This window comes from Calonectris borealis, chromosome 11 (genome assembly GCF_964195595.1).
Source record: "Calonectris borealis chromosome 11, bCalBor7.hap1.2, whole genome shotgun sequence".
Classification (NCBI taxonomy): Eukaryota; Metazoa; Chordata; class Aves; order Procellariiformes; family Procellariidae; genus Calonectris; species Calonectris borealis.
The window spans coordinates 15,567,084-15,704,888 of record NC_134322.1 but is presented as its reverse complement, the minus strand read 5'-3'; the positions used below and the strand labels follow the sequence as shown (position 1 = coordinate 15,704,888).

Here is a 137,805-nt window from a genome sequence, read left to right as displayed (position 1 = left end):
AAAAAGCCATGTAGCTGCATGACCTAATGTTTATTTTAACAGGCCACCCTAGATTTCTGGCATTTAACACACAATAAGCTTATCTTCTTTCGAACAGCAAACAAAAACACACAGGGTCATAACATATTTTGGATGACAAAACCAGAAATATAATTCCTGAAACATAGGCCTTCCACTTTTTTTATTATTTAAAAGAGTTTGTCATGACCTAACACATTGTAGGGACAAGACTATGTGACTACATGAGACCTCTCATCAACTCCTAAATTCAGGGATTAAGAGCAGGCACTAGGAATTTCCTATACCTCAACGGGAGACTGCACCAGAAACACACATAGAATGATATCAGATAATTGATTCTTCTTAGAATCATGGTTCTGATAAAAAGAAGAAAAAATAATGTATTTTGAAAGGTTAGGAGCACTAATTTGCATACATAAAGTCTCATCTTTCTGCAGTTTTCTCCAAGGCTGTGATTTGGCTGTCAGAGTTAAGAGTGCCTCTCTCTTCAACACTTGCTGTAGATTAATGAATACAGCATTTAAAACATTGCCCATCCAGGTAACTCTCACAAGTTTTTTTGTTGGGGGTTTTTTTGTTCGTTTGTTTGTTTTACAAGGAGCTGCTGATGCAAAACTAAAAAGGAAATAAGAGTTTACAGGACTGACAAACAGTAATCAAGTCAGGTTTTGCTAATTTTGGAAACACTGTTTGGTAACTTAATAGACCTGCTAAAGAATTTCCATTGTGTCCAGTCTCAAGACACATGGCCCTAATTTAGGGACACTCAGGTTAATGGCAGGCTATCAACTTAAACGGTCTCTGCATCAAGCTACTAATTAGTGGCCTATCCCAATCCATTCCTTACAAACTCAGTACATTCGCAGACAGAAGTGGAAAGGGCAGCCTCTTGAATCTGCATAAAAGGGGACCAAACTGATACAAACTGATATCTGAACAGATCCATTCAGAAGTTTTTTGCATGTAGGTCTAGTATGAGGAATGTCTGGGTACACACAAGATTTGTGGCCAATGCCTTCCACACACAAATGTGTACTCATTTTTCATGAACTTCAGAAGAATCTCACAGGCAAGAGAAGTGTCATATTTGGATGACTTAGCTCTTAAACTGTACCTCTTACTTTAAACTCTTAACATTTTGTTTTCTGTTAGACATCCACATTATCTTACTTCAGCTTTTTGACCGATACCTCGCATATGCACACGCACAGCCACATGCAGAAATAATGCTATTGGTACAACGAAGAGGCTACAAAAATTGACAATGGTAGGCCACATAGGAAAATACTGTCTCAGATATATTCTTCTTTAACATCCAAGAAGTTCTTTGCAAAAGAAAAAAAAAAAGGTTTTTATTTTAGGGTACCACACCTGAGATAAAAAAATTTCAATCACAGGAAAAAATGATATTGAGATCAAACTTACTGGGAACCATAGGAAAACTGCACTATTATTGCCTATGGTAGACACGTGAATATTGTGACTGGATTTTAATGAGTTACTGTAATAAATAAAGGGCATTGGGCAAAACGGGTAACCATCCAGGTTTGTATTGGCATACATTTTGTGGTTTTGACAAAAGCAAAACAAAGCAAAATTTCACTGTAAATCACAAACACTATTAACCATAGTATCAACAAAGAAAATTTTAAATAAAATCTGCAAGAAAGTCTGATTCAAAAGCCCGATAGAGCATATCTCTGACCTTTGCCTTCTGCGATTTCTAAGACAGAAATTGCTTTATCTTCACAAGTTGATTTTGGAGGAGAAAAGAATGGGAAGTTCTGTTTTAAACAAGAGGTGACTACACCAGGTATGACAAGGAATATTTCGTGACTTAACTCATTGACTTGCATATCAGGTTACTTTTTCAATATGTTTATTTCCACCAGTAGTCTGACCAAGTTATTTGACTTTATCAGCAGCTTACATGACTTACTGTCATAAGATACTACGATATATCAGATTAGTTCACTTATTTCATCTGCAGGTTTCATTCATTACTGATTGACCTGTAGAAAGCAAGCCTGCCCCAACACCAGACTTTAGCTATCTTTTAATCAAAACACAATGTTCTTATGTTAATCCATGACAGTATTTTCTTACAAATTATAGATATCAGTCATATTAGCTGTTTTATTTATGCAGCCCAGTTACACATATATTTTTACAGCATAATCAACAGAAATACTGCAGAATTATACTAGATGAAGCTTGTTACATCAGAATTAACATATACCCTAGTATTTCCAACACTTAACAAAGCCACACCTGAAAAACAAACAGAACTTAACCATCCTTAAACAGCAACTAATTTGTCCTTTTAAACTAGGGGCATGGAGGGTGGCAAGGAAAATGCAACATAAGCATTCCTTCCTTCTAAATCAGATTTCCCGGAAATATAGTCTTAAGAGCTACGCAGAGAAGCAATTGATTTTCACCTACTTAATGAGGGCCGTTAGGCTGCATCTCAAATCACTGATAGGTTGAGGGGGGCAGGGAAGGTGTTTTCAGATTTGTTTGTTTACTTTAAGTTTAAATGAGAAAAAGGGGACTCTATAATAACAAACAATAAACACATTCTTATTCCAACTAAGAAAAGGAAAACATTTTTCTTTAGTATGCTTGTAAAGACATCAGAAAAATAAACCGAGAATGGCAAAGATACTGAAGCAAGCTTCAGTTCTGTAGTTGCCACCAAAATCACAAAGTCTTTGTAAGAGGTAGCATCATTCCATATTCAAAATAAAAAAGCACTTTTTAAGAATCTGTGCATACTGTGCTTTTCGGTACTACATAGCTCAAAGGAATAAATACCTCCTCCTTTCATGGTTTTCTTTAAAAAAAAAAAAAAGTAGTAGTTTTCAAACATTGTCACAGAAGTTACAGAACACTTGAAATTAAAGCAAGGTCACAATTAAATCAGAGTGCTAGAAATTAAATGTCTATTCTTCGTTAATGATCTTAATGTAGTCTTTCTACAACACTTAACACTGACTCAAAACACAACTAATATAGAAGTTTGTCACCTCTCACTCCTGCAGAGTAATCCCCCTAGGTCAAGGTTTAGGTCATAACATTGCAAGAATTAGGGCATATAATCCCACTAACCAGTAAATCTCTACAACCAGAAATTTTTTGAATTAAATCCCACAACTATATACCATTATCTTTCCCAAGGGGAATTCAGTTGAGGTTGTAACTTGTTTGACAGCTGGCACTGTATTGCTCATAATTGGTATCTATGTGATGATATACCATATTGGTAAAAAAATTCAGGGAGTCAATAACACTGTTTCTCCCAAAAAGCTAAGTGTTCTGGCATTCTCCCTTCTTCTGAGCCATTCAAGGAAAGAAGAGGAAACATTACTTACAAACAGGGCAAGCCACACTAGCTAAGACTTAGATAAGAGCTAAACTAAAAATGAAATCTTTATTATTCAACAGAAAAGTATTCTACTCGTTCAGGAAAAGGGGAAAGGAGGACAAGATGCTCAGGTTGTGCTCCCCACAGTAAGTTTTAGCTGCCTGAATGTCTTTTAAAACAAGCTTTTGAGAAACAACTCTGTTGAATATTCGTATTAAAAAAAGAAAAAAAAAATATTAATACATTGTTTACAGATTTGCTGTCTTACTACTGCCAATAATTTAAACTTGACATACTTTCAAAGAGCAAGACAAAATCACTTATATATTTTAGGAAAGAAAAAGTAAAATGCTTCTTCAAGTAGGTTACAATTACAACATTTGCTACATATTTTCATTAAATTAAATGTGGAAGATAGTCTCTGAAGAGTTTGCAAAATTATACAATTCAGAAGTTGTAAGATGCTTTTAAAAACAAAAATTCTAAAGTGTCACTAAAATGCAAGGTGTCATTTGGACTCTCAAAGTAACAGCTCTGACAATGTAAGAAGCAAACAGGCAATGTTACCACACAACTTCAAGCAACTACTTCACTCCTCTACTGGCATTCTAAAAATTTATTTTCATTAACCTTAACTAAAAACACAAACATCACTTTGTTGTATTCATAAAAACAAAAATATCACCACACTGTATTCACAAAAAAGAAGCATACATAAAAAAGAACACATTATGAAAATTAGTTTCTCTTTTGCAAGTAGTAATAAATATAACCTTTACAAGAATGATACAAAGTATCTGTTAAACAATTGCACCCATTTCCTATTACAGGCTTAGCTTAAAAGTCTCCGAAAACAGCCATTAGGTGAATCTCAATGAAAAGACACTGAAGCCACAAAATACATGCAACATGTAAATACAGTCACTTGTCTTCCAAATGCACTGATAAAGGTTCAACATGAGAGAATTCTATTCATCAAGACTTTGAGAACTACACAGTACTAGAAAATTGTATTAGCCTTACATTTTCCTTAAGAATGGCATTTTAAAATATATTCTTAAGTCAGGAGTATTTCATTATTTGGCATTTTACTTAAGTGGTTTCCCCTTTCATACACGGGCTAGGAAACACTTCAATTGAACAGGTAAGTTTGATTTTATCAAACAAACAGAAACAAAGAAGCCATTCATTTGTAACATAACAGATAAACAGACAACTTGCACCGCAGCATGACCAGAGATACTTAACACTTCACTGTACTGGGACTAAGTAGTCCAAGGCATATAGAGGAAAACCGTGATTAAAGTTAACAGAATGTGTTATTAAGTCAGATCAAAGGAGGACATCTCTAATTAACCTGAAAGTCTTATGAGAATATGTACAAATGAAAGATTACCATCATTCGAGCACGTGAAGTCTAAGGTAAAACATCAAGACCTAGTTACATGAACTTTATGTATCTCGGATGCATCCTACCTGATCCACTGAACTGGCTGCTTCCTAGCGTAGTTGGTCTGGTTTTCCCACTATTAACAGGTGGGGAAAACATCTGCAAAACAAGAAAAAAGATGCATTTAAATTGGCTTTGAAACTCTATGCTAAATTATTAATGTAAACTTAAAAAAAAGTTAATAGGAAACTATTATTTGAATCATTTTTCTGCTAGAAAATAGACAGAATGCAAGATGCATGTTTAGACTCATAAAACCAATAAGCTAAAGTACTCCTTGCAATTTATTAATACCACTAAAATCTCTTTTCTACATGAACACAAACAACTTAAAAAAAAATTAAAAGGAGACCTACTACTACTACAGCAATTTAAAATAATTATATATCTTAAATTTTGCTACTCAAAATATATTTCCTATTGAACTGTGAGTTTAAAGTCACTGGATAAAGACAGCTTTTGAGAGGCAGTAGTCTTCTATTATGTTTATAAATCAAGCACCTTTTTGAAATCTGCTAAAAATATCACACAGAATTTTCTAAGCCGAAACTACTTATGAACTGTCAACGAGTAAGTATTTAGGGGCATTAAATTTTCTTTTGGTTTGTTTTTTTTAAAAAAAAAAAAAAGAAAGGGAAAAAAAAAGCCAAAGCACTAGTGCCACACACCAGCTTAACAAACGTTAATTATTAGATTATGCCATCACTGGGTCAGCCTGATTTTAACCAGTTAAACCAATTGACCCAGCTGGTATTACAGTATTAAATCTGGAAGTCTAGACATTACATCAAAGTTCAGGTGTCCAACTTGGCGGAGACGGACCCAGCCAAGCCCTGCACGCTGCTGCCCCTACTCCTCAGCTCGCTTTACCACGCAGCAGTCGTGAGAAGACCTCGGAGAATATCCTACCGCACTGAAGTCCAGCAAGTCGCTCAGTTCCTTGTCAGTTCCTATAGCGGCCATCCTCTGCTGCTGGGAATTCATCTTCCTCCGCTCCTCCGATCACCTCCTAGGGCACAGGGAGGGAGGCACAGGGAGTACTTCACCACGGGGCTGGTGCCGACCCCCGACACTGGGAGTCCGGCCCCTAGCGAAGACGGGCCTCTGGTACCCGCACCGCTGACGCGGGGCTAGGGGAATCCCAGGGGAGCCCCTCTGCACCGGGCGGACTGACAGAATCAGCAGCAGCTTCCCCAAACTAACCAACTCTCCTCAAGTTTCCTCGGGCTCCCCTTTCTCCCTCATTCCACTTCTCCCCCACCTCGAGCACGGCACAGTCGCGGGGCAGCGGGGCCGCCGCCGCCGCCAGGAATTAGGTCCCCCCCAGGCAAGCGAAAGCAAATCAACAGCCGCGGCCCAGCGAAGTCCGGAGAATTAGCGAGAGATTAAGTGACTCACTGTCTCTGCAACAATGGGGCTGACAAGCGGGGCTGGATGTGCCTCAGCAGAGCCATCTCTGCCCCGGCATTATCGCCGACCGCCTTCCCCGGCGCTGGCAGCTCTCCCCGCCCGCGGGCCGCCACCGCCGCTCCGCGCTCGGGACCGCGGCGGGGCGGGAGCCGCGCACCGCACGCGCACACGCGGCGCGGGGCCGGGCGCGCGCGCCGCCGCCGGGCGGGGGGGGCGGGGGGGTTGTGGGGTGGAATGCGCGTGCGGCGGGGGCGCGTGCGCGCGCGGCGGGAGGGGGGGATGGTGGGAAGGAGGGGCGGTGGGGTCCGCGCCTTCCCTTGTGCCCGGCGGGCGCCGCGGGGGAGAGGCGGGGGCGCTGCCGCAGCCCCGCTCCCCTCCAAGTTTCGGAGCCGCCCGGCGCGCCGGGGCCGGGCTGCGGCCGCCGCAATCCTTTATGAGCGCTGGGAGCCGCGCGGGCGGGTAACGCGCGCCCCGAACGCCGCCCGCGGGGACTCGCTCCTGCCTAGGGCCGGGCGCCGCAGCCCGCGCGGGGTCCGAGGTCCGCGGCCCGCCCCGGCGCCGCCGGCGGAGACCCCGGCACGCCGCACGCCGCCCCGCCACTCGGGCGGCCGGCCCCGGCTGCCGCGCCTCGGGCTCCCCAGCGGCGCCTCCTCCTCCGCGGCCTCCCCGCCGCCCCCGCGGCGGCCCCCCAGGGAGCCCCGCTCGCGCCCGGCCGCGGCCCCCTGCCCCTCGCCGCCGCCTCTGCCCCTGCGAGCGACCGGCCGCCGCTTCCCTCCCCCCACCGCTCTCTCCCAACTTCTCCCGGCCCCTCGCCGCCCGCACTTACCTGCTGCCCCCCGTACGCTCCGGTGACCAGGGCCGGGCCGGCGGCGGCGGGCGGGCCGCGGGCTGGGTGGGAGGCGACGAGCCGAGCGCTCCCCCCCCGCTGGAAGGAACTTGTGGGTTTCCCTCAGGCAGACATTTTTTTGCTTACAGAGCCTCAGCACCACGTTCACGGCTCCGGCTCCGTATCCCTCCGCGCCGAGCACCGCCACGGCCTTAACCCTTGCCGCGCCGCGCCGCACCGTGCCGCTACCGGCCGGGGGCGGGCGGGAGGCGCCGCCGCGCTGGCGGCGGCCCCACGGGCACCCCTTGGAGCCGCCCCGGCACCCGCCTCGCCCTCGGGCGCAGCGCCGGGACGCCCCAGCAGCGGCGGGATGGCGGCGGGATGGCGGCGGGGCCCGGACTGGGCCCGGGGCCGCCCGCACCGCCGCGCAGGAGCCGGCGGGCGGGTGTCGGCGGCGCGAGGAGAAACGGGACCCATCGGCCCTCGGCCCGCTTAGGGATACCGCAACGGGCACCCACAAAAACACGCACAGCACGGGAACCCCCCCCCGCCGCTCCCCAACTCATGCAAACCGCCAGCACAAACCTCGGCATGTAGCACTGACAGCAATGCACGTGCCCCAAAATACCCAGAACGTATTATCACACCCACCCTGAATTCACATTCACCCTAGAATATGCCTAAATACTTTTTATATATCTATATACAATCTTACTTCACGAAATAAAATTGCATACGAATTACATCAAGCTTTAAACGTTCATCAGCAGCTTCCTCTTAAATACATACAATAAAACCATAACATGTCAAAGCATAAAGATATGTATGTTAATGCAAGAACACACATTCAAATAAACTCTGCAGTTCTCCGAAACGGGTGATGCTAAAGGTGAATCAGCCCAACGGTTTCTGTGCAGGAATGGGAACCAGCGTGCCAAGAACCTGCGCCCTCATTTGGGTCCTGCCGCTGCCACAGACTCATCACTCTCTTGTGCTCCATCTCCTTCCTCATAAAACAGCTCTACCTGCCTGTCCTGCCGGGAAGTTTATTTCACGTTTGTAAGCTACTCAGATAGACCAGCATAACGGCCTAACCAAAGCGCACGGCTTCCTAACGCCGAGGAGCGCGGCCGCGGGGCACAGCCCGGTGCGCAGCGGCACGCACGTCTCTCAAGCCTGCAGAGCCCCCAGGTGGCACCTACTTGCCACCACCTGGGTCTCGGCCTGCTGCTCTCTGACCCTAGCTACCGAGGGCTACCTACGCCTCCCTCTGAAAGCGAGAGTTAAAAGATCATAATCTCTGCAGCTACGGGCACATTATTCTTTTGGAGCGAGGAGACTTAAAAAACACAAGGACAATGAAAAAGGATACTTAAAATCCTGGAGAACCTAAAACGCTCCAGGGAGACAGTAAGCGCAGTGAGGAAAGGCACGCTGTGTGGAGGAGCGTTCGTCCCTCCCGGGCTGCTGCCTGGCAGTCCCCCAGGTTTGGAAGGCAGCAGGCTGTACAGAGGGCTCTCCAGCCCCATGCCCGTCCCTTCCAACTCAACTCTTCCCACCCCCAGATCCTGACTGTGACATCTTCCGGAGGAAGAGGAGGGTGATACCAAACTTACCACCCCCAAGGCAAAGACAAACTGGAGATTCTGGAGCATTAAAACATTCTCCTCCGTTTTTCTCCCGTATATGCCATGTACTGGATGATCATCTGGCCTTGTGATTCTATGAATATTCATATATTTGCCACTTAGAAATGCAGGAAGCAATTTGTATTAAAATACCAACACAATGACTTCCATTCTCTGTGTCCCTGAGGGACATAAATATGTACTTTTTCCCTTTGATGTATAAATAATACTTCACTTTAAAGGAAAGCACCCAGTGACAGAGATCATTATACATTTCATGAGGAATGGCCTTAAACATATTTAAGTTACAAGGAAGATCCCCTGTTCACATGTGGTGAAAATATTGTTGTTTCTCTTGAAGTGTTACTTTTTAACCAGTATTGGTACTCAGTACCAGTTAGTACAGCTGCAACACTGGTAAGCATTGATTAGAAAACTGACTAAAATCTAAAGAAGGTGGAAGAAATAACGCTAACAATTATTTGTACTGATGTGTAATTGTATTAAAATTAAAACTTAATTTCAAATACAATACTTTTTTTATTTGCCCTCTGACCTAAGGTTTTAAAGTTCACATTTGTTTTTTCACATAGGCTTTTATTTGCAGCTAGAAACTTTGAGTGGAAGATGATATATCCGCATAATCCATGACATAGAGTTTAAAGATTCACAAAATACCTAAGATATTCCATTTGGTCCACAATGACATGTCACTTTCTCATGCAGATGCTGGCAGTAAAAGTCACATCATAGCAGCCATTCTTCTGCATTAAATCTCTATGGGTTGACTGTCCTCTTTGAAAAACTTCATTTCCAGGCACCTGTAGCAAAATGACCAAAACATAAATGAAGTTTCCAGAAATTATGCCAAACAACTTAGCAAGTACCCAAGGCCTCACGGAAGGTATGCTTTGGCCCAAAATATACCGTGTCTGACCTAAAGAAGATTGCTCAGGGGAGCAAAAATTGTAATGAGTTGGCCAATTCAGAAATTTCAAAAGAAACTCATGCAGGTAGCTTGACTAAAAAAACTGTTGTGAAAGAGATCAGTAACTATCACGTCCTGCATTACAATCAAATTCAAAAAAAAGATTTAACCTTATGTTTCCCAGATACATCACACGCCACATTGGTCAGATCTGGAATCTTTAACCTATTCAGTTTTTAACCCCTCTTCATTTAACACTGATCAGAATTAACATGTACACTCGAAACATTGAGGCATGATATTCTATGTCCATGCAATATTGTCTTTCACCTATTCTCAGAATCTCCAACCCCTTTCTGAAGCTGCTACTTACTTAGTATCCTTTCATTTCTGCCACTCCCTATGAATTCTTCCTGTTCACTGCAAAGATAGGTTTAAAAAAAAATGCATTGCATATCCTTATTCTGTCACAATAATACACAGAAAATGAAACAGAAAACAACATAGTCAACATAAAAAACAAAAAACACCAAAACAAACAAACTCTCTGCTTTTAACTATTTAGAGATCTTTATGAGAAAACATAATGAAGTAAGACTTTATAAACATTTTAAAACATTTGAAGAAATAGGTATCTGGAACCTGGTTTGGACAATTACAAGTTTTCCATTTGCAAGAAAATACTTTCAGTTTCATTCCTGCTTCAACCCCTAGTTACAGTTCTTCCCTCACAAATGTGCAAATGCAGCAAACATACTACACAAATCCTACAAAAATTAAAAACTTCCAGCTTTGCTGTGACACAACAGTACCTTCCTTGTACATTACATAGAAGGCTGAAATGCTACTGTCTTCTGCAACTGTTACACCCTTTTTTCCTTCACTTGTTTAAAAATAAAAGCTCTTCACTTCCTAAGGAGCAACGGATCAGATGGATCAGATGCACAGAAATATAGGAGCAATCATAAACACCAATCATTTTGCTAGTGATTTCGTGAGCAAGGACTCCAGCAATCAGGGCTGAAGTCCTGAAGATGCCTTCCCAATCATATTACCATCAGTGAATTTTCTATCAAGATAAATGAATTTATTAGTCTTGTGGATAAATACCCTTCCCTTAGCAAAGTCTTAGCTCTGTTGTGGAGTAGTGCAAGTAATAGGCAGGTAAACCCATGCACAGAAAGTCATCGGTGAACTCCAGACTCTGACAGAGCATACGATACAACTGTAAATCTTTACGGTAACAGCCCTGACAGCTGATCTACCAACATCAATACGGTCAGCTACCAATCAGAGCAACCAGGGAATTGCTAGTTGCCAGATGGCAATGGCAACATTCTTCTGCATGCTTCAACATGACCATGAAAATGAAGAATTACATACAGGACATAAAAAAATCAAGAGGAATATAAAAACCAAATCACTTGAGCACAAACCCCTGAAAATAACCACACTCATACGCTGTTTCCACAGCCTTCATGAATTGCTTTCCACACACTCCTTAAAGGAAAAATATTTGATACAGCAGACAGCTGTTGTGCATTCAGGGATGTGAGAAAATGTATTCCATATTACTATTTAATGTACCATGCCTGTGTGAATAAAATCATTAAGCTTGCATATCTCCTTTTGGTTTATTTTTCTTAAATTTACACACACTGAATTAATTCACCACCACCCCCCAAACTCTACGAGATCCTAGGGTATTCCCCGACAGAGCATTTGACCCAGGATGGAGTTTTCACTGGAATGGCTCCTTTAAATCAACATGTATGTGCTCAGCCTGCATCCACAGCCACCAATTTATCCATGATAAATGCTATTGCTCAGCAAATCCATAGCCCTGGAGAGAAGTCAGCAAACCTCCCTTTCTGCTCCAGGATTGGGTTTTTTTTGGGAGGGTGGTGTTATTTGGTTTTGGGGGTTTTGTTTTGTTTTGTTTTTGTTTTTTCCAACACATTCCGACCCTCACCTAAACCACTGAATCCCTTCTACTGCTTCCAGTAGATTTCCCAGTACAGACAGCAATACTCATTTGGAGTCAGCAATAAGAACACAACCTTCCTTCCTGCAACTAACGTGGACAAAGCAAGTCCATTTTCTCACTGACTTGTTCCTGGGGTCACCTGGAATCTGACTCAAGCCAATAAAAATTAATTAAAATATTTTTGTTGTCATGTATGAAACTTTTGGATGACACTTTTGGGGAGGCACTGTGTTTTTCCCACAGCTCTTCCTTCCAAAGCAGACTTTGGAAAAGTATCCTACAAATGAGCTTATAGCTTTATTCCTATGGCCAAGCCTCATGATTGCACAGTGCTTGCTGTTATCAGTACAGCCCATCTTACAGATAACTGAATTTGCTGCCTCAATTGCTGCCTGCTATATTTACCTCGCGGTAATTAAAATTATATAACATATATATTATGTAACATATTCTACAACAGGGAATATTTAGAACATTCGCAGGAGGCTATCATGGTGAAACCTCTCACCAAACAGTATTACTTATGAGGGACCAGAGAGAGCATGCAGGTTGACTGCTGTAAAGTCAAAACCTGTTTCTGTGGGAGCACTGACAGCTGCACTTGTTACTGCTGCTGTCAAAATGTTCGCCGACAAGTACTTCTGGCTAAGCGGGACACAGGTAAAAGCTTTAGCTCGCCGTAAGGGACGATCTTCACAGGAGGAATTTTTACAAAAGCAGAAAGTTGACTGGGAGGAAGGAAGTTAAAAAAAAAAAAGCGATTAAAAGGCGAAACCGCGGCGGGAGGGCCCCATGGGAGGTGGCCCCTCCCGGCCCCGCTCACCGCAGCAGGGCCAGGCCCTGCGCAGCGGGGCCTCCCGCCGGCCGTGCCCGCGGTCAGAGACCCCGGCAGGCCGCTCGGCGAGCTGGCGGGCCGACGCCCGCCGGGCAGGTCAATGCGGGCGGCGGGGCAGGGGCCGCCGAGAGGCGCGGAAACTTGCGCCCGCGCCGCCCCCGCCCCGCCGGCGGGTGCCTCGGGCGGAGCCGCCCCAGCGCCGCAGAGCAAGGCGGCGGCGCCTCAGGGCGCGCAGAGCGCGGCCCGCCTCCAGCACCGCCCCGGACGCTCCGAGTCTCGCTTCCCCAGGGCCGGCCGCCGCGGGGAGGGGGAGGCGGGGGACCGAAGTTGGCCGTACCCGCCCGGCCGCTCCCCCGGCCCGGCTCCGCGGCCCCGCGCGCACCGCTACGCCTCAGCGGAGCCGGCGGCGGGGCGGCACCCTCCACCCGTCGGCCGAGGGCGGCCCCGCTCCCCGCTGCGGCGGCTGAAAGTTCTGCGGTCCAAACAATGCGGAGAGGACTATTTGTCCTTCCGCCGGCCGGCTGTGACGGGAGGGGGAAGGAAGCGGAGGCGGAGTGGGTGGTGCGGGACGCCGCCGAGCGGGCGGGAGGGGCCGGGGGCCGCTTCTCGCCTCAGGCTCCCGGGGCGGGGCGGGGCGGCTGACCCCTCCCCGGCGCCGGTTATGAAAGCCGAGGGAGGCCGGCCTAGCCGCGTCCTATGCCGGGGCGTGCCGGGGGCTCTTGCGGGAACCGCGTTCAGGCACGGAGCAGCGCCGCGTCCTGTCCCGGCACCGCCGCCGTGGCCTCGCGGCTGGGTTCCCGCTGTGGGGCTGGCAGGGCGGCAGCACACATGGCTGGTCCCTGCACGGCGGGAAGACGTTTAACGTCCCGTACTCCCTGCCGCCCCGAGGAGCGAGCCCTGCTCCCCGCCCAGGAGCCCTCGGGCTCCCCGCCCGGCTGCCCGCGCTCTGCCAGGAGTTACACGCGAGGGTGAGGTCTCCACACGAGCGCAGCGCAGCTCGCGGGCCGTGTGCGCCCTGGGGCAGTTCTGCTCTTCCTGCATGTAGTTCAAGAAATGAACCTGAACATCATCAGTGGCAAAGCAAACGGTTCCAATCAAAACGTGACTTTAAATTCACACGGGAGGTGGTTTGGGTACTTCTTTTGTTTAAGCCAACCTTTTCTAAGTTAACTAAAAACAATTAACAAGTTTAAGCTAAAAGCAACATGTTTTCTTGCTTTTACAGTACCTTGGTACTTAAAGAGAAATAAGTAGTCGCCAGCTTAATAAAATAAATCTAAAATTGTACTGTCTTCAAAGGTGACTTTAAACAAATCAGTATGATATAAATACTTCAATTTAATAAACACCTAAGCATCCTAAGTGACGCAGTCATTAAATCAAAAGCAGATTGATATCCCTAGAGAAAAGAGTTCCTCTTTTCGGCGTATCTCAACCTTTCTGCTCAGGAGCGCTCAGCACGGCCGTACCAATTCTTGGCTGTACCACGCGGTGAGTAGCACCGCGGCGCTGCAGCATCGGAGAGAGCTGGTACCCGCGGCGGGCAGGCTGCCGGGCGCAGCACGGCTCGGCTGCTGGAGGGACAGAGGCTGCTGGCAAAAACAGTGCGGGCGCTGTGCTGCTGCACCACTTTGTAGTACTTCATTTTAAGAAAACTCATTTACAAACTCAGGAGACACAGATTACAACAAAGAATCACGTAACTGAGATTATAAAAGGGAGTTATTTTCAATGAGGAAATTAATACAAAGTTTTAAGTTTCCTATGTAAACTACATGCCCTTCACTACAAATTTTGATGATCGATTGCGTCATGCAGTTCAATGTGAGCAGTTCTGAAATATCCCTAGGATAAGCATTACTGCTGAAAGCAAATGGGGGAAAGCATCTTTCACCAAAAAGGTCTCTCACACTGAAAGATGTTGGCTAGACAGTCAGAATGGAGTTAATTTGCAGAGAGGATAAAGCAGGAGTGTCACCGTTTTTAGCCTGGTTTCCTAGGGAAATCACTTGCAGACAACTACACTGTGTTCATGTGGATGGATGTGTTTCCTTAATAAATCATAAACTTCTTTGCTAATTTCAACCAAGGAAAACAAGGAGATCACATTCACACACGTTTAATGGGAACAGGGATTAAAGCAATAAAAAGGAGACTGTTGATGCACCTGCTTTGGTCACTGACAAGGATCGACCTCACCAGTCTTTTCTTCATTGGGATGCAAAGCCAGGGGAAGGCAACTTTAGGTAGTTTCCCTTCCGGCAGAACAATTTCTGGTATTCTGCCTGCCACTGGGAGCTGGAACCAGCAATCTGTTTTACACAGACCTTTCTGAACATTTCCCCATCTCCAAAGTTTCACAGGAGCCAGGAAATAATTGCTTTAGTGTAAGCAAAAGCCATATAACCCACAGATAATGTTTTCCATTCTAAAACTGCTTGAAAGAATGTAACTGAAGTCTGACTACAGCCATTCATCAGCCAGTCCCAGATGGGCCTCTCATGCACGAGATTCCCACTGAACAGTAATTCCCTCCTTGGCACTGAAGGGAACAGGTTCTCTCCCTCACACAACTAATGGACTGTCAGATTGTGCATTCTGGGGAACTAAGGGATGACAGAGAAGACCAAATTTACAGAGGAAAATCACAGCTTTGAAGAACGGTAGGAACTCTTTATACCAAGCACATATAGAACTACACTTCAAATTACACTGAAAAAAGTTTCATTTCTTAAATCAGTAGAGTGGTAATACATTGGGGTTAGTACTGTTTTCTGTCATTGGTTTGGGGTCTTTTTAAGGTTTTAGGAAGAAAAAAAAATCTTAAAGTTCTATTTTGAAGACTGCTGCAGCCTCATCTTAGGTGGACTCTCATATGAAGAAAATTGTGAATATTCAAGTATTTCCCTTCTCATATGTTATCATGATTATTTTGTCCAACAACATTATCTGCAGAGCACATCAGATTAATTTTCATTTGGTAATACAATTGTGGGTAGTCTCCTTGTCATATGTATTTATAGTTTCATTCTAATTAATATAAATATTTCTGTTAGAAATAAGGGACAGTCTTCCAAGTGCTCTGTTCATAGAACTATTGACTGACTACATTTATTGTTCCTTTTACATGAATCATTTAGGATTGAGCACCACAAAATACATCTCAGCCCCCATAATGTGCCTTTATGTGCATCTTAATGTAGTTAAATCTGGAGGACTTGGCTCAATTATTGGAGATGCTTGATTATCTAAGATCCAGAAAGTCCTGGTTATCTGTCTCAGAGCGGAAAAAAAACAATTTCAGAAATAATAATGTGATAGGATTACTGTGTATAGCATATCGCTATTTTGACCATAAAGTGTTTCCATGACAGACACGCAAATATTCAAGGCCAGATGACTTCAACAATGGTACCCATGCTTTTGATGAACTAGTTTGCATTATCTCATCCGATTCCCCCCTTTTATCGTATGTAGATGAGACATCTTATGCATCCACATGGTTTTAACGTTGTCACATGCAGACACTTATTGCAACTACATAGTTTCCAGATGCTACAGAATAGTACAGCATCCTATTCAAGAACGTGTCCAACAGGAATTTTATGAGTTTGCACTCAAACTAGAAACTAACGTAGAAAATTATGCATGTTATACCATGGTAGTATAACAGTTGGTAGTTCCATAGAGGTCTCAAATCTAGAGCTAAAGTACACTTGAAAGAAAGCAAATTTTTTAGGTTTTAGTTTTACCTTTCTTTTTTTGGGAGGGGTTTACTTTCTAAACAGCATATTCATGCTTTCAGTTCTGCTGTGCTTATACAGCACTAGTTATAACTTCCAGAGCCATCATAAATCACAGATAATCCTACCCTAGCTGAGGTCCTGGAGAGCTGGCATGTGTCAAACAGAGGCTTCTGAATGAAATATGACCTTTAATCAAGTTTCAACAGCTTATAAGAACAGAGAACATAAGAAAGGCCATGCTGCTTGGACCAAAGGTCCACCTAGCCCAGTAGCCCATCTCCAAAATAACAACCCAGTATAGTGTCTATTCTTTTCAGTTCACTCTCTCATATATTCTCAATGTAGTGACTATTCCGTGGGATTCTGGAGGGTGGAGAAGGGTTTGGCCCTGTGCCTGTTCCTGGTATTGCATCGTTTCCAGAGTAATGAGACAGAACAATCATTAGCCAGTACGGGACGCTCAGGGACGTATGTAAGAACTAGGCATGAGCAGAGTCACCCTGTATCTGGCATACTTCCTCTTCCGCCAATAAGAAATTTAAGAATTTCTCAAGCAAGAAGTTGCATTTGATTATTGTTCTTAATGGCTATTGCGAGCTTATCCTTTATGAATTTTTTTGGTTTGTATTGAACTGTTTTAACTACTCAGCAGTTGTACATGTAGAGATCATGAAAAAAGAGTCAGCAAGTAATGAAACTTTTTAATACTGTCAATGGGGCAAACATATTCCATGAGGGCAACTCTCTGAAAGTCAGTAAAAGAGATCCAAGTCTCGAGGGGAAAGACTTGTATTTGTTCTCCATGAAATACAGGATAAATATATTGCCATTGAAAGCTCTAAGGGCCAAGTTTGATTTCTGATAAAATCTGAGTTTTTAGTCAGTTGTTTTACATTCTCTACATCAACTTATCTCTAGTTGTAAAATTAAGGTTTTACAATATGGAACATACTGTGATTAGCCCAGGGTTTCATGGTTAGTTTGCTACTATATGCAAACTGTTGCCTCTTGGTTGTTGGCCAGACCAAGCAGAATGGTTAAAGGTTAGTCTCTCTCTGCACTTGCCTTAGTAGGACTCGGGGTCTTCTACCCAGATTCTTATTTTCATGAAACTTGTAGGGATTTAGTATCTTTGAGTCAAGTACCCCCTGTTAAATTGAATTATAATTGGAAAATACATTTAAAAATTATTGGAAAGACAGACAAACAGATGAACTGGTAGTACAACCGCATAAACTTATCTTCCATAAAGAAAAACCAGAATAAAGCAGTTATGAAAGGTACTTACCATAATATTGTTTTGATTGAAGTCGATAGATATGAAGCTATAGGCTTCAAAGGAGGACCAAAGTATAGCCCGTCTAGTGTCCCTTTGGTAATATTTCTAGCACAAACGTCACAGCTTGTCAAAATAATTCATATTACATGTGGAAATTTTTCATTAAGTTCTGTAAGAAAAACTGCTATTTCAAAGTCGAGAAATTTTTCTTTCTGACATTGTTTTGTATTAATCCCCTCTTTTTCAAACTGCACAAAAAATTCAAATTAGTTGTACAGCTCAAGGCAATTCCAAAGTTTACATTCATTGTTGATGGTGATTGAAGTGATGGTTATTAGAGACCTGAGCAGCTGCATTGCCATCAGGGTCCTGGCTCAGAACTGAAAATTGAGGGGTTGCTGAGCCTAAGCTGAAGTTCAGAACATACTTTTATCTCTGGGAGGCAAGAATTATGGTACAGTTTGCAAATTTTTTCCCATGTCAGACTCATTTTAAGGTTTTTGAAAGGCTACTGTTGCATAAATAAGTTTGAATACTGCCTTCTACTTCATAGCTTTAAATATTACAATCCCTGTTCTTATTTTTTATGTTAAGGAAAATATTTTAGCAGCACAAATAGAAGACTTGCAGCAGAATCTTGCCCTCCTGAACCATCTCAAAGTTTTAGGTTTCTCTTCAGTGGAGCTATGATTTTCTCTCTGGGCTTTCAACTCTGCCAATAATTGAGTAACTTTGTATGGGTCAGTTTAATTTTCTTTATCTCAGTTGCCTCACATGTGAAATGAGAGTAAACAATAACCTCTCTTAAATGGTTGCCAAGAGGAACTAAACTATAAGATCTTCAAATGAAACACATAGTAAAAAAAGATTTTAAGTAATTTAACATTTAAAACTAGAAGTGGGTAATATTCTGCATACCTATACGACTGTATTCTAATTTTGGATTATAGGATAGATGTACACAGAAAAAAACGTAGGTAATTTATAAAAGTTACCACTATGGTTATACTAGCTATTTAAAACAGCTAATAATGTTCACCTAAAAAACCCTCATTATTTCTATTTCATACACAAAGATTTAGAGAGATACTGTCCTACAACTTCTTTAAATATCTTTTCAAACTTTATGAGAAATATATTTTAAAATTACTGCCTGTAGAAGTATTACCAGAATGTATACATATGACCTGCATTTCCTAACAGCTGTACAATACCTAAAAAATATCTTAGGATTCTATTATCTGTGAAAGCAAGGATTTTCTAAATAATTTTTTTTGTATGCCGAGACCATAAATTTAACTTTCTATGTAAAATTTCACTCACCCAATTTCTCTGTTCCTCTGATCATGTTTGAAAATATGTATTAATTTCAATAGGAAACAGTTTCTATGGTCACCTTTTACCTGATCTTATAAAAACACTGTGAAACATATGTTGCAACTCAGTATTGATATAGACTTTAAATTCTCCTTAACTCAAATAAGGAAACAGGAACTATTAGAGTATCAGTGAGACCTGCTTGTTGGGAGGAGGTGTTGTTTATTGGGTATTTTTGGTTTTATGCTGCAGCTGTGTATTTGTATATTGCATTTATAGTGGTTAAGCTGGAATGGTAAAATAGCATGAAGTATGTATATCTAAAAATAAAAATGTTTTACACCTTAGTCTGTGAGACAAGGACATTTCTTGGACAACTCCAAACAAGCAGGAAAACTTCTTCATAGTAAATTTTACAGCTATTTGGGCATTTGTAGCTTATAAATAAAATAAAACATTACAGATGATTACTATGAGTTATTACTTATTTGCATTTCACATTTTCAGAACATATTTTTCACCTCTCCATTATAGGATACACAACACCCAAACAGGACGGTAGAGGGTTAAGAGGTCCAGAACTGTAATATTTAGCGTAGATGCAAGTCTGGGAAGAAGGCCATAGAATAGGTAAAGCTTAACTTTGAAAAAGAGGTCTCCAGCTTTTATTTTGCATAGGAGAGGCTTCATTTTGATTGATAAGAAAACAGTTTCAAGAAGCCTATAAGAGCTTTCTTGAGACAAGAAAAGTTTCCTGTGGGATTGCTTTTCAGACTATCGGTTAATGATAAACAGCGATACTTTGGTACGTAAGCAACTCTATCTGCCATGACACAAGAGAATACCAGGACTGTTACCTTTGTATCATGATTTTCATGATACTGGTCTTGTGACCTGCTCAGTGCCACCTTCTTGGTCTGATTTAGCTTTAGTCCACCTAGCATAGCTGGTCATCCCCATATATCATTTGATTTGTTGACCTTCTGAGGTCCCTTCCAACGTGAATTATCCTATGATCTTCTGATCCCATGATTCCTCACATCAGTTGGTTTAACATTTCTTTTAAGCCCTCACACCAGAGGGCAGAGAAATTGCGCATGAAAAACCGCTATAGGTACATGGAACTTTCTCACAGAGGATGGAATGATGATGCCTCTGACCTACCGTCAGCCTTCAGAAAGGTTAGCAATGAAATATCAGATAGTCTCTCAAATGTAGAAAAAAAAATCAAAACAATTTGTTTAACATAATGTAAAGCCAAATAAAAACTAGGACAGAAAGCTTTTGGGGGAATAGACACATGGTAAATAAAAGTGGCTGCTGCCACTGCCACCCTGCAGGGCCTCACAAGATATCATGGAATGTGTCAATGTGATTTATTTTTATGAATTATTCCTATGGGCATTATGTATGTATCCTGTGAAGATTAAAAGGAGTTGTTTCTTTAGAGATACTGTATTAAGAATCACCATAATGTTACAGTTTAATTTAATAAAATAAAAGATCCCACTCACTGAAAATAAATCATATAGAGAGATATATATGTATAAATAAATCATATAGATTTATATTATATATATATGTATAATAGAATAAATATTGTATACAAATTCCATCACAGAACAATTCACAGGGCTGAATACATTTTTAATAGCCAATTAAGTTAGAAATGAAAGAGATGAGGCAATGAGCAAAAATATTTTCCAATTTTGAAGCAATATATTCAGAGACATATTTCCTGTGTTGTAGGATTAAATTTTCTTAATTATATCTGTTAGCCCTTCAAGAACTTATGAAGTGGTTCCCACTGTTGACCACTTTTTTTTAAAGAGGTTACCAGTCTGTCAAGTCTGTCAATTGCCTGCAGAGGCACCAGTTTCAGAAGAATCTGTAATTTCAACCCACATTGAGCAAGACTATGACTACCTCAAAAACATTATTTCCAGTGGGTTTTGTGTCTTTCTAATAATCCATACTGAAGGTCACACTACACTTGATACAGGACTACTAACTCTGTAAGTTTCTATAATAATTAATCACAACATTTTTCTGTGCAGTGCAGTACAGAAGCTTCAAGAAATGCACATCCGATTTGTTTCACCATCAGTAAGTATTTAATGAATGGCCTCTAGAGCCTGCACTGATTGCCTTCTTGATTCTGACTGTAGTTATGAAGTTTCCACTGGAGTACATGTATTTCTAAAAGGTGCTGATTTTGAGGTAAACAGTACTCCCTATACTTTTAGTCATTGCTGTCTGGGAAAACCATCACTGTGTGCAGAAAGACTGTCAGAATTCTCTTTTGTTAAAACCTTCTACGACTGGACTTGGCTGCTGACTATAGCTGATACCCACGCTGAAGGGCTCAACTCTGAACTGTGCTCACTTTGTCAGATACAACCTGAATATGTTTAAAGCTTTAGGCAATATGGAAGGTTTCACTCCTGTGCATGAAAGGACATGAAAATAATCCATGTTTCCACTCTATACATACAGCAAATATCTACTTCTAAATAAAAAATATCTCATACCATTAATTTTTAAGATTATTAGTTCATTTAATTTTGTGTATATTTAGACAACTATTGTCACCTTTTCATACTTCTATATTCCTTTTTTTTTTACCTTCCTGTCTCCCAGTGTGTTGTGATTAGGGTAGACTCTTGGTTCTTAGAATTGTTTTGTCTTCATCATTAAATGCAAATTTTTGTGGCAGATCACTTATGCATGAGAATGTAACTGCACTTGTGCATTAGTTATATACATATATATCTAGATACATATTTATACATATATATGTTAGCTATAGCACAAGGTACTTGAAAAGACATATTATAAAGAAATTGTTAAAAACATTATTTATTAAATCAAAATTTGTTTTTAGCAGATGTCCCAGGTACTTACTTGAGTATAGTGTCTCTTTGATATACGTTTAGTTCTACTTAAATGAGCTTCCTAAAAACACGCATGGACACAAAGCAACAGAAATCAGGAAAATTGATTCTGTCACATTCTGGAGGTAGTTATTAGGCAATTTATCACTTATGAAGGGAGTTCAAAAGCTTGTGAGCATTTGGGGCACCATGTATCAAAAAGGAAGTCAAGTTCATAAATGACTCGCCAAATGTTACAGGAGAAGGAGAATGATCCTGGGTATTTTAGAGAACGGTGATATATGTCCAAAGGCTGTTCCAGAATAACAAGGAATCTGGGGAATGGAAAGCATATGTAAATCTTCTCCTGTTTTCTTTACATGTATATTTTCTTTATGTTGCTAATGATAAAAAGGCACTGGCTTAGAAATCATGTCGTAAAATCTGCACGTTCTGTGTCAGGGCCCTGAGTGCAGTAATAAGCTCTCAGTAACTGCTCTGACCAGCCGCACCTGAGGCCTCCCCACACCTTTGACCAGGGACTCCATTTAAGCTCAGATTGGGCCTTTCAGTCCCTTCCTGAGCTACGTCTTAGGTGTGCCTGCTGCTGACCCTGTTCCTGAAGCGCTGTAGTGCACTCCCTGATGGACCTTGGACCCTGTCTTGCCTGATGATCACTGGACCACTGATACGACCTGTTGCTCCGCCATCCTGTTCTACTTGCCTGTCTCCGGTGCCGTGGGACTGAGTCCTGATGGTGAGGTCCTTGCCTAGTCTGCACTGTGGCCACCCCTTAGCTGCCAGCTCAACTTCCCTTAGGGAGCAACCCGCTCTTGCTGTTCCCTGACATTGTGCTTAAACTGCATTCCTAAGGAGAGACACTGTGAAAAGAATTCCTGTAGTGTTAGAAATGTGGAAAGCTTGTAATTAAGTAACAACTGAAGTCTTCACTCATCTTATGATGGAAGGTAAGCTGCAGTTGGACTGATGGGCCCTTTCTGGGCTTGCAGCTTGTTCCCAGTTCCTCAGGAACTCAGATAGTTTTGGAGTCTACACTGACCAGTGCAAAAGTACACATGTGATACCACCCAGGTAGTTACTGTTGTAATAAATAGTGAGATATGACTTTTATATGAGACAACTATTATAATAAACACACACAGGTCTATTTTATAATGTATTAAAATATAAGCAATGGGACAATTACTAGAAAACAATTACTGCAAGAAATGTGTTTTATCTCTGAGGCCCATCTTGGCCATTAACTAAGTCTTGACCATTACATTCCCATTTTGTTGTGAGAGAACAGAACAAATGTGGTTTTTTATAAAACACAAAGCTCTCTGTGGAACCTTTCAGATATTTTTAAACAGGATGGCAGCTTACCTTGTCCATCCATTGCTCAATTTCAACTTCTAAAACATGTTTTAAAGAGTTAAGTACTAATAAAAATTTTTGCATCCATACAAAGTCAGTCTCACTGAGTCATTTATCAGTGAAGTGTTAGGAATGAGTCATAATTTTGAGGTGCCATTTTTCTATAGTATATTAAATGCAAGAGCATGTCAAACATATTGCCACTAAGGTTTATTGTTAAGTCTGCCAAAAGCATTTTGTTCAAAACAATGTTTGCTGTATCTCATATAGCTTGAAGTCTAAATTAAATGAGCCTCTTTGCTACAGTCAACAGGAGAAAAGAATTCTTTCCATGCCTCAACTCTCTGCCATGAGCAGCAATAGTGTCAGCATTCAACTATGCTACAAACATTAGCGGTGCTAATTTGCAACTATGCCTTGAGCAACTGTGGTGTTTCTTTGCCACTATACCTTTATCCCTAATGCAAGATCGATGAATGATGGTGCTACATAATTAGCCTTTCTCTAGTGGTCCCAATCTCAGCCTCTCATTTACTGTACATTAAAGCAACTGTATTCTCTTCTACATGCTAAAAGGTTTAGATGTCTACCTGAATTTGTAGCCTATTCGAGGTACATATGCTTTGCATTAGGCAAGTGAATGCCGTATCTCCCATATGCATGGCTGTGTATAGAATTAGTCACTTACTGAAGTGTTACTGGGGAAAAAAAAAATCACAGCAGCTAACATGGACATAAAAATATGACTAAACTGTGTCGGGTTTTAGTTACTTTAGTCCAGAAGGCTCTCTGAGGCTGTGTGTATCATTAAGATCCTACTGTATAATTCAAACTCTTTCATCTAGAGAATAGCCTAAATAAGCAGTACAAGAACACAAGGAGCCTCTAATTTATATAAGTGGTGATAATACTATAAGGCAGTCCTTTAGTTTTGACCTTCATGCTCTGAAGTATGCAGGGTTTGTAAAAGTGGTGATACAATCATTACTTTTTCAGGGTTAATTTGAAATCACAAACTACCCAGATCACATTGAAAGATCATGAGAGTCTGTATGTGAATATTATTGAGAACTGAAAACCAACTACAATCTTTTCATGCATTCTTCTGCAGCCCTCCCCAATTGTGATTCATAAGAATCAATATAAGTTATGCTTTCTAGAAAAGAGGACTTTAGGACTTGATTCTAAATGTGGTGTATATTTGTCTAAGCCATAAAAAAATACTATGGAAGAAGAGACCAAGGCTAAAATAGCAGGTGTTTTTCAAGCTAGAATTGAAATCAATTGGTGGCACTGCATGGGGGAAGCTTGCACAGTATCTTCCTGAACTCTGTTTGATTTAAGCAAGTGTTGGCAATCCTTATTTTCATGAAGTTAAGATTATCTATCAATTTTTTCAATAAATTATAAAAAATATCACTTCTAATCAGGTCTTTTCACGTTAAAAAAAAATTGCTGGGCTTCCTGACAGTTAGAAAAATCTAGTAATTTCTTGGATACAAGCAAGAGTTAATACAAAACTGCAGGTCTCTTCAAAGTGTTTTGAGCAGTGGCTTTATGATTGCGAAGTCGGTCAGGTTTTTTTTAATGGCTCACATTTCAGTATCAGAACTATGGGTTGCATCAGGTGTCTAAGTTTTGCACCATTTAAATCTGGCAGCTGTTTAATTTACCTCTGTTGCATAATAAAACCTTCTTGGAATAAAAAGGGAAATTTTCAATAAGACTAGTCAGAGTAAGATCACTAGATGCCACTTTAGCTGCATCACACAGTTCTTCATAGCATTTCACTGAATATCGGTAACAATTTCAAAGGGACAGATTCTCTAGGTTTCTGAATTCTTTGTGTTCCTCAGCCAGTAAGGAAAGACTAGAAACAGGGCAACAGCAAGCATAAAATGAGTGAAACAGGATGCAACAGGTCACCACCTATAACTGCCAATCTTAATGGGGGAAGGTGACTACAACCTTCCTAGGGTAGGGTAGTAAGGGTGACCCTAGTCCTCTGGGTCACTGCTAAGTAGGAAGGATTAGAGCATTCCCCAGGTTGCTGGCATCTGTTATAGCCAAAGCATAACTACAACAGCAGATAATTTGTAATACTCTTCCAATTCCTCTTGCCTCCTTCCCTAGCAGAAATTTGCTACAGCAAAGAATAATCTACCCATTTTAACAAGATTTCTTGCAGTTCTTCCACTAAGCAGTGCCTTTGTCCTGGCCACAAGGAAGGTTACCATCTGGGCTGATTGCTCTCTTTCATGCAACTCTTCATCAGTTGTTGATTTACTATAGGCACTGCTAAGCTGTGCTCAGGATGGTCAGCATGAAGATTCTTCCTGTAATCATGACTGAAGGTTCACCCCATAATTTCTTACCCATGTTTATGTCATTCTGGAAGTAGATTGTATTTCCAGGTACTATTAAACAATTACATTTCAAAAGGATCAGGAATGTATCTTTCCTTTTTTTAGGCAGAGCATGGCCAGACTCTTCTCAGTGGTCCTCAGTGACAGGACAATAGGCAATGGGCAGAAACTGAAACACATTAAATTCCATCTAAACGTAAGAAAACACTTCACTGTTGAGGGTGACTGAACGCTGGAATAGGTTGTTGAGAGTGATTGTGGAGTCTCCTTTCTTGGAGACATGGCCCTGGGCAACCTGCTCTAGCTCACCCTGCTTGAACAGGGGTGTTGGACTGTATACAATTTAGGTGTCTTCCACCATCAGCTATTCTGTGATTCTGTAATTAGACCACCTTCTTTAATGCAGCCATCATATGATTTATGCATTTTACTTTGAGATTGGATAACTGTAATTGATTCAACAGGGCCTCATGACCGCTGAGAGTATGAAGCTGTTAGAGATTCATAGCTTAATGGTGAAAATGAGATACAAATCAAACAAATCACATCAGTGTTTCATGTCTATCCTGACTTGGGTGTGTTTGAGGAGGAATCTGAAAGAGTTGGGCTGACTACATGTTACCATCCTGGAATTGCCCTAAATGAGAGACCACATCACTCCCTCTCTGTTCCACAGAGTGAGCAGCAGAGGTGACTGAGCTAGCTCTGTGCCACTGGCAGAACTGTCTGCCAGCATCTCTCCCCACTGCCACATCTTCCCCTCTGGTCTTGACTAAGCAAGTGGTGTTAACTCAAGCTATAAAGCTGCAGGAGTTTCACAGGAGAGAGATGTTGCTGAGAAGATTCTCCTTGGAATTAACAGGGTATTTTTACTCTTTCAAATGTTCTGAAGATAAGCACTATCTGCTGCTTGCTGCACAGCGTTTGTAGGCATTACTGGTTTACGAAAGGGTAATTTTAAAGAATGAGAAAGATCACAAGTATTCTGGTTGAAAACATGCTTTGTCTTTGCACATTCCAAATAAATACAGTTTAAAATTCAGCTTCCTTAGACTCTGTTTTCTCCCCCTAAATGTTAGAGATTAAGTGCCATTCAGATGTGTTGGAACATCTCCCCCTCTTTTCAAAAGCTACCCATACAAAAATGTTTGGCTTCCCTTCAAATGGAACAATATAAAAAGAAGAAAGAATGGCTGAGTACACAGGTTAGCAACAGTTGCACTTTAAAATGACTGATACTTTAAAATGACTGATACTTTAAAATGACTAGGGGACTGAGTTTATACTTGTGAAAAAGGAACAACAGGTACAGCAGAGAGGTCATGAATATCAGGTTTATACTATGACTGGTTGGACTCATGAAATGTGATTAGATTATTAACAATAAAACTTGCATAGATCATGGAGTTAAACATATTTGTACAGAGAGGCCCCAGCTGTACTGGCTTGGAGGACTGCATTTGGTTAACAAAGAATTTGCAAACAAAATAGCTCACTTAAAAAGGTAGATGCAGAAAACTAGAGATTTTGATGTTATGCTTTCAAGTGTGAGCAGAATGTGATTTTTTTTTTTAACTTTTAAATATGCTTTTCAAATTCCTTTCAGTCAATAGCAGTCCTAAAAAAAAAAAAAAAAAAACCAAACAAACAAACCAAAAAAACCCAAACAATTTTTAAGCAATTAATTGATGAGTAATTTTTAATGTTATTCCTATGACATTGGGACTAATTGTGTGTATTACCTATTTCAAATGTTAAAGCCTTAATAAAAACTGAGTATGTATTTAGCCAGTGCTATCAGTATAAAGTTACATGAGGCATTAATACCCCAAGACCCCCCCGCTTCGCTATACCACCAGAAAAATTATCCCGTTTCTTATCTTTTCAGTATAGCAAGCTCTTTTATCCATTTCTTTTACAAGCTGCTGTTGACACTATTCCTGTTCATGAGTCTTGACAGCTGACTCAAGTTGATGGCCGTACTTCCACTGACTGCTGTAAAGTAACTGCCAAACCTGTTTCATACTGTAAGACTGGTGTTATCTCTAACTCCCCAGTTCTGAATTTGCTCTAATATGTATATCATTTCATTATGTATATGTTATTGTTGGAATGATACATGTGTAAGTGTGGAGAGGAAAAAAAGCTTTGTTTTCTTTTTTGCTGAAATAGTCAAATCTTTAGGAGTTAATGCACAGCAGAACTCCTTTGCACAGCATGGCTAAAACAGGTGAAAAGAACTATGTTTTAAAAGTAAACTTTTCTACTACAAAAAAAGGAGGAAAAAATTAGTTGAGGATGCTAATCAAACAGTAGAAAAAGTCCTTAAGGAACTACGACGGTGTTGAATGTGATACACGCCAGTTTTCGACTGAGGAAAGAATGGTTGAGCTACTTAAAACATACAAGGTGTGGGCCCAGAAGCAGACATTATTGGCAATTGTCATTATGTTTTGCAGACAATAGGAAGCAGGGTTTTGACTGGCCAGCTGGTCTGCACTCTATAGCTACAGCTGTGTTAGCTAGCTTAGAGGAGGAGCTGCAGCTGTGTAATGAATACATACAGCATAGGAGGGTGTGATATTTATGGCAAAGATAAGAATTGATGAAAAAGTAGGACTGGACATGCTTTAGGTTTAAGATGTCATTTCAAATCCTGTTGTCTATGATTCAATGCTGGACATTTCCTTAAAATATTCAGAGACCTGAAATAAGAGATTTGATTCATAACTTTGCTGTAGTGTGCATAAATACAAACATTAGGAATTAGTATACAGTTGCCCAGGTCCAATTGTTCTAAACATAGTTATACAAGCACAGAATTTTTCTGCTGAGCAGAATGATCAGATGTCTTTGGTTTGACAGCTTAGTGTCTAAGAATTAGGAATTTCTTTTAGATAGCTTGGAAATCTGAACACCTTGAGCACAATTCATTTCATATTATTCATGGCAATGAATCAGACTCAGAATTAGAGATGGTCTGGGTAGAACAACAAACTGTCATCACAAGACATCTTCACTGATGTAATTTGTTGGTATTTATACTTTAGTAGAAAAAATACCATTTTTTTTAATGGGACTTTTTAACATTTACAGAAATATATATTCAGCAGATGTTAAACATATTCTACCTACTGTCCCTTCTACAGAGATGGTGAATAAATAATTTGAATATAACTGTCTGAAGATACACCTTTCCCTAGAGGACATAAATAAGCTGCCACAGGTAAAGCTATTTGCAATGGCTCATATACTGGTAGAGAAGTATTAACCTGCCCACCAGTTACTAGCAGACAGGAGCTAACATGCAGTTGCCACAGCACACAGTACCAGCAAGAAGTTAGCCTGTAACTGGGTGGAAAAAGAATACCCAGCAAGATTTCCTCATTTTTGCCTTGTACTTTGGATGGTAGGTATTGCCTTGGAAAAAATATTCAGCTAGAAGCCCTTGAATAGGGAATTAGTTACATTCCTGGTTGCCTTTCCTGTGCCCAGGAGAGTTTGTGACAAGCACAGACAAGTGTGAAAAGCTTTGATAATAAATCCAGAGATAACATTCATCTGAAGAGTTGGTGTCCCTGGAGCATGGAGGGAAAGTGTTATTCTCTAGTATTCCTTAAAACACTGAAAGCAAATGGGTATTATTCTGCCTACAAAGACATTCTCAGAAATCTAATTCTATTAAGTGCTACTGCCTTAAGAAGTACTATAAGAGAGTTAACACCCTATGTGTTCAAGAAAAAAAATGGGCCACAGTAAATCCTTAGATATAAGGTGGACGTAAGTAGCTGGCATTTGTTTCTAATTTGTGTTTATCTTATTTCATTGCAAATTTTAATTCATCTCTTCCAAATGAATATGGAACATTTCATTTGCTGATCTTTTGCATTAATGTGGTCAATATAATTGGAGCTGAAGTGAGCTGTTTGCCAGACTTTATAACTGCTGCCAAGAAAAACTTGGGTGTCATTTTAGAAAAATCCATGGGTGGAGGAGGAGGAGGAGATCATGACCATCTGTCTATGCATCAAAGGCTAAATCATTATAGGGGAAAAATAACTTCTCTGTTGTGTTTGCCAGCCATGTTCCCCTTTAAAGTAAGTTCAGTTAGTAACTTTTGAAGATAAACATTTTCAAAATTGTCCTGTGGGCTCAAACATTTCTTGGGAGGAAGTTGGGGAAAAATTTAAAGGATGAAACTGCACAATTTGGATAGCAGGAGGTTAACATTAGAGGAAAAGTATACAGTCTCCTTGGAATCTTCCCAAACGCTTTCTGTTGCATCCCTTTCAGTTCCAGGATCTAACAAATATATAGGAAAGGAAGCACATAGTCTCTTACTTGTCCTGCAGACAAATTATACACGCTCCATGCCCCACAGCATTTACAGACTTCTTGACTTAACATTTAACAAAGGGACAATAGACTAACAGCATTTGAGAGACAGTGACAGTAAATACACACCTGGACCTACTTGAGCCTTAGAACCTCTGTTGTCAGTCAGGATAATAGCCTGAAAATTAAACATTCTGAAAAAAAATTGCATAGAGAAGAGGGGCATTATCTGTAGTATAGCTAATACTTTGCTCTTTCTATTTGGTTGGTTTTTTTATTTAATGCACTGTAAAATTAAAATCTTGGCATCAAGCCGAAATCCATCATAAGGAGCTAAACTAGGAATGTCTCTGAAAAGCCCTCAGTCCTTCAAACCAGGAGTCACTATTGCAGGAATGCTGTGGATTCCTTTATCAGTAGTCACTGTGACATAAAGGTCTCTGTGATGAGAGTGAAATGATAACAAATTGAAAATGCCAGTAACCATGGGAGTTCCGTTTAGACTGCCACTTCCAGCATTACTACTGTTGTAGTTGAGTCTGCTACAGTAACTGCTTTAGTTTCCCCAAGTTCCACCTTCTAGCATACTTTCTCATCAAAATATTTGCATTTTGTAGGGTATGACATCTAAGTCCAGACATTGTTACTTAAAAATATTGCTCTGGTTTCTCTGAGCAGGAATCCTTCATAGTGTCAGTCTTCAAAGGAAAGATTTACAGATTTCTTATCAGGAGTATGGGTTTTTCTTTGTATTGAGATTCTGTATTCTCTCCTTCTTTGAAGATAAGAAACCCCTGCTATCACAGACTTTATCTGAATACGAATGGGTCCCTGGATTTGATAAACTGTTTAGGACTACTAGGATCAAATCGTAAATATGTGCACACTGAGAGTTCAAAAGGTGAATTAATTTCACCTTTGTATGCTTGCTATTCTTGATTCCTATCTTTCCCAATAATAAGTAGTAAAATTTAAAAACATAATTTAGAAAACTTTACGGCTTTTTGGAGTTATACTTCATGTTCTGCTCCAGCATTTTAAAATAAAAAAAGAAAATTTACAGGCAGATCAGGGTGTGAGTTTAAAAAAAATAATCTATTGCTCATTTTTGATAAATGCAAAACCACGCACAAGTGAATTTTTTATAGGTAATCAAATGTCAATAGCATGTTTCATGTACTTGAAATGGAACAAACACAATTTTAATTCTGAACAGAGAGCCACAGCATTCCACCACATCTGGAATCTTTGAAGAGATATATACATTACAAGTTTCTTTCTAACAGTAACTACAAAGTATTACCTCAGCCTCAGGTAATAAAATGCCAGCATGAAGATAAATGGAAAAATATAACTGCCTAACTAAGATTTTTAAGAAGTATTCACAATTCAGACAAATTATGCTTTTACATTATCGAAGTTGAATGATATCTTGAAAAAGAACTCAAAATCTGAAAGTTCTCTATAAAATCAAAATTAGTTCACTGCAACGATATGGTTAAGTTTGCTAAAATGTTTGTTTGCATCAGTCGTCTTGCTTGAATTGTATGTTAATCATCTTTTTAAGCCTTTAGTCTTTAATTTTAAGTCAACAGTGCAACAGGATTTGTGTATTTTAAAAAAAATCAAAGGTTAAAAGAGGTTAAATTACTTAACCTAGTAATTAAGCACTCCTGTAACACTTGCAGAAACCTGGTAAAGAATGAACTTATTTCATTATAATGAAAAGTATATATAAAGTATATATACTGTTTCAGAACATCCTCCTAAGGTTTAAAAAAAAACAAGAGCAGATACCTTTCCGCCCCACCACTGTGTCACAGTCCACATGGTCAATAAATAGTTGACCATAAATAGTAAAATTTACTCTCTGAGTTGAATAATAGGATGTCCTGTAAAGCAGGAGTGTTAGAAATCTGCATGGAGGATTGAACTGGAAAATCGCCAGAAGTTCAAGGGGCACATCTATTTTGCATAAAATGGAGCAGATGGTAGCTGACTTCATCTTTGATACCATGGTACAGTCCACAGAGATTATAAATCCCAGCATGAAACACTCCATTTCTTTCTTGCATTGAGCAGGTGATAAAAGAAGATACAACATATCTTGCAGATATTTTGAAACATCTACTTTGAAAATAGGCTCTGTGCTGCATTATTGTTTCTCATCTAGATTTTTCTAGCAAGAGTTCTGTTTTTAGCACCTACAACTAACAGCATACAGTTGGTTAGTAGCTACAACTAATCAGTAGTTGCTTGGCCATATTATTGGAGTTTTGCCTACACTGGCCCAGGGATTTACCCTGTTTCTTAGGAAGTCTTTTTGCTATGTTACACAAGCATTTATAAATCTTCCATCATTATATTTGATCTATCTAATTCACAGGCATAACCAGAACACCCAATAGATCAAGTGCTGAGAGTCAGTATTTGAAATTCTTACACTACTCAAAAAGCTTGTGGGACATTAACATAATGCTAAGGAGAGGATGTCTGACTGTGCCTGAAGACCACCATCCAACAGCTATTTAACATGCCATGAGTGTCTAAGACTATCAGCTTTTTTGGTTGAGAGTGTAAGAGATTTAAAGCCTAATTCAGCAAATCTTAAATTTAAAAATAGTTCTTCTCAAATTAAGCAAAGCAAGTAAACATGTAAAAAAATGCTCTAAATAGAAATCTTAACGTGTACATCAAAATTCCAGGAAATCCACACCATCTATGTATGCAGACTAAAGAAGCATGTGATAGAAGAATGTGTTATGGATAGTATTGAATCAGTCACTACTTGTAGACATCTCTGTGCTGCACCATATCAAATTAACACTGGGTATGATTTGTGATTTAATATAAAGGATCTTAACTGGTTTTAGTTCTATTGCTAAAGTTCAGATACAAAATACTAATCTGAAAATACTGGTACTCCAGATTGAAGAAGGCTAAAGTCGGAAGTCAAAAGAAGTAAAGTATAGAATAATTTTGTCAACTGTCCACAACTTGTTCATACAGTGTAAAATCCATTGGATAGCTGATACTAAAAATGGTATTCTTTTGTCCTTTGGAAATACTTCAGCATTTTCTGACATAAGATTTAAAATATAGGTGCAAGAATATTCCTAAACTTCTGGAATATCCAACTACTACACTATATTCGGGGATATTTTACTTTCATCTACTTTGTAGACCCCTACAAAGGCATATATGAGTTATGGCCGAGTTTTGGTGCAACTACTTTGTAAGAAAACAGTTCAAATTTGATTACCGATAACTGATCTGTTAGTAGAAAGATGACCTAGAAAGTAGTTATAACTTGTAATTGCTAGTGCTTCTATATCTATTTCCTTCAGAAAAGGAAAATGGGCAATGTTTTGTCATCCAAAGTTATAACCAGTATTATTCAACACTTGTGAAACCCAGCCTTAGCCTGTCTGCTTTGCTCTGATCTTACTGCACAGAGCAAACAGAAATGAGGGTGGTTTAAATGGTGGAGATTTCACTGGCATTCTCCCATGTCTTTCAGATCCTGCTCCCCTTCTCCCATGTAGGTGCTGCCAAACAGTGGACATAGCTTTGTAGCTCTCTATTGCTTGTTAGGATCTCTGGCTAAACCTTTAAAAACTGTCTTGAGAGCTGAGGGAAGCTCAAATACATTCTTTACTGGAGCCTGCTGGGGCCGTAGCTCTCGCTGTTAGTACTATACAATTTGTCATGAATAGTTCCAATCTCATGATGTGGTAACAGCTACAGAGCCAAAGAGTCGTATCCATCGCTTCAATTGGAATAGCATTAGAGCTGCTATTACTTATGTCAGGGTCTGACTCGGTGCAAAACCTAAGGGGCATCACTGCAAACTAAGGGGTAAGTACTAAGGTTTACCACTTCTGATGAGAACTGCCCTGAGCCTATATAAGCAGTAATATTTCAATTTTATAGATGAGAGAACATGACAGAGATCAAATTATTTCTTTCAATATTACAGACAGCGTAGCATTCAGGAATTTCTGCTCTTGTCCTAATACTGCAATAGGAAAACAAAAAAAATCAAGGGGGAAAAAAACATTTAGAACTTACTGCAACTGCATATTTTCTCTCCCTTTGAGGATTTTGTTTTCAAGCAATAGCTTCCTCTCACAGCTTTTAATACTTAATCAGTCATTTTCATCAGCATGGAGTTGTTCTAATTTGTTACTTCTATGTTCCGATTATGAAATATGACAGAATTCTAAATATTTAATGGGAATGGGATTATTAGCAATGTGCCCTTGTTGCATGCTGCATTGTTATCCTCTTTAGTATCATAAAATGTATAATGTACCTGTAGCAAAGAGACCTTAGTAGAGCATACAGATGGAACTGAATTCCTCAAGCAGTCATAGGTCTGCAAGTGTTATTCGCGAGATCTCAATACAGTCTTTTTAGATTATTATACATGAACACCAGTGAAAAAAGTCTTTCTCCATCTTCTTTTTAACACAGTAAGTCCACATCTTATTCAAAGATATACTGGTGTACAAAATGATCAGTTTGATTACGCCCTAAAATTGAAAAGACCATTTAGGTTTTGGTTGGTGTTCATCAACAGAAAGTAAGTTTGATTTAATATTTTATTGTATGGGATATTTTTCTTGCAGATTATAATGCCCCTCAGAGTATTCTGGGTTCTTTGCTCACCATTTTAAACCAATTTTTCTAATATTCTTAGAGAAAGGTCAGACTCTGCTGAAGGTGTATAGAGAAATACTCTAATTTGAAATGGAATAGTACAAAACATTATGGTTTAAGACTTTGAGAATCATGTAGTGAGATCTTTTGTTCATGTGTTAAGACACCGAATGAAGATTATTATAATATCTGGTAGTCAGTGCAAGAACACAGGGGTGGAAAGCCTCCTAGATTATTCACTTGGCACTGGTGGTTTTGAAAAAAGATACCCATGGTGTAAGCAAAACATAGATTTTTGTTTACAAGGGGATGGAAAGAAAAAGAAGGATAAGTACTTTATGTCTTCTAAGGTAAGCTTTTCCCACTGAAAGAGCTAATTCTAGGTTGGCAGTATATTTGCAATGGTTGAAATTAAAATTTTGTTGGCCACTTCAAAAATGTAGCAAATCAGTGTGGAATTTTGATATAAGCAAGATATAAAAATAGAACAGCAGCCCAAAACATTCACTGCTCATAGGCAGATATGCGGAGAAAAGCCAGCAACGTACTTAGGGCTGTCTTACAGATCAAGCTCTACCAATGTTAAACCAGCTGGGAAGGGGAAGATCATGACAAAGTCAGATTTTCTTTATAGAAGAGCTGGTGAAACCAACAGAGTTACTCATATGACAGAGAAATAAATTAGCAGCAACCATAGAGGTAGGCTGCATTAAGAATAAGTAGAATTTATTATACAGTGGTCAAAAAGAACATGAAATGAAGTTATTTGTGAGTTGCTGGAGCAAAGTGAAGTACATGGTTCATCTTGTGTAGTAAAAGCAAGAGCACTGCCTAATCAACAATAAACTACCCACCTTCTTTTCTGCTGCCAGTTGTTCTCAGCTCCATCAGAGACAAAGATCAGGTCAGTGGTTCCTACAGTCTTGATTGCTCTGTAAATCACAACAGTCTATCTGGGACTGCTGCTGCAGAAGCTGATTTTCATCTCACATGTTATCTTCTTTCACCTCCGTTAGGCACTGTCACAGACCAGCTATCTGCTGAGCTCTAGCTTCCATTCAGCCATCTCTTATTCTTCTGTATCTTGACCGCTGCAGATATAAAGCATATCAAGGGCATTTTTAAAGCTTTCTTCCTCATTAACTGAGGCCCTTCTTCCTCACTGTGTTCTTCACCCTCGTTTTGAGGTTGTGTCTAACTGACAGCTACACAGCCAGGATAGTATCTAAGCCATCCACTAGTCAAAAAGAAAACTTATTTCAAAGAGCATTCCTTACAATTCTCATAACGTACACTTTCTCAATAAACCTTATAAAAAAAGTACAACAAGAATAATCAGAAACCAAGCATAATGTTTGCATTGAAGAGGTGGTTTCCTTGAAAATGGTGAAAGAATTAAAGTATTTCTCAAATAGTGAGAATGAAGTCTAATTAAGATCTTGGTTTTCACAAAAACATGGAAATCAGATGCAGGGTGTTCTTAACATTGATTGTTAACTACTGGGAATCAGGAAATGCAATTAAGTTGCAATATGCTACATATGGATGATTAATTTCTTCAGGACTGATGAAAAGAAAAAAGTAGTTAGCAAGAAAGAGTACTAAATAAATTGGTTTTTTCACTATGAAAAAATTCTGAAGATGCTTTGCCCTACATCTATATGGAATATTTCATAAAAGAAAACCATAACTCAAGACTGATGTCATTAGAACTATTGCTATTCTGAATCTGCCTTAATTTCTAGTTGCTTAATTTAGTTGCTTCACTCACTTCTCTTCAGACAGGATTTTAATTTATGGCATCTGATATCGTTTTCTTGGTATCCTCTAAAATTTAAGTTTGGAGGAAAAATGAGGTTGCTGATTTGGAAAACAAAGATTTCTACAATAAATCTCCTCTAATAAAAGCACAAATAGATTTTATGTTATTATGTGGCTCTTAAACTTGCAGGTACTAGGAATATAAATTTCAATCTGTGAATATGTAGGACTGTAATTTTTTAACTCAGTATTAGGAAACCAGACATAGGCCAACAGTCTGTCCCTCTGCCTGGAAAACATTCCAGTCAGAAGCTCTATGTTAAGGAGATGCCTAACCATGGAGGGTTAGGCTTAGAACAGTTTTCAATCAGATCAAGATCTGATTTTAAAAAAAAAAATTCATATTCTCTTTTATTGTCAAGTGTAGATTTTTATTAATACTATACAATCTTTTACTTTAGATTTTTTAATTACTGAGACAGAAGCTATTAAAATAGAAATTATTATCAATCTAAATATTTTTTTTTTCCTTCAACGTATGTTTTTGCAGTCTTGAATACCCCCCTGAAACTATATAACTATATAACTGGAATAGAACTGTTCTACTCTTGGGCAAACCCCCAGATTCTTTTTTTCTCAGAAATAAATAGTTACTCTTTACATTTGCCTCCCATTCTCCCACAAACATTTGCTCCCAGTTTTCCCACAAAAAGAACCAGGACTGCATTGTAGCAAACTAGGATTTCTATAGTTATAAATAGCTAACTTAAAAAGAATTTAATCCTATTCTGCTCTGAGGGCTGTGTTCAGTCACTCAGAGCCTTACTAACCTACCCATCCCAGAAAAAACAAAACAAAACAAAACACTGAAAAAGTAAAGGAATGCAAAAGTTTCCCTTGTACTTTTACATTATCTTTGTTTTTTTGCTAGGTCCGGGCACACATAAATTGCACTCTCATAGCTGTAGTCTACTTCATTTCCAAAACATTTTCCACTACTTCTGAAAAGTACAAAATTATGAAGATCCTGATTAGTGCCACAGATATTAATGATTACTGACACTATTACTGTTTCTGTAAATATTGTGTATTCCATTAATATTCAGCTTTATACCCAAAGATAACTGATCAGTGCAAAAGCGTACCTAGAGCTGATCAGTTCATCATAATGACTTTCAAAGTTCCATTCTGGAAACTGTAAAAATGCCCAAAAGAATTAATCCTATCCCAAGGAGCTGGCAAAGGTCCCAATCCTGGCAGTGGTTCCACATGGAAGCAATTCTTGTCCAACACACATCCTTTTGAGTAATTCAATTTATTTATAGAAAACACATTTCTGACATCTAAGGCATCAAGTTTCTGCTTTTTCTGTAATATTGTTCAGTTAGTTTACCTGTCTTCTGATTTACAATGCTATTCAAGGTTTTACAATAATGTTAGCCATCTATGTTCAGTTACCACTTTTAAAGTAAAATTCTTGAGTAGAAATGCAATCAAAACAGTAAATATCTGGAAAAAGACAATGCAGAAACCTTTTTAACTTAAATACATTTTATTTTAATATAATACAGAAATCAGTAAAATTAAACATTTTTTTAATCCAATTAGCACAATATTGGATTTATATATGGTGAGGAAGCTATGTTCTGTTAATGGGCACAAGAATATCTGGTTTGGACTCTGGAAGTATATTGCTTTAAATATTTCTGATGTTTAAAAGGATAAGTTTATCAGGTGGTTACATTTTATTCCTCTCCAAAATAATACCAAATTGAAAATAGTCTAAATGAACTATATGACTATATGATTCCATGGGAGCAGGATCTTTTCCCCTATTATAGATCATTAAGTGGTTAACAATGTGAATGAATGTGGTTGCTTCTGCAAATTGTTTTCAATTAGCTGGTGAAATAGAAAACTCATCTGAGAAACTGCTCTAAAATTGTATCACAAGTTTCCCAAGTGACTACTTTGCTACTGAACTAAAAGAGCAGTCCTGTAGCTTAAGCCACTAGAGACTATTTATAATTAATGCCTAATTTTTCACAGGTGCATTTTTTGTCAGGTTATTGGCATTTTAGAGCTAACTTAGATTTTGTCAAGCTGAAGGTTGCAGTTTTAGTCCACACAGCATATATTGATAGAAGCAAGGTGTGTTGTTAAATTTGTAAGTCAATTCCACTTGGCTAACTTCCAGAAGATTATTTTATTTAAAATTAACTTTTTGTCAATGCCGGTAACCTAAGTCGCAGCACTATGTGACAGTCTTCTCTAGAATAATAATTCTGAACAGAAGGCTGCCTTTAAGTATCACTGCTCCATACATACCACTGCTTCCTGATATTTCATCCTTATCTTTCCTGAAAAGTAAAATATTAGCCTGTCTCAAACCTTCAAAGAGATGAGCTGGTTTTTACTGACTTGTACATGGCCTTTTAAAAAAGTAATTTTGGGGACTGGCAGATCTGATGAGTAATCCTGGCTTGTAGTAAAGGATATGCACAGTGTTCACATTAGTTTAGAAAACATGAAAAAAAGACCATTTTTTAAAATTCTGTCAAGTTCAGATAGGCATCTGTTTATTGTAGAAGTTTAATACCTGTACTCCACCTGTCTAAATAAAAGCACAGCAGTTGACTGATTCATTGTTAATGCTTCCCGGTGAAACCATATACTAGAAGTGGGACACTAGAGAAAACTACTAGTCTGACATCTTTTGCTTGTGACAATGGAATTAAATACAAACCACAAATTGTTTAGGGCTTCAGTGTTTTGCTAGATATTTAAGGACTAGATAAAAATATTTTTTACATAGATTTGTACTAATATATTAGCACAATTAAGGAAATCACCCTGCGAATGTCTGCTGCAGGCACATAAAAAAAAACTTGTTAGAGAAATCTGTGGGCTGCAGAATGTTATGATCAAGATCCCTTGAAGAATTCTGTGCAGCCTCTGCTTACCTGTATTGTTTGTTAGGATGGATTTTATTGCCATAGCATTGTTATTTGTGATTTAATACTGCGTGTTCATATAACTAAACGTTATTTTTTAGCTGTTGGGACACCAGAATGGCATTTCTGTGGTCCTAGGCCCCAAGAATTTTCAGATGGTACCAATGCAATACTATTAACGCAATGTCATATGAAAATTCCAATTTCTCTGTAAATCATCACTCAGATCAAAAAAGCATCCATCAAACTTCACCTTCCTATAACTCTCCGTTGTTTAAGGTTTAACTCTACAATCCTTCCTTGCTACAGGCTCTGATGCTATGTTGGTCTCCATTGCTACCAGCCCATTATGTGGGTCTACAACACAGAACTATTATCTTTAGTATAGTTGGCATGAAAAGTAACATTGGCCATACACAGAATGGGAAGAGAGAAATTAAAGGATATTTTCATTAGTTTTATGCACTTATGCAACACTGGAAGCTGGGATCATAACAGTGCATATTGAGAGGAAATGGAGCACTATGGGGTGTTGAGAAAAAGGAAAGAGAACAAAGATAATCAACTTGAAGTGAGGTTAGCACAGAAATGGTGTCCTCCCTCCCTCTTCCGTATGCTGTGTAATGCAAAAACAGCCGTAAGTTCTAGTTTAAGACTTAAGTAAGACTATTATTATTTTAAGAATACTTGTAGGATGCAGAAAAGTAATACACAAGTCAGCAGAATAATTCTGTTTGTGATAAACAGCTAATAAATTTTAAAGAGGTGATAGAATGACACAGACTGTCACTTGGACTCTAACTGTGCTTTGGGAGCCAACTCAGACTCCAATTGCTCATGTGCCATCCTTGCCCTCAGAATTCAGGAGTTACTGGGATAATAATAATTCCCTTTGTTAACCCAGGTCTGTGAGAATCACAACAAATCAAACCTGGCTCTTGCTTGCAAACTGATGGCAGCCACAGTTGTGGCATTCCTCAGATCTCTCTCCTAGATAGAATGAGTGTCTCTTCATTCTAACTCTCAGTATGGGTACTCTCTACCCAGCAGTTATTTTTACAAAAATTTGAAGCTCTTAATTACTTTAAAGGTATATTTACCCCTTTATCAAATTTGTCTCAAATCAGCCTATGTGCTCAAAACCTATTAATGAGGCACATATGTGATTGCACAAATCTCCTTTCCTTAGTAAACTAGGCTAAATACCTCTAAGAAGCCAAATGGAAGTTTAATCTTTAAGAAATCACATTTTTTAAAAAATCCATTTCTTATGGACGTTCCTACCAAATTTAATGTCATGTTAATACTACTATTCAAATGTACAGGAATAAATAAAAATTATATTCTTTATATGAATTTTTGATCCCTCCTCCACATATCCACATCAAAAATATGATTTTCAGTCAAGCTATTTAGAACATCTCAGATATTGCACAGCAAATGATTGCCTTGTCTGCTTCAGAGCTAAGTCAATATTAACACCAATGAAGTATGCATCACTGTGGTATTCAGATGGACTTTTGCATTTTGATTGAAGTACAAACATATTATGTGGCTGCCAGACACACGTAGTCCAGATAGGAAGCGTGCATTCTGCTTTGTAATTTGGCAAGGGAACTACAAACTGGCTAAATTTTAGTCAAGGACCAAATATTCAAGAATCTGGAGACGATGGAGAGCTCTGACAGTATTAATTCTGTTTTAGAGTTGCTGCTCACAGCTTTGTTTCTTACGTTTTCTTCAAGGAGTACAATAATTCCTGCTAAGAACACTATATGCCCAGCATGAGGGAGCCTGAAGGAAAGATAAACAAGTCGACTCTGCTGAATATTGAGGCAAAAAGGAAATAGCTGTGTAGATACAAGGGCTGTTGGGCAGCCTCAGACTTTATAAAAAGCAGTCAGTGGATCAGAAAACTTATGACAAAAAAAACCCAACACATTTTTTTTTAAACAAGGTTTTTAAAAATATATAATTCTACCATTTTAAAGTTATCATTCATATGCTGAGGAAGAACTTTCTAAAACTGAAGAGAAAATGTTAATCTTCTAGAGACTGTTCTCAATAGAACCTGGCAAAAAATGCAGTTTAAGGGAAGGCAATGATACAGTTTTCACATGAAATAAATATAATGTTTTAGAGAGGCCGACACTTTCTTTTGATGGTTCCTAAACTTCATAAAGCAGTGTGAATGCAAAACCCTAGGACGTGACTGGCTGGATTCATAAGCAAGAAAAGGAAGGTGGAAGTGATGCTGCCTTTCATCCAAAAGTCCAGGCACCAGTGCATTCATCTAGGAGAATGCACTAGGCAGAGAAGACCTCTGCCTAGTTCCCTCTCCTGTTTGAGGAGATCCGCTCACTCAGACTAGTAGGGATTTTGGCATAAACCTCTCATTTTGTTCCACATGAGTGTTCACTGAGTCAGAATGACTCAAGCCTGATGCGTAAACCAGGAACTGGGGAGGTTCAGATAGACATTCCACATTCTTAAAGTGGATCAGCTAAATCAGAGAAGAGCACCCCAAATACCCTGCAAAACTCTGATTAGATCAGACCTGTGAGAAGTGTTGATTCTAGGACTAATAAGGGGTCTCCCCTTACAGACTGTAAACTAATTGGCTAGTGGAGAAGACAGCAATCGCCATTGTTTTCTGTTTTGTTATCCTAATACTTCCTTTTCTTTGAGTTTGGCAGCCAATCTGATAAATAAAAATCAGTTATTGGCACAGACTTTCTCAGAATTCATGGACACATGTTACAGATGTGATGATAATGCCAAGAAATCAGTTTCAGTTCTAGTTTTATGACCAGAAACTGCCAGGCAAATACATGATTATTTGTAAAGAATATAAAGAAATCTAACAATCTAAAAGTGCGCCACTTTCTCCTTACAGTGATTTGCCCAGAGTTGCTGATACCTCAGCAGAAATTCTGAATAATATTTTACTAAAGGAATATTATATTTAACAGATTTTCTTTATTTATTTCTGTATTATTAGTTCCTTTCTTTTGAATGATGAGAAAATACTTATTGCTTAGGAGCTGATATGTTTCTATGTTTATTCTTCAGGTATTTTTAAAATCTTCCTGATAGCAACTCATTGTGACACAATGTATTTTATGTTTTTCAAAGCAGATGCATCATTTATCACTTCCAGTACTATCTGCAATAGTTTAAAGGCCGCATTGGAGCATTGTACTTCTGTAAGTTTTAACTCACTTTTTTTGTTCTTTTCTTTTTTGGAAGGAATTATCTTCTTTTTGTCTGCCCAACACAATGTAGTTTGCTTGGGGGATCCTATATGAAGAATGGCTAATATTTTGCATAATGAGTTAATTTTTACAAATCACAACAAAAGGAAGCATCATAGGAGAAATCTTCACTTCCTGTTAACAAGGACACATGCTACTGAATACCTGTTCACAATATTCTAATGAATTAGAATATCTTGGCAAAGTAACGTACAACACCCTTTCTTTCTCTGACCAGGTTTGTGAGAGAGAGAAACCAATCTAGCAGTAAGACTCTTGCAGTATAGCAGTTGTTGTCACTATGCTCTGGCAATTGCTGTCAATAAGACAACTCCTCCAATAAATATACATCACTCCCTTTTTTTTAAAAAAAGCAGAAAATATGACTGTAAACTTTACCCAGTAGTGTCATTTTTCAACAACTGTCTCTGGGGCATATGTTGACTTGGTATTATGTCACTTTTCATGCTATTTAAGGCTTCTGCCAAGTAATGTAACAATGTCTGGCATCAACCCAGTGGAACAATGTTCTTCACTACCAAATTACTTAATTGAGTAGAAGTGGACGCAAAGGCTAAACCAAGTAGTTATTTGCTTGGATTTTCTCTACTATGTGGAGTACACACAGTAGTTGACATCTAGGATTGAATTTGTTCTAAGGTGAATTATAAAAATGAATCCAATAGACAAGGTGTATGCCCTGTGTCTCTGATCTGAGAACTTGATGAATAGTTGCGATAAACGGATGTACATAGTATCATTTTTCTAAAATCAATTTCTTAAATGAAAATTAACTTATTTCAAGGCTTATTTCTTAATGTTAATCTACTAACTTTATTTTAACCTAAAGTCACCATGAAAAGCTTCTGGAAACAAAATTTTTTTAAGAAATATTTTTCTTTTGCATCCAAATAAACAAACCAGATTTGTAATAGCAATGGCTCTGTTTGTAGCCATTTTCAATCTGATAGAGCTCATCCAATTCAAACATTTCTTGTAACTTCTCGTCTGATGAGTTTGAGTAATGTTGACAGGAGAAATACATGCATACTGAAGAGACACTGACTCTCCTAGATGTTAATTTTTTTATTATTATTATTATTCTGCACGATGGTATGTTGGAAGTGTTTAAAAAGACAATTTATGGTTTGGGTTGGGGTTTTTTCCTTAATTTACAGAAGCATACTTGTGAAGTTTAAAAGACTGGAAGCTTATGCTTTCTTCAGGGTTGAATGTTAGACTTTTCATATTGTCTCAAAAAGGAAAGTATAAATATGTTATATACGCCTAACAAACATTATAAAATAATGTTATAAACAGATTAGATCACCCCTTAGTGTTTATACTTGTGCCAAATTCCTGAAGGTATGATACTGTAACAACAAACCACAGCAGACTAATGCAATCAATTTTACAAGCATACCTTATGGAATACGTGTATACTTGAGTAAACCATACATGTGTTGAATAGTGTTTGTTTTGCAGATGTTCATTTAGTATCGTTTGTGCACTCATAGTCACAGGCTTCCCATCTGAACATCTCCATTCTAATAAAATTTTGGCAGCAGCTCCAATTGCAATGTCATACAGGTTGGTACTTGCTGTATGTGCATAGTGCCTCTAAGAATAACAAATAATATTAAACAAACCCATAACTTCAATGCTAATGAGAAAGACTCCCTCACTCTGCTGTAGGTTTTTTACTGACATACAAAACCAAAACTAGACAATCGCACTCTGATTTCCAGATTACATTCAAATAGTGACCAGACACAACACGGAGTCCTCATTCTGTTGGGTTTTTTAAAAAATCATCCATCATTAGGTATATTTGTCACGGTTGTTTAGTAGCGTTTCCCCCATTAGCTTCGTTGCACTAAATGTACCAAGTCTGCTTCTGACATGTTTTGACTTACTCTAAAAATCTTCAGTGATGGGGACTTCACAGTCTTCCTAGGTAACTCTGACGAAGTAAACTTTGATGTAAATTATAAGGCAGCATTATGTTAAACTCAAGCCACATATAAAATTTGTTTTTCAGGATTCTGGTCAAGACTTTTCAAAACATACTATAAACTTCTTTACTCTTCAACCACTCTTACCAAATATTAATTTTGATTACTAAATCAATAGTGAAGAAAAAATTCATTTTTAAATATCAACCTGAAAATTACATAAAAGATATTTTAGTATCAGCAGAGCAGAAAGGGACATCTGATGAAATGTACTGTAAAGTTTTAATCTGTAAAAGTTCTGTTTTCCTGAAAAGTTTGGTAACTTTATGTTCTCCTAGTACTCTGTTTGTATTTCTATGCAGGTAAATTCATGACCCCTATTTAAATTCCCTGTCACTTTTTTTGTATATGGCAGTTTCCTTCAATTAGAACACTGCTGGCACTATTGCACCAACCTCCAAGTTCTATGACAGAGGTATCTGCATGCTGGTCATAGCTTAATTGATCCCCATGTTTATGTAATCTATAAACCTATGAACTTGTAAGAGGCTTGCACAAATAGTTTATGGTCATATCTGTCACTGCTTCAGTTAAGAAATGTGAATTCCTTTTCTCTGGATACTATCCCCCCATTTGCATCCATTATTTGTGGAGAGAGTTGGGGAAGTGAAGACTCTTTCAATCATCTAGTGAAACTGGTTAGGTCATCATAGTAGCAAAATGGATTTCCTAAGACGAATGTCAATACCAATAGTTCTAAGAATTTCTTTATAAATTCTTAATCCAAAGATAACGTAATTTGTAATGTATATCTGATTTTGTGAATCTTTAATGGCATGGTTAAAGGTTTTCCAAATTAGCCTGCAACTACAGATTAATAAAACTAGCTTGTCTTACGATTTCGTGGTAAGAGGTAAGGTAGTTTTTATGCTTTAAGCACACATTTTGCTGTTCTTGCATAGCAAGGTTTCTAAAGTATCAACTACATTTGCTGGTTTCCCACTATCTAGCTCTTTGGCCTTGATCTGGAAATATAAAGCAGTTCAACCAAACTATTTGTGTTGCTGAAAACCTTGATGGAATGTTTGCCTTTTAGCTACATAAGGGTGGGATGGCTGTGGTTAAAAATCAAAAGGATCAACAAGTTAAAAAGTATGGTGCCAGGGTGAAAAGTAATCATCCAGCTTTTGCATTGTTTAAAGACTTACTAAATGATATAAAAGAGTATGAGGATTTTTTTTCCCTAGCCCCAAGCTTTTTTTCCATAAGAGAAAAATGGATGACTATCTTGAGAATTATTATACTGAGCCTTTTGGTTACAGAAATCAACGACACATAGACATTTGCTTGCCTAATTCTTTTCTAGTCTCTATGAATCAGTATGAGGATTTTTTTTGTTAACATTTGAGCTGAAGCAATCAAGAGCAACTGCTGTCTTGCAACTTGCTTGTCTCTAGTTATTAATTACTACTTGAGAAGACATGCTTTGGTTTCCAATTTGCCCCCCCTTTGCCTATCTCAATTGCAAAATCGTCATGCCTAGCTGACTGACACTCTTGCCTCAAAATGCCTGAACATGGTAAGTAAAATAAGAACAATATGAACAACTGCTGGTTGCAGAATAAAGTTGATAGTTGTATTCATAATCTCTCACTTATTGCACTCGTTCCTCTACCAGCATAAAGTCAGAGGACTCAAGACAGGAAATAAGTTATACCCCCTGGTGTTGTGAGCAATACAGCTATCAGTTTCTGCTATTTCTTAATAAACTTCTGTATGCCTTGTCAAAATGAGACTGTTGTCTGTTAATTCATCAGTGGTTGATACAGGGTGATGTGGGGATATTACAAATAATAGTTTAGTGGGCAATTTACAACTGAGAAACAGAAGTAAAAGACCTGCAGAGCAGAAGGGGCAGATCACAGTAACAATATAGAGAATCTACACTTAGAATGAATCTATGAATCTATCATTACATTTTTTTTTGCTGGGGGGTAAGAAAAAGAGTGGCAGTGGAGAAGCAAAACACAAACAGCTAACAGACTGTTTTTTGACTGGACTGGCAGGTCTAACAGCTGCCAGAGTTGACAGTATCAATGTGTCTAGTTGCCTACATCCATGCATCCATGTTAGTCCATGTTAGCAAGTGTCTTTAGTTACAAATGCAATTCACTTTTATTTGCAGGCTTTTTTTAACCTGCAGCAAGCAATAGAAGCATTTTGGACCATTGAGGCATATTGCAATCAATTGATTCCTCTGGCACAGACAATGCTTTTCAGACAAAAAACAGAAACTGATGAGAGATTACTGTCAATAACTCTCAGAAGGGAAAGGAATGTCTCTTTAGTAATTAAGTCACAGGCCAGTAGATCTAAGATGAAATAATTCAGACTAGTTAGATTTCAAGCTCAGTTTTACTACTGTAGCCAACAGTGCATGCATGCTGCCCAACTGCATGAAATACAATTGTTCTCTGTAATCAGCTTCTGCTAAGTTTCTCTTTTAGAGTGTATCGTATGTTTGCAGTTTTCTCTGTAAGTTTTCTCTGTAAGTTTTCAGGCATGGTCCTCCTAAAACCTCTTGTTACCTTATCAGTACCTCCTTTTACATATAATGCAGCCTTCCTTCATGGTACTTAATTCTGGCTGGCATCTCCAGAACTTGCAGTTTTTTAGACTGCATTTGAAAGTACTGCATGTCTTCCATCATACTGGCTTCTCCTATAAGAGATAAAATCCTCCTGTGTGGTGCATCTGCCTATTCTTATTGCAAGGACACCACAGAGGAGTATGTTCTTTAATTGCCTGATCTGCTGGCTCACTGCAATGATAACTGCCAAGGACTATTGCTAAATGTGGAGGGTAAGAATCCCCGATTTTATTTCCTCCTACCCCAGCACCTCCCATGTCATTCCCATGGCTGATGAGGAACATTAGAAGGGCACCTTCATTGTTGATGCAGTCTATGAAGTCTCACATCTTAATGTCAAGGAGACACAGCTCACCTATATCGCAGTACACTGAGTTTTCAGTCTCTTCTTTATAAAGAGCTTTTTCAGATCTCATTAAACTTTCTACTTTTTTCTTTAGTTAGTCACCATTTATTTGTTACAACACAAAGTTTTAGGGCACTCTCATTAACTATCTACTAAGCTTAGCCAAAATGCTTATCTATAAACCAAGGGAGCCTTGGAAAGAACTATTTTTTTGTAATTATAGGAGCTATTTACTATCCCTCATTCACTTGTGAGTTTCAAAGTTGTGAACACTTATTAATTCTCACTTGGTAAACTTGCTTTGCTCCTATGGCTTTGTGGGATGATGCAAAAACATGATATTCAAACCAGTTTGTCCAAGGACTTAGGCAGGGGTCTTGCAGAACAGACAGTATGCAATTGTGCACCTTCAGAATGCACAAATTTAATAAATTATATGTGCAGAGTTGATCTTAATTCTGTTATTTCACAATTTTTCCACGTTTACCTTGTAATCTTAATATTCTTTTGATATTTATCTTGCTTTAGAAACAACACCTGCAATGATTTCTCAGCAGGTAAATGAGTAGTTGAAAATACATGTTTCAAATAACCGGACTATACCTCTCTCTTCCCAGTCACTTCTGCCTAAAATAAGTTCCCCTCTCTAGTTCCCATTATTTTTCTCCATCTTCTGCCAAATACCAAGAATATTTCTTCCTCTCTTTCTTTTTTCCTCCTACTTTGGCAGGATGGGATAGTTTAATAATTGTTTAATTACTAAACTGTAATAAGCAAATGATTTAATGGCATAATCACTAAGCAGCAATTATTTAATTACTAATGTTTAATTTTTTTCTTCACTTCTCTGAGGTTTCAAAGTACTTTGGAAGCATCTCAAGGCTAAAGATAGTAGTGAAAATGAACAGAATATTTTCCCAGCTAACAGAGTAGTCAAATCTTTAGAGCTTAAGCTTCACAAGGAGAAGGACATTTCAATTATTCTTCTTAAAAATATCTATATTTGAGAGAGAATTTACATGAAATAAATTGAGAATGTCTGAAGGCAGCTATGGCTGATGGCACCAACAGTAAGTTGTGAGAAGCATGGGCTGGAAAAGTTGAGAGATATAGATTACATTTGGTTAAGTACTTTCCCATTATTTATCTTCAAAATTCACTAGAAATATATTCATATTTTACTAAAGGAAGAATCACACTTTCTTTTTTTTTAGTTAGGGTAGAATGGACATCAAAACTTAAGAAAAAAAGAAAATCTAAACTCAGGAGCATTATTAAAACAGATGTTGGCCAGGGTGAGAGAGCACTGTAGACAAAAAGGTATGAGAAAAACTGAATTTCTTAGTCACCTTTTGATTCAGAAATTTTCATATGCAAATTCTGAGTGAAAATGCAGCTCTTCGCGGTACTGTGCTCCAGGACTGTTTTCTCTAGCGACTGTGGCTTCACTGCCCAGTTAAGGCCTTGTCTGGCAGTTTTGCGATGTCCCACTGAAAGTAACGGGAATGTTTTATTCAGTAAAGGTTTGGAACAGTGGATCATATATTTGATTATGTTGTTTAACCCACTGGGTAAATGGCTATGAAAAACCACAATGAAAACACAGGCGCACAGACTCTGCATTATATTCTCAGTTGTTTGTATTTAATATTAACTTTGGGTAGAGCTTTCCCTAGCTTTAGTTTGGCCATGCGGTTGTGTGGAGTGATCTGGTGCTTGTGATCGACTGTACCGCAAGGGAAAGGCCTGACCGCCTGTCACGGCCTACCAAGCGCCGCGCCCGCCGTCCCTGCACGCCGAACTGACAGCTGCGCTCGCTCGCACGGCGAGTGGGGCCTACTTACAGGGCACCGCTGAGGTGAATGTTGCTCGCGGGTCCTCTCCCCGCCCGCGGGGCCCACTGTGGATCTGGCCGCGTCGCGGCTGGCGCTGTCAGCCTTCGCCAGGGCGGCGGAGGGCAGGCGGTGCCGGGCGGGCCGGACGGCTGGTGGGCGCGGGCGGCGGCGGCAACAGCTGAGGGGGCGCGAGGCGGGCGGCGCGCGCCAGGCCGCGGCCCACCGCCGGCCGCGGGGTGTGAGGCCCGGCACATGGCGCGTGGCACCGCCCCCGCGCGGCCCCGGCCCGGCCCCGCCCCGCGGCTGCCGGAAAGCAGGCGCCGCTGTGGGGCTGACCCGCGCTCTACCCGTCAGGCAGCGCGCCGGGCGGCCACCCCCGCCTCCCTCGCCCGCCCGCCCTCCCCCGGCGGCGGCTGCTGCTGAGGTGGGGCGCCGCGGTTCGGCGATGTGAGGCGCCTCCGCCAGCGCGGCTGCCTCCCATCCCCCCGCCAGCCCGGGAGGAAGGGAGCGGGGCGGCCTGCCGCGGCCCCTCCGGACGCGCAGCACGGTAAGCCAGCCCGCTCCTTCCCCTCGGCCTTCCCCACCGGGGCGGCCTGCCGCCTCCCCGGGCGGAGGGAGCCGCCGCTCGGTGACGGGCGGGCCGCGGGGGGATTGTCGCCTGCGAGGCCGACGCCATCTTAGGTCGGAGCGCGGCCTTGCACCTCCCCGCGCGTCTGTGGAGTGGGGACTCCGGGCCGTGAGGGCTTCCTCCGGCCGCCCGCGGGGCCGCGCTGGGAACCGGGAGGTCTGCCCGCAGGGGCGTCCTGGGCAGAGCTCGCTCCGCCCTGGCTCCGCCGTCCAGGAGCCGGCTGTGGCCGGAGCCCCCGGCAATTGGCAGCGGATGCCGGGCTTGCCGCCGGGCCTCCTTCCCTCCCGCCGCGGCTGTGGTATGCGGGCCTCGTCCAAACCCGAACCTGCGGCCTCAGTCGAGTCCTTGCGGTCACCCGGCACTGGGGAGGCGGGACGCAGGGCGGTCGGGCTGCGCCAGAGGCGGTGGCGCCAGGGGCGCTGCGGGCGGAGCGGCAGCTGCTCGGCTGCCCTCGGGGACTGGGCTTCCTCCCGCGGCCTCGCACCCATCGCAGCTCGGGGGTGTGAACTTCTGACTGATTTGCAAAGGCAATATTGGCCTTGCCTAGGCGGCGCTTATACTATCTCGTGGCAGAGAGAGTAGTGTTGGCTGGTGTAGTTTGGTTTTGAGGGAAGTTGGTTTATACTTTGGCTTTTTAAAACTTTCAGGTTCAGTTTCAGCTTGGTCATCGTTTCTTCGCTGCTGAAACAAATGCAGCACTCAATAAAAATACAATTGCTCACAGTCCTGATGAAGCTGTGGATTGCACGCTCTTCACAACTAACATGATGCAAAGTTATGTGCCTGTATGGGAAGTCGTCTGAAAAATACAACGTGGGTGCTCACCATATGGTCTGTGTTGTAAATAATATAACTTCCCTGTTCATTTGAAGTGCAGCTGTTAAACTGGAGGGAAAAAATAATGTTTGAATAATTCACTGATAATACTGTTATGGAGGAATGACAAACAAGGCTAATCTGAGAACTTTCTGGTTAATGTAGATGTCCTCACTCTTTAAGCTCACTACCAATTGCATACTAATGATTTGTTTCAGTTATTTTAAGCCAATCCAAAGAAGTATAGAGTATTGGAAAGCTCACTTGACCTTAAGGGTGGAACAGGTGAATTGCATCTAAATAAATGGTTTTTCAGTAACTCTAGATCTTATTGCAGCTGCATTTGCCATGATTTTCTATAGTATTGATTTCTGTGCATCTTTAAGGTGCACTTCTGCAGATCACTTTCTGCTGTTTTCACTACAGCTGTTACACTCTTGTTACATTTACTAGTGGTTGTATCATTTTTGTTTATGTGAGTGCTTTTAAATCCTAACAGTAAAAAAACCAGGTTAGAAATACAACTGGCTTTAAATAAAATTAGGTATCTTTAAACATAATTGCTATGATAAATAAAGATGTCCAAACTAATGCTTTTAAAACACTTATTTCATCAGAAGCTTCTTGCTCTTTTGTGCAATGAGTTCAATTTTTTTTTTTCTGTCTTGTATCAGGTTTCTAGTTCATTGCTTGTCTAGTAACTATAATAGTGTTCTGTGGACTTGTGTCTTTGCAGGTTCTTGATTATCTGTGCCTGCCTAATGAACTTTCATGACTAGCCTTAATTTTTGTTGGGCAGTTGCCTTTTAAGGCGATATCTTAATATAGTCTAATTACATTGTTTAAATGTTTTAAAGAATTTGTTCACAATTTTGACACTTTTTAGCCTAGAACAATGGTTTAAACACTTTATTTGATTTTTTATATATATATATATAACATTTCACTGAAGTTTTGGACCTCTCAGATGCATGGACTACCTTTAAGAAGATGTGTGTATGAATGTATATATATGTTTATACATATTAAAAAATGAGAAAAATAAAGTCTATTGTCAATAGGTTTACCTTTCTTATACTGGCATCTGCATGTCCACTGGGAAATATTTGGGGAGAGTGGGGGAAGGATTCACTGTTGGTTTTGGCTTTGAGGGCAACCACTAGCAGGATTCCTGGAATGCGTTTTCTGTGTTAATGTAGTTAAAGAAGCTGAAAACTTGGAAGCTAGTTGTACTCTAAAAATGGATGTAGATGTTTCCTTTGGCAGTGCAGACCATTTGAGCAGTTCCTGCACACCTCCTGTAATCAAATCCATTCCCCCTTACTGCAACTTTGATTGCTCAGGCCACAGATTTTTCTGACCTCTGAGTCATGCCAGTAAAACTGTTAGTGGGCCAGGTTATTTTTAACCTACACTGGTTCACGTCATAGTCTCATGAAAAGTTGTACTAGCACCACTGAGGAAGCAGTTGCAGGCGGAGGGTGGGAACTCATTAGACTGGCTTTGTTGCCAGGAAAAAAAGTTAGAGAAAGCTTGGCTTCAAATCATAGCATTGAAATAAAAAAAAAAATAGATTAAAAGATCTGAAATAATCTTGATACTTGCCTTTTAAAAGCTGCTATACGTTTTGAGTCACCTTTTGAGAATACCTTAATATATATATCCTGATTCATAAAATGAAACGTCCATAAGAGGTGCCACCAGTTGGTGTAACTTTCTGTAAGTCCATGCCTATGTTATCAAATTACTTTTAACTGTATTAAAAAAAAAAGTCAGCTGCATTATAGCGTAGCTGAGGTTATCGCCTGTATCTTGTTGAATTCTGCTAACATAGATTGCTTGTGCCTGTTTTGTGTTTTTAATATAAATTACATGTGTTCTCATTTGCATTCTCTGAGCACATTTTATAATTGATTACTTTTTTCCCTGAGGTCAAATAAAACTATTTTTTTTAATTAAAAAAACCCAAACCTCATCTTTATATTGTCAGGTCCGTGAAAAAAGTCTTTGAAAATAGTCTTTCATTTTGCCTTGACATCTAATAAACTTTGTTTCTGTGTTAGTAAAGAAAAGGCATTCTAAAGAACGTCTTTCTACAAAGGAGAGTCAGGCTTGATTCTCTTTCCAAGACCTGGCACGTGGCCCCTGTTGTCTCTTGTCAAGTGGAGATCGGCTTCATACTCTTCCTCTCTTCCCGCGACAAGAATGTAGTTTAATGTCTTACTCTCTTCTTTCCTAGCACCATGTTTAACTTCGGCACCCTAAGCTGATGGAGGGAGGAAAGAAGGAGTATAGCTTTGCTACTTAATATTATCCCCAAGGCTTAGCATGTAACACCAGCAGCCGCATTCTCATGCACTGTAATGAAAGTAGGGGCACAATTCTGTCTGCTCCCCTGTGCTAAGCTATTCCAGACTAATTATTTCTACAGTCCATCACCAAATCTAGCAGCTCATTACTCCTATCCTGAAATTGTCTTCTCTTATTAGATATTAGACAATTTCTCACTGTGTCTGTGCTGAAGACTCCCATTTCAAACACTGTTGATAGATAATGAGGGGTATTCTTAGTTTTGTATAATTATACTTTCAAAAAAGAAGCTTGACCCAATGTTTAATATATATGTTGCTCTTGAAATATTTTTGGAAAGGAGAAAATAATGGGAAATTGTACAGAAAAATGTGTTGAATGAACACCCTCTTCATCTTACAGGATAAATAATTTAGTTTAAGAAATATCAATTTATGATTATGAATGTAATCTTGATCTTGTCACCTTGTGTATAAGGTTTGATAGTCTTTAATGACGTAATCATACACATTAGTGCTGGTCTGATGCCCTGGCTATTAGGTTTAGGGAGTTAAACTGTCAGAGAACTATCACTGTATAATAGTGAGAAGTCAAGCTTCCTTAACTAGTTTGCTTTGTCAGGTAAGAGTTGCATCAGCACAAGAATGAGAGAAGTATTGGTAATGTTTTTTGTTTGCAGTGGCCTGGTAATAAGACTAGAAATATTCTTATGTTGATTGTGGCCTTCATGAAAGGAATTGTTGCTTGGATATTTTTCACTTTTTGTCAAAGCAGTCCAATGATGAATTGAATTTCAAGTGCTTAATTGCTCATTAATTTAAAGGAATTCCTGTATTGGCTGGAGTTTCTCTTGGGTCCGTCATGCAAAACTGTATTTAGTTTCCTTTCCTGATTTACCAAAAAACGGAGACATTGAATTTTGTCAAGCTCCATGTCTTAGACAAAGCAAACACTGTTGTACTGGGATCCTCCGGATCCTGGTTATTGCAGTGACAACCCTGTGGTTTTATGAAATTACTGGTCTTATTACAAATTAGATTATTGGTAGTGTGTGTAAAGAAATGTAAAAGTTTTTTATTTCCTGGATTGTTCAGAAATAGTTTCAAGCTTATGTTAGAGGATGTGAAAAGAAAGAGGAAAACTTAATTGGCCATCACTGTTTAATTAAAAAACAAATAAAACCAGTTATGATTAGAGATGCCGATTGTAATTTGGTCAATTCCAAAAGCTACATGTTTTCATTACTATTTTCATACATGACTGTTTTTTTCTTACTGCAAGAGCAAGTCTCCAAGCACAAGGGAGTCAGGCTAATGACATCTATGCAAAATTTTTATCAAGTCCTAATTGATAATGAAAACACTATGCAATGTGTTACGGGTATGGTTTGGGGTTTTTGTTGTTGTGGGGTTTTTTGTTTGATTTTTTTTTTTTTTGTGGGTGGTTTGTTTGTTTTTTGTTGTGTGGGTTTTGGGGAAGTTTGGTTTGGTTTGGTTTTGTTGGGTTTTAAAGAAAATGTGACTATATGGGAAGCCCTGGCAAAATCTTGCAAAATTTGTGGGGCTGTGATAGGTTGTGGTTTTGGGTGGGGTTTTGTTTGGTTTAGGTTGGGTTTTTTTAGATGCAAAGAGAATAAAGCTGTAACTAGTGTTTCAGTAACTCAGTTATGCCAGGTATATTACATGCTTCATAGTAGGGTCTTCACATTTCTTGTGAATCATTTTACCTGGAATAGGAATATTTTTTAAAAGATACCTTTCACTGGTGTCAGAGACTTCCTCTGATAGTTACTTGTGGATTATACAAAAATAGTTTAAATTATGTGGAGGATATCTTTGGTCTTTTATTATCTCTAATAGCAAAGATGAGAATTCAAATAATTATCAGAAAGGGGGTGTGGTATCGATCTTTGAGGATCTTTGAAGATCTATATCAGATCAGGTTGAAGCTGTATCAAACGTGGCGGGAGGAGTGGGGAAGGAAGACCGTTCTGTGGGAATTATTGTCAAGTGCAGTAATCTTTACTGAACAGTGAAACATTTGTTTCATGAAAGTACTGAGTGTTTTGGTATGTGTGTTTTGTTTTTTACTGTCTAGTCTCAGGATGGCAGAATTATTTATGGAATGTGAAGAAGAGGAGCTAGAACCATGGCAAAAGAGAGTGAAAGAAGTGGAGGAGGATGATGATGATGATGAGCCAATCTTTGTGGGGGAAATCTCAAGCTCGAAGCCAACTAGTACATGTAAGATAATATTTTTCATAATTTAAAACAGATATTTGAAGGTGTAAAACTTAAAACTTACTTTGAAAATAAAGAATTTTTAACAGTAAGGCTTAAGAAATTCTACATCTTAAAGCTGTTTTGTAGTTTGCTGTCATACTGAAAATTGGAATTCTTAAGAAATTCTGTCCTAAGACCCGGGTTATGCACAGCTGTGTCTACCTCTAACCTTAAATATCTGAAGTCAAAACAAGGACGGTTGAAGGTTTTAGCATTAACAATATGGTTAAAACACCAATATATACAATGCTGAAACCATGCATGGAATTGCTCTTAAAATAGTTGATATTTAGTTAGGTACTTGGAAGTGTCTCCCTACTAAAGTCACGTGCATGAATTTAAGTCTTCATGTTACAGTCCCTCTTTTTTCTCCACCCCGCATTTCATGTGTTGGTGGACAGTCTGAATGGGTGGAAATCATTCTGACAAACCAAGGTAACTGTCTTAAGTGTCTATAACAAAAGCACATCAAGAAAAGTGATTAATGTGAAAATAGTAGAAGCCTGTCTGTTAAGTAAGAGATTTTTATTAATAAATTCATTCATCCCCTGTAAAATGAAGAGTTTTTTTCATCAAGTTCTGTAGTTTTCTCCTTAATGCAGGCAGTGCAGGGAGTGAGGTTAGGTGGTTGTGATGACAGCAGATGTGTCAGGATTCCATGTTTGTCCTGTTCTTGGGCTTTGGCAGGTAAGTAAAGGAGAACATTATTTTTGTTTATTTTTAAATTAATTTTAGTAATGAAACTTTTTGATTTCTGTATGCAGCCATCTTGTAGTCAATTTTTAAGAGGTTTGACCTAAGGTTTCTCTAGCTATTGAATAACAAGACTTTGCCTGGTGAGGTTTACTGCTTTCAGTTTCTGCCTCATCTCTGCTATGCTTGTATCCAAGATTTCCGTAGTCATTTTCTGAAGGTGTATAGTTTGCAGTGAAGAATCTCAAGACACAATGTTAAATTAGGCGCTCTCTCACATTCTGCTGCGTGGACTTTGGAGCTATTATTAGCTGTTCAGTCATTTTAGTTCACAATACTTTCATTTTGCATCTGAACTCTATTTTACTTTGTTAGTCACTGGGATAGTAAGTCTAACACTTCTTACACTAGCTTTAAAAAGTGGAAAATTATGTTTTAAATATTAAAAAAATACTGAAGCTGATGTTAAAGTTCTCTCACCTGAAAATAGTTCTTAAGGGTTAATCTTTTTGAATATTTAAAAAATATTCTAGATCCTCTTCAAAATTTGAAGAATATTTTAAAATTACTCTAAGAAGTTTTCTGCAGTTACAAACTTCTAGAAGGACTGAAAAATACCCTTACTGTTTTCTGGAAGGTCCAGAGACCTCTGGATTGCTGTGGTCATTGGCAGTAGGTTGTGGCATGGAACAACTATTAAGACACTAAGCATATGTTGGAACAACAAATACGCCAAGTTTCATTGCAGTCGTTGTAGTCTCAAGATTTTTTTGTAGTCATAAAGGATAGAAATAGTTCACGTAAAAACTATAATTTTGATATAATTTAGCAACTTCCAGAACTTTGGTAAAAGATGGAGACTTACAATGTATGCATCTTATTCTAGTGCTGTCCATACTTGGTCCTGACACAAGTAAAATCATTTATGGTATAACTTTTTACTTTATCTCTTTTCCTTCCCTTTCCTCAACTTTTCTCTTTGTAATCTTCTACTTCACTATCAAAAACAGCTATGGAAGAATGACCTCAGTTCTTCTCTGGCTTGTAAGTAGTACTACCTGGCAGTAGTCAGGCTTCAGTTTGTTATTGGTGATAGGCAAGACACAGTGAACTCAACTTAGCTTATCACTGTTGTTTAGTTTTTACCTGAGAAAATTCCTGTCTGATCAGATGAAAAATTTGATGACAAATGGAGATCCATGTGTAGTTCTTAATTTTTCTGAGAAGTGTATTTTCTGCAATACATAGCAGGTTTTTTTAACCTTTTCCTGACAATGCAATTATCAGTTTTTATACAGACTGGTGTGGAAAACTTGAAGGAAATAGTTAAAAACCGAACTTTGACGTGCTGGCACAGTGTCATGTACAATAAAGTGCCTCTTCTGACGTACTGGAGGATTAGTTTGACTCGGGTGAAAAGTAATTCACACTTTGCATTTCCTGCAACTGCTCATTTTTCATACAGTTACTGCTCATTTTTCTTGCTTCCTTTTTCATAATGATACAAACCTGTGATTTGTTGCTACTTTAAAATGTTGTTCTGTGTGTTAGCTTTCTTACACTTCAGTGCTGTTTTACCTAAACAGGACAAATGATGCCTTCATGGGGGAGGGGAAAGGGCACATCAAGTCCATGATCAATCAGTTGAGTCATGTACATCTAGTTTATAATTTCAAATCACTGGCTTTCTGAAATGTTCTTTTTAAAGACAGTAAAATCTACCTTTGTATTTTAGGATGTGAATTGTGTGCTCATCAGACTGTCTGAAGCTGAATATGCTTTTGTGAGACATAACTTTTAGGATAGCTTCTTTTTTGTAGGTAGATGAAGGCTTTACTTTCATTTCACTCTGGAATTCAAATATGAGGTATAGATTTATTAACAAAACCAAGTATTTGTTCAGCTAAATCCTGAATTAAGTTAATCCTTGCTCATAGTTAGTGTTGTGTTGAAGTAAAAATAGTATTACTATTACAGGATAAAATTTCATCATACCTTAAAAAATGCAAACCTGTTTGGATCTGTTGGTTGCAGCTGCTTTTTTATTAATATGATCTAAATGCAGGTGACAGGTTGAAAGCTGTGATCTTCTGAGCACTACTGCTATTAGATTTATTTATCAACCTGAGTAGTGTATATTAATGAGGCATTGCTGGTGGAAACAGCCTTACGGTTGTTAAACACAATGTGTAGATACTCTAAGATCTATTGTTTGAGATCCTGATGTAACTTGACCCTGGTTTGAGAAGGTACATTAAATCTTGTTGGTTAGATATTGGAGGATCAATCTAATTTCATATGCATATTTTCACATGTCAGAGCAAGAAACTTGACAGCAACACTAACAGAATTGAGAATCTGGCGGTAGAAGAATATTTTGATTTGATGAATATTTTTGTAGCATTCTGGAATGATCAGAAACCCCAGACTAAGACATAAAAAGTCAGGGAATATTAGTGGCATTAGTTAGGGAGTAAACATCAAATCTAAGAAGTGCCATGTGTTTCTGATGAGCTAGAACTCTGGTCATAGACTACCATGTAGGATATGTAAGAAAATCAGTCCTCTCGTAATGCAATTCCAACACAACTCCTTTGATCATTGGTCTGTTGATTTTTCTTTCACATTGGAAAATGGAGATCATGAAGTCTGAAAAAAAGTTTGTAAGTGCTGTGTTTTCCTGTAATGCAGAAGCAAATTGTGTAGTTACTGGTTTAGATAAAATGCTTCCTTTAGTGTAGAGCGGTTCTAGTATTTGGGGAACTTACTATGTATATGAGAAACAGAAGTGAATAAATGCATTATAATCAGCAAAGCTCAATATTTATGAAATGTTCTTTTTTTGTTTGCGCTCTTATTTGTGTGTTAATGTATCTCCAAGAAAATAAAAACTGAGCTTCTTAGGTCAACTAGCTTAACCTAAGAGAAGAGGAGTAGAAGAACATATCTTAATTTGTACAAATTATGTTTTGTTTTGCCAGGTATTTATTTTAGAAATAATATTCTAATTTACAAGTCAAATCCTAATTGGCTTAATAGTGGATATGAATGCTACTTTTAATTTGAAAAGCAATTAAGCTATTAATTTAACTGCAATTAAGATAAATGTAACTTTTGACAGATATATTGAACAGAGTCAACCTCAGCTCATCACGAAGGGGGATACAGAATGGTGCACCCAGTAGAGGTACTTTATTGTCCTAATATGGTAATTAAAAACAAAAAATCCACAACACTTATGAAACATCTGACTGCAAAATTATCTAAAGATAACTTTGGAATCCTTTGCAACAGGTACAGTTACTACATTCAAGCCTGACAGTCACCATTATGCGACACCTGCCTCCAGCCCCAGTGCCATGCCTGTTTCATCAGTCTTTCAGTCTGTATCCAGACCTACAACTAGCTCTGTAGCAGTTCAGCCATTGTCTATACCAGTGAATGTTTCAGGAACTTCACAAACACTACAGAGGCCAGTTGCTGGATGTTTATCAACACAGCAGATGCCTGGGTCAAGTTCTGGAATATCACAGCCTGTTAGCAGACCTGTAACCATTCCAGTGACGACACAGCCAGTATCAAGAAGTATCACGGTTCCTGTAGTGGCTCAACCTGTATCCAGGCCAGTGATGACTGGAACAGCACAGCCTGTAATACTCAATCAGGTAAATTTTTATTCCCTTAAACTGTAAAATACTCAGGTGCAATTACTTTTGAATAAATTAACGAGGAACATACTGACTCAGTCTAGTAATTTAAAGACCTGGACTAGATTATAGACTAGCATTACATAAACTGTAAAGATTCTAGGACCATAATCTTGCACTGGTGAATTAAAATCTATATTTGAAATACTGATTTGCAAGACTCAAAGATGATAGCTTTAGTAACAGTGGAATTACATTAAATGAAAATCTTAGGCATAAGAGAAATCAGTACTCTTTAGGTTATGCTGTTTAGGTTCTGTGGAGAAATGATGGAAATCACCATTCTCTAAATTTTGCAGATTTCTCTGCTCAGAGACGGATCCTCCGTATTGATAAATTAATTTCATTTTTAAGTAGCTTGCCTTTGGTGTTTAAAGTAACTTTGTGGTTTTCCCACCTGATTTTTACAGTGCCTCTCTTGGCATTTTAGCTTGTTAAGAGAATGCTGTAGTGGTAGCTCCCTAGGTGTTTTTGCGTTTTGGTTCATGTGTCATTTGTAGTGAAAGAGTAGTATGGTAGGGAGGACTTAAGCAACCGATAGTTGTAGGGTCAGTAGATGAAACAATTCGGCAATATACTTGTTTTGTTTAAAAAGCCCAATTATGCACATAGATCATGTATCCTAGATCTTCCTGGATTGCCACAGAACCTCAGATGATAACTTTAGGGAGCCAAGTTAGATGCCTTTTTTATTGCCTTAGTTGTTGGACATTTGTGAGAGAGAAAGAATGAAGATTAAAATTTCATATTTGTATGAGGTAAACTATGATGTGATACCTTTATTGAAAATAATTTAAGCTGGAACTGTTTAGACAATGTGCCTATAATATTAGCTACTACTGTCAGGTTAAAGTGAAGCCTGACAGTAGGCATCATCTTCATCATCCATGCAAATATACACACCTGCAGTTGTCCCAGCTGTCATGTTTTGGTATAAATATAAATCATGCAGCCTAATGTATTCTGCATTTGCTGGACAGGGGTATCAGTCTGAATGAGCATAGTTAATAAGGCCATTAAAACATGAGAATTAGGTGTTCTTCTTAAGACTTGTGGCTAAATCATTGCCAATGGGGGGTTGTATTTTAAGAAAAACAATGCAATGGAATCGCATTCCTATTCCCCTATCGACTGGGTAGGTGACTCTCTAGCAAATTCATTAGGAAAGAACTCATACTTTCCAATTTTGAGTCTTCAGCAGCTGATTGATAGATTGCAGAGAGAAATTGTGGGCATGTCTGCTGAAGCGGGTTAGCTGAATCAGTCTGTCACTGTATCTAAGAAGGCCTAAAAAATTAATAATCAGAAGTCCAGGTATCGGTAGGATGTCTAGATTGCCTCTGGAGTTCATTTAAATCTGTCTTTATAAAGCAGGACGGTTTAATACAGAGACGTCTGCTACTTCACATAAGGTATACACATATTTCAAGTCTGCGAATTTTATTTTTATGAATGTTTGCTTTGACATAGTATGCTTTATTAAATCCTTCAAAGTACTGGGATATCTTGCAGAATCTTTACTGCAAAAGAAAGCCCTGTTCTTTTCTTCCCTCGCCTGTACACGCTCATGTTTTTGTTCTAATAGATAAAGCTGCTAGTGGCCTCTACATTGTTTTTATTAGAAAAACTTAGAGTAAACAGACCTAGGAAAGCTGAACTTCTCCAAAAAGTATATGTAAGCTGGATGTAACTCATCAAGACAGTGATTTTCTTTAAAGACACTATGCACACAGCACTTCTTTTTGTGAGAGTTCTTTCTCACTCATGGAGTTTACTGTCAACAGGAACGTCACAGACGAGACTTTAGTTAAGTTTTATATTCTGGCTTTGCCAAAATCTGCAGGTTGTTGTTCTTCCCTGGCAGAGTAGAGAAACACCTATTTGAAGAAGTTGCAGCCTCTAATGTGACTTTGAAGGTACACAGCATGGACTCTAACCATGTATTAGTCAGTTCTGTCTATTCCAAGTTAGACTGACATGCTTTAGAAAGTAATGCATCCTTTTCTGGGATATCCAGTGCATAGATATTCCACTGTTGAAATTATCATATGTTATATGGTTTTTTTACCGTGTTGACATTTTGATCATGGCTTTCATGAGCTCTTAATTTTTTTAAAGTTATCCTAAATGTAACATTCTATTCTTTGGATGTTAAGAAATTCTTGAGTACCTTTAGGAAGATTTTTCTGGATTTTTTTCCTTGCTTAAGACATGCTAAAAGTGAATCTTCCATCTCTTCAACTTAACTTTTCTAGATTCGGAATTGTATTTCCAATTTTAGCCTTATCTAGAATAATTTGTCTTTATATTGTTCCTGCCACTTGATTATGTTCTTTTTTTTTTATGGGTAAAGAGGCTTGTTTGGTATGCTTTTTTTTTAGTGAGGTACTATAGTTCAGCTTCTTGGGCAAAGTTCTGTGATTTTTAGTATCACTCCTGCCACATTATGTCATTTGCTCTTCTTAGTGTCATATGTATACTACCTGTATTTTGGTTCATGTCCTTGGTTTGAATTGTCTTCATTCAAGAGCTCCTTAGGTTTTTTAGATCCTCACACACACACACACCCCCCCTTTATCTAGTCTTTATTTCACTTCAGGCCACTGTTTTATATTGATGATTTTCTGCCTTGGGCTTTCTGTGACATTTTCATTCACACATTTTCTGTTTCTTCCCAACTTGATTCTTCTTAAGTGGCAAGGGCTTCAAATAAGTTTTTCTGGGAAATGTTTGACGTTTGGATCTTCAGCTTCCAGATGTTGAAACTTAACCTTTGAGATTAAAATATTGTGATGTGAAGATGGCTGTGAGGTATGACTAGACACTGTGGCAGGACCCCTCTTTAGCTGAACATCCTTCAGAGTTCCTTTGCATTCTTAATATGGTGCAATATTTTTTAATCTCAGGATGTCAAAGTTTTTTCTGTGGGAACTGATTGCTTTTGATCACCAACTGGGTTGAAACACACATTTCCTCAATTTCATAACATGTAGATCTGTAATTTACCTTTTGTCGATGTTTGGTATTCCAGTTTTATGATTGAAATACCCCTTTCCAATCACAGGCTTGATTCACTGGCTTCCTGTAAAAGTCTAGTTTTTGTGTTCTTGTTACTGCACTACGTTAATGCAGTTCCAAAAATTCTGAGTTGAATTTGGCTTCAGTCGTACTGTTTACAGCAATTCTAATTCAGTCAGACTACTGCTGTCGTATATGATAGCATAGGACTATCCTCTTTAAGAAAAATTTGTTCTTAGTGGTGAAGATCTTCTATAATTCAGTGCTCAGAATGCTCTCCAATAAGCCCCAGCCAATTCTGTCCATACCTTTCCCCTACTTAATAGGGACTTTTGTCAGTCTGAGTGTGAGTCAGATTCCAGTTGTTCCTAGTTAATTTTGGGAGAGCAAAGGTCCAATACCGTGCATTGCAATTCCTCTGTATGGATTTGGTTACCAATTATCATGTTGGTTTCCACATGATTAGGAAGTCTAGGATGCATGATATAAACACAGTATTTTCACTGTGTTTGGAAAACTCTCTTGGAAAACTAAGAATGGTGGTGGATTTTTTTTTTCACTTGAGCCGTAGGAACTTAACTTACAAAGGTGTTGGATTTTGCCTTTCTGCATGTGAGAACACCGGTACATGTTATTTTGATATTTTTTTTTTCATTGATGTGGTAAAGCTGTTTTGGTTTTTTCTTTAAAACGTTTTTGCTTTCTAAAGCATGGGAAGATACTGGTTTTTTCTGTATGTAAAATGACAGAGCCAAATCACATGAAAGGAGTAATTGTAAACAGAAAAGGACATTTTGAAAATTATGAGATTTTGAATTTCCAGGATGTCTGTTCTTACTTTCTTACTCACCGGACATGTTTAGTATGTACTAGGGAGATGTACCTATGCCATCAAAATATCCAGGCTATTATTTTGAAGAAAGTTAAAATGTTAACAGCACTTAAAACCAAACAAACTACAGCATAGTAAGAGAAGCAAATTTTGTGTGCAGCTATTGTATGGATCATATTTCAAATGTAGGTGGTATGCATAGTCCTTCACACTAAGAGCCTACCACAGGCTTACCACCTGAGCATTAGTTGTGTTTGACACGGGGTTTGCAGGCTAAGCTGCTTTGCTTGTAACTTCACTGGCCAGTCTGAAACTGTTGTGGCTACAGCAACACCTGCTTTGTTGTGACTGCACATGTAGCTGTTACTCATAACAAATAGAGCAGAGAAATTTAGTAACTATTTCCACAACTGCTCTTGAACATTTATGTTTAATTTGGTTAGATTGGATTAGGTCACTCACCAGAAGAAAGAATGGCTCTTCATTATTATTGAGGTCCTGCAGGGTTTTCATTTAAGAGATGTACAACAAGGTAGGATGGGGAGAAGCATCTTCCTTTTTGTTCAAATCTTTTCTGGTACTTAGGAGTCCTAAAATAAATTATCATACCTGTATGTGTACTTGTGCACTTCTTTAAACATCTTTCCATCAAGTTTAGTCAACATGGTGGTAGTTAAAAATGTGGTAACTTCCATAGGGATGTTTTCAAGTAAGTAGCACAATTGTGAATGGGAAGCATTTTGTGAGATTGATCTTTACAGCAAAAGGTATTTTGGCCTTTGTCTCATGGATACACTGATGACAAAGTCTGTGCACGTGTATTGGGTGATTTTATTTATTTATTTATTTATTTTAGGAAAATGGAGCTACTTTTGTCAAGTTTTTTGTTTCACAGTACAGCCTGATGAAGTGCAATTGAATTATTTCAGAGTAGAAAGACCAAGTGCCAATATTTTGCTGTTCATACCTTAATGTTGAAATTAAACCTAACTCTATTATAAGATTTTTCTTAACTCCTTACTCCTATTGCTGAAAATATTTCATGTTCCAAATTGTTTGTGTTAGGATGAATGGCCTATTAAAATGTGAGCAGTATTGATGAATCTTGGAAAGTGTGTTTCTCCTGTATCACCCCTCAGCCTTGAATATCTGTAAAGAGAAGTAAATTTCATGTTTCTTTTCCCTCTAAATTTTACCTATTGAGTGATCAATGAAGGTGTTTAGTTTTAACAGTTTTCAGTGTTGGAGCCAAGAAATGTGGACTATTTCATTTTTTAGGTTATATGTAGTATTAAAGGGCAAATCTTTTAAACTGAAGGGTAAGAGGATACCTGTACTTGGAGATGCTCAAAACTTAATGTAACAAGGCGCTGAGAAACATGAACCAACTTTTAGGTTAGCTGTGCTTTGAAAAGAGGGTTTGATTATATTATTTCCAGAAGTCCTTATGAAATTACTCTACATAAAAGAAAAAAAACCCTTAGTGATATCATGAATTTGAGTGCCATTCCCAGTCAATATGCTGTAGATACACTTCTACTTTCATTAAAGCTTGACCACTTAGAGTTTGATTCATTTAGTATCATCTTGCTTTGAGAAGCTCCTGCTTGCTGCAAGTTTGTGCTACTTTTGAGTTCTGTTTTCTGATCTTTTAAAATGCAGCTAGCTGTTGTGCAAGAGTAACAGGCAAATGCCTGAGTTGGGATTGAAGGAAGAAAGTATTAGAATTTTTTGAAAAACAATTCAAGTATAATTTGAGACATCATCAGATTTTTGAACAAAAGCAGTTACAACTAGCAACTCAAACAGGTGTAGTAATATTTCATAAAATGGACTTTCCCAGGTCTTACAGTTGTTTTTACAATCCTGATACACAGCTAAGAATAAATTAATAACCACTGATAAGAGTTGCAAACTTACCAAAATGTCAAAAGAAACTATTTTGGGGAGATTGTAATTAACTTGATTTACAGCTGAGTACTTATGAGTACTTTTAAGCAATCATATGTTTTTAAAATAAACCCTTTGAAGCCTGCAAGTAAAAAAATGTTAAACCTCAAATTTCTTTTCCCTCTTGAAAATATCTTATTAGGATTATATTATGGATTCTCCACCAGCTGCACCAGATAATACATCTGGTATACTGTTTGGTGTGAGACAGAACTCGGGAGTTCCACAGTACCAGACTGGGCCAGCAGTGAATGTAACAGGTGGGTATAACTGTAGTAGTTGATAAGAGAAAGAAAGTCTAATGTAATTTAATTGTAGTGCAGATCTTTGGGTTATAACTTTAAATAGGCTTTCTAGAACATAGTATAGCTACTTTTTTCTTCCCCTGTACATAACACTGTATAATGTTTAATGAAATAAACTTTGGAGCCTTGTGTTGTAAGGCTTTGCTTTTCAGCACATTAGACTGACTGTAATATCAACTGATGTCTTCTTATAATGCTCACTTAGATGGAAAAAGATATTGCCAGATCCACTGTAATTTTTTTGACTGATAAAGGCTCGTTTTCAGTATATCCAGCACTCTTTGACGAGCATGAATAGGAATGGCTGTTAGCAAGAGAGGGGCTGTGAACAGTACCAGTAGATTCCCTGTGATGATGATCTTGGTTTCCTGACTGCTATATATAGGACTTGGAGTAGATGGGATCAAAAGGATCCTATCTGAAAAGGAGGAGAAGAGAAAGAATATGTAGTCTGACAACTAAAGTATTTTTTTTCAACTAGCTAAATTGTGTTTCAGCAGAAACTATTTAACCTACTTAAAAACAAACAAAAAAGTGCCTTTTTTTCTGTCACAGTAGATGAAGTAGATTTGAAGCATACAGTGTATTCAGTCTTAAACAGGCTGTAACTTGGGACTTCCCTTCTCTTTTGTGAAGGATTGCACTTTTGTAGTAACTGACCAGAATCCTGTCATTCAGTCTGTAAGTTACAGATGACAATCAATTCTGATTCTTCCATGAGGTAACAGGTCATGTACGATGAATGGCCTAACCGATCATACTAACAAGTTAGGTAGAACAGAGTGATTGCTAGTTTATTCTGCTTGATGTGATGATTTCGCATCTCTAGTTTAGGCATTCACTCCAGATACTTATCAATGAAGGGTTGGTAGTGTATTTCATTGTACGTGTCCAACTATTCTGTGATCATTCCCGTCTTACTGGGTTAAACAGCTTTTTGTAAAGTAAGCAAAGGTTTTATTTCTTGCAAATGGTTCAGTATTCCAGCCCTTGTTCTCCAAGGAACAGGTATTAAAGTTTAATTGTTTGTGGGTTTGTTTTGTTTGTGGGGTTTTTTTTGTAAATTTAGGAGACCTGCTTGCATATTTAAACATTATTTGTAGTAATCTCTTATCCAGAAAAATTAAGTATTTGAAAGCATCAAGGATTGTAATTCAAAGTGTCTTAAATATAGCATACTTAGTCTATGTTTAGTTCTGTAAGATGGCAATAGGATTTAGAAATTAAAAGGTTTATGATGGTGGGTTGAAACACAAGTATCTTTATCACACAGAAGGCAAATTTAAGATTACATTTCACTTCACAACAAGGAAGTGTCTGCGTATTTTGTGGTTTGGCTTGCATGGTGAGGTCACGTAATGCGCTTACGTTCATGTTGTTCGTATGCGCCGATGCCTACTTGCTTGTGTTGGTGCGATGCTTCCTCAAATTCATATGCAGCACTGTGGGCACAAGACATTCTGGAATATGGTATTTAAAAGCAGAATCCTTTTGGGAACTTGCCTGTGATATTCCGCAGGACAGTTTAACTTCTGTACGTGGATTGTTAAAGACATTTTTTAGCTCAATATAGCATAAATGTTTATTTCTGAGGTCTAAGTAGGAAAATGACAAGCTGCTAACGGACACTAACCAACCATTTTGTTAGGTTGCTAAATAGGTGGTGGTGTAAGTTAAACAGCATTGATAACTCTTATCTGCAGGTTGGATGGGCGCTGGGGATGTATGTAAAACTGTAGTTTGCTTTCTGAGAATATTTTGGGATCATTCTCCCACAAACTTCACCCACTTGGAGGAACCAGAAAATGCCATAACCAATAGAAGAACTGTTCTGTGGTATTTAGGAGTTGACTGGACTGTATACATGCGTTCATAGAACTAGATTAATGGGAGATTAAGTTGGTGAGGGACAATGCACCAGAGGCCTGAAATAATTTGGCTTTCATGTCCCTATTCTGTTAGTTTGATGCTTTTATTCTAGGTTACCATTTCTAATGTCTTTTGCCATCATTCATAAAATCAGGCCCAGCAAGCACAGATGCACATAAGTGTTAAGGATTTTACAGTGGTGGTGTAATGAGTGTTTAGAAAGCTGTCAGCAAGGTGATACTGCATCCAGTATACTTTGCTCCTTCTTGCAATCATTTTAGATATTGTACACAATAATACTGTGTATATGAGTATAGCCAACTGTTTTGTAATAGCTACAAAATATTTACAGAAGTACTCACTAATAGCATGAAGTGAAGGTGATAGACTCCTGAGCAGCCTGAAAAACAAACAAGAATTGTTTGGCTGCTGCTTTTCTCTGCTCTCTTGAGTACTTGGAGTCCCTGACAGTTTTGGCTATGTGATCTGCTGGGTAGAGGATTGGACACTCTGATTTATACTAGCTAGATATTAAATAATACTTGGAATTGGTTTGTTTATTTTTCAAAATAGGCTTTAATTTTTTTTTTAAATGAACAAACAACAGAATTCAAATGCAAACCTATGTATATTCTCCTAGTATTATTTTAATTCTTCTGAAAGAGGGAATTTATTAGATCAGAGTTGTATAAACTGAGTTAAGAATGCTCACCTTTATAAATATGTAAAATAGTGTTCAAAGTTTTTGTCACAGACGTGTCAAGCTTTTTTAATTGAAATTATTACCAATTTTGTTAACATGTAAAAGTAGTCCTTTTTTCCAAATCAGGTTTTCTACAGTAAAATAAAATACTTTACGGAAGATTCTTGTAAAATCAGTCAGACCTTCTGTCTTTTCCCTGGCCCTTATTACACAACTACACTTAATTAAATACATAGCAGCAGTTCCTGCTGTTGGTTGATGGCCTGATGCTCGAATAACCTCAGTGATAGAAAAGAATACGAAAATCATACCGGCTGTATGGAAGCCTTTGTTGATCAAGACACATATGTCAATGTAACCAGCTCATATACCAAACAGTGCAAGTATAAGTAAATTGAAAAACCCTAGGAAGTAGTAGTATCTAATGAATAACCTGTTTATTTTGTGAATGTGTTAATTACCTTAGGCAAACAATGCATAGAAAGAGACATTTGAGCTTAATATGTTAATTTATGTCAGAAAGAAGGAAAGGTGTGCTACAAAGGAGAATGTTAGGATGATTAAATAGGTATATAACAAGTGAATTATGTTTTCATGTATATGAGGCATAGTGTGGTAAATTCTCCAAGATGCTCAAATATCAGCATTCCCTGCTGAGATTCTTTGTCTCTGTGGATTGAATGGGAAGACAATCCAGACTGTTTGCTGGGTATAAATGGTTACCACTGAGTAAACACAACTTGGGGGTGGGAGGGTGTTGTTTTGTTTCTTCTCAGAAATAGTTTGAATAATTTTTTGTGACGCAAGTTACCTCTGCTTGTTGAGAAGACTTTTAAAGATACTAATTCAGTTTCTTATTATACCCAAAGAAATCATTGGAGCAGCTAGACCGTTGGGAGGGGAATATACAAGAATGTCCTTAATTCAGATGATTGTGTCCGGAACTAAAGTCCGGTCCCTCTCATATTTTATCATAGTCTTAAGGCTATTTGCAGTCTATGATTGTGAGAGATTTACAAGGCCTGTGCTGAAACTTCAGACTTCTTGGTATGTAGCTGTGCTCTTTCAGGTCTGCTTGAGGACTGCTGTCTGCGTTGAGATTACATCATCAAGGGTAATCTTACAGTGACAGAGACGTGGGTTTCAGGACAAGATGGAGCCAAGTATCGATGGGCATGTTAATCAGGCACTGAACCTCTGAATTTCTGAGTTATTTTTTAGTGATTTTCTTTTTTTAGAAGAAATACTGCAAAAAATAAGGGAATCAACTGTTCTTTCAGAAGAGAGCAAATAGGTGTGCTGTGATTGGTCATTAGAAGTTACAACGCTGTTTTTGTTTTGCATACAAACTGAAGTCTCAAATGTTTTACAGAGTTAAATAACAAATTAAACCAGCATTAACATAGGATTAGAAAAAAGGAGAGATGTTTTTAATCAGAAGGGCAGAGGTTGTTCCAAATAGTGGGCACTGCAGAAACTAGCTGCTTAGCTTAACTTTATTACTGTGAACTCACCTTGTCTCAGATTAGTGTGGGTCAAGATGTGAAAAGTAGGCCAAATAAATTCAGGTGGTCATAGTATGATTTACTGGATTTCAGGGATGGGGCTGTATCTCTTTGCATTTACCCTTTCCTTCTCCACTGGCCTTAGAATATTCAGTCTGAGTTGGATATTGTTTTCTTAACTTCTGTATGGCTTATTATTTTAGGGAAATCTTAACTGCTTTATGTAGACTTGTCCATCCGTTAAAGTATAGGCATCAGTAATGTGTTCATAATATACTATGGAAAAAAACTGAGGTTCTTTAATTTAAACCACTGTAGGTCTGAATGAGAGTGTTTTTGTATCTAAGCGTCCTGCTACTTCTGAAGGCAACAGTGTAACTCCAAAAAAGGCCAAGCCTAATGAGGTTGGTGCTGGAAGCAATTCAGCTGTTTCACCTACAGTTAACTCTCCAACAGTAACACCATCACAAAATGTATCTTCAAAAGGTAGGGTAGATCAAATGGTCTAGCTGTCAATCCATGCATCTGTTTCATGGAAAAAGCTAGCACTCTTGTAATGTTTAAGTTGATTGGTATTATTAATGCTATTAAGGCAATGTAAATAAGTAAACTCTGTTCTTATGCCTTAAAATAAGAAAAACCTTTCTATGCAAGGATTTATATACCTGTGAAGACAGATGATCAAAATAAATGCCCCTAACCTCATACTCTTAGTTCAGGTTTTCTATGTCAAAGAATTGAATAGAGTTGAAACTTTAAAAAACAACCAACCGGACAATCAAGATCAAAAGAATTCTGTGACTGCTGAATTTATCAACTAATTCTGATTAGATAAAAGGAAGAAAAAAAAAATCAGTGTAGGAATGTCAGGCAAGGCAGTAAGGACTCAGGTTGTGGAATCTCCATCCTTGGAGATACTCAGAAGTTGACTGGACACGGGTCTGAGCATCCTGATAAGGTTGGATTTGCTTTGAGGGGGAGGTTGGACAAAAACACCTCCACAGGTCCAACCTAAATTATTCTGTGATTCTGTACTTTGACTAACTACTGCAAAGTGTGTTTTGCAGTTCCCCCCTTTCTTTTGCAGCAGTGTTTTTGATACAGTTTAAAATAGTAGTGGGAAAGGAGGAGGGGGATCTAAGTTTCAAAGAGAGGATGTTCTTTGAAAGACCTTTCCCTCCCTACAAGAAGAGAGGTGGTCTGGCTGTTTCAGCATATTAATAATTAGGTGCATTTTCCTCCTGAGCCAAAAGGTGCTTTCCAGTTGATTTTAATAGGCGAGGATTTATTCTTGACTTCGAGATATTTCAAACCACATACTCTCTCCTATAATGTTAAAATGAGGAGCTACCTACAGTGGATTCTGTTGTTTGGAATCATTTCATATTTGGGTTTTTTGCATGTCTTGTTTGCAGCTGGTTTGCTATCACACTCTTCCCCAGCAACCAGAAGGAAGTGGCTATAACATGGAATATTGCAGCAAAAAATTTTCCTCCACCCTGTGTTGGGTAAAACAGATATTGTGCTGCAGCCTGTAATATACAAAAGATAACCTGGAGGATCTTACTAAATGCAGTAACAAAGGAGTAGATCATATTTACTGAGAATCTTATTTTTATGAGTTTGTCTCTAAGCTGTCCCATGCTAGCATAGTGATTTCTAATCTGTCTCAGAATCCAGCACTGAAGCACCGCAGAACACTAGATCTTGCTGCAGAACCTGTTTTCTTCCAACTCGGCTTGCACTTTGCTGTGACGTGTCAAAATGTTTTACAAACCGTAATAGCGAAGACTTGCAGCACTGTTTTGCGGTACATCTCTTGCATGGCCATCCACTCATGTGAAGGACTTTCTGCTTAATTATGATTCTTAGCAATACTGTTATCTTCAAGGAAAAATACTGTTTGATCCATGTCTACCCCATGGACTATGCAAGACTATTTTTGTGAAAAAATGTGTAACGCTGTTGCATGGGCAACTCTTAACTCATACACTTACTCATTCCCTTGTTATAAGGTGGATGTATTTGTGTGTTTATTTTTATTACACTTTTTCATAGCCCTGGCAGGGTACAGTTGACTCTACAGTTGAGATGTTACTTAAAATTCTTCCTGTGTTTAACCTCTTCTTCTAAACTACTTACTCAGCATGGAGTCCTCCAGATCTGTGAATGACTTGAGAATGCAAGAGAACTTCATCTGGAAAAGTAGCTCTTGCTCCTGTGTTTTTTGGCAGTTTGGAGAAAACTGGAAGCCTGGGTTTATTCATTAAAGTTTAAGCTAATGCAAAGGTTTTTTGTTTTTGCTCGAAAGGTATTAATCATTTTATGTTGATAAGAGAAATACTATTTCCTTTCATTACTGGGAGTAATTATTTAGAGGATTTATTCTCCAGGTTCTCCAAAGACACCTTTGCTCAACAGGAATGATGCATCTGAATAGGCCTAGGTTCCAACAACTGTCCAGAGAGAAATATTCTCATCATTGAGAACCAGATGGTGAAATTCCTTTCCAAAACCAGTTATCTGAACCCTATTTTGATGATGATCAGGTCATGGCATAAAACAGGTTTTACATGTTCATTTGAAAATTAAAGTTCTTAAAACAAAAACATCAAAAATCTGTCCTATCCGGGGAACTGGGGGGTGGTGGTGCACAGAATTAATGCTTTGTCTCTATCATGCTACCCTCACCCCCTCCAATTTGATCTTTATTTGTTGCTAAGATTTTGCAAAAGTTGTTTATAGGTCTATATCAAACAGAACAAATTCAAACTCAGTTTGGAAAAAAGGAAGGGTAGTTAAAAGATGCTTGTGGTTACTACAGCTACATCAATTGTAATAGTGTTCATTTGAAATGGCATATTTTGCTAGAATAATAATAATAAATAGAGTATTCTGCTTGTGAATTCTGAATCTTAACGTATTTTAAATTTTACAGGTACAAATGCTACATCAAGCACCATTAAAAATGGAGGACCTTTTCCACGAGCCTGTCCGAAGTGCAATATTCATTTCAATCTTATGGATCCTCTAAAAAATCATATGAAGGTAAAATATTTTGGGGCTGGTAAACATTATAACAAACTTAATGTGGGTTTCTGTTTGATCATGAAAGAGTGCAATGTTTTGATATGAAGATAGTCTGGCTTCTGGCTATGATCGGCCAGACCCTGAATGCTCAATGACTTGCAGTCATGGAGAGGAAGAATGGAGTAGGGGAGCTCTAAATCTTACCACTTTTTGCCTTATTTTTCCAATGAATTGAGGCATATTTGCTGTTTCTTGTATGATTTCTCTCTGCCACAGCTGTGACTTTTTGAACCATTGGCCAGATTCAGGTGAATTTGATGAAGGTAAGTGCCCATGATAGTAGGCAGCCAGTTGACCCACATCTGTGTTAGATGGCTACTGAGACAAAGATGACAGTGTAAACTTACCTTTTTATCTTGATACATCATCTGGTAGCTAAAAAAGTTGTTAAGCTGAGGGGAAAAACTTAATTTGTAGTTCATGCACTTAAATGCTGTGAGAAACAAAACTTTCAGAAACTAAGCATCACTTAGTCTGCTTATGAAACTGCTTGTTATTGTTTCTGGAAACATTGTTTCCTGGAAAGTATTTATTATTATTTAGCAAAGATTCCTGCAATTCTCAGGCATATGTATTCCATTTCAGGAGGCAGAGAAATGGCTTTGCACTCTCTGCAATGTTAATAACCCATGCAAAAAGGAGTATGAACTACTGTGTAATAGAAGTCTGTGAGGTTCTGAGTTACTGTTAACACAGATCATTCTGATTTACTGGGCTTAAGATAGCCTAAATGGTAGCTACTGTCCTTTTCAGCTTCAAAACACAATTAAGAAACATACATAACAGTGGGAAAAAATCAAGGCTTTTCTCTTTCTCTAATCATTATCTGTAGAGAATAGCTTTTGCACTGAGTACATGAACCGAATGAAACAACCATTGAAGAATGGGTTTACCTAGTATTTAATTAAATTTGTCGTTAAACTATATTGGATAAATATACTGAGTTACACTTCCACAGTAGGAAATGAAGTTTCCTTACTAGTAGGCTTATAGAAAGTAGTCCTGCACAATAAGAACCATTATTCAGCAGGAGGAAGATCTGTCCTCTGAAACATGCTAATTTTGTTCACTGTTGGAAACTTCATAGCATCTTCTGTCTGCAGTACTTCATACTTTTTAAGCGTTAAGTTTCATATTATAGCTTTTGGGTTAAGCATTCATTATGTACACTTTGACATAAAGAAGCTTGAACAGTGTGTGTTGTGTGACTTAGAATTTCTGAATTTTCCAGTAATGCTGGAAAGAACTTTTGCAGGTTTCAACATATGTCCTCCCCAAAGAAATAAAAGATAAAACTTTCCATTAAGTTCTCAGTAAACTTATGCTTATCAGCAAAATACTTGCATAAAAGCTGCTTTTCTCTTTCTTGTTACTAAATTTAAATGAAGTAGACATTTTCCTAATGAGTAAGGCAACACTGGTATTCTGATTTTTAGCTTAAATTTATCTTATATGAACCTATGAGAATAATCCCTTTTCAGCTTTTGTAATATATAGTGTTTTATTACCTAAACACTACCGAAAGATCAGTTACGTTCAAAATCCATATGTGAATATGAATAAAGTTGGTGTGTCAAAGAAGTGAGCTTTGCATCTAACTCTAGTTAGTGAGTGGCTTCAGTTTTTAAAATGCTGTTGTCATCGATGCAGTTTGGTAAGAGAGACTGATACCTTTGTCTCTGTCTGTCTCTTCTCCTCCCTTTCCATCCAGTATTGTTGCCCAGATATGGTAAATAACTTTTTCCTGGGAATGACCAAAACAGAATGTTTGAGCACAACAAGCAAGACTGCTGAATCTGAGAAAGGAAAATTGATTATGTTAGTTAACGACTTTTATTATGGGAAGCATGAAGGTGACACCCAGCAGGTACAACAGGAGCAGAAGACTCACACGACATTTAAGTGCTTCAGTTGTCTGAAAGTTCTTAAAAATAACATAAGGTATTTGAACTCGCTTCCTTAATTGCTTGTTAGTCGCTTACAGCCCATAGCACTTAGTCTCATGCATTAAAAATTTGTCTCTCTGGAATAGAAATTTTTTTCTTATTGAAAACTGATAATATTGGGTGACTGAACAGAAATTGAATTAATTTTTACTATGCATGTATGGCCATAACTTAAACTTTTTACAGATTAGAGTACAAATTTAAATGGCGTATAATTTTAACGAGACCAGTTGTAGGACTCTCGGGTTAGAAAGGGCAACAGAAAGTATTTTACAATTTGCCATCTGGATTGATGGTGATATCAGTAGATGTGAGTGTTAATTCCCTTTAGGGATGCACAATGACTAATAGTTAATGCTTTACTTATGTAACATCTGTTATTTTGATGGAATAATTTTACTTCCAAATGCTGCAAAAAACTTCAGTAAGCTGTTTTAATAGGTAGACGAGTTTGTGTCATTGTTCCTTTGGAAGTTAAGGTCATAGAAGTTTTTTACATGCATTCTTCAAGGGAAGCTGAAGTAGCAGAATGTAAAACTGAAAAATGGACCATTCGTTCGAAGGGCACAGTCTGCAACTTAAAATGAACAGGTTTATGCTGACATTAGACCCATATAATTGAACAAAACAAAAGTTTCATGTAATTACAAACATTAAATTTGCTATTAATCATTAAGTATGTGTAAATCCAAAGTAGACGTGCCAATAATTTGTCTTAAGCAGCTTGAAAATGTTGTATGTTGTTAAAAAAGTTTACTCTCTGATTTTATAGTTCCTGTTAATTATGGCATTTCTTCCCTTGCAGTTTATCTTTTTAAGAGCAATAAACAATGTTTGATACGGACCGAGAGGTTTTTCTTCTGTTTTTGTATGCATAATACTTTCCAAATAAGCTTTTCTTGCAGTATCATGAAAAGTAGTCCACAGAAAGAATACTTTATTAAGATACTGTGTTCATTTTGAAAAATATTTTTCAGGCACTATTTTCTACTCAGCATTATATTGTAAGTTATTGGTGCTATGGTGCCTATGTTTTCCACAGGAAGTCATTAAAAATGAGCACTTAATTTTTTCTTTGAATTTCTCCAGAGTCGACTTCCAGCCGAATTAATTTTTGCTGTAACTTTGTAGCTGTATTCCATAGTTCTATAACTTCAGAATTTTTATTCCAAGGTATATTTTACACCTTTAACCATTTATAGTGGACAAAATAAATACATAGTCCCTCTCTACTGGTAGGGGAAGTTTTCTGGACCTTAATTCAGAAAAGCACGAAGTGATTCATCAGGGTAATCCCCTGCTTCCTTTAAAAGATCTGTGGTTAAACACACCATTGAAAATAATGTTCTGTTAAGTTTATATGCGGTACTAGTGTCAATTCCTTTCTTCTGCTTAGGTACATGGATATCCTCAGTTAGCTTTTTTTCCTCTCTCTCTCTTTTTTTTTTTTTTTTTAAGCAACTGCATAATATTAGAAGCTTGAGTTTAAGGGACTCTTCTCCTTACTCATTTGTTTTTTCCAATTCCAAGGTCACCACTTTGAGAGCTACATTCCTTTTGTGAGTGTGACCTACATCTAACAGTTCCTCTGGCTGTACTGAAATGAAGCACATTCAAACTAGAACAGTTTTTGAAGTTTAACAATAGCGGGTTGTGTAACTAACCTGTCCTTGTGCTGCTCCACAAGTAACTGTGACCTGCCAATGTTGTCATGGATGCCTAGACTTCTCAGCCAGAATAGGTTCCTACTACAGATAGGTGGACATATTAATGAGGAGAAGGTGGTAACTTGAAGCAGTAACATACCACCAAGTTACTCTTTTGATTGTCAGCTACACAGTGGCGTTCTTTGATAACTGCCCTTCATAATTCAACTTCAGTCCTAAATGCTTTATACAAAGAAAGCTCCTGGAACCTTGCCAGTTTTGAATGGAGGTGGTTTCAGAAAAACCTATAATGTCCTAATTGCAGATATGTTCTTGCTACTTAATAGTTTTCAGCAGTGCTAAAGTTATACTTGCTTCAGAATGTGGCTTTGAGGCTGGTGGTGGTGAAGTGTGAACAGCTGACATGTTTTGTTGTTGCCTTTGCTAATTTCTCTTTATTTCAAGGCAAGAATTTTGTCTAAGCAAACATGAAAAATGCAGCAGATTGCTTAGTCTAAGAACATGTTTCAGTTATGTTGTATGTTCCTTACAGTAGTCAAGATTTCTTTTTAAGCTTTGAAAGATGATTTCAGCTTGCTTAACTTTGTTGCTTTTTTATTTATTTTAACGAACACTTCCTTAGATTTGTTTGAAATTGAGAAGGCCTTACAGAGTAAAGTTTCTAAAGAATCCTGTACATCTTGCATGTGATATGTCATGTATAGTGAATGTTAAAATGTAGTTTTTTGCACCTGTTCACTATCATTTAAAGGTTTATGAACCACATGAAACATCACTTGGAGCTTGAGAAGCAGAGCAGTGAAAGTTGGGAAAGCCACACCACCTGCCAGCACTGTTACCGTCAGTTTCCCACCCCATTTCAGCTGCAGTGCCACATTGAAAGTACACACACGCCTTACGAGTCATCTAGTAAGTTGGATTGTATCACACAATCTTTGTGTGACCTAAAATTTTTAGATATCTTCTGACTTTTACTTTGCTGATCTGTAACTTCAGAATAAAGCTTTGTACTTTAAAAGCAATAATCTCGAGATTTAATATAGGAGCTGAGCACTTATTCAATTTATGTTAGAGCAATGTGTGTAGAAAAAAAATATTTTAAAAAGCTTTTTCTTTTGTTTTGTTTTAATTGAAAGCTTGACTGCAAGAATTCATGTTGTTTAAGGGCCTAGCGCTCCTGGCTTCCTGAAATTGTACAGGGAGTTTCTTCTGAAGATTAGAATAATCGTTAGATTGCTTTACCTTTATAGATTTATACAGTTCACATATACATACATATTATAATTTATCTACTTATGACCCCAAACAAATTTTTACTTTTTTCTTGTTTTTCACTTTTTCTAGCGATTTGTAAAATCTGTGAATTATCCTTTGAAACAGAGCAAGTTCTTTTGCAACATATGAAGGACAATCATAAGCCAGGTGAAATGCCGTATGTTTGCCAGGTATCTCAGAGTGATTGTTTTGTATTTAGATTACACCACCCCCCTGTCTTTACTATTAATAAACTTTTAACGAGAAAGTCAAACTTTTTGTTTTAGGTATGCAACTACAGATCCTCAGCTTTTTCAGATGTAGAAACACATTTTAGAACAGTTCATGAAAATACAAAACATTTGTTATGCCCATTTTGCCTCAAAGTAATAAAAATTGGAGCACCGTATATGCACCATTACATGAGGCATCAGGTAAGTAGGTATTTTCAATCCTTAATGCTAAAAAAAAAGCTAAATATATGTCATGAATCTTCCTCTGGGAAAAAAGCGTAACTGATTTGTATGGTTGTTACTGGATAAGAATAGTTAATAAAATACGGTAGAAGAATTATGACTGCATCTTTTGAAAAGTCTTTAAGGGAATCGTTAGAATTTGTCGTGTTTGTGTGACTGCAGCTCCCTGTTTAAAAAAATCTCTGACTATCCTTGAAAGAATATCTTGGCTGTTTGGTTTCTTCATTAAGTTGTAGTGATGTGTTCTGCTTTTCTTGAGTGTCACTAGCAAACCTTTCACTAGTTCAAGTAGAGAAAAAGATTATGAAGTACTGTGTTGTCTTATAACTGGTAACCTGATTCCTCCTCCTCTTAGTAATGATACTGCCTTGCATTTTCAAGTATTTAAATATTCTCTCTTTAATTCCTACGCAGTATCTTGGCTTTGTACAATATTAGGAGTTTGTCTGGTTGATGTTATAGAAACTGGATGACCATTGCTTGAGACAAGCTAGGGTTGGAGTTTTGTTTATCATGACCTTCATATTTACTATAGTTTGTCTTCCATTTTTAAAAGAAAAAAGGAATATACCGTTGCACTAAGTGCAGACTGCAGTTTTTGACATGCAAAGAAAAAATGGATCACAAGACTCAGCATCACCGAACATTTAGGAAACCCAAACAGTTAGAAGGATTGCCTCCTGGAACAAAGGTAAGTGTTCATACAGGAAAATTAGAGGGGACAAAGGAAAAAAATGGATTGGTAGAGAAAAGGGTGGAATAGAAAGAAGTGCTTTTCTCCTTTCTTTTCTAACACAAAGATTTTTTTTTTTTTGCCACCTCTAACACTGAAACGCTAAAAAATACTCCTGTTGCAAGAATTGGCAGGCACAGTTTATGGTTTTTTCCTGGTGATCTGTGGTGTTGCTCTCTGTCCCATTCTTCCATACATGTGTATGCCAGTAGTCCAGTCAGTGCTGCTGCTTTCTTGAGCTGTTGGTTAATTTGTCCCCTCCCATTTATCCTTTCTTGTGCTAGGAGAAAAGGAGATAGTTTGGATGTTGGTCTGAGGGGTCTGCATCATTTCTTGTAGAAGATTTTCAACCTGTGAAAGGTGGTGGTGGAAGATCATATAGAGTGCAAGACTTACTTCTCCGTAGACAATATGTGCTTATAACTGAGTTCACCAGGTTTTTTTTAGCTCCAGCATTTGAAGGGGAAAAAAAAAATCCCACAATTTTCTAAGTGTTTTATGAAGTAAACTTGGGTCCCCTCAGAACACTTAGGCTGTCTTTAAATCATTCTTCCATTTCTCGAGAAGGAACCACTTAGACTAGGATTTACCTGTAGATTTCAGGACTTCTCCTACAGTTTTTTAATGAAGTGTGAAGATATATGTCCTTTCAGTTGAAAGGAAGAAGAAAATTAACATTTTGATCAGCTCTTCTCAGGAAGGGAAAATGACTGAAGTTGATGTTGATTGTGTTGCTTGACAGAATGTAAAGCACTGATTCTCTATTCTGTGACAATACCTCAATTTTCTAAAGATTTCAGGGTCTTCATGATCTAATAAAAGCTTAGATTATATTAAAATTTTGGTGTTAGTGGACCTTGACAGGATGTAGATGATGAGACTGAAGAGCTTGGAACCAGGTTTAGAAAATGAGGTACTTCTAAACTATGAGTATGGGCAAGGAGTATAATTAGGAGTCATGCTGCAAGTGAAAACTGGAGAACCAAATTTAAGGGCAAGACAAGGAAGTGCTGTAATACCAGATGAGAGGTCAGAAACCAGAATTAGTCCTTGAGGGTCTAGGATAAGGAGCAAAAATATCTGAAGGAAGTAGATTGGCTGATCATGAGGCAACAAGACACAGGCCTTTTATTAAATCCAGGCATCGATGGGATTGTTTGAGAGCTGTCTTAATAGGGCTAATTGGCCTGACCTTTCTGTTTCTTTTCCACAGCTACATTTTTTGTTTTAAGAAAGCAGGATGTAGCCAGTTGCAGGTCTGAAAAGAGGGCAGTGTGTTTTGTCATGGCTAACTATTTCCACCAAAACGAGCTTTTTAAGCATCCAATAGAATATTGAGATTAGGTTTACTCTAGGCAACAGTATTTCATATTTTTCAAAGCAGTCTTTATTGAGGAGTGTTTCTTATGCTATGATTTTTGTCCTAAAGTGGCTTAAACTTTGAGACAAATAAAAATGGGGACTTAGTTTAAATCTAAATGGAAAAATTTTTAATTTCATACTTGTAGGTGACTATTCGAGCATCTGTTGGATCTCTTCAATCAGGATCATCAGCTACATCTTCTGTTAGTACAAGCACTTCCACATTTCAGTTATCACCTAAAGCTAAAAATACAACCACTAAAAATCATAACAAATCTAATACAAGTAAGTCAAAAGCGAAGTCAAAACCAACTACATCGAAGAAGCAAAATGCATGGACCAACAGCAAAAAAAAAAAAGAAGTTACAAATACAGCATTGCATAATCTAAGGTAAAATATTAGCATTAGAAATATCTTTAAGGTATACTTTGAATATAAATAACTGATCACTTAATTACCTTTTGATAACGTCTAATACTGCAATACAGAAGATTTGACACTTCAGTTTTGCAGAAAAAGCAGTCACATAAGCTTTCCACAGACTGGTACTGTGATTATAATTCTGAATTTTCATTTGCCAATTTTGTTGGTGGTAGACTATTTTATGATGGGAGAACAGATGTTCTGGAAACTTTTCTGTTCTAAATTTAGAATTTTTCTCTGCACAGAGCCACAGACTCTTGAAATACTGACTCATTAGGCAGATTTATGTTTAAAAGTGACCTATAGAGGGGAATACATCTGCCTGGGTGTTCTTTGCAAGTTTTCTTATGGAGGGAAAAGTATTTTCCTCCTCCAGTTTTTTAAGGGTTTTATTTGAACCTGTTATTTAAAAGGTTAAGTATTGTCTGTCTAGAGGATACCTTGATTTGGGGAGCTACCAAAAAAAAAATCAAGAAAGTAAAAGTAAACTGTTGGAAGAATGCTGTCTTTATATTTACAATTTACTGGGTTTTGCTGTTCTTATATTAATAATTTAATGGGTGTTTTATGGACTATAATATAATTTCATTGGCTAAGATGAGTTAGCAATTTTCTTTGTCAAAGGTTGTAGATGTCTCTCTTCCAATAAGGTGCTAACACTCACAGTGTGTAGCGCTCTGAGACATTCAAAAATGGCTGGCAAAATAGGGGAAGAATAGGATTACATTCTTGCTTTGTACATATTTCAGAACTTGTGGGGAATATCAGGGGTGACAGGAGAACCAAAGGCTTTTTCTGTGTATCGTCGTGGATGAAGCATTTCTTTGAAGTCCTTCTCAAGTACATAAAGAAACAGCAGCAGCTGAAGTTGGAGGTTCTCATCTACTGCAGTATTTTGTTTCCAGGAGTGGCCAATAATAGATGGTTACATTAACTTTCACTTTTTTATTAAGGTCATAATGACAGTGTAATTCAAAAAAACCCAAAGTTTTCTTCATGTATGCTAACATAACCTATAATAAGTATTTAACTGATACATTTTTAAGTTCCTCCTCTTTTCCCTAATGTAGGCAAGCTTGCTACTGACTTATAGCAAAAAGCTCGAAATAGTTATCTTGTCTTAAAGTGTTGATATTAACTATTAACTTTTTTGTATTACTGTTAGGTATCGTTTGGGAGCTCACAAATGCATTGAGTGTTACTCAGAAATAAAAGATTTTGCAAGCCATTTTCCTGCTTATGTCCACTGTAGCTTATGCAGATACAACACTAGCTGTAGCAAAGCTTATGTGAATCACATGATGAGGTAAGAACTCTTCAAAATTTTATTGGGTTATCAAATACTTCCTAAATTCATATAAGGTGTGTTAAGTATTTCTGTTAGCTGAATTTTGAACTGGGTCATAGGACTGGCAGGGAAATGAGTAAGGTTGGATTTTTACTTTGTAATGAGGACCTAAACCCCATGTTCTTGTTTTGCCTTAAAAATCCAGCGGTTCAGGCAGTATTCTATCTTTGCTTCAGAGTTTCTATGGGATCTTCTGTAATCATTTCAGCCAGGCTTAACAATGACTAACTGTTGCGTGTTCTCTGGGTTTCAGATTGAATACCTCATCTGATTTTACAAGTGCTGAATGCATACAGCCACAGCTATTGTTAATGAAATCTGTGCTCAGAATACCATGTAAAGGATGTCTCAAGTAGCATACTCAAGTGGATACTTTTTCTTACGCTACTTCTCATCATCTGTAAAAATACCATCTCATTTTGCAGGAGGTTTGCCACTGATTGTGGGGCAGTGTAGGGTATTAGTGATGACGGCTGTAAAAAAGCCTGTTAAGAAAACAAATGCGTTAGTTTTCAGAGCAATAGAGTTATACTATGCAATAATTAGACACAAATCAGGTAGCAGTGACGGTAAAACAAAATTTTGAAAACCTACTTGTTAATCCTGTGTCCTGAACAAGCCAAATGTATTGTGGAAAAATACAGAACGCAGTTGTCTTTTTCAAATACACGTATGTATAAAATGCCTTGGCATTTCTGAATGCTAGAATTCTTGAATTTGTGACCCAAGTCTTTAAAAGTTTTTGTATGTATTTTATATGTTGACCTGTTCATACTAATTTCAATGCTCACGTAAGTCCTAGGCTGAAATAGTTTACATGCTTTTATGCATATAACCTATTGGTTACATGCTTAAAAAAATAATAAAAATTAATTCTGATTGTACAAGAGAAAGTTTACTCCAGAAGGGGAGAGGGGGATCTAAGGTAAACTGTTCCTACTGTTGCCCATGTTCTGGGCATTGTCAAATTCAACCATGCAGTAAAATAGCCAGTCTTTTGTCCTTTGTCTCGTTGATGCACTAATGCTCCCCCTGCTTCGACCCCTTGCAGCACCTATCATCATCTTTTTTGTCAAGTGTAAGGAACAAGGGATGGTGAGGAGGAAGGCTGTTAGAGGGAGGGTGTTTCTGCAGTAGCAGCTCCTGTACTCAGCTGCTCGCTTTTTGTTTCATATTGGGAGTACAGTGTTGGCACATACTTAACCTGCATATGAGAGAACTTACATGTTGTCTGAAAATGTGTTTTATCTCATTTAAAGCCATCTCTTTAGGAAATGTGAGTTCAGCAAAGCTTCACTTCTTTTGTGGAGCACTATATAGCTACAGCCATGGTACTTCAAGAGCTAAACTGCTGATGGAAGCAATGTAACTACGTTCTTGCAGGACTGTGCCGATGAATTTAAGCCTTGCCCCTCCCAAACTCGTTATTTGCAAGAGAGCCAGTGTTTTAAACTAGAGCTGAGATTCACAAGCCTGTGAGCTTTCAGCAATTTAATGTTTTAGACTAATGCAGGTCAGTAATTGAGCCTTCTATTTTCATGCCTTGTCATAAGCAAATTGCAGTACCATGTACAGTGTTGGGGATATGTGGAGTAATGTACTCAAGAAAACCAGTCTAAGTGGTAATGTTTTCTTATATTTAGTTTTCACAGTGCTCGTCCAAGTAAAAGATTTTGGATCTATAAGAAGCATTCAGAAGAGCTACGGTAATTCAGCTTTTTTCAGTTCCAGATCATTATGTTTTTACTTTCTGATAGTGAACTTATTAGTTAAATGAGATTGGAGCCTCTTGAATTTCTAGGCTTCCACAATTTAGAAAGAGCAGGGAAGTAAAAACATTAGCTCTTCCACTAGCAGTGTTCTGTTCAGTGACAAATATTTGTTAGTTGTCCACATTTATTTTATTATTTATTATTATCATCTTCTTTCTTAACCCTGAGTTTTTAAAATATTTTAAAAATATTTCTATTTCTTTATTTTCCAATTATTCATAATGTGCAAAATGGAGGCAGGGAGGGAAACAAAAAAACCCAAATCAAAACTGAGAAACTCATGCTTTATAGATAAATTCTGTCTAAAGTGGTGTTCTTTGTACTACATCCAGCATGGAGATGTCCTGGTCATTGACTGGGATTTCCAGGTGCTAGTTGCAGTATAAAAAGTAAGAACATGTTTTTGTGAGTCATCTCATCTAAAGTTGCAGGAAATGTTATTTATTTTTTTATAGTCTGTCCAGTTGCTGTAAGTTAAGAAAACTGTTTTCACAAGCATGTTGTATTTATACTTCCTTCTTACTTTCTCTTCTCTAGAGGTGTGACTGTAGTATGTCTTAACTGTGATTTCCTGACTGATGTTTCTGGCTTAGATAGCATGGCCACCCATCTAAGTGAAAGCCATACTCATACGTGTCAAGTTATTATAGAGAAAGGTGAGTACATGTAGTGTCTTTTTTACAGAGTATACATATATAAATACTTACATGTGGATGTGTCTGTGTTATTGCAGTCCTTTTTTCAGTTGCATTGTCATTATTTCTGTGTACTTGGATTTGAAAGTGAGTACTTCTGTATTTCCACATTTTAAAATATTTTTAATTAAATCCTTTATTTTTATTTTCAGTTTCTGTAGATATCCCAACTGCTGAACAAGTATCTGAGTAAGTTTTGTTTTACTGCTCAATGTTTATTTCTATTAGTTTAGTGACAGATGGCCAAAATTTGCACTTTGAACTTGGGTCTCTTGAATTTCATAGAATTTGAAATGTATGGATGAACATAGACCCTTACTTTACTAGTGCTTTTTGCTCTTGCCATGTCCACAATTACATGAATGGGGAGGTAAAATGATTACCTACTGCAGCCAAAATCAAAACCAAGTTTTTGTTCAGTTTTGCCAGAGACACATAAATAATTCTTGCAGTATTAGAACTTCTCAATCCTGACTTCTAAGTCTAGACATAGTGAGACTGTTACTTCAACTTGCTTTTAATACTAGCTTTATTAAATGAGCGTTTTATGTTCTTTACGTAATATTAATATGAATTTTTTAAAAAGTTACCTTTATTGAAGTAGGACAAATTCAGTCTTAATCTTTTATAAATCTTTACAAATTATTTTCAAAATTATGTTATTTATATGACAAAGATGTACTGTTCTGTATTAACTTTTTAATTCTGACTTTCAAAGAAAAATGAATATGAGGATTTTGGCTTTCAGGTTTTTTAAGGATTTGAAAAAGAACCTGCAGTATTGTGGAGATTGTGTTGCAGGGTTTGCTTGGAGTTTTTTTAGAAGAATCAGACCTGCCAAGCTGTTCCCAATTATTCTGGAACAATACCTGAGGCTTTACAATGTAGGTTGTGAGCCTACTTATGCCTTAATTGAAGGTTCGGAGTTGTGTCAGTTGAATCAAACATTTGAGTTCTCTGTAAACCGTTTTGGAACGCAGGAACAAAAATGTCCATTAGACTGCAAAGAAAGATATTTTAAAAGATGGAAGAAAATAGTTTAATCCTGATTTAACAACAAGGTGTCATTGAGTCCATCTAGCCTATAGGAGGATTCTAAAAGGGATTACATATTCTCATGCATGATGAGAACTCTTCCAACAGAGCGTGAAGTTCTTAGGCCTCTAAGCATACATCAGCCTTCACTAGGTGTTAGAAATATCCCCAATAGGTTATTCATAACTATTAAGTATTTTCTTTCTTAGTTTCTATAAAGTGGCCAGTAAGAGGGGATACTGGAATAATCTGTCATCTGATCCAAACATGGAAATACTTATTTTTGGCTATGAGTAATAGTAGAGCAAAATATATGCTATAAACTTCAAACCTCTGCTAGTAACTGTTTAGCATGTGATGCAGTTGAATAAAACTGGTGGTCTGATGGGATGACTAATAGACATTATTAAAAAGAATTGAAAATACTCTGGCAGGAATGAACAGGGGAAGGAAGTTAATTTGGGAAAGCATTTCAAAAAGCCATTTGAAAAATGAAATTTCTGATTTTGGAGCACAGAATATTGAAATTGGACAAAACACTGGAAAGAGTCATCTAGGAGGGTGAGCTATATTCCCTTAATTAATCGAGGGTAGCTTGCGTCCTTTAACAGTTTAGATTTCAGTGAAACTCCAACAATGGAAAAATAAAGTGTTGAGCTGTGATATAATCTTAGCTTTTCTACTTGGAACTGGCATTAGGTGTAAGGAAAGGTTATAGATGTATTGAACGGTGGGGAAAGAGGTACAGTTGTGGCAGGCTGTTGTTAGTACTGCACAAGGATCTTGCTGTCTTGAATATATTACAGAGGTGTCATATGAAAATATTTAAGAATGTTGGATATACAAAGTATGTATTACTCGGAAACAGATGGGTGAGCACTGAAAAGATTGGAGGTAGAGTCAAGAATATGTGCAGGTTTGTTTCTGCAAGCTGTTATATTACGACAGATGCAGATAGCCATTATTTTTGAGAACTCTGATGTTGGCATAAGATTAGTTACTGGTACTACATGGGGTGATATAATCTGTGATGGCGCTTTTTGAAACTGTCATGCTCAAGACTTTGTTAATTTCAGTAAATCTTGTCCTATTCTGTATACTAATTCTCTTATACTTTGGACAAGAATTGTTAATCCTAAGAGCATGAATATACCTGTGTAGCAAATTTTTTAATTCGTTATTTGCAGTACAGAGTACACACAAAAATGTTCATCTTTTTGCGGGATGGTTCTTCATGGTACTCTGTGGTTTGCTTTGGAAGAAGAGGAACTTGCAGACAATATTCATAACTTTTGCTGTGTAGTTTCTCAATGATCTATGAATGTTTCTTCCCATTCTTTGATCTATAATTCAATGAGGTATGACTTGTTTATGGGGCTCTTCAGAATCACTTCATCGTCGGAAACAATGACTCATAGTTACAATCTTGAACGCTTTTGGATCTTCTCTTGCATCTCTCAGATGGTATCTTTTGCTGTCTTTTATTATATATCAGACTGTCTGTATGCGTTGTAAAACTCATCTTTAATGCTAATGACCAGACATGTTCTGTGAGCTCTGTGTAGTGTTGATGAGACTGTCTTTGGACCAGAATCCTGCCATTAGTAATACAGATAACCTAGCTGGAGATGTTCCAGCAGGAATTGCTTTTTAAATTGTTGCTCTACGTAAAGTTGCCTTGTTTGTTTAGTGATCCACCTTGTGCTGAGGGAATAAGGCTTAATAAGTATGCCAGTACTCTTCTAATGCTCAACTCTCTGCTTTGCGCAACAATTAACATATTTTTAAATGAACTGACAGCAGACATTTTTGTTGCAGGGGAGTTGAAAGTGAGCAGGTATCCTATACTGCCTTGGCTCACTGATACATCATTGTGGACCAGAAAATTGAACCCAGTCCAGCTTGGGATTATTTTGGTATGTAAGCGAACAAGGATCTGACCAGACCTTTTCCTTTTTCTTCATACGTTGAAGCTGTGGTATTCTCTTCTTGCATCTTTTAGGCAGCAGGTCTGGTCTTTACTCCCAATTTTGTAGTCTGGCAAAGGCCCTTCTGTGATAACGTTCTCTGCTTTGCAGCATTGGCTTGCAGCTTTTTGGGGGCTATACTCCTTTGAAGAGAGGCTTACCAGGAGTTTCACTTATGTGATGCAGTGTTTCTTTGCTGCTCATTTGCAGTGTTTCTTTGCTGCTCAAGTCTATTGATACCATCCCAAGCTAGAGTAGTGTATAAATGATGACATACATGTGTTGACATCAAAGCCCATTTTGTTCTGAACTTGATTCTAGCTTCTGAAACTAAAGGGCTTTGTCATTCTCTCTGGGTGTTCACTAAAACATACAAGTCCTGATCTATTTAATATTGAAGCAAGTTGCATTTTTGTCTGCCAGTGACTTTAGAGTATATAGTGGCAAAATATGCTTTGAATGACTTCTGTCGCATGTAACTGCATAAACTGAATCTTGGCCAAAGGAATTTATTAGCTGCTTTGCTCTGGTAGCTAAGCTTCTTTTTCTCCTAAATACTGTAGGAGGAAAGCATGTGGTGGAAGCAGATACATTTATTAAGCCTCGATTCTGAGGGTGGAGCAGCCACAGTTCATTCACACCTCGTTCTTTTGATATCATCTCTCATCTTCAAGGATGCTCTACTGAAGCTGCTGAGACATCTGCTGCTTTTGATTTCACTGCTTCTGACTTCATCTTTAGTTCTAGATTATCTATGGCAAGTTTATCCATCAACAGGTTGTCTGGATGTATGATGAGTTTTCCTTTTGTCATGATGAACAACTAGTGTTCCTCCAAACTCAACCTCCTGCTTACAGTGGATATGTGTCTTTGTTGAATCTCTGATTTACTAGCTTCCGAGCAACCTAATAGATAGAGCTACTCTTACTCTGAGATCAGTCACTGTTATAACCTTCTAGTTATAAGAGATTATTTCTGATGAATGCAAGTTGTTCTTGATTTGCAGCACTTTCTTTTTCTGCATAATCAAATTTGCTGAGATTAATCCATTTTTACTGGTATTTTTGTCCTCTTCACTTTTAGTATTCAAACAGTAACAGTTTTGGTGATAGTGAGCTTCTGCAACCCCTGTGGTATTGCTAATAGTAGCAAGGATCCTGTCATCCATTGTCTCTTATGCATATTTTCTGATTGAGCATCTGCACGCTTACTCAGTACTCTAAAGTCTCGTTCTTTTTGCCACTTTTTTTTCTTCTGACAGAAGCTAATGTTCCATCTTGAATGCTGCTGTTCAACTTCAAGCATCAGTTACCTACTACAGGTTTTTCTTGCAGGACTTATTTCTGTTTTAACACAGCAGCATTCAAAAAAGCATAGTGGGTTTGTGTTTTCATTGTGAACGTGCTGTTGCATTTCAGAGGAAGTTGAATCTGTGATATTTCACTTTCGTTCAGGTTTCCAGCAACAACAAAACTGGAATATGATTGCAGATTTTCGTGGCTTTCAGAAATGTTCTCTAAGAATTTCCCAGAAATTACACTAGTGACACTTCGATTTGAAGTTATGTGAATTATACCTCTTTTGAATGCTCATTTGGAATATTATCATTTCGTTCTTTTACAGCCTTGCTACAGAAATTTTTTTAAGTTTCAGACTTGCAGTTAACACACCTGTAAGCCACATTCGGATTTGCCAGCTTTGTGTAAATAGTTCATGTAGAAACAATTGGCATCATGGCATCCAGTTTCCATTTGTGTGAGGATCTCAGAAGAGTTACTTGTGGAAAACTCGTAACATAAAACCAGTACTAAACCATGCAAGTAAACCTGCCTGAGTCGATATTAACTATCCCTGACGGTCCCAACAACTACCACCAAGTAATGCAACATATTGCACCACATCTGCAAGGACAGAGCATGAATATGCATAGTATAACCAGTTTAGCTTATGGTCGAAGAATTAAGATTTCATTTGTATGTACCTTAACCTGTCTCTTTTTTGTTATTTTTAGGACGTTGAGTGTCACTGCATTATGGGCTCTTAAAAGACATGTAGTTGCAGGGCAACCTTACTTGATTAGCAAATTCTGAATTACCTCTGTTTTGAAAGTCTTTCTGACAAAAAAGTAAATGTTTGTTTCTGTTAAATGTTTGCAACTGCAGCTTTGTGTATAATAACACTTTACTACTCATAATAATAATAGTTATTATGTAGCTGTCTTTACTGCTAACCCCATTTTACAGGTGAGAAACTGGAGAGTGTCAAGTAACATGAGTGTCACCATTTTTCCTTTCCTTTCAGTCGTTAACAGTAGCTTTTAACCATAGCTTAAAAGCAGCTTTTTCTTTTCTCTAGTTATGCATTCACTTGTACCTTCCCAGTAAATGCTCATACAATGCTCATATTTGGGGGACAATTGTGCTTTATGAATCATCAGCTCTACTTAGAGTTATATTTTTCAAAATGGGGAATTTCTGCTAAAAGCTGGTGTTCTTAAAAAACAAAACAAAACAAACCCAAAACACCAAACAAACCACACCACACACAAAACAAAACAAAACCACACACCACAAAAACCAAACAAACCAAAAACCAAAAACAAAACAACAAAAAAAAGACCTCTTCATTCTTTTGGTTGTAAAATAGATTTATATTTATAATGCTGGGTATGGTTCAGTTGAGTGGCTGGAAGGTACCTTGAGCCACTTAAATAACATAAAGTTGTTTTCTAGAAATTCTTGACGCTACAGTCATCCTAGAAAAGGTTGCTTTTGGTTAGGAGTGGACAAAAAAGGGATGTTTGGCAAAAGATTCCAGCTGAGTTTCAGTACTGCTTATGCAAAGAAGCTGTGGGAGTAATTCTTTGGTTGTAAGAAAACATGACAGATTGCTGGGAAGACAGTTGCTCATGATTTGACCTTTTTGTGTGTGTGCAAATATACATAATTTTACTATGTGAGAGGAGGAGAAGCAATGAGACGGTATGAATTTCAGAAATGAGTGTACTCCCATCCATGCTTAGACTGTGCATTTTAGTGTCTACTTGTTTCATTGACTCCAAATCTCTTCCATTAGTCCTAGGTGACTCCTCATGTATCAAATAAAGTTTCAGATCAACCTGAATTTAGACTTTAAGGTGTCTAAATTAATGTTCTTACTTCTCTGGCTTTTAATCTGAGTCTCTTTGGGTTTGTGGCCAATCCATTCTATTGAGTATCTCAATCAATCTGAAATTTTGTGCTCAGCTGCTACATTTTGGGGGCCTTTTTTTTAAGGGATTGACAATGAAGAGGCATTTTTTCATTGTTCTTAACTAGAAGTTTATTTTTATGTAGAATAAAGAATCTTTGGAGAGTTCTAGAGAGGTTTCAAAATTGTGGACCCAGCAGGCTGTACTTACTGGAGATGGTCATGATCTTGGTTTTATTTTCATAATGTTCTTCCCAGAAGCACTGTAGCTCCACAGATGTAAGAAAGTACGTTGCCTTTGTTGCTGTTTGAGAACTATGGGATTTAAGATTTCTTCTCTCATAAAAGTGTTGGGAATATCACAAGGTGATAGTCTTCTATGGTTTAGTATCCATTTATGAAACTTCTGCTAATTACAAATTAGAAGGAATTACTTTCTAAAACCTATTCTTAAACAGAATTAAGGTTGAGAATATGTGTCAGGAATCCAAGGTAAACCATATTAACAAAGATGTGGTTATCACAAAATATTATAAACCCTGTTCACTTCCAAAACAGCATAAACTAGCCAGTTTGAATCTGTTTTATAAGCTATAAAACACGACCATAGAAAACTGGCAGAATTTGATGATGTAAAATAACATTTATAATGTTTTTAAAACAATCTACAGGTATTGGATGCAATTCATACCCATTTATTTTGGTGGTAAAACTTACATTTATTCAGACAAGAACAACACTATGTTTTGTCCTTGGATATAGAATATCTGATTTATTTGTGTCTAAATTGTTCTCCTCTTTCAAGAGTGACTGTTTTTAGACAAATTACTATTTCCAACATATTTGTGTAAGTTCTTATATAGAAATCATTAAAGCAGTGAAGCTAAGCTAAATATTTGGTGTTAGATCATTCTTACTGTTAATTAGATGAGCATTCTTACAGTGCTATCATAGCAATGTTATTGTAAAACAATCATTTTTTGTAGTTATTTTTGCCATCTTTTATTGCAAATTAAGATGTAATAATTAAAATAGTTGGAAGTGGTTGTTTACACTACAGTCCAAGTTGTTGGTTACCGGCTAGGATATTAGTGTTAGAAGGTGTTTATGGTGTGCTGAAAGTATGTACTAAAATTCTTTAAAAGGTCTGGGTTCAGCATTGCTTTCTTGGATTAAATTAGGAAAATACATGTGGTAGATATCAATCTAATATTAGTATACATTTTTCATAAAATTTAAGTTGATAAAGCTGTTTCTCCTGTCAAGTATTTGTTACCTTGTAGACAGCCATTAAGACTCACTGAGGTCGTGAATAATTTAATTTATGATTAATAACATTAATTAAACATAACAGAGGCAGCACCATACTTCAGCAGATTAGATTTGCCTTTAATGCAACATAAACAAAGATGATACAGGCATAAGCAGTTTTGAAGGTTTTCTTCAGTTTTTCTTTTTTTATAGGAAACCTTTGAAACGTTAGATTTTTATATTAGAACTGATGACTTAAGGTTTTGTAGGAGACGGACTTCTTGCTATCTCTGCGATAGCTTTTTCTTTTATAAACACAGAAAATCAATTTTAGTGATGTTGTGATAAGCTGTTTAATTAATGTGATTTTAAAAGTCAATAAATTTAAATAATTTATAGCTCCTCTAATATATGGACTGTGCTGTGAACGTATTTTGAGTGAAGTATCTCCTCCAAATAGTAGTTGGAGGTCAGCTGCAATGTTTTACAGTTGCCCTAAAGTAAACTACAGTTGTGTTCTGGGCTATGGTAGACAATTAAAAGAAAACTGAGCTTGTTTTGCAGAATGTTTTTGTTGGGTTATAATGTAGCTTTATGCACTTCTAAAAAGTGCATTTCAGCAAATTTATCATTTCAGATGTTAAATACTTCAGTCATGGTTTTAAAAGGCCTTTTAAGGTCTTTAGGGTGAGGAGATTATTCCTCATGTAGAATTGCAGTAAGCGCTAGAATAGAAGTATTGCTAACTGTCTTAAGACTGTTGCTTCCTGGGTTTCCTGAGGTGAGATAACTGGAACAGGTTACATGAAAAAAGTTTATCTTATAATTTCTGTATACCCAATAAAACATTTTAAAATTCTGAAATGCTGTTCTGGAACTCTGAAGTACGTTTAAGCTCAAAATAAGTACCAACTTTAAAAATTGATTTCAGATTACCAAGTTGCTTTCTTACAGTAAGTACCTTCATCCTTATCTCTATTTTAACTGTACAGTATTTTAAAACATTGAATTTTAATTCATTATCCACTAGGTTAAAGACCGAAATCTCCATTAGAGAGAGGGAAGCTAAGTTGGAGGTAATGTCTTTTCTTTTCTCCACGCAGTCTAACAATATCTCTGAACTTCATAACTAGTTTGAAGATCCAAGACAATTCTTTTTTAACTGTACATATAATATTGGGTCATGGTGTTCAGAAAATCTTTGGAAATGCCTCTTCAGGCCTGAATTATTTTTTTTTCTAGGCATGTGTACAAATTTTCTCCTGCTTTCTGCCTAGCAGGAAGCTAAATGATCTCACAGTACATTTGCTTAACTTTTTTCAAAACTATCATCTTTGGATTCTGATTTTACAGAATTTTCTTCTGTAAGAAGTTGTCTTTCTGTTGCCCTTCAAAAAGGGCAATCTGTTACAGAAATCCCAGCCAGTAAGAGAGTGAGAGAAGTCTTCAGACCTAGTAAAGATTTTTCTTGTAACACTGCTTGCCTACTTTCCAAAACACAAAGGGGTTGGTGAGTTTCTTTAACAGAAGCAATGATTTTGTAGAAATGTGAGAAGACACTTCATTCAGCAGCATTAGGCAAGATTCTCAAGCATACACACTAACACCTTTTCTTTTCATCACTTCAGGTGTGTTTTCTCTTAGTTTTTCTTTTTTTTTTTTTTATCCCATGTTGTGTTTCAGCATTACAGAAGATGTGGAATTTGCATTTTTTGCTCCACAAAATTGTGTTCCATAATATTGGCTTTCATTTAAAAACAAAACAAAAAATGTAACATCCCCCTCCCCCAAACCCAAACAAAACAAACAAAAAAACATGAATTCACACACCCTAGCCCTTACAGTTTGATAAGATGGAGAATACAGACAGAATAGACTACTTTGGTGTTAGCTGTCTGAGCTTACAGGATATCTGAACCAAGACCTTTCAGAACAGCGAGCTGCCGTTCAGTGTGGTCTGGGCCATGTGGAAACTCTGGTTGTTTTTTCCGAGGTGCCGTGGAATGGCCATTATTTCACAGCAGCCAGATGCTTGACATTTTGGCTGTTTGTTGAAATACACAGCAGGAGGTCAAAGGACAGGCCCCTAGGGTGCTGAAGCACCAAAAATATAAATTGATGAATCAGTAAAAACGTAGCATGTAAAACTCAGATAAGTCAGGAAATCTTCCTTTTCTGATAGTTCCCAGCGGGGAGTGTGGTCAGCCAGGGCAGTGGAGGATGGTGGATAGGGAAGGAGGTTCTGTAGCAGGAAGTAGAGTGCAGTAATTTTAAATTGGAAAGTGTTTCTTAGCATGGGTCATATGTGTATGGGTTTTGTATGACAGAAATATAACAAAGTATGTTAGAAGTATAACAAAGGATATTTTAGAAGGTAGAATAAGCTTATCATTATCATACAATTTTAAAATACTTGCTGCATAATTTGGCCTCATTGAAACAAAATATACCACCTCTGTGGAGAAAAAAATACTATGCTAAAAGTATGTAACGTTGTTTACATAATTTTAAATATTTAAGAGGTTGCGATACAAATAATCATTTAAAATGTTCGTCTTTCTCTATGTACAGTGACCTTTTCTATTTTAAAACCAAAATTAACTTACAGTTGTGTTCAGATGGAAAAAAGTTTAATTTCTTAATTTTGTCACTTAGGCACTTACAATTTCCTAACTGAGGATAAGATTATATGGGCAAGATGCCCTGTAGTATAGGAGATGCTTTTAGAAGGCTGGTGTGGCTGTTTCCAAAGGGCAGTTTTCAGTCACTTGCTTTTCTGCTGTTCTAAAAATGGGGGGGAAAAATTGCCTTTGTTCATGTTTAGAGTTAAAAAGTTATTTCATTGGGTAGATTTTAAAAGACTCAAAAGTTTCTTCTGTGACAGGCACTTTGTTAAGAATCTTCCTTAGACTTAATGTAATAGCATCTGTAGGGCTAAAACACTGTGTAATGCTTAGAAAATATACTCACCTCAACTTTGTCTTTCTTGCTTTTCCTTTGCTTTTTTTGGCTTTTTTTTTCCTAGCAAAACACAAGTTTAGTTCAGATTTTTTTTCCCCCTCCAAATAAAAAGCTGTTCAGACTTAGTTTGCATCCTATTCAATAAGGCATAATTAAAATTATGTATACAAAAAAGGCTACAAAAGTTGCTTTAAAGTTTTGCTTTGTTTCTGGGTTTTTTGGTGGTTTTCTGTTTGTTTGTCTTTTTTTTTTTAACTTGAAAGACTATTTGCAAACATCTGTACTAAGATCCATGCTCAATCTCTGCTACATAGCAGATCTATTGGAATGTCAGTGTGAAATTATTTCTACAACTTTATATTGTAATCAGTTGCTCATGAACGTAAAATAAAAGAAATATCATTAATTATTACAGAAAATTTCAAGACCTAGTATATCTGAAGGAAAAACAGAAACACCAACTTTTGAAAGGTAAATACAATGATCAGCTGCATCTTGAAATCAGGTACATAAAATAACAGATGCTGTGATATTTCGCAGGTAATTGGGCAAAAGTATTTAATTAGTATTTTCATAATGTATTTTCTATGATAGAAAATTTTGTATGGTGGTTGTCATGTACTTACTCAAAAAGACATGCAGAATTTAGGTTCCAAGTGTCAAAACACTTTCTTAGTAATGCTTAAACTGCAAATCAGTCAAGATTCATAAGACATTAAATAAATTGTACAAATTGTTAAAAGAAGCATTTTTTTAATAATATTGCTTATGAGTTAACAGTATCACTGGGGCAATTGGGAAACAATTTTAAAATACAGTATAAAATGTTAATTCTTGGATATTCATTTAGGTTTTTAAAAATCTGTGTCATTTGTGGAAAGCATACTCAACCAAATTCTTAGCAGAGCAGATATGTGAAATTGTTGGGTAACTAACAATTATAGCTCTACACTTAAAAAAAATATGCAAAATTGTGGAATTTTTTATATCAGTCTGGGGAAAGAACTGAAATCTTAGCATTTCTTTTGGCACGTATTGTGGGCAGACTTATACTTCATATAATTAATCTAAATTATTACTCCAGATCCCACAGCCTGAAATGTCTTATTACAGTTAGTGATCTTTCACAATTGTTGGTGCAAATTTAACCTTTAAAAGCTTAGTCAAAACATAATTGTAGTTATTTGTTGTATATGCATTTATAGTGCCTTTAAAAAAAAAAGCAAGCTGCTTTCAGAGTCTCTCTGTAGGTTACTTTTCTTCTTAGAAAAGCTTCTGCTTTATCTCTCTTTGTTCTAGTCATATTTGAAATTTTACTTTCACTTAAACTGGGCTTTAAGACAGACATCTGGAGTATTGTAGCTCTAGCACCAGAGATTCTCAGTCCTCAAACACTTTTCTCTGTTATTAAGCCAAGATAATTATGTTGATATTAGCAAGTAATTAGTGCTGCAGGAGCAGATCAGTAGATGAAAGCAGTTGATTCTGAGAATCCTGCATCTTCACTGCACTGTGGTTCGGAGGTGTTATTTTAGACCAGACTTGTAGTCCCTGGACAGAATGCCCATACTGTGCACATATTCAGAGCTGTGTGAAACATCTGTGGTTGGTTTGGACTCTTGAGGATCCAGCTCTGTTAGGAGTTGGAGCACTTGTGGATCAGAGCTTCCAGTTCATTTTCCTCAAAAAGAAATCTAGTTTGCATACTCCAGGACTGCTCTGTAAACCAAACAAGTCTGTGGGAACAATCAAGGAATGTGCCTCAAAACCATGGTGGTGTTTCACACCAAACGGTTAATGTAAATGCAGCTGTAATATGGGTTTTGTTACCTGGAAATACTTTTCCACAGACTGAAGGTGTGTTTGCACATACTTTGCAATTACTCTGTATGCAGATGTGTAAATGTCACTTGTTTATAGTTCTGTTCTGAAGTTGTATGATTTTTTCTTTCTTGCTGTAGAATTTTTCCCTGAATGATTTTTAAAATCTTAATATAAAATACCAATATAAAATAATAAAATACTCTGAAGTTAAGTGAATATGTGTAGCAAAGAGCAGCAAAAAAATTTGAGGTAGTAGGATTTTAAAACGAACCAATACTCAGAGCCTAGCTTCCCTCAGCCTCACTTGGCACTCAAATCTTAATTTTCTATACAATGAGAAAAAGAAAAAAAATCCCTTTAATTTCTAGGCTTCTGTAGCTTGGGATGGGTGTATGTTTGCACCTGGTAGACTCATCTCTTGGATTCAAAATTATGTTTTATGCTACTCCTTTGAAGTAGTCTTATTCTAAAACCTGAATTCATATAGACAATATGGCAGCTAGTTTGTTAGTATAGCCCATATTTGATAGTCTAGTCTAGCTTTAGAAAATGGGTTCATTGTTTTCATTAAACAGAAGTCAGATTTTACATTCGAACTGTTCAATGAAATCCTCCTTTCTATATAATACAGTTATAATTCTCACATTTTCTGGTCTTTTTGAATTTTTAGTTTTCTTACACTGTAACCAGTATTGTTTGCACATAGAGTAGTAAGAGTACATTTCATTCCTAATATTAAACGGAAGGCTGTTCTTCAGCTACTGACTTACTAACAATTTCTTGAAATCCTATACGATTTTTCTTTTTATTGCGGGATTTTAGTGCGTCACAATTGCTAGGTTTTGTTTATTCATCTGCAGTTCTCGGCAGAGGTAAATTATTTCATTGGACAACTGTTCTATCTAAATGAACTTACTGTTGTGCTTAGCAATCTAAAAGATTACTGTCTTTGTGGATAATTATTTTTGTGATGGTGATTGTTGTGCAAAAACTTGTTCAATTTTATTTTTATACTCTGTTTTATTGGTATAAATGACTCACAGGAAGGTATGCTGATGAGAGATGGCATGTTGCTGCGTGAGAAATGAATGGTGGTTTTTTTTTTTTTTCCCCTCACTTCCTCTCCCTCCCTTCCTGTGTTTTGCCAAAAATGAGTGAGAATGAGAGGCTGGGTTTGGATGAAGCTCGGGTTTTGGTTACTAGAAGGTGAGGGAGATTGTGACGGATTCCTTTTATATGTTAAGGGCTGATATGTCCTTTTGAAGAGTTTCTTGGTGTGAATCGTGTGTGTGTGTACATATATGTAATCCATCTGGGACTTCCAGTGTGAAAACACTGCTCTGTGTGTGCTAATGAGGCATTAGTTATCCCTTTATTTAAACCCTTTTTTTTTCTTTTTCTTTTTTTTTAATATCTGTGTTCAGAACTTATGCATATAGAGCATAATACTGTGCTTGTTAACTCTGCCACTACAGCTCACGCGGAAGCTGCTTGTTGAAAAGTAATAGCTAAAGGTCATGTATGTACACGGTTTCATAAAGAGTTGACTGGATTTTCGTATGAAAACAATTCTAAATATTTACTAGCATTTATACAGCTCTGTATAGCTTAAGTGTTTCTCTGGAATAGATGAGGTAATTAGGAACAATTATGGCAAGAGCAGTTATGTCAGCCACAGCTGACAGGTGGTTCTGAGTGTTGGCTTTTGTGCTGGAACTTAGTCTTGATTTTTCCCTCAAGTATTACCCTTTTTCCCCTTTTTTCTATAAGTTTGAGAGAGAGGAGAAGAACTTGGATAGAAAATTTGTTTGTATATTCGAGAATGTCATTTACTGGTTTAGATAGTCTAAAAAATGAAAAAAAACTTTGTTTTTGACACAAGTAGCAAATATAGCTTGTAATTTGGTAAAGAGGTTGGCCTGTCTCTTAAGTTAATTCCTTATTATGAATGAAAAATTGGTGTAACAGGATTAAAAAATTCTTATGACTACCTCCGTGACTACCACTGAAGGATATTTCAGCAGTCTCTTATCCCTACTCAAAATATTCCTCTGACTTAAATTCGAATTAGGAAATGGAATATTCTAGGATTAGTTTATTTAAGTGACAGTAAAACTTGAAAACATACTTCTGAAAGTTTGTAGTATGTAGCACCTCTTCCAGAATAACCATTTTCTGTAGAACACAATATCATTTAGCATATAGGCAAATCACATGAATTGTTTATGTTCCTGGATCAGTAGAACAACATGTCTAGACTTTCAGCTTGAAAATGTATCATAAAAACATAGTAGCAGGAAATCGGTTATTACTTTTAAGAGTCTTGGAACTGTCTGTTGCTTAGATAATGATAAAGTGGTTTTAATCAAAAATTACTTCAAACCATTTTTAAAACTATTTGAAGAAATAAGTACAAATGCATTTTGATTAATGAGATACTTGGTGACATTATCTCTCTCACATCTTTTGTCTGCATGTCACTGTTCAGAGACTATTTTCAATTTAAGTTTTAAATTTTAAAAGTTAATTTGGGAGACTTATTTGCTCCTAATTTCACTTCCTATATAGAATTTATATCTGAAATCAGACCAACTGTTGTTCTTCCATCTTCCCCCCCTGCTTATTTTGTCTGTCACCATCATTTTAGGTAATTTGAGCTACTTCTCATTCTGAAAAATTTTGAATGGGTTAGAAATTATATTAAATTTTTACCAAATTTATATCTTTACAGCAAAAATTGAACTCTGTCATTGAAAGGATGGGAGAAGCTGGTGTTCCTATAACAAATGAAGTATTTAGGATTTTGACTGTTGGAATATGAACATATGAGCAAATTGCATATAGCATATGACCAGACTATGTTTTGTATTTTTGTGGGTACGGGTGATATTTGAAGTATACAGTTCAGTCTGTCTTTGGAGTATTCTGATTTCCCCCCCCCCCGCCCCGGTCACCCTAAAGCATTGCATGCATATGGGTTTACTGAAATAATACAAAGTTTAAATAGTCTGTTTGTCTACAAAGTTCATATGCTGTATTTTAGATTTTATTATACAGTAAGATCCTCATTTATATTTGCATAATTCAGTACTGATCTATATTTCATTTTTATAAACATACCGTTTTACTCTGAAAAGTGACTGAAAATGCTACTTCACAGATTCACTTTTTCGGTGAATCCAAATTTGTAGTTGCTCAACTAAATTTTAGATTTAAGTTAATTTAGATTTCCAACTGTTAGCTTTTTTCCTCGCTTTACTCTCATTAGCATTGCAGAGTCAATTTGACGTATAAAGGTACGAACTGGCTTCTTTTTCTTGTACATCATCAACAAAAGTTTCCAAGTAGTTGTATCTGCATCTGTGTCAAAGAGGCTGTGCAGGTAGAGGAACTTAACATTGTATTTTGAAAAATTCCATATGTCACACAAAGGGAACAACTTAACCTTCCTTTCTGGAGATGAAATGCAAGAACTGAAGAGTACTAATTGACTGCTAAGTACAAAGCTGCGTTTGTAAATAGGTAAGAAAAATGCAGCTGTTAATCGAATTCATCCCATCTTGCTATGAGAATTTGTGAGAAATACCGAATAGGAAATCTACAATACTACTTTCTGAGTGTCACTGTGCAGAGTACAGCCATGTGTTGCTTTATTTCCTTTGTTATAAAAATAACTTGTTTTGTTTTTTTCAGCAAACAGGAGCATGACTCTTCAGATGAAACAAAAGAATGCAATAGAAATCAAACTAAAAATGTTGCATCAGTTGAAAAGAATGAAGAAAACTCATCATTGTCAAATACAGAAAATGTTCCTAATTTGGAACTCCCTGACAACAGCTCAAAGAATTCTTTGCATGAGAAAGGAGCGTGTTGTGATTCAGATAATAACAAACAATTAGTAGATGAGAAACAAAAATGTATTCATGATGAAAGTGAGTTGAAAACTTGCCAAAGTTCAGATAATGTTACCTTGAATGAGCAGACTAAAGTACATAGCTTGGATGAAACTACACTTTCAGCAATGAACGCAAGGGACTTAAAACTAACATTGGGTGAAGATGTTAGTTTTGAGCAGTTCTTAAGAAAAAGAGATGAACCTGAATCCGTTAGTTCAGACATTAGTGAACAAGGCAGTATTCATTTGGAGCCTTTGACTCCATCAGAGGTACTAGAGCATGAAGCTACTGAAATTCTTCAAAAAGGTAATGTTGCACCTTCATCAAAGAAAGCTGGACAACTCTCTGAACAAACAGATGAGACTTCTAAAGAAAGCAGTCCCAACAGAATGGAAACAACTGTAAACAAGACAGATGAAAATGAAGCAAGCTGAAATTATGTTAATTTTATTGTTTGTTATAAACAATGGTAGGAACACCGTGGACCATTCCTGATGAGTGTGCTCATTGATGCCGATTATTAAAAATAAAAAAGGGGTTGGGGAGAGGGAGGAGAGAAAGAGACACTAAAGGGAAGTTTTGCATATGAAGGTAGCATGTATGTGTATGTACAACTGAATTAACTAAATTTACAAAAGGTAACATGTTCAAATATATCTTCCTGCCTCTTGGATGTGATATATCTTATTAGATTGACATTTGAAAGGAGGAATAAATTCTAATTTTTATAGTTAACTAGCCTGGGATAAGGTGATTTGTTTGCCAAGAAAATATTTTTTTAAATCCTTCAGTGTGAATATCATTAAACAGTGGAATTCAGTATGAATTCACTTCTGATGCTGAAATGGAGCACACTTGTAATGATGGTTATTGGTCTGCTGATAATTTGGGTAAACATAACCCTTTGGACTTGGTGTCACATTCCTGTCTGTAAAAGCATGTAAACAGAATTATATGAATCTATGCACCTCTGTACAGGTGTAATCCTGCCAGGCTGTAAGCTTACCTTAATAAACTTTCAGTGAAAGTGGAACTATTACAATAAAAATATATATTTGTGGGGTTTTCAGTGTGCAGGCTGTGCAGAAATATCAAACATAATTGTATAAAATAGAACATACTGCTGAAAGTACTGTAGCTGTTAGGCTTTTACCATTGTTTTAATTATTCTTAGCAGTAGACCCATAGGAATGGTCTGTAAGTCACACCAAAGTACGGTTTAATATAAAAACTGTTTTAAGCAAAAAGAAGGAAAACCCCAAACTGGAATCACCAACTGGCATGCATTCTGCCATTTTGCAGCTGCTACTGGCTAACTGTTACAAAAAGGACACAAGGGCATATAAAGTAGATTTGTACAGTTCAATTTCAGGACGTTTTGTAGTCTAATTTGTGTACAGAAAGATGGCTGCTGGTTTTGGTTTGTTTTTTTTGTTTGTTTTTTTTTTGTCTTCTAGTTAGCAGCTAGATGTAGGAATGCATATGATTAATGGTAGCTTGCTCTTATGGCTTTGTTGCTCCATTTGAAACATTCAGAATGTGCTTTTGACTTACAGTTTTGTTTCTAATGAATGTTAAATGTTTTGAACAGCTGTTTAAGCACTGCTGTAAATTATTACTTTTTGAGTAAATATTTGCAACAAAATTTTGTCTTTGTGCATAATTTTATGCTCAGGTTGAAACTTTGGGCATAGTCTTCCCACATTTTTTTAAAAGATTTAGTGACAGTTCCCAAAAACTATTTCATTTTTAAATTGTGAATTTGAGACTTATGTGGGTTTTTTTGTTTGGTTGGGGTTTTTTGAGGTTTGTTTTTGGTTTTGTTTTTTTTGAGAATTAAATGAGCAAGTGCCTATGCATAAACATAATTTTTGTAGCTGTGTATTGTGGTAAGATGTGCTAACTTTTCCAGATTACATAGAGATATTTTTCTGGGCCATTGTCATGCAACTGAAGTTTACTTTGTCCTCCTAGGTTAACTGGGCTCAGCTGCTAAATGAATCTAATCAGCAGTATTAAAATTTAGAGACCATCCAGCTTATTGTTGGAGCCTCTAAAGAAACCACATCAATCTCAACATCTCAAAAATTGCTTCAAACTCTTTAGAGTTATATGACTTAAATTTTGAATTGCGTCTTAATTTTCATCCATTCAGGTTTAGAAGACTTTTAAAAAGAAAAGTGGAACAGTTTACATAGTCATAGCTCTTCAAGATCTGCCGCTTTTAAGAACTTCAAATAAGAAGACACATGAAAAAGCTGAGAGCAATAAGTTGCAGTATTCTTTTGTTCTTTAAAGATTTTAGTGAAATCGTTAACTCGAGGTATGATGAACCAGTCTGATGTCTTCAGGCATGTACATATGAAAGATTATAAAATACAGCATCACAATGAGGACAGTTTAAAGGACTTAATCAGCTATGGAACTTGATGTGTTATGTTACTGAAGGAGTTCCTTAATGCATCTGCATTTAAACCCAGAGAAACCTCTATAGTATTTTTAATCTGATTGATGATCTTCCATGCAAATGTTATATTTTGAATAACGCTCTGATATGTTGTGTTGGAAAAGATTAAGTTCAACTGGAACCAGTTGTATACTTGCTTGTAAATTCCTCACATTTGTCTCTTTATTATGCAATTAAATTTTTAAAACATTTACCATTTTAATAATAAGAATTTGGAACAATTTGGCCACATACTATTGAGAAAACTTGGAAAATAAAACTCAGATTGAAAAATCTGCATATTTGGCTGATGTATATATATATCTCAGATACTTAATATGTAAAGCATTGTTTGTTTCAAACCATGTAGAGAATGCTTATACAAAAGTTCATGTTAGGTATAAAACACCCAAATATCTAGTCGCCTTTCCAAAGGAAGAGGTGAGAGAACTAGATTGTTCTAGCAAGACCATCAGATAGCTTTAAATAGGCAAGTAAGGTGTATCATGAAAACAGGGACATGATATTTTTGTGAAGGAGAAAAACTAAAATTCATTACAGTTTTTCCTATATGAAGTAATTAATTTGCTGACTAAACACTGTAGGAGACTGCATAATTATGAAGATTAATCTCTATGTTAGTTGGGAGTTTTCCTAGATATAAGTTAAATCAGTACTTTTGGCTGAAGTCACTCCAGAAGATCAAGTTACATTGAATGCATTTTGAGTTATTTGATCATAACTGCACATAATTCAGTTTTTTTGTTTGTTTCTGAGTAATTTAAAAGTTTTTTTTTTTCCCATCCAGCTGTCAGTAGTTCTTATTCTGTGCCACCTCTCTTTTTGTACTTAGGAAGACATCTTACCTCAAGTTTTCATTGCCTTACCAAAAACCAGTAACTTAAAGTTAATTCATTTCCCCTCGTCTCAAAAGATTTACTATATTTGCTTGAATAATCATTTCAGGTTGTTTATATAACTTTTATTATTAAGGAAATCACATGCCACACGTATGCTATCTTCATTATTTGCGTTTAATGGAAAACTGTTGTTATTATTAGCTTATGGTCAGTGAGTGTTCAGTCACTTGGAGCTTCCTCAAGTGCAGCCGTCCCAGTTTGCCTTGTGCAGTTTGGGAAAGAAACTTTGGTTTACCTCAGTTCAGTTTTTCTTTAACAGAATGGATGAGTAAACCCAGGAAAAAAAAATCAGATCAAATCATAGCACATACTGAGTTCTAAGTATGGGGTGATGTATTTAAAACAAGAAAATTTTTATAACAAAACCATGTCCACTTTTCTTTTCCTGGAAATGGAGGGAGAGAGAGAAAGAACAACCCTGGGCAATAGGTGTTAATTCATGTTCTGTGGTGCTTTACTGCCAGAAGGCATTAGAAACTGAAGGTCAGGGTAAAGAATCTTGAGTAACGCTTGGTATTCTGCAAAACCTTAAATAAAAGATCTCAAAGCTTTTCTGCAGGCATTAAGCATTGTTATTTATGCTAGCATGTAGAAAGCAGTTATTTTTTTATGGTGTAGGATATACTAATATTCCACCAAAGACTGTGGCCATAGGCTGTCACAGTAGACTTTTGTTAGAGACTCTAGAAATTTTTGTGTAGGGCAAATTTTATACCTGATTGTTCTGTCTTTGTTTTCATTAGTATTTGTTTTTTGAGGCTTGTGAGCTTATTTTGTCTAGTTGCATCCTGTATTTTTTTGATGTATGCTTAATATGCCTCTAATAAAAAAAAATATTGGTAAGTATGTTTTATGGTTACTTGAATGATTTTTGCTTTTAGTAAAACCTTTACTCCAGTTTTAATGTAGCTCAAAAGGACGGCTCTTAGTTCTTAGATGAAGTCCGGCATGTTATGTCCTTTGACCATTACGTTTTTACACATAATTTTGACTCTGTAATTTTTCCTCATTAATTCAATGCTAAAAGGGAAAGTATGTTGACTGGTATTTCGTATTAGTTTACAGACACTATGCAGAAAGTTCTTTGCTATGTTCCTTTGAGTTTTGGATTACTGTTCTAGCTCTAAGACACTTAATTAAAATTTTGTATTCAGTCATTTCATTGACTCAAAGTAACCACATTAAGTTGATGTTTCCTGTATTGCACCAGATTTTTTTTTAAAAAAAAAAAAAGGAAAATGTTTAGCTGTGAAACACTTCATTTTAAGGGAGATTAAGGTAGTTGTTATGCCTGCAAGGTGCTATAAAGCTAATGTGTTGATGTAAAAACGTTACTTCAGAGAGGCTGAGGTTTTGGTGACAACCACAAGGATAACTGTGATGTTATATGTATATCTGCATTTAAATTTGGGTAAATTTAGCTTCATATTTAAGAAAATTAAATGCTCAAATTACATGTATGGACTGTATCAGACAATTTTAAAATAAGATTAATTCCATGATCAAAAAGTGTTAGCTTGTCAGCCACCAATTCTCCATTCTTTAAACATTTTTTAAGTAACATTGCTAAACAAATCCCTTATCTTAGGAATTTAATGTAAATAAACTGTGTTTCATATATTAGTTCACTAAATTCTCAAAGTTAGGCATTTAATTCAAAAGAGCTGTTTTCTCCAAAAATTTTGGTGAATGGGGTAGCATATATTGGTATCTTTATAAAGAAAGTTGTCTCATACTGATAATGTAGTAGCCTTGAAAATGTAACCTTCATATGTTTTGCTCATAAATAGTATAATTAATAATTAATTCTTTTGACTAAAGGAAAGAAACCTGCGGGTCTGCTTCTTACAGCCTGTTGTGACTTTCATTCTGATCCTGTCATTATATTCTAGCGTCAAATTGAAGTCCTTACTTTCCTCTCTTTTAAGGCTGTAGAAGAAGTGGAACATGAATACTCAATAGTTTTCAAGTTGCATATATTTGAATTACCTGGGTGTTTGCTGCCTGAAATGAGGATTGAATTTTGTCTACCAGTTTCTCAGGTTTTCAGCTGAATTCAGCTGAGATTTGTGTCTTTCCACTTAATCTTCTTGGAAAGACTTCACTTTCTCTTTGAGCTAGCAAGTTGATGGCACATGATATAATTTTTCCAGGATATTTAGTGAAATGCAGTGTATTTGTTAAATATCATTTAAATGGCTTCTTTTTCCCTGTCACAATGCTTTGTATCTTGGAATGTCTCCTTCTCTTGATTGGTGTATTATCAACTTTTAAGTTGTTGGCTGGTGATGGAAAGCAAAAGACATTTCTACAGAGAAGAAGCAAAAGTAAGTTCAGAATTTTAATGATGAATAGTAGTGTGCAACATGCAGGATGGGTTGGTTAACCTGCTTTATCTGATAAAGTGAAGCTTTTTTACTGATTCCTAAAATTGCAGCTTGAGGAACCAGAGCAGTTGGGCACATCCAACTTTAATGGCTCTGAAAGATAGCAAAGAGCTGTAGATATCTGTATCAGATCAGAACTCCCAAAAGGAGCCTAAGGCAACACGTTAATGCTAGGGAAGCTTTTCTTCAGTTTGCGTGACTTTCCACTCTATTTTCTTTCCCAGATAACATATACTGGATGCTCTCTGAGACCATAGAAAGACCAGTTATCCTAGAGTAGACACGTGCGTGTATGATCTTCCTTGATGGAACCAAAAAGAATCTCTCAACGTGGCATTAGTGTTTAATAGTGGTATTTTATTAATCTTTGATAAATGAAGTTCTGTCAGTTCTTCTGAAGAGTCTCTTAACAATACTGTTTAAAATAAACATCCTTTAAACTATAGCTTGTTACTTTTCAGTGACCTTTGTCTGAGATAGCAGGGTAGTAAGTAACATAGCAGAAAAGTATCAAAGCAGGCTGTATCATCCTCTGTTTTAAGGCTGATAATGACTTAGACTTTTTTGAGGGTAACCTACAAAGTTTCAAGTTTGTTTTAAGAGAAACTTCAATGCACAGAACTTCTATTGTTTATAGACCTGCTTGGATCTTAATATTGATTCAATTTAAATTAGTAAGACAAACTTATTAAAGCAGAGCATACTTCTTAATACCCTAAAACTTACTTCTATTTGATAAAAGAAATCCATTGTCCTCTGGGTTCTTCAGAAGGCAGTCTTGATGTAAAAAGAAATGAAAGTACAACCTGTATTTAAAATACAGTAAACATACCAAAGTTTTTCCTAGCAAAAGTAATGCAAGTTACTTGTGGATGGGAATGTATAATAATCCACTCTATCCAGAACTACTCTTCTCAGTTTTATTCAGTGGAGTGAAAGAGAAAGCTTCCTCCCTTCCCTTTGCAATTGTTTCCCTTAGCATATTTAAAATACTAGTGAGGGTGTAGTGCCAATATCAAATCGGATATTACATTTGTATGGTCTTTATCAGAAGCAACGTTATCATGAAAGATGTTTGGAAGATGAGCCTGGAAGCTAAAATTCAAACCTCTAATGAATATTAAAAATAACGAGTACAGCATAAAACTAAAACATATTGCAGTTAGAGTTTTGGCATCATTCTTCTAGCTGACCCCTAACTTTCATAGTGATTTCTTTGTCCATCCTGCAGGGTTTTAAAACCCTCCTAGTTTCTCCACTAGAGAGTCTTCTGCTCTTCACTTGTTTAATCTGCCTTTTCTCTCAAATTGGTGAATTAATAAACATAACAGAATGCAAAATAATTATTCCCAGCTTGTATTTTGCTGCTGTTTTTTGCTTCAGTTTCACAGCCCCAAAAAGGGGGCTGAAAGTTCATCTTTCTATTATAGCCACAGATATAATGGAGGGGGAAAAAAGATTATTATCTTCCCTTGTAAACCTGCATCACCAACACCCTTTGGTCTATCATACTACACCACCACAAATAGAGTTAAGTGAATTTTGCTCTATAAATCATTTATTTTACTTAGTCATTACAATTTTTTTAGATGAAGGTAGCTGAGTTTTACAAGAGGAGTCCAAGTTTAATCTCATAAATTTGCTAAACCGAGGCTTATGAGGCTCTGATTCTGTAAGAACGTTCAGTGATTGAAGCAGCCCTTTTCCTCTGTAGCTGCTAAGTCTCACTTCAACGAATTTTTGGGGATACATGCTGAGCTAAATCACGGAGCTGATCAGGCTGAAAAAACACCACTGGCAGCAGCTACAAGCAGCAGCAGAGAACAGCATGGCCAGTTTAGGCCATTCAGTTGTTGCTGAATGGGAAACCACAGCCTAAGAAATACAGCTTTTGGAGTGGTCTGTAAGGAATTGTAGAAAAATTCCTACTTTGTTGGGGGGAAAGCATTTCCATAAGAGGAATAAATGCAGTGAGCTTTCAGTATACCAAACAGCTGCAAGTAATGAAGCTATTGGATCAGTTCCTTCGGAAACTGTCTGCTTATTATGGCTGCATCTCCAGAGATGTTATTAGTTGTGTATATTTCAATTAACTGCTGCCACTGAAGGTAGAAACCTTTTTTGAGTATGACCTATACATCCTTCAGTGTAAAGGCTTAAAGGTTATAATACAACTTTTATAATTTGCACGCACATGATATATGTTTTTATATCTATGCAAATTCAACATATTTGGTTCATCCAAGCAAGCATGTTACAATAGGGGCACCCTATTGCAATTACAGAAGATTAATTTTCAGTATAAATTCTGAAAATCCAAATGTTATTGTGTAGGATTTTAGAAAGTAGAAAACTAGTCTGCTACCCAGGAAGACATTCAGCACTCACACTTTAATTTTTAATTGTTTATATATGAAATCTTATTACTAAGTAAACCTGGGACAGAATGGAGGGACTCAAAATGAATCCCAGTACTGTGAGTAATTAGGAAGAATTCAGCCTGAAAGGAAACCTTTAGAAAAACTGAACTTGATAGGGGGTAAAGTGGTGGCAGTATAGGAAGCCATGTGAAGTCTTAACTACATTGGACTGTTACTGCATTACCATTATTTTTTCTTGTACACACACACGCACGCTTGTTTATGTGCAACTATAATGAAAACAGAACTTGGTTTTATTTTCCCTGATGTAGATGAACAGAGTAATAAAGAACAAAAGGGGTGTTATTTTTTATGATGTTAAAAAGAGGGTAGAGTTCAGCAACAATCCTTATGCTCTCTTGAGCACAAAGTTGTCTAAACAGATTGTTGTAAAATTGCCATTATACTTGAATTAGAGCATCTTGCTAATCCAAGCACGCTTCTGAGTAGGTGAGCTACTCAATGGAGAGAAATGGGATTTCATCTCCACTCACCATAAAAGTAGGCGAGATATGCATTCAGTCAGTTTGCACGAAGGAAGCAGGGCTCCCTGAGGGCTCTGGAAGCATTGTTCCTGTCCAGGACAGCTGTGCCTCTCAAACTTTTGCTAGGCTTGTGCACTTCCACCAGGCTAAAGCTGGCCCTTCCTAATACAGTTGATCCATAGACACTATTATATATAGGAAAGTTTATTCATTGTTGAAATGAAACAAAAAAAAAAAAAAGAATTCTGCATGGAAGTGGACCTCTTTTCCTGACTGTGAGCTTTCCCAGAGTGATTTAACTGCGCTAGGGAACTGCTGTTTAGCAGTGGTATCTTGGAAGCTTTTAACATGCCGTTGCCTCTTATTGCCATTTGTATTTTGGCAATAAGAAAAATATATCTGTTATCTTCTCACATCATATGTGGTTTATGTTAATGTATTCTTTATTTGATATGTTTACACAGTCCTTACAAATACATTGGTTCTTTCCATCAAAATAAAATGTATTGTTTGAGAGAGCTTACAATCCACTTTTATGAAAGTTTCTTGATCACATCTCTTTTATATCATTTTGTATGTGACCTTGCATAAAATAAATTGGGGGGAGCAGGGCAAGGGAACTATGAAGAAATGTTTTAAAGGTCAGTCTCTTGTTTATCCCTAATTAGAGTGTGTAAAATGTATCCACCCTGAACTTCTGACTCCCTGCAATAACAGCCATATTCTCTTCCTTATAGGTGATGCTAAAGCTGGTAGGAATTCTGCTGAACAGAATCTCCAGAGAAAATACAAAGCAGCAAATGAAGAGTGTCATTGGATTGTCAAGATGCCTCAGTGCAATAAAAGATCAATAAGAAGCAGCAGCAAATGGGAACTTTACTGTGAGTGGAATATAGAACATGTACAGGCAAAATGCTTCTGCTTTTAGTCTTTTAGTTAGTGAGAGTAGAGGTCTCTATCCAGAAACATGAGATTCTGTGCAGCGTCTGACCAAACTGTCTGTTATCAGTCACTTCACAGCACAAAGATATTTGACCTGACTGTAAACTGGTATCCTTGAGTATAATGTATGCTAATTAGATAAAAGTCAATAATTGACAAAGTTCACTCAGTCCAAACTCAGGTAATAATCCCTGTCCGTCAAGTTAAATATATTTCACTGCCATATCTGGTTTGGGGGAGCTGAAAAGTGCTTTCTGCACCTCACCTGTGTTATCCACTAGGGTCTCTTGTCTTATATTTAATCTGCTGAAAAGAACATGCACAGAGTAGGAAACCTTTATGCTTGCCGGAGACTGTATTCAGTCAGTACTGATTGGTTTTTATTTGTGCAACACGTCGCATTTTGGGGTGCTGTAAAAACAGTTTCAGTTTAATTATCCTCATGTTCTTTCTCCTAGCAGAGGAAATGGATTCTCTCCTGCGTTTTTTTACACAAACATATCTTTACTACTCTGCCATCAGTTTGACAGTGTGCATAGTGAAGTTAGTAATGCTGAGATATAAAATCAAAGTGTTTTTAAAGAAGAAATAGTTCTATGTATTTATAGTTCTAATATTCATCAATTTCATGGTGCTTCTCTAATACCTTAAACTTTTGAATGCTATGCCAGATCAGTTCTAAGATCAGGAACATAAAGAATCTCACTGGAGACAGAATTTTTTTTTTTTTTTTTGATTTATTTTGGTGATAACTAGAAATCCAGAGAAAAACCAACGAAGATATAGATATAAAAAAAAAGTTCATCTTCGCCACTGCGACAGCAAGCAGAACACTGTGATTGTAGAGGTCATGTCACAGAGCCACTGATCAGGCTTTTCCACACAATGCCCAGTGGAAGCTCTAAAGGAAGTTACTGAAGCTGAAAACAGCTAAAAGAAAAGCAGATTCATCTGTTTAGGTTTCACAAGAGTGTCCTTTAAAATTCCAGTGGGTTCTGCATCAGATGCTTGTATTTTTACCGTTCCCATCATCAGCAAGTTCTGTGTTACAGATTGTGCATGACTAGAAAAGTTAAAAGGTAAAAGTTCATCAAAGAAAGTTAACAAAAGAACTATTTTTTCTGCACATAGTTATGTGAATAAACTTAATTGACTAGGAACATGCATATCTAAGGAAAGGTTCTCAATGCATGTGCTGAGCTTGAACAAAGAAATTAGCAGCCCTTCTACTGATTGCGGAAAGGCTCTGTCTGCACATGCTGTTAAGGTGAAGCAGAAAGCTGTTACTGTGTTTGTAGATGGATAGCTACAGTAGTTGCCTATGAAACCATCGCTCATTAATCTTTGCACCCTTTTATGGACTGTTAGAGTATGTGGTGGGGTAAATGAATTGCAAGGTTAACCAGCTGCAGTTGTGAAATGGAGACATACTTAACTAGATGTGATTTGAGATATTAGAACTAGAGTCTCTACAGGCAATGATTTCTCCTATTACTACAGAAGCAAGAGGGTAACTTTTTTTTAACAATTCAATATATTTTTCAAAGTATGGGTGAAAATCTGGATAAAACTCTCTGAGGTTCAACTAATTCAGTAAAGAGCTAAGCCAGCTTGGTATGCAGTAGCTGTATTGACGATTGAGTCTGTAACCACTACAAGAAGATATTAGCAAAATTGAAAATAGGAGTAATTGGACCACTTTCAGACTTTAAAAAAACTCTTTGCAAAAGAGCAGAGACAGGAAGTGTAAAATATTCTGGTCTTCCTAAAATTGAATTCAAGAGTCTTCTTGTCAATGAAACATGATAGGTTTATTAAATATGCTGTAGAATACTGTATGAGAAAGTTGGTTTTATCTGCTACAGTTCTTCTCCTTAATTTCAGCTGTATGTATGCTACTGCAGCTTCAAAACATCTGGGTACAGCAATTTTTTTCTTTTCTGCACCTGCAAGTGTAAGTACACACATAAACAAAAAAGAAATTAAATCTTTCACAGAGCCAAAGAGAAAGGAAAAAAACCCAACCAGCCATGAAGCTCAGGGGAGCAGTATGACAAGTGCTGAGCTGTAAACAAGCTTGAGAGGGATTTAATTCTTATGACAAGCACCAGTGGTAGCATCTCACATGGACTCAGCATATGCACACATTTCAGAGGAGGAATCACAGAGGACTTAATGCAAATAAAAAAAAGCTCAGAGCACATCAGGCTATACTGTTCTAAAAATAGACTCACAGATCAGGATGAGCTAGGGTTGTAATTATCTTGATTTTTCAGAATTTTGCCTCTTGTAAGAGGGTTTCTGGTTTACGCTCACACTATAATTAGACTTTATAACATATAAACTGCAAACTCTTTGGGGAGGGGATTGTGTCATATATTTGTAGGACAAGTACAATAAGACCTCATTGGGTGGTGTTTTCAGGGTGACAGTACAATATAAAGGATGAGTAATAGCTGCTGTACTCAGTTTTAAAGAAGATTATTTTAGGTCAGAAGCTTTTTTGTTGTTGTTTGTTAAGGAAAGAGAACTGAGATGTAATTTGGTATCCAAATTAAATTTTAAAAGCCTCTAATGCACGCTTATTCCCTAATTACAGTCAGGTCCTTTCTCTTTCAAGTATGCTCATAACTGCCTCATTTCTCTAGCAGCATTCTAAGCAGCAACATACTGCAAACCATACCCTGCAGTGTGTACTTAAGCAGATTTCCCCATGGCAGTTGATGAGTTAGTGCTGCAAGATACAGCCAGTTTTCGCATAACCTTCAGGCAGCTTTGAGATGAGTAGTGTGCTCCCTGTGCTCCAGCCACTACACAGGTTTGGCTCATTTAAGAAACCAGAGCAGTGCTCTATTCACCTTAGATCTTCAATCCAGCTGCTTTCTTTTCTGCTTTCCTCAGTCTGCAATAAATTAATTTGAAGGTTAAATTTACTAGCAAAGGGTTAATAATCCCTGGAGGGTATGGTTTTGGATTGTCTGCAGGCTCAGCCAAATGCTATTGTGTTGTGTTATAGTTAGCTAAAAAACTGTTTCTTACCTTAGTTTAGATTTCATTGCGAAAGGAGGCAACCTCTAGGAAAAGTGTCACATGGACCCAATCTTTCTTGCTCACTTAGATGATTGACAATTGGAAGGACACGTTATTTTATCAAAGTTCTATTATGTTTTAAACATACTGAATTTTAAATACAGTTTTACAATACTGATATTTCTGGATTTAAATGAGATTTTTTGTGTGTGTGTTAAATTACCCTTCAATTCTATGATGTAAATACTCAGTTTCTTAGCCTGTTTCTGGATGTGTGTTTTGGACATCCCATGTACTGCAAATGATTGAAAATGGCCTTGCATTTGCAGTTGGTATGAATAACCTTTAAAATAACAATTAACAGGCTTGACTTCACAAGTGGAATAGTTTCCCACCTTTGGCATGGAAAGCTAAAGCTGCTCTTTCCCTCTCTCACAAACACAGTAACATTTTCTTTTTTTAAATGATTTTTTTATCCTGATTTTTATTTCTATAATTTTTCTTTTAAGGACAAGTAAGCATAAAACAAGCTCATTTTGTTTTGAAGTTAGTATTCTAATGGTTTGCAAAACTGTAAATAAGCATTATGTCTTCTAGGAACCTGTAATTATTTGCTTTACTGATTTAAAGTTACCTAGATAGATCAATGTATGGGAGAAGAGCAGAATATCAAAATCCTTTTTTACCAGGTGACTAGAAAGAAAATTTTCGAACTAATTCTTTGTTACCAGAGCAGATGGAAACTCCCACTCTGATCTGTCCATTGTTTGTAGAAGTTTTGGGAATCATGTCTAAATAAAGATTCAAATACTAAAGTAAGTTAAACAAGCACTAAAATCCAAGCATCTCTGAATCTTGAAAGCCAAATCCCAGTGTAGTTTGGATTCTGTAATGTTTATTTTCTTTTTAAATGTTGAGCATAGTGCTGCATATTGCAGAAAGCCACATAGTTACTTCCCCAAAATTCTGGGACTTTAAAGAGCTCTTGTGTGAAGGTAAGACAACATGTTTCTCTCTCAAAATAATCTTTTATGCAGGTCAAGAGCTAGTATCTGATTTAACAAAACAAATTATAGTGAGTCCATTTATACTGCAATCCTTTGAAAGAAGCATTGTACCCCTGTCAGCAACTTGTTCTTTATTTGTGGCAAGATAAAATAAATTTGACTTTTCTGAAGAGCTTCTAGAAGAAATGCTACATAATGTGTTCAGACCTAAAGGGTCTTGCATTAAAATAGGCTGAACTGCCACTTTACATAATTTGTGGATTCCTGATTTTCAAATATCATTAATCTTCCCCACGAAGAGAAGGTCTGGGCTATGCTAAATATCTCATAGCAATTTTTAGAATTATACTGAATTCTCATGTTCTATTTGTTTTGCACAAGTAGGTTGAAAATAGAGGAGGGTTATTTTGTTGATTATGGGCTCATCCATAAGCCTCAATGTCTTCTAACTTGACACAGGTAATCCATGTAACTGTGTCATTTACAGACCGCTGGACAAGCATTTCTGCCCATCACTGGTTTTGTGCATTACTGCTGTTTGTAGAGAACGTGCAAAATAAGCTACTTCTCTCTTACAGATTTCTTCTGCTTCTTTTATTTTTCATATCCTCTGTTTTGTTATTTTTGCAGTATTTTACTTTCTCTTTGTGCAATAGCAGTTGGAAGGGTGGTATTGGGAGGACATCGGATACTGTAGATGGCAGTAGAACTGCTCATTTTTATTTTCCTGGGATTATGATCTGTTGAAGAGTAAAAATTAATGCAGACAATAGACAAGGCTGTGGTAGGCTGCTGTGCCTATGGGGTTTCTATTAATTTTGGTATCTTTATATAGGTAGTGATGCCTAGGTATACACTTTATCGTTCTTTATGTCAACCTTGCCCTTCTTGTTGGGGAGCGTAAGAAAGTCCCTGCTCACCCTAAGCTTTGAGTAAAGACTAGTTATGTGAACACACATATATAATAACTAAGCCCTTAGGCCAATCAAAAGGCAACTATATACTACGCTATTCTTATGATAACCCTATAATATTGGAACAGGCTATGACAGATTATGTATATATGGCTGGTGTTTTGTAAGCTTTCTATGAAGAATGTTTTGCTTAATTTTGTAACTTGATTGAACCAAAGTTGTGTGTCTCTTTCGAAGGTAGAAGACTGGATTTGGAAGGATTACTGAGGTAAGAGATAGTTAACTGTTATTCTAGGCTTCCTTGTGCTTGAGTGCTTTGTAGCCAGAGCAGAGTGCGCCTGCCAGACTCCCTCTCGCACCCCTCCAGTAGGAGTGACTTCGAGCCCATCCTACTGCAGATATCACAGTTTTGGTTCTAATAATCGTAGCAAAAAGACTGCTGCTTTCATAGTAGTGGGGAGAATTTCTATAAACAAGGCAAATATCTGTTTCTTAAGGAGGGTCTCAATTTTTTTGTAATTAGCAGAAATTAAGCTGATTGAACTTTGTTGTTTGCTCTATTATTGAACCTAGCTCACCCTTCTAGTGCTGCAACTAAAAGCAAGTGAAGAGCAAGCTGCCAGTTTATATAGCTTCTTCAAATAGCTTACAATTTAAATCTTGCTTGTGCTACATTTAAGAGTGAGATGGTACTTTTAGTCCTCTAGTTTGCGTACATTGCTCTGAACATTCAGAAGGTTAAAAATACTACATTTACTAGATTTGTCTTAGTAAAAGACAGAAATTCATTCTGCATGATGAAGACGACATTCACCAGAACACAAAATTATCCTAAACACATTGGCTGAGTTTAAACCTTGCTCCATTAATTTTAGTCCTCTGTGGATGCACAGGCCAAATATCAGTAACCTGCAAGATTTGTTAAAGGCTTTACTCTTCTAATTCCCACTGGGGTATTTTAATGTTGACAGCTGTTAAAATTCTCAAACTGGAGCTTCACATCCGTATTCTCTTCCTCACAGACACCTGTAATGGGATTCATCTGTTTTCTTTGTTATTCCCTCTGCTCATTTAAATGTAATGTGCATTTCTCATCACACCACTGGATTAACTTTTATATAAATTACGAAAATGCACAGATAGACACACACACACACACACATTTGTCCCAGAAGAACAGAGTGTGGGATTTTGGTTTTGAATATAAAGCTGGCCAAAGATAAATAGAGTACTATAATCCTCATGCCTTTCTTGAAAACAAAAGAAAATTTTTGTTATGTGGCCAGTGAGGTGTAGCCTTTTGAAGCTCCTCATCATTGAGCGATGTTCCAGGAGTGGAGGAACTCATTCCATTTTTACTTCTGGTGTTTTAGTACCAGTCACAGGCTGCCTCCCTGCCCCTCCAGTCCATCTCTTCTGACTTATATGAGCTGGAATCATGACTTTGCTAATTTTTTTCCTGGGAGGGGTTAACCAGATATCATGTGGGTATTGTATTGCTTCAGGGATTATGCATTTCCAGGGCCTTTGTTCTGCAAAATGATGTGTTAATGGTTGTTTTAACCTGATGTCTGATTGAGATTCCTATTGAACCAGTCTTGTCTGCCTTGGTTCATCTACAGTGCAGGCAATTAGGATGCCAGCCTTGTATTTGCACTTGAGTTAACTCAAAAATAGCTTGGGTAAAGTGGTTGGTAAAGCTGAGGGAGGGTGGCTGAACAGTCTGGAGGCAGAGCTGTTAATCCATACCAAGTTTTCTACTACCACAACTGTTCCTTGCGACACCTCACTCGGCCCATTTGAAGTCTTGTTGGTGAATCTCCACTGTACTGTGGTCCCAACAGTGATCATCACAGAATAGATCTAGCACACGAATTAAAAGTACGAGATTAGCTGAGACGTAGTCATTAACAGTCTAATCTGCAGAAGATGCATGCTGCAATGCTAGTCAAATTAAATTCTAGTAGGAAGTCAGGCTTCTATGTATCTTATTTAATTCCCTTCCTCAGTGAGCAGGGAGCAAAAGAATAACTTAATCTAGATGAGTCAGTGTTATCTACCTCTCTGCAAATACTCTTCCCATACCAGCAGTGTTGCCCACTTAGCTAGAAGAAAGGCCTGCTGGCGTGATGACTCTGGGCATCATGTTTGCTTTTACAGCTTGTATATGAGGCTGGCAGGCTGTTTGCTCATCAGTCAAGGGTGGCTTTTTGGGATAAAGTGATTCTTAAGTGCTTAGATGAAGCATGGTCCTTGTATCTGTTGAGAAGGATCAGGGTTAGACTTTGGTAGTTTAGTAATTGGTCTAGTGGTCTTGTGAGGAAAAACAGTAATGCAAAGAAAAGATGTAAAATACTTCATTTGAACAAAATCAATTCTAGTCTGCCCTGACTTGATTTTAGCTACTTAAGGAACTAGAAATAACATGCTGCTATTTTAACTGTGCAACTTTGGCCTTTTAACTCCAACCCATATTGTCGTTTTTCACTTCTAGTACAGCTTCATGCAGAAGCCCAACCCAGATTTATGGTTTTGATCTATATGGTATAAATATGGTTTGTTAACAAAAAATCCTGTAAAAAGTTTGCAGTGGGAGGTTGGAGAAAGGAAAGATTTTAATGAATCAAAGACAGAAATACGGAGAATAAGCAACTAAGCCCTCAATGAAAATCAGATTAAGCAGAGCGTATATAGTACTTTTAGTAGAGCTAGAAACAAAGTATTTTCTTAATTTCCATTCCAGTGTTTTCATGTACAAGGCCTTTCCCAAGCAAGTGACCAAGGCAATAATACTCAAAATACACAGGGAGAAGCATCAATCAGATAGAATGAAAGATTTATTTTGGAACAGTACAGATAACTTCAGTGTTACCAAAAAAAAAAAAAAATTCCTACAACATACTTTGTACGAAGAATGAAGGTATGTTTTGAATCTTGTTTTTATTTTCAATGGTGTAAAACTCAATCATATTTGCTTCCTGTTCACTTGCATAGGAAGACTTTGACGTCTCATATAAACCCTTTTCCTGTCATACCTTAAAAGCAAAGAGAGTGTACAGTTTCTAATAATAAAAATCTTTGCTCTTTTTTAACAGACACATACTAGTATAAAGATGTTACCTGTGCATCAAGGATAAAGAATAATGTTGTCTTGTTATAATGTGTCAAAATATTCTTTAATGAGGAAAGGTATATAAAATGTACAAAGCAGGGTAAAACAGCTACTAATACCTTCATTACTGTCTGTCAAAAAATTACAGTCCTATCAATAAATGAGTAAGCTAGAAGGAATAAAGGGACAGCTTATAGAAATTGCTTTCACAGTGGTCTCTGAACAGCGAAGTTGCAGTTTTAAGTTTTCAAATTTCAATGCAGCCATTTTGGCAATAGCATGATATGAATGCGTTAGGTTTCAAAAATGTTTTACTCTCTATATTCCATAGTTAGGCTTTGGAGTATTTTTTAGTTTTAAAAACCTTTTGTGAAATATTAATGCGTTCTACCCTTCAAAAAATTGTTTAGCCACTAGCATTATTCTGGACTGTAGAATTCAACCTACTAATTACACTTCTAACAAGTATAGTTATTGGGGTTTTGGCCTTTCAGAATTAAAGGACATTTTTGTCTTGCTCGAGGCATATCAGAGCATAATACTATGAACAAAATGCTGACCTGACCATTGCTTCCAGGACATGATGTTGGGGCATAATATTTTTGAGGCTCATTCCAGTAGTAAATCACAGTTTTAATGATGGTTCTGCTAACATATGGCAAATAGAAAACACTTTTCATAGATTAAGCAACATAGCTTCCATTAAACCTCTGCAAGGACTAAAGAACAGTAAATTGTTAACCACCTAAGTGTTCATTTGTTGTACTTTCTGTTGAATTATTTAACACCTTCCTCTTTTCTGCTTTAAGGTGTAGCCTGCATTAGAAATACTATTACTAATCAGGTTACCAAATTTAAATCATATATACTGCTCCTGCTATTTTAAATCCGTTCACGATGTTTACCTGAGAAGCAGTGAAAGGAGACTATATTTCTCATAAATTAACTGATGAATATTTATATACCAGATGGTTTTTCAAGTGCTAGCCAAAGCTGATGATGTTTAAACCAGAGCAATTGACAAAGATTGAAAAAAGAAATTCATGAAAATATCTCTGGAGGGGTAGTACATTTGTGACTTCTAACAGCCAAATTATTTATGGATTTAGAAGTACAACTTGCCTACTGCTGATTCTTAAGCTTCACATTCTTGCTTGTGCATCTGATCCTGTAGTTAGCCTGTGCTTTTAAGAGAATGCTTACTGCTGTACATAGCACAAGGTTAGCAAAGGCTGAAGGCATGACGACTCCAGTAACATGAATACCTATCCACAGTATCCCTCAGAAGTAAGACTCTGACTCAGTGTCTCATTTGCTGTGCATACTTTGAAAGGCAAAGTCTTTGTTTACTGGTTAAGGTTTGAAGTCTGAGACATGGGGGAAGAGGGAGCAGGGGAAAGGTGATGGTTTATTTTAAAAGGTGCATTCCAGCCTTTACTTAGTTTATGTCTATTTTATACAGTTTAAATTAGCTAAATTTCATTTGTTTTAATTTGTCCAAGCAATCTGTCAGTTATCTAGTAGTGTTTGCTTACAGATTGAATTTTGGTGCCATCATCTGTTGACAGTCTATAATTGCAATATGGGCAGATTGGGATCCTAAAACCTCTAAGATTACGGTTTTTGTATTGCTTGTTTCATATATAACTTCAATTCTTGTACTCACAGAAAGACCTTATATATGCTGCTTTAAAGTTAAAAAAACCACAAAAGTCTATACAGTGGAGTAGCCGTTGTCTGTTGGGGTGGATGTCATATGTGAATACTAGTGCAGACAAAGCAGAAATAAACTAGACAGTGTGAGCTCTAGAACAGCATCTATAAAGCTGATTTTATGTAGCCACTTTATATCAAAAACTACAGGTGCTCCTGAGATTTTGTAGCAAGAGTGTGTGTTGTAGTTGTTGTCCTGTTTGGAAACTTCTACTCTTTGTTTTGGTAAAGAGTTTGTCTGACCTGCATGAACAAAACTATTTGAAAGTAGTTAGCACTGACTTAATTCTGCTGCTCTAGAGACTAGAGCTAAAACTCCCATTCATTTTTCTGGGAATAAAGTATCCTGCCAGTATTCTCTGTTCTCATCAGTACTAGCATCTGCAGAAAGAATAATGATTGGTTTCTTTGCTTTACCAAAATGGTATTATTTGAATTCAGTAGATCATCCAGAGACAAGAAGATTTAACATGAGTCTTACTTGCTGGTAGTAGATGCGTACAGTGTAATCAGGCTTTTCTAGCTGTGAGGTGTTGTAGTAGTAAGGTTCCTTTCCACATTTGTAGCTCATTATCACTGGATGAAAAACTTCTCTCCATTCATAGCCTCAGTCTCAGCCTCCATTTATCAATTTCAATCAGAGTCCAGCAAAAGAAATGAGTATGAAGATGTTGGAGAGATGTCTGAAGTAAAAGGCACACTTGTCAGAATGAAGAATGAGACTTGGCTACACCTCAGGGCTACGTGCCTGATGTTTGTGGGTGAAAGTCATTGTCCAAACTTATCTGTGTCTGAGTTGATCTTTTTCCATTAACAGCCAGTGGAGAGAGACGCTGACATGATGTCACCCTGAGGCAGACGTTTATAATTGGCAGGCATACCTGCTTCTATCCATGGGCAGTAACAGGACCTCAGACTCAAATGCAGATGCTACAGTCTGAACTTTGCTAAGATGGATCCCATAGAATATATTCACACTATCGCCAGACTTCCGTGGCAGAGAAAGAAACTCCGTGATGAATATCTACAAAAGGTTGTCATCTGAAAAAGAATTACTTAGAAAATCCCAGAGCCCTGAAACCCAGAGCAACATGCTGCAAACTGGCCCAGCTCTGAGCAGGGGGTCAGACCAGACAACCGCCAGAGTCCCGTCCACCTACAACTTGTGAGTGTTTCTGGGTTTCAAGCAGGTACCCTCTCTCAAGGGTGAGAATCAAGGGGAAAGCTTTCTCTTATAATGTGTGCAGGATTTCTGTGTGTTATAGGTGATCCTTAGCAACCAAACAGATATATAACATTTATAACTCAATGGCAGATCTGTGCTGCACAGTAAGCTGCCCAGGTGAACTCAAAACTTGTCACTGATTTTTGCACTCTCTTAATCTTCCTGTTTATTCTGTGCTTCATTAAAGTCAATCTCTGCTGGACAGACTGTCACTCAGGCTAGGCCTGTCCTCCTGTCTGCACTCTCTGGGGAGCACCCTTCATCCTGATAAATGGTCTATTAGGAGAGCATGTGTCAGAGAGAAACCCTCTGTGAAGCTAAATAGATTAGAGTCTCTTCCCTCTGAACAGTCTCAGTGGAATGGGGTAGGCATGATCGTTAAAGCGGATTTAGAATGAGAAGACACTTTTGCCTCAGGACAGGAAATTGCTCTGAGTTTAGAAAGGTACGGATTAGTTCTAGTAAATGTATAAAGGGAAAACTCTTAGCATTAGCACTTGCCTCCAGAACGGATGCAGTGTTGATGGTCTGGAAGTTGCTGAACTTTTTCCTGGTGCTGGCTTGGGAATTGAGTAGAGACAGCCTTTCTCTGTGGAGGTTTTGTAATGCCTTTCTGTACAGCAATTGCTAGCATGGAAGACCAGTGCTAAAAAAGCATTTAATATTCTTGCAATGCAGTTTAGCAGCTGCAGCTATGTTAGTGGGACCAGCATAATGACCAGCAAACCTCCAGCAAAGGAGGGCATTTCTTGTTCTTAACAGACGTCCTGTCCCACTAGCTGTGGCATTGTACGTCATTGCTGTGCTAATCCCAGAGCCCTAGTCATTGCTCTAGTCATAAACACATCATGGTAATAGCAAGGCCAAAAAATCCCTTACAAATGGAAAACCTGCCCTTGAAACCATTGTTTACAAGTGTGACTTAGTATGAGGTATCACACACCCAAATGCCTCTGGTTCATCATCTGGTGCTGCCCTTTTCCTGGTGCAGGTTTCCTCAGGCGCGACATGGGGAAGAGCTTGGGTTGCTCCTGTTTGCTTCTTCATGGAGTTCTGGAAGTGCTAGGGAGAGGACAAAGAGCTCAGTTGTTTCTGAGGTTAGTAAACATTTAGCAGAGGCTGGCTCTATTCTCTTGCAGACCCTCAGAAGCAGCTTCAAGCGCCCAAGGTTGCTGCTCCTTTAAAAAAAAAAAAAAATCTTTTTTTTCCTTCAGTGTATTTACATCTTCCTTTTCTCTGCATTAGTGAGTGGGAATGAAGGGAAAACTGACTCAGAGCTTTTCCCCAACACTATTTGTGTCCTGAGCGGCCATTTCCATTAGCAGCAAAAGTCTCCATTTCTCTGGTCTTGAGCTTATTCTCCACTCTGTGGATGTTTGAGGTGTAGCAGGGGTGCCTGTGGGAAAAGGAAAGCCTATGCGAAGAGTCAGCAGATGAGATCTTGGTGCTTCTTTTTTGTTGCTTGCAGGAACTAACATGCAAAAGCTCTGATTTTCACCCTTGTTGGAGCCAGTCCAAGAGAAACATCTCAGTTCTGTTGGCACCAAAGAGGGTGGCAGGTCCTCATTGGTGGCATTTGTACCAAAACAGGGAGGTAATGCTGCCAGAAGACTCTCTTGTGTAAAGAGTGGCTATGGCCCAGGGAGAGAATAGAAAAAGATTATGCTGAGAGAAGCTAATTTTAAATGAATTAAAGGAAGATAAATTCACATTTTCTGGTAGAGCACCTTCCAGGAAAAGAAATCCAATAAAATAACACAAAAGTAATAAACAGCAAATTCAACATTAGTTTTAATGAAGAACTAAGCAAATATTGTAGACTTTTTAATAATAGTAATAAAAAGCTACAAGTATCATAACAATATGCATGTTGTAAACTCATGTAATCGCATGCATTTATTGTTCCTAAACTGCATCTTGGGTTTTGCAGCAGTAATATATTCTCTGTCTGCTTGGGAAGATTTGGTAGACAATGACGGCAACGATGGTACAAAAGTTAAAAGAGGTAATGTGGGGGAAAGGGAGTTCTGGAAGACTCTTTTCAGCTTTTTCTTTTGTTGTTATTTATTTAAATGCAAATCTTTTAGAAAAGAAAAAAAAAACTCCAAAATCTGATAAATATTCAGTAGCCTTGGTGGATTCATGAATGTGAGGCTGAAGTTACAGAAATGGTGAGTCATACAGAAACTTGTCCAGGGAAACAAGGCACTTCTGATATTTTGAAGTTAAAGGAAGAGCAGAGTATAGCAAACTCGTAAAATAAGCCAAGGCCTATAGTGTATTTTAGTGTCTTCTAACACTGTACTTCAAAAGTCATCTTTTAAAAATAAATCATGTAGGAAAATACTCACTTTGGTCATCTTCAGGCAGACCTAAGCATTACTGAATTCAGACAGCTATAATCAGTGCAGCCTTCTGCTTTCAGACCTGTGAATGCCAAGTGCCTGTAAAGGCGTGGTATGTTATTGTTAGAAAAGCAGGTTGTTACGAAGTCTGGGTCCAGGTCATCATGCACAGTCGTAGTCGCGAGCATGGTATCTAGAAATGTTGTTTTGCTGTGAATGCACTATTTCAAGTTCTGGTTTGTAGCAGTGGAAGTAGCCCTCCCTGGGCCGAGACCCTCTCCCAGGGCTGGATACGGTCTGAAGCAAACAGGTGGAAAAGCTCATTTTCCCTTTCTGTCCCTTGATAAATCAGTGTTTGTACAGTGTGGCTTTCACTCCCTGGGCAAAGCGCAGCAAAAATGTGGCTTCTCCACAGGACTCCTGTGAGAATGGTACTAAACCTTCCTGCAGCGCTGGAGAGCCTGGGGATACCCCCTCTTTCCTCTGTCAGTCCTGAAGAGGGTATGAGAGTCAGCTCCTCCACCTGAACAACATTATGGCATGCTATAAATATGTTAATTCTTTAATTTATTAAGGTTAAAACTTACTTGACCTATTTAAAAAATGTCACTGTTTCCAGGGTATCAACAATAAAAATAATACCTGAAAGAGACCTACAGAAAAGCTTCAATGCATGTCATGAATGTCATGTTATTTCATGGCTTTATGTTTAAGCATCTTAATTACTGCATCTACTTACACTTAGAAGCTTACCAACTAGAATGGATCAAAACTTTATTTAAATGAAATCTACACAGCATAAGAAGAATTCACAGTAAACATCTTTGGGATGTAGGTAGAGATGACAAAAATGTGGTTCGGTATCTATTGTGTACTGGTATTGTTATTCTTGTCTTTTTTTAATGTTTCTACCATACCTCATTATGAGTTTATTACAAGGGCTTTGCCTTTACAGTATGACATGAGTAAGCTTATGTTTAGCATTATTATTATTATATCATTTGCTTGTAAGCTCTGCCTATTTTATTGCTGAATAATAAATTTTTAGCAATATTTTTTAGAAAATAAATGTCAACAAATGTCTAGGGTTTTTTCTGGTTTTACTCAGATCAGTTTAAATTAAACTGTTCAAATCTGAGATAAAATACAGCTTAGTAGAGTCTATATATAACCTTAACAGTCATTTAGCACTGACTAGGACTGGCCAGAAAATTAATATTTAGGGAAGGCTTCATACATTTTGGGACAAAAAACATCTCAATTTTTTTTCACTGCTTCTTGAGGAAAACAAGACAAATTCTCTATCTGATGCAGTTGAGGGCATGGAAGGTGGGTCTTCTACATGTAAGACTACTGGGTATTTAGGATTATATATTATTTAAGATGTATCTCATTTTATAGTCTCAACTTCCACATCCCTCTTTGAAAGCACATTTGGAATATTGTTGTTTGTTTTTCTTGCTTTCAGATGGGGACAACCTGCTACAGGGACTCAAGCTTGTGTCCTCAAGCTCAAGGTGTCCAGAGAAGGACGACTGCAGGGGGACTTCCTTCTACACCTTAGGTCTGGACTGGTTGGACTCAATTCTCATCCCAGGCTGTGTGTAGAGTAACAGGATGCTTTCCCATGACTTGCTAATCCAGCTTGGGAGCCAAGCAAGGTGGGTATTTGCTGACAAGCTGCCTGGAACGCAAAGAGAATCAGTTTTTCAAATATTGACATTCATTGACATGCCTCTTTCCACCCCACCCGCCTGCAACTAGATATAAAATAAAAATTTATAGTCCTTCAAGAAACTGGCATATTACATAACAGGTAGGTATGAATGAATCGTTCCTTTCAAGTCGGTTTTTAAAAGAGGAAAATATTTAGAAAGTGAATCTTGCAGTCTAGATAACAGTAATTTTGTTTTATACAGCTGCCAGTGAAGAGTCTGGTGTCAAAATGCAGTGGTACTTGTAAGTAGTAAACAATAAACATGAATTATTTAGGAGACACAGGATAAAAATGGGCGAGTATTAACATAGAATGAGTCCACTGTATAAGCATTAAGGAATGTGTATGAATTCCTAGCAAATTGATAGTGACATCCATTTGGAATCTTGGTTTACGTGCATAAAAACAAAGTGTAAGTGAGTATTTCATTATCTAAATGTAAATAAATTATATATAAATTTTAACTAAACTGCATGATCCTAACTGTTAAGGATCAAGTATCTTAGATTAGAACTTCTACAGTATGTAAAAGCAGACATGTCTGGCCAGATGGTGTGAGAATAAGAAGTGACTGCATTTCAAATAAATAACAAGCACCTAGAAATCATGTGAGGTCAGTCAGGGAGCAGAGGGGTTCAGCTGACCACCACGTTTTAAAACAACCTGGAAGGAAGAGATGAGACAGTTTAGGAGTGACTGCTTTCCCTGTGCGACTGGTAGAGAGAAGATTTTACCACCATTCCAATGTGGAGAAAAAAAAAATCTATAGTAGAAATGGCAACACACAAGAAAGAGATTGGTTCAGGCAATTTACTCTGCTAGACATCGAACGCTTTCTTGAGGCTATAAGCAATCATCCAAAAAATTATCTCAGATCAAGCACCCATGGCCAAACAAAACCAAGCAGAGAGGAGTCTCTATGTTGGAGGGGCAATGAGAAAGTCTCATTTAACACAGACACCGTGTTATTCACACTTTTTGCTTATTCTGTCTGCAGAAGTCAGGTCCCAACAGAGCTCTTGGATCCTGGCGAAGCCTGCTGAGAGATGTCATTCCAAAACCACCGACATAGAAGTCACCCCACAGAGAGGAAGAGGAGTAATAGTCCTCACATTAAGTGAGGCAAGGCCTGAAAAATGCTTCACAACAAGAGAAAAATTGAGGCCAGGAACTAGGGGTGCCCGAAAGAGCACTTCGGAAAGCAAGCACCTGTGGGATGGTAAGAAAATGCTGAACAGGTAACGGAGACAAGAAAATACTAAAATGAGCTCCTTAACCTACAGTTTTATCTCTGTAGTACATGTCTGAATAGATGTGGGGACAGGAAATGGTTATTTATAAGCTAAAGCAAAAAGTAATATTGGGGGGGTAATTTTTTTTTTTTAAGCAATAAGTGACATGCATAAAACAGGGAGTGAGGTCACGACCCTCTTTAAGCCAGTCGCAAAACCCCTTTGACTTCAAGTCACAATCAAGGCTTTTTACTCGCAGTTCCTGGTCACTCCTCACCATGTCACATTAGCACTACCTCAGTGTTAGAGGCCAATACTGGGCTTTCAGTTGTGTACAAAGTTATATATACACGTATGCAAGTGCTGTATGTTCTGTACACTGAAGTGTACATGGCTGACTCCCATTTTGTTGTTAGAAAAACTGAGGCGCAGAGAGCCGGAGATAGGAATAAGGCTCCTGACTAGCAGTACAGCACTTCGTAGCTGGACGTGGTGTTTCCCTCTGCTCTGACTGTCCCTGAGAGCCCAAATTGCCCTAGGGACCTCCTGGGAAAATGGGCCATCACCTGTTCCTAGAAAGCTTGTATCAGTCAGAGCATGAGACCAGTACTGCTTTACAACTTGCAATGAGCAGAGGGAGTGATGAGAATGGCGATCATGCGTCTAGGGAAGTGTTGAGTCCTGATAGTGCAGTGATAGCCTTTAATAGGTAGTGATGTACTCATTCAGAGTACATTTTGCAGGCATGCAAAAAGGCAGTAAGATAAAATAGTTTTCGGAATGCTATGCAGCAAATTACACACAAAGCCAGAATTCAGGCACACCTAATCCTCAGTCTGTGTCCAATCCTACTAATTGCTCAAAGTCTCTTCGCTGTTGTCACATACAAAAGGTAATTACATATTTGAAAATGTTCCCCTGCTACTTGCTTGGAGAGCTATTAACCCATATGCGAGGGATGAATGAAAAAGACTGTAAGTTTCTCATTGTTTAACAGAAATGCAGGACTGGCAAACTCCCCCATCAGTGCTCTGAATCGCAGAAAAAAGACTTTGGTAGCAGTGTTTAAAGTGGAATTGACAAATCTGAGGATTATCAGTCCTACAGACTGTAAGAAAATTAATCTGAATACCGCAGCACTTCAGTGTTTGGAACTTCCATTGCTTTCAAGGTCTGCAAGATTAGCCCCAGTTTGCAAAGGAAAAGCCTTACCTGACAGGCTTTTGAGGAATGTTCCTCTTTGAAGAAATAATTCAAACCACCAGTTCATTCTAGAGCATTATTAGAGACCTTCATCCCTGCGCTGCAGTTATTGGTTTCCTTGTGCATGGAGTGAATTAGTGCCATGTTTTAGCTGGATTTCATGATTGTATTATCCAGTCAGTAGTAAAGTCCATCCATGTCAACTCTTTGAAATACCAACCTTTTGTGGATGCAATGTCATGTTTCATGGGAGCTGGTTACATTATGAGAGAAAGAAAATATTTGCATAGTAGGCTATTTAGCTCTTCTTTGAAACTGAACTTTTGGACAAGCAGGAGGAGGTAAAAAGGGAAAAAAAATCCTGAAAAATCTCTGGGTGGGTGGAAGTTTCAGCAAATTACTGATTACTTAACCGTATTATTTGCCTCAAAGGCAAAAACGTCCTGTGCCTTTGTTCTGCTGTTATCCTGCTGGAGTTGATCAGTTTAACAAAGTTGTTCAAGCAAAGAAGTAAGCCTACTCATACGATTCTCACCACTGGGCACTGAGTATTGCAGAGGCAGAGAAAGTACATTTCTGCTTCCCCTGCCTGCCTGGTTCTAACCCTGACCCACCACCACCTTGCACTTTTACGTATGTGTTTTGCTGAATAGACTGAGCATGTGCTTATTCTCCTCTTCTAGCTCCACTAAAGTTTAAATTCATAAACTTGAAGTTCCTTCTCCTGTTATTTTCTTAGCTTTCTCTCTTGTGACACTTTTAAAATATGTCCTGCCCTATAATCAGGAGTTAAAGAAGCACATTGATATTGCTTTCAAACATATGTATTATCTAAAACGCAAGCCCATGTAAAATGTTTTCCAAATGAACTTGGTTAAAATTTCAAAAGTATAGATGGATGGAGAGTCGGAATTTCCAGCATATCCAGCAGTAGAAGAAAAGTAGAAACTGCTTATCTTAAGATATCCTATAAAATTCTGTAGGTCACCAGCTTCAGGTGATGTGCCCTTATTTTAAAGCACCAAAAATGTTTCTAGACTCATTGCAGCGAAAGCAAAGCTGTTCGACAGTGGTGTTCATCTATTAGGACAGCAAAATGATTGCCAATTCTTACATGAGTAACAGAAAGGTTAAGATAAACATCTTCAAAAGGAGGCCTTTTTTAGCAACAAGGAACAAAAGGAGGGGAAAAAAAGGACTGAAGAAAGTTGTATACAAAGCAGCCATTTAATGCAGATTTGCCATAAGGCAAGATAATAATGCTTGAATGTTATGAACTACAGAAACTCCATGAACGCATTATATTTTAAACACTTAATCTGTTTTACAAACTATGTACATTCTTCTGCTAACTAAGATGAATTGGGATTCAAGAAGCAGCACATCCTGACAAATCTCCTCCTAAAGGCATCCATTAATATAAATCAACAGTAGCAATTTTGTTTGATCATTTATTTGCAAGAATCATTAAGGTTTATTAACATAATTATTCCCTGTGGGACTTCATGTCACATAAATGAAAAATGGCATTATCAATATTTAAAAGAGAAGTGCGTCATGTTCAGAGTACTTAAACAGTACTCTGCAGGTGGTGTCCAGCTGTAGCAAATTAGATTGTTTGATTTCTAAATTGTAGAAATATAATTTCAGTGCAACTGTTTATTTCAAAACTACGTTTGCTTATTGTGCAAAGCATAAACACACAACCAAACTCTATCGTTACTTGTTACAGTACGTGTGTACATTGTTTTCTGATTTCAAGTAAGCAACTTGTCTGAAGATATCAAATGGGAAGTGAATGTTGCTTCCTGGTGGAAGTCCTTTTATAATCTTGTCTTTTTTACTTTTTACAGTTCTATATGATGACCTGAAATTTTCTCAGGAAAATGAGAGGACTTGCTCCCTCATCTCCTTCCAAGCAAAATAGTAGTTATGGTGTCATTAGATCTCCTTCTCTTCGGAGACACGTAGAAGGGCCCTGCTTTCCTGCAGTAGCTCTGAGACCAAAATCAGCTGGTGCCTCTGTACCAACTCTGCGATCGTCCCAGTACTAAGAATGAGCTTGGCTTACATAAGCGCTTTTTGAAGCAGACCCAGGCACGGATGCACAGCAAAGCCATTTGGGGGAGATTGCGCAGGTCCTGCCCCTGAGCGGGCAGCTGCCTGCAGCATGGCATGGGCCCCACGCTGACAGCCTGCAGGGCGGGCACCTTCAGGTTTCTGAAGGGTGCTGAGGAGGTCAGAGTTAAGAAGAGAGTATATGGGAATATGATTATGACAATTTGAGGGAGGTCAGATGAGTGAACTGCCTGCTTGTCATCTGCTTAGGGGAAACGCTGTGCATCTTTGGTTCCCCTTGCTGCTGCTAGAGCAAGTGCTGAGCGGCAGGCGTGAGCAAGAGCACGCGCTGCTTTGGGGAAAAGTTGCTGAAGGTTCCTGCCCAGATGAGTTACCGTCTGGGCGCCGCTCAGGGTGAAAGCCTTTGATTGAGGGAGGGGACTAGTGAGAGTCCCGCTGTGGGGTGGCAGAGTAAACACAGCTTTTGGGGCTGGGTGAGCCCCACTTTTGGGCGGCAGATCCACGGTGTGCCGAGCAGGATGGTGCGAGGCAGGGAGCGTGGCACTGAGCTGCAGCCACCCAAGCAGGTCTCTCGAGCCCTCTCCGCAGCCACTGGCAGTGCTGTGATCCCCCAGCTATGCGGTGCCCCACGTCAGTGTGCCCTCTCGACAGACCTGGCGTGCAGGGTGCCAGCAAACGAATCATGCTGAGAGGTGAGAGACTGGGAACGCCTCGCAGGTAGCAATACGGGGGCAGTACAGGTCCATAGCAATACGGAGGCAATTCACCACTTCACTGGTGAATTTTTTTTGGAGCACAAAATTGCTGTTTTATCAGCAGTGAAATGTATCGTTAACAACTGTGTGCTTTTCTCCTCTCTAAAGGCCCTTGAATTAAACATCAGGGATTTTAGTAAAAATGCCTCAGGACTCCTCCAGACACATCCCCATGCGAGGCGGGGAAGCGGAGCCTTTGCCAGCCCGGGGCTCGTCACAGGGCTCTGCCGAGGCTGACAGGCAGGATGAAGTGCCAGTGTAAGAGATGGACGCAGGCAGCAGAATTACTTTCACATTGCTCTCAGCCCTTTCTGAGACTGATGTTTTTCTCTTATTGCCCTTCAGTTGCCCTTTCCGTTGGTTGGCTTAAGGTTATGGTTACAGATTAGCTTGTTAAATACTCTGTTGTTTGCAAATGGCATCTTTCTTCTTAGTTTTCCACTGTTTGCTAAGCTCCCCTTTGGAGCTCCTTAGTTTTTTAATTATTCACAAATGTTAAACTGAACTCTTTGGAATTAATTGTGTTCGGTGGTATCTTGCAGGAATTAAAGAGGTCTGCTTTCTTCTAAGCATGTTTCTTGGTGCTCTCTTTTGCTGTCAAGTTAGAATATATACTAACACCTGGACTTGGTGCTTCCAAGGGAGTAGGCAGTCCAGGAAGCATATGCCATCTCACCCTTGTACTTGGTGTATGCTTTTTTATGGGTGCTGCTATAGGGAGAAAAAGAGTAAAGCTTAGTACTTAACAGTTGTTTCTCAATACCTCATTCAGCTTTGGAAATTATGAATCTTCCTTCCAGAGGTGTACGTTCTGATGGCATTGCATACAAATTACTGAAAAAGAAACTGTGACCTGGTCAAGTGCTTGAATGATGGCCAAAATCAGCTGAGGTGATGATGATCGCTGGGTTGGGGGTAATGACTGGTTTCCCTCTGAGACACTCCCTTTGCCCCGTTCAGTTGGGCACTTTGGCAGATGAGCTTGTTGCAGGCTGGTTACTCAAATGCCTCCTCTAAACCCTGCGCAGGGAAGACAAGGATAGGATAGAGTAGGAAAAAATGTAAGTCTGGTATTTAGTCTTTCTGCTTCCAAATTAAAAGCTACAAATGGAGCTTGTTATCTTGAGGGGCACTTTTTGATATATCAGAGCTCACTTGTAAAAATCTGATTAAACTAGATATAACTTTTTTGAAAAGCTTTTACAAACAGAATTTTCATACCCATAAACATTATATTCTCAACTAAAAATCATCACTGTTCATTTTCTTAAAGAACTCAGTCCTTTTGCGTGAACTTATGATCTCTATTCTTTTTCACGGGGAACAGGGGTTTGATTATGATAGGTAAGTGGATAAAGCTCTTGCTGCACAAACCAGAAGTGTCGCTATAGCAATGGTTTTACAACATTCTTTACATAGAAGAACTATATTTGCTCTGCCTAGAACATTTGCATAAAAGATTACAGGTGAAGCAGAAAGCCTGGTAATTGCAACTTGTATTCTCCCCAGTGTTTGCTAGTTGGATTAAAAAGAGCATGGTGGACATGGCTCTCTAATTGTTTTTTAATCACTGAATGCTATCAAAGTTGTGCCAAATGCACAGGAGAAATGCCCTGTTCCATAACCCAAACAGATCTACTAGCCAGGCAGCCAGTTGGCAAGAAAGCTCAGACTTTGCTGTGTGCTATAAAAGCTCATTTCCCAGCTCACTGAATGGATGTTGGATGTTGTACAAAACCTGGCTGACGTTGATGGTGTAATTGCTGCCTTTTTTCAGTTTACCAGAAACAATTGAACTGCAATATAGATTAAAGTAGGGAAATAATAAGAAACTATAGAATATATAGGACACTTACAAACTACTAAACAATGTAAATAATGTTGATCGATGGGAGAGATGCAGAAAGCCATGAACTTGGTATTGGTTGGAGTAATAGGAATGGGACAGAAAGTGCAGAGAAACAGAAGCACCTAAAGAAAATATGAAAGAAACAGTCAGAGACCCTAAGGCAGTCTTCCCATCCCGACCCTGAACAAATCCTGAGAGGCTGAATGCTGGCTGGAGAGAGACTTTAAAATGAGTGATGAGTGTCCTAATTCCCTACTTTTGTTTTACAGCGTCAAATGAGTTTGGCCTGCGTGTTTCAAGAAGCACTTATGTTTTCTGGCATTGCTAATGTGGAAACAAAGAAATGACAAGGATTGTGTGGAGGTAAGAAGTTGTAGATGAAAAATGATTTTGTCAACACATAAGCCTGGAAGGGACTGTCTAATCCTTCTGCCTGCACGGAAGCAGAATCTAGTGTAGTTGCACTACGCTACAATTCCTATTTTTAAAGATCCTCTTTACAGACTACCTAAGGAGTCTGTTTTGGTGTTATCCGGCCCTTTTAACTAGAATAACAATTATTTCATGTCCAACCAGCAAAAATACCCTCTGTAAGAAACATTGGAGTGGAGTAAAATTCATCTGTGGTCTTTGGAATTTATGTATTCAGTTGTTAAAAACAGTGTGTCTCCTCAGAAGAGTAGGTGGGTGCTTTATAAACTTGAATAAATCAGTAATAAATATTAACAGGAAATGTTAAGAACTCCAAGTTTACCTAGAAATACATGCTATACGATGCTGTGGATGTAAATTCATTCTAATAGCCTTTAGATGCAAAAAAAAGCTCACAGCTTTTACTCTTGACCAGTAGGACTGAGCAGAGATGGAAGCCCAAAAACAAAACAAAGAACCTGGCTTCCCTAAAAAACAAATTTCTGTTCATGTCCATTGGACAAACATTCTTTCTGGCCTGAGACACTCCATTTATTCTCTTTATTCTTTGAAAACTCAATACTACAGCTAAATATTTATTAAAACCACATTTTTCTCATCAGGAACAGCTGTATTTTTGTGGAACACATTTGAAGCACTGAATATTTTTGTTCCTTGTAATATTTTTGTTTACAGTCCATAATGTCATAAGTAAAAGATCACTTCTGCCTACTGCTGCCATGGGACATATTTTCCCTACTACTGCAGGATAATTAAAAAAAAAAAATTAGTGCTAAGATTTTCTTGACAGTGATAGCCCCTTAGCTGCTAAATCTGCTATCTCATCCATCACTAATCTCAAGCAAAGCAAGCATTAGTTTCTCTGTGACTTATCTAGGTCTTTAGTAGATCAATAGCACAGCTCAGATGTTTCAGACCCTTCCTTGTTAATTCACATTTATCTTTTCATCCCAAGAAGGTAAATTACCTCACAGAGAAGCTGTGTTATCCCCAATAGTGGTTTATAATGTTGCAAAGTCAGCATGACCCACATACCTTATCTTGCTGGAATGCATTTGTCATTGTCTCATGTTATGATCACCTGGTAAAACGCCCTAGAAAAGAGGTAAACTGGCAAAACGGCTTCACCATTTTCATTTAGTGATCTTTTCTGCTGTGTGCTCCTGCATCACCTTCAATTTAAACTGCTAAAATAAAGGGAACTTTCTTTTTCCCTTCAATGCTCCATTTCATCATTTTTATCATGAGCAAAATTTTCATTCCTCAGCAGTCTTCATTTCTGCTGTCATGAGTTGATCAGTAGGTGGTGATATTGAGACTGAGAACCTAATCGTTTATTAATATGCTATGTTAACCCTGAGAAAGGACTGCTGAGTTTAACTCTACATTTGTACGGTGGGCTGCTGGTTACCGGAAGCTTTTCAGGCCCTGGGAGTGTTTAATGCTGTTAGGAAAAAGGAATGAGAAGCCAGTCACTGGCCAGTAAGCTGTAACCAGGCTGCTGCAAGAAGAAATGCTGTATGAAACAAGAGTTTGATAGCAATTATGCAGCTGGGACTCATTCCTTTCCAAACTATAGCAAAGTAGATATTTCATTATCTGTTATTCTAAAAACCTCATAAATTATATTATGGAAAGAAAACTTAAACAGAAACACACTTGACTTTTAATGAGTCCGACCAGCTGGTTGCAAAAACAGTACATTTTTATTCTGTTCCTTCAGATGAGCTTAGCAACTCTGCCTGGACTGAACTCTGTTCTGCAAGTGTTAAATTCTTAGGTCTTTAACTGAGAAATTAGTTGGTGCCATCAAGGAGACCTGCTTTTTGACATGAGAAAAAGGTAGGTCTGTTTTCAGCACAGTGCTGGATTTCCTCCCAAATAAGAACGTATGAGGGAGGCCCCTACATGGAGCAGCGACTTGCTCTGACCGCGCAGCTGGGAGGCGTAGCAAAAGCAGATGCTTCCCCCGCAGGTGGAGGTGGATCGTCCAACCAAGATGACCTTGGTGAGGAGAACAGGATGTGCTAGGAGGGCACGGTACAGAAACGCTTGCCCAGGCGCAGGTGTGCTACGCATGTGCCTGCACCCCCAGCAAGTTTGCGGGTGATCCAAACAGGGAGGTGCAGTCGATGCCCCGGGGGGACTGAACAGCAGCCCCCGGTGGCTATGGGGAGGGCACCAAGAAGACTAAGCCGGGCTCTTTGCCGAGCAGCACAGTGGGAGTCTGAGAGGCCAACGGTCGCAAACTGAAAAAGGGGAAGTTCGGGCTGGATGTAAGGGAGAAAAAAACCTAAGACGACCAAGCTTTAGGACAGGAGCCTGCAGCTCTTGGGGACCTCTCAAGAAGAGACGAGACCAGCAGTTGTATTTGAATTGGGGGAAATGATTGTTTTCCATCTTTAAGTATTCAATTTAACAAAAGGAACAGGGCCAGGGTATATTGGGTGTTTCTGTGGAGTGTCTGGAGTATTTTCTCCTCCCTGTTCTCTACATGGGGTGGCTGTACTTGCTGAAAGGTTACTTACCTACCTTTGGAAATCTGCACACACAGTATGTTTACCGAACTGTCCCTGTGGCTTAATTTATGTTGGGGAAAACTATCAGGGCATTAAAGAGCTTCTGAGCACAAACTGCCGTAAGTTATCGAGGATAAAAGAATTCTCTGGTTGTGTTTTTTTCTTCTTTGCATTTTAAACACACTGCAGCAAATCTGAAATGTATGGGAAATGAAAGAACAATGAGGCACCAAGGACTGGAAATATTTTCCCTTTGGGATCTTACTGGATATTAGTGCTGTGTTCTGTCCCTTCTGGAAAGATAGGCTGCTCACAAATACTGTTTACATGCACATACAAACCACATCTTACTTTTAAAACTTTGTGAACTGACTTGTTGGTCTCTGTTAGATGTGTGTTTTTTCAAGCATTTTTACTCCCACTTTTCTATCTGAATGCCTTGCTGTCCTGGAGACTGAATCAACGTATACTTATCTTCTCATTTTAGAGTGTTGCTGTTCCAAATTAAAGACATCATGCGAGCAAAGATGAAATTTTACATGTGAAGGTTATTTGCTGCTATTTCCAGAAGTGAGGTGAGGGGACCTGATTTTGTTGTTTTGTTTGGTAAGAAAGAAAATTCCATTTATTTCCAGTGAGGCATATAGCTGTTTACTGAGGAGAAAGGACAGCAAAAGTATCTTTTGCACCTTTATCCTCCCATCCCCTGCCACCTCCAAACCTTGAGCTCTGAAAGTCAGTGCTGTGCCTGTGTAGTTAAAAGCTTCCTTCTAAGTCAACACCCTGGAATCATTGGGGGATAGGTTTTTTGACATTTATTTGTTTCCTTGCCTACTGTTGAAGAAACTGATTTGTTTGTTTGTTTTTTTAAAGAGAGCTGTACTGGTAACACCACTTGGAAAGAAGAAGTAGGGAAAGTTTATGATCTTTTTCTGTCTCATCTCTCTCTGCTTGTATTAATTCAGCTAAAGATGTGGTCCCCTATAGTTTGCTTTTTTTTTTCCTCCCTCAAGCATTATGGGAAAACATTTTCCTCATGAAAAGGGCAAAGAATAACCAAAGCTTCAGAAAGAATTCCACTAATTTGGGAGATTTTGTAAAAGATAGGGAACTGATTTAAAATAGTGTTCTCATCCCATAAATATATAGATATAGGCATATCTAGCACAGAATCAATAGAAACATGCAGACTTCTTTTTACCTAATTCTGAGAGGTGTTCTCTTAAGCTTTATTCATTTTAATTAATTTTATAAAGTAGGTGACATTAATGAATTTTAAATACTGCTTTAAATAAGCTTAAATGTCTTTACTTTCACATAACTATGTAGAAAGGAAAATAAAGGTGAGAAAAGTGGTAGAAGTGGGTGGGTGGAGTTTGGGGAATTGGATGCCACAATGTTCATTTCCTTCCTGGAGCAAAGCCAGTCCGGAGAAACTCTCCGGAGTGAACAGTTGTGCTCTCTGTAAGGTCTGTCTCTCTGGAAAAATTAAGGGCTGGGTTTTCCTTTTGCCTATCGGGTTGTGCTGGTTCTGGCTGGGGTAGAATTAATTTTCTTCACAGTAGCTGGTATGGGGCTGTGTTTTGGATTGTGCTGGAAACAGTGTTGATAACACAGGGATGGTTTAGTTCCTGCTGAGCAGGGCTTACACAGAGTCAAGGCCTTTTCTGCCTCTCACCCCACCCCACCAGCGAGTGGGCTGGGGGTGCACAAGAAGCTGGGAGGGGACAGGGCTGGGACAGCTGACCCCAGCTGACCAAAGGGATGTTCCATACCATATGACGTCATGCTCAGCATGTAAAGCCAGGGGAAGAAGGAGGAGGGGGGGACGTTCGGAGTGATGGCGTTTGTCTTCCCAAGTAACCGTTACGCGTGATGGAGCCCTGCTTCCCTGGAGATGGCTGAACACCCGCCTGCCGATGGGAAGCAGTGAATGAATTCCTTGTTTTGCTTTGCTTGCGTGCGCGGCTTTTGCTTTCCCTATTAAACTGTCTTTATCTCAACCCACGAGTTTTCTCGCTTTTACTCTTCTGATTCTCCCCCCCATCCCACTGTGAGGGAAGTGAGCGAGCAACTGTGTGGGGCTTAGTTGCCAGCTGGGCTTAAACCAGGACACAGGTTTACATGAGGCATACTATATACCAAGCAACCTTACCAGAATCGTGTAGAATTATGTGTTTTGGTGATGTTCATGGCTAATGTTCTGGCTGTTGATTTCTCCCCTGTGACTGTATCCCCCATACTTGTTTGGGATCCATCATAATAGCTATGAAGGAGAAATTTTTAATTAAATGCTGCCACCTAGGTTTTGTGATTATAGATAAGCGCATTAACTTAAAGTAATAATTCAAGAGATGCTCCTGAATAGATTTTTTTTTTTTTTTAAAGATATTTTGGTAATTA

General features: G+C 37.8%; 2 protein-coding genes and 3 long non-coding RNA genes across 34 annotated transcripts in view; 2 read left to right on the top strand and 3 right to left on the bottom strand.

Annotated features, from left to right (window-relative positions):
- TCF12 (transcription factor 12) overlaps window positions 1–7,340 on the bottom strand; it is a 169,140-nt gene extending 161,800 nt beyond the window's left edge. For 2 of the 11 annotated variants that reach the window (XM_075160177.1, XM_075160175.1), the window contains exons 1-3: window positions 7,075–7,338; window positions 5,748–5,847; window positions 4,865–4,937 (exon numbers count right to left, since the gene is read on the bottom strand). In XM_075160177.1, the coding sequence (XP_075016278.1) occupies window positions 4,865–4,937; window positions 5,748–5,822 (148 nt within the window). In that variant the 5' untranslated portion in view covers window positions 5,823–5,847; window positions 7,075–7,338. Of the gene's footprint in view, window positions 1–4,864; window positions 4,938–5,624; window positions 5,700–5,747; window positions 5,848–6,236; window positions 6,431–7,074 lie in introns of those variants that run through there. The other 9 variants (XM_075160180.1, XM_075160178.1, XM_075160176.1 and 6 more) reach the window with 8 other exon arrangements.
- Window positions 7,341–8,639: 1,299 nt separating this feature from the next.
- Window positions 8,640–11,257, bottom strand: LOC142086757 (uncharacterized). The gene is made up of 3 exons (XR_012675240.1): window positions 10,004–11,257; window positions 9,381–9,523; window positions 8,640–8,796 (listed from the first exon to the last, which is right to left on the bottom strand). It is a non-coding gene; the product is annotated as an uncharacterized LOC142086757 (long non-coding RNA).
- A 22,963-nt stretch (window positions 11,258–34,220) lies between these two features.
- LOC142086758 (uncharacterized) lies at window positions 34,221–48,814 on the bottom strand. Its single transcript, XR_012675241.1, has 3 exons — window positions 48,677–48,814; window positions 35,262–35,498; window positions 34,221–34,280 (listed from the first exon to the last, which is right to left on the bottom strand). It is a non-coding gene; the product is annotated as an uncharacterized LOC142086758 (long non-coding RNA).
- Window positions 48,815–49,514: 700 nt separating this feature from the next.
- ZNF280D (zinc finger protein 280D) lies at window positions 49,515–104,884 on the top strand. Of its 20 annotated transcripts, none has more exons than XM_075160156.1 (22): window positions 49,515–49,709; window positions 50,438–50,603; window positions 55,014–55,159; window positions 57,179–57,310; window positions 59,013–59,078; window positions 59,186–59,556; window positions 65,541–65,658; window positions 70,099–70,266; window positions 72,719–72,828; window positions 74,582–74,811; window positions 77,235–77,392; window positions 77,828–77,928; window positions 78,025–78,171; window positions 78,770–78,904; window positions 80,455–80,699; window positions 81,898–82,038; window positions 83,724–83,786; window positions 84,390–84,508; window positions 84,700–84,736; window positions 93,020–93,065; window positions 95,366–95,421; window positions 100,468–104,884. In XM_075160156.1, exons 2-22 carry the CDS (start codon window positions 50,578–50,580, stop codon window positions 101,102–101,104), a joined length of 3,252 nt encoding a protein of 1,083 aa, XP_075016257.1. In that variant the 5' UTR covers window positions 49,515–49,709; window positions 50,438–50,577; the 3' UTR covers window positions 101,105–104,884. The 20 variants fall into 20 exon arrangements, 17 of the variants coding, with proteins under 17 accessions (XP_075016257.1, XP_075016256.1, XP_075016258.1 ...); XM_075160155.1 differs by having other exon boundaries at window positions 50,438–50,621; XR_012675238.1 differs by lacking the exon at window positions 100,468–104,884 and adding an exon at window positions 87,401–87,498 and having other exon boundaries at window positions 49,517–49,709; window positions 50,438–50,621; window positions 95,366–95,409.
- Window positions 104,885–110,050: 5,166 nt separating this feature from the next.
- On the top strand, window positions 110,051–127,165 carry LOC142086754 (uncharacterized). The gene is made up of 4 exons (XR_012675236.1): window positions 110,051–110,209; window positions 115,459–115,489; window positions 125,085–125,277; window positions 126,331–127,165. It is a non-coding gene; the product is annotated as an uncharacterized LOC142086754 (long non-coding RNA).
- The last annotated feature ends 10,640 nt before the right edge of the window (window positions 127,166–137,805 follow it).

What these genes read in the sequence shown, in the direction of transcription:
- ZNF280D (XM_075160155.1), top strand. Translation starts at nt 50,578, where the DNA reads ATGGGAAGTCGTCTGAAAAATACAACGTGGGTGCTCACCATATG. An exon ending in CACGCCTTACGAGTCATCTA is followed by an intron (nt 77,393 to 77,827) that starts GTAAGTTGGATT and finishes CACTTTTTCTAG; the next exon opens with CGATTTGTAAAATCTGTGAA. An exon ending in AAATGCCGTATGTTTGCCAG is followed by an intron (nt 77,929 to 78,024) that starts GTATCTCAGAGT and finishes TTTTTGTTTTAG; the next exon opens with GTATGCAACTACAGATCCTC.